General features: G+C 41.8%; 4 protein-coding genes across 11 annotated transcripts in view; 3 read left to right on the top strand and 1 right to left on the bottom strand.

Annotated features, from left to right (window-relative positions):
• ogfrl1 (opioid growth factor receptor-like 1) overlaps positions 1-1964 on the top strand; it is a 10430-nt gene extending 8466 nt beyond the window's left edge. Inside the window, exon 7 of the mRNA XM_084376046.1 lies at positions 1-1964. This exon is cut by the window's left edge and continues 1630 nt beyond it. The gene's annotated coding sequence lies outside the window, so the exon portion shown is untranslated.
• Positions 1965-30312: 28348 nt separating this feature from the next.
• On the bottom strand, positions 30313-37982 carry asrgl1 (asparaginase and isoaspartyl peptidase 1). 4 transcript variants are annotated; one of them, XM_084376615.1, is made up of 9 exons: positions 37882-37982; positions 37653-37805; positions 37437-37520; positions 36327-36522; positions 35347-35489; positions 34914-35068; positions 34058-34179; positions 32620-32730; positions 30313-31766 (listed from the first exon to the last, which is right to left on the bottom strand). In XM_084376615.1, the coding sequence occupies exons 4-9, from the start codon at positions 36511-36513 to the stop codon at positions 31552-31554; spliced, it is 933 nt and encodes a 310-aa protein (XP_084232741.1). In that variant the 5' UTR covers positions 36514-36522; positions 37437-37520; positions 37653-37805; positions 37882-37982; the 3' UTR covers positions 30313-31551. The 4 variants fall into 4 exon arrangements, with proteins under 4 accessions (XP_084232741.1, XP_084232742.1, XP_084232740.1 ...); XM_084376616.1 differs by having other exon boundaries at positions 37653-37766; XM_084376614.1 differs by having other exon boundaries at positions 37653-37982.
• A 3907-nt stretch (positions 37983-41889) lies between these two features.
• On the top strand, positions 41890-132455 carry rims1a (regulating synaptic membrane exocytosis 1a). 5 transcript variants are annotated; one of them, XM_084376349.1, is made up of 35 exons: positions 41890-42412; positions 46261-46335; positions 69123-69330; positions 73029-73040; positions 89884-90155; positions 91675-92360; positions 98499-98539; positions 99680-99793; positions 99982-100081; positions 100979-101102; positions 102615-102632; positions 104066-104112; positions 105589-105704; positions 105800-105930; positions 106081-106252; positions 107724-107871; positions 110418-110580; positions 111338-111442; positions 112041-112100; positions 113872-113949; positions 115618-115734; positions 116089-116178; positions 117259-117342; positions 119029-119085; positions 119376-119441; positions 121663-121772; positions 122885-123003; positions 124645-124808; positions 124941-125167; positions 126495-126527; positions 127676-127838; positions 128058-128167; positions 128421-128522; positions 128705-128844; positions 129951-132455. In XM_084376349.1, exons 1-35 carry the CDS (start codon positions 42252-42254, stop codon positions 130167-130169), a joined length of 4632 nt encoding a protein of 1543 aa, XP_084232475.1. In that variant the 5' UTR covers positions 41890-42251; the 3' UTR covers positions 130170-132455. The 5 variants fall into 5 exon arrangements, with proteins under 5 accessions (XP_084232475.1, XP_084232477.1, XP_084232476.1 ...); XM_084376351.1 differs by lacking the exon at positions 102615-102632 and having other exon boundaries at positions 105592-105704; positions 110415-110580; XM_084376350.1 differs by lacking the exon at positions 102615-102632 and having other exon boundaries at positions 110415-110580.
• LOC311271024 (uncharacterized protein) lies at positions 85199-86902 on the top strand. The gene is made up of 2 exons (XM_084376357.1): positions 85199-85389; positions 85986-86902. The coding sequence occupies exons 1-2, from the start codon at positions 85244-85246 to the stop codon at positions 86491-86493; spliced, it is 654 nt and encodes a 217-aa protein (XP_084232483.1). The 5' UTR covers positions 85199-85243; the 3' UTR covers positions 86494-86902.
• Positions 132456-144179: the final 11724 nt, after the last annotated feature.

The following is a 144179-nucleotide window of genomic DNA, read 5'->3' as shown; positions in this document are numbered from 1 at the left end:
CTCTTTCTTTGCCTGATTGGCAACAATATCAAACTTTAAGCTCGATATCTAGCCAAGAAGCTGATTTATGATGAATAGTATCCCTGCTAGTTTCTTCCATTTTGCATTAAAAAAGCCAACAATAGGCTTGTTTCCTGGCTAATGGGGCTTCATTTTATAAAGACTATTCTTTAGTTACAAAGAAAAATTATTTCACATGAATTTCTCACAGTCAATCACCAAAAAAGAAATAGGCTGAAGCCCACGGCACGCAACAATTAAGAATAGATTTCACAAATTCCTCCCACTTGAGGCGCGACTTGGTCTGTTTTGACTGAATATTGAACTCCAACAATTTAATCTTCCCATATTTGATTTAGCTCAGATTTTAAATAAAACACATTGACATTTTAGACAAAATCATTCAAGTGGAGTGAATTAGTAGTGAAAAACGGTACACAGCCATACTTTTTTCTGCTGTCATAGCCAACATGGTTGCCACAGAGTGTATTGTGTCCCCTAAAAGCCCTCTATTCTTGATGACTGGATGTGGACTGTGACTGAAGTTATGTGCTCAAACAGGTGACGTGTGGTGTGTTGCACTTTTTTGACAATCTGTGTCTTCCTGTCCAAAGCGCTGTAGGTTTCTCCAAATTGTTGACCGAGACAGAACTGCATATATAATCTACAAATGGTCAGGAACTTACCGCGTCGTGAACATGATTGTTCTCACATTTTCTAACCTTGCAATAACTTGCCAATAATAATTAGTTTTTAACCGAGCTAAACAGTGTAAGTGATGATACTCTTGATTTTATCCCTCTGAATGTGACAATTATAAAGTTTGTGGGAGAGCAGCTGCTGATATTTCTGTCAGATATTCAATATTTGAAGAATTTGTTCATTTACGTGCCAAAAAATATTCCACAAAAATAACATTTCCCCTAGAACTGTTCTCTAATGAGGGTGCAGGAGTGAGTTAATGAGCATGTTTAATGCTACAGTAATTTAACACTGCGCTGACAACCAGACTAATTATTTTTTAAGGGTCAGCAGCTGCTTGAGAAAGCTAAGCTGAGATTTTATCCTCACCTCCTAGATGTTGTTAACATCATATCATGACACTCGTCATATCAGAGGTCGACAGCATCACCATACTTGTGTTTAATTTGAATAAATACGATATAAGTGTGTATTGGCCTGTCCATTCAGCCAATAAGGACTTTGCAGAGGCAGGTTAAGGTCATAATGTTTAATTCTAGGTATCATTTCAAACCGACATTTGAGTTCCTGCTTACAATAGACGGAAATGTGTGAAATTTAAAGCCATTTGAGGTGTAAGACAGCGGTGATGCATACGATCGGGATGTAAACACTCCTTCCTGACTCTGTCAGCTGCTCTTCCTGTAGGATGACGCCTTGTTTATCATTAGCTGACGAGGTCTCTACATTGCTCCCCAGCCAAGTGTATCTGATATAATTGTAAAAATAACTTTTCAGGTGAATTGTGTGATAACATGGGCTCAAGTATATGATTTCTTAGTATACTGTATGTGTACATATATACGTGTGAGTGAGTGTGTGTGTGTGTCTAATATTCTTAAGTGCCTTTTTTTGTATTTTTTATGTTTATCTGTATGCTGTAAGGAGTGTCTTACCCAACTGATTTCCTGTACATCCTGTTTTTTGTACAGCATTTTGATATTGACATTATTGTTTGCATTACAGTCATATACAGTATGAGTATTAATGTACAGTAACAGCAGGAATAAATCCCATAAGACCCGGTTTAGAGGAGAGGTTAATACTATATAATACTTGAAATTGTTTGTACCTGGCCTGTTGATTAAAATGTGATTGTTCCATAGAGTATTGACTATGCCAGTGTTTCCTCCAGTGTTAGATGGGCCTCAATAACTGGACATTTGCCCGAAAATGTGAAATTTGCCACACTTGACTCGAATAAAAATGGGGATGTGGATTAAAATTTGTGTCATCTGGAAGTGTTGTATGTATGTGTGGCTTTGCATTTTATTTTAAAGGGGCTGTGTGGAACATCTGTGTTGTGCTGGAAGCAGGTTGTCAGTTTCCATTAGCGTACTCTACTTCTAAAATAACATTAGCTACCGTTGTTCACTGAAATACTGAGACGAGGCACTGGACTGTCGTGGAAATCCACCGTCCAGCAGCATTTAACAACTCAAAGCATCCACAGGCTTGTATAGGCAACCGAGACAGACATCATGTTACTGTACAATCTGCTCTCATTAGACCCATAAAAAAGTGATTAATACATATAAATTACTATAAATTGTCACATGGAGCCCCTTTAAAGTTTGTGAGCACCAATTTTCCAGGTGCAGAGCTGCTCTGGAAGCAGGAATAATCTCATTCGCTTGAGGTAAACCTCAGCGGTGGGAGCAAAAAAAACAGTTTGTCTGCCAAAGGCTGAACAGATATCACTTAAATAAGCTCACAGTAGAGGATTAGACATGCGAAAGGATTCACTTTCAGATACTTAATATAACTGAGATTATCTGGCTGACTTCTGAAACATCGCTGACGTCAGAGCCTCTAATCTGACTGGAACTAATGGAGCATTAATATGCACATCGATGCCGTGCACAATACACCCCAAAACAAAGAAAAAAGGGCTCCATCAGAAAAAAATGAATGACAAGTGAATGTCATTATGTTAGACAGAAGCTCAGCACACTGTACAGGTAAGTGCAGTTTGATCTTCACAGTCAGATGGGAGCACATAATGAATGACTAAGTAGGCAAATACACAATGAACAACAGGTAAGTTGTTTATTTATGTGTGAGGCAACCTTTAAGATCCCTTAACTGTAACTGTAGTGGGCATTCATCAAGCCCTGATGTTGGGCTGTCAGTAAATAACATGACCCTGGGAGGCAACTCCAGTCAAGCACAACATGCAGCTGCTCTGTATTGAAAAATGTAAAAAAAAAAACCAAAAACAGGAATTCACCGAAGAGCAGGTGAACTTCTTCTAGTCCCGAGAGCCCTCTTCTAAGGCTCCTCCTAATCAGTTACAATGCAAAAATGAGTATTTTTGTTGTTGATATTAACAGTGAGTACATAAAGATATAAATAACAATTATTCTACTGTTCAGTCTGTTTAAATGTGCCGCAAGTTAGGAAACGTGTTTATTTGTGATGTGACATTCATTACGTAAAGCACATTTCCCCTCCAGCTCCAGTCGGCACTCAGCATTACAGAACATAAACACCGGACCGCGGAGGTCACCTCGGTGGATTGCTACTGCAGTCAGGTTGATAAACGGGAGTTAAGATAAATCCACTTATTAATCCCAAAAGTTAAAAAGTCATGTCTGAGCCCCCCTCCTCCTTTTGTACTTTCAGTCTTGGAGAGAAAGTGAATTAGCGTGTTTCCCAAAATGTTAAGCTTTTCCTTTAAAGCTACAAAATGTATCCTCATAATTCTATCCGCAATTGTAATCCTAGCCCATAAATCACAACCTCAGTACATCACTTTTGCCATAGTTTCTCTCTTCTTCAGTCTTGCTCTGAAGTGATAAATGTGGTGTGAATGCACGAGCGCAATAAATTAACACCTGTACCTGTACAATTGTCAGGTACACACAAATGTACCGAGAAGAACGGTGAAAGTGTGCACAAAACTCATGGCAAAATGGCTGCAAGCCAACACGGCTACATCCAAATCAACACTAAAACCCTGTATTAGCACTGAACCCATTGACTCAGCTCTTTCAAGAAGAGCTACCCTGTTTGTTTATCATACTGCACCTTTAATTATGTTATTTATCTTGTCTGACAGTCCCAAGAGGGTTTCAGTCAACCTTTGTTCCTTTTCACTGTTCATGCTGACTGTGGAGTGCCTTTATGCACATCGAGTGTACATTACCTGGAGTTAATCTTCAAATACACCTTCATCACAAAACACAAAACAATAATTCACAGTTTTATTTCAGGCATTCAGGTGAATAGTGTCACATCACGCACTGTGCTGTAGCTGTAGAAGTCATCAGCTTCTGTTACACTTGGATGAAACGTGTCATCAGCAGGATCCGTGACTGGAGGGTGATATCATGTCTCACCTGCGATCACAGCAGTTAACAGCTTTGCTTGGAAGCCTGCATTGATTACTTATGAATGCAATTAGCATAAAACACTGTTAATTTACCCTTTCATCGTGTGTTTGCGCAGCTATACAGTTATTTTCAGGACAGGACAGACAGGAGACAGATTTCGCTGTTGGCAGGCATAAAAATATATAATATATTCATGTTAAATTACACTGTGACAGATGACGCCTGACAAAAGGACAGGAGAAATGAACAACAGCAGGGCTTACACGCTGCAGAAAGCAGATATCCTGCCTGTAAATGCATTCACAAAAATGACACATCACAATGGCTGTCCTTGACAACCAGTTTTATTACATTTCTAATGTAGTTTTGAAGCATTGTTAATCATTATGTACACATTCAGTGCTGAAGCTTCTTACAGTCAATCATGTGATGCCTGCGCCTTCCACAGACAAGAAAAGAAAGAAATACGCTGATTCTTCAGTACAAAGGACACATGTGTTGCAACAGATCTGCCAGCTGAATAATAGGATTAAAGTTCTCAGTAAAGAGAGCCGGAGAGGCTGGAGGAGCCTTATATTATGGGAACGGCAAACTGACTGAAGAACTCGCTCGAACAAGTGTTTTCTCCACAAAGATGTTGGAAAATAATAAGAGAGATGCAATTAGAGCGCTGGCTGCCGTCAGGAGAGGACTTAAGCCGAAAGATGTGACGGCCAGAGTCTTCAAAGGAAATCACTTGTGCTGTAGTGCGACTCATCTCGCTCCTACTCAACCTTTCTTCATTTTCCCCGTCAGTGACAGCATCGATCCTTCCGCTCTTCTTCGCTGCCGTTGGCGAGCCTTGATGAGAAAACACAAGACAGGAGAGATGAAGTGTCGAGCGGTTCTGAATGTCACTACAATAAGTACGATCTGCACATGGACACTGAAATTCTGAAATGAAAACGGAAATTCTACGTTTATGTTTCATCTGTATGATAAAAGATGGCTGCTTCAATGGTGAACACATGTAAAATTGAGCTTACACTAATACAGTACACTTACACAGTGTACAGTAAAGCCAGTCTAATAGACCAATATGTCATAGGTCCAGTGTGTAGGGAATAGTAGCTGATTTAGTGAGATAGCAACCAACTGAACACCCCTCATCTCATCCTCCCCTTTGGTGGCCACAGAAAACATGAAAGACTTTGTCAAGATCCAGTGGCTTGTCTGTCCCTTCTGGGCTACTGTAGAAACATGGCGGTGCATCATAGCCGACTGCGTGGAAGAGGACCCAACATCCTCTTCGATCTTTTTGCCTCTGTCATGATGTCCGTAGAGGCTGCTGATCCTGGTTCAGTTTGCCTGCTTGCCTGGCTCCGGTTCTGGTGCCCACTCCAGCACCCGTACCTGATAACCTCCTACTCTCAGGGGTCCAAAGCTGCCGTGATAGCGGTGTGAACAAACACCGACACTTTCCGGCCATGCTCCGAGGACAGCCGGCCAGCAACTGACAACATACTTCCAGGAAACTCTGTAAAACACAGAGTTGAGGCAGAGCAGCATCCTACCCGCTCACCCAAGTTACATAGCACAGGAACAAGCAACGGGCGGTGGAGTGGCTGCGACAGCACTGACTCCATTAAAAGCCATTGTACCATCAAAATGATGCTGAAGGTGATATTTTAAGGAAAAATAGTTACATAATGTTGCTTTAACTCTACCCGATACATCATTAAATATCAGTGATGAGGACTCTCCTTTGATAGAGCACCACATCTTATTGCTGAGGGGGAGGAACTCCTCTCTCCTAGAGTCCATTTAAATTTTCACTAAAATCATGAACATAATCGCTGCCTCATGTTCCCAAACCCAAATTACTACACATGCGTGCGTGTCTTTGTGTATGTATACGTGTCTCCTACGTGCACACTCACCTGATTCACACTGACAGAATGAGGAGGCCTTCCATAATGTGTGCTCAAGCAGAAAAAGCGACTGAGCGTGTGTTGAGGCAGTGCAGGGTTACACGGTGATCGGTGGGGAGATATTCTGGCTTGTCGACTTATTTGCATTCGACTGAAAGGGACCCCCTCCCCCAGCGAGAAAACGGGGGAAATATTTCTCATGATATGGTGCTCGTTATATCGTATGAAAATGTGTTTGAATGTGTGTGAAGGATGCAAAAATTCTTGTAGAGCACACGCAGCACACATTGATGTAAATAGCTGCAGGTTTTCTATAATTTCCAATTTTATAGCATGCAGTTTTAGAAATACATGGCAAGGAAACATTTTTAGGTCATGCTCAGTCCTCCGGGGAAATATTGAACATTTTTTATTTGTGTTCACGTCATAAAAACAGTTTTTCAAGCCACAAAATAGTCAAATACTACAGTGTTTAAGGCAAATCCTCTATTTTAGGCTCTGTGGGTGAGCTGTAATGGCTAAAATGTATTTATTTATTGTGACGACATGCAAAAAACCCAAACATTTTCCATCCTCAGAATTCATTTGAACATTCCTTTCCAACGTTATGTCCTTCCTAAACATCCTGTTCTGTTCCTGACGCTGAATTATGGAAGCAAGATACCAAACAAAACGCTGTGTCTCTGTGTCCTTACTATGAACATTTTCATGCATGTTCTTTAGTTTCCTCTGATTTAATCCCTCTGTCTTGTTACCTGTGTGAGTGTGTGATTGGCTACAGGCGTGTTTGGCTGAGTGCATGATGACATGTGAGTGAAGGTTGTCTGAGGGAGTTGACTGGTTCCAGCCTCCAAGCCAGAAGTTTAAAGGCCGGCTCCTCCCAGCTCCTGTGGGCTCTCCTCTTTCTGCATCCACCCAGACTGCCAGCACTTCTTTTTGTGCTTAGATGAGTTTTCAGATAAAGCCTTTAAAATACTTTTCTGCTGGTGGTGCTTGGGAGATGGGAAGAGGGGAGTCTGTTGTTGTATGTTGCACCAGGGTTTCCCCTAGGCCCTGGTCGTAAGGAAAAAATGAGCTAGATGCTAACATTTAGCATGCTAGAATTCCTATAACGACAAATGGAGATGTTACGCAGGTATCATGTTTTCCCATATTTCCCATCTTAGTTTAACATGTTAGCATACTAATGTTTTACTTTTAGCAAAGTAGAGCTGAGGCTGGTGTCATTAGTTTTGCATGTAAATTGTAAATATAACCTGATGTAATGTGATGGAAAGATGCTGGATCAGCCATTACAGGGCTACCAGATTTCATGGCAATCCATCCCCTTTCAATCTTAACCACAAATGTTGACTACAGAAAACACAGTGTGTGAGCACAGTAAACCATGCTTTGTTCAACAGGGTGTCAGTATTGCTATTGCCCTCAGTAGACCAAGCTAATGTTGTTGCTGGTGCTGTGCTGAATGGATAATTGTGACACCAAATCATCTGATTAGTGAGGAAGAATTTTGGAAAATCATGGATAAAGGTGAGGCTGACTTTGCAAAGAATAACGTTAGCTTGTCAGGATTAGGCCTAATGGGTGAATGAATACAAACAAACTATGTGTTCATTCTAATTAATCAAACATGATGATTTTAAGTGCTAGCATATGATACATAATAGGGCTGTTTAATATGGGCTGTTAATTGTCCCAGTTTTGAAATCTAGATCAGAAAATTGAAATGAAGCATCCTGATCAGACGAATATGTGCTCTCACTGTTGATACTGTCTTTGCTCTCTGTTTGCCGTTTGCTTTCATATGCGTCTATGTGTGTGTGTTTGTCTCCAGCTTGGCATTTCTTTTCTTTATTGTTGCCCAACAACAGATGGTGTCTCCATGTGCTTCCTGTCCTCTCGTCTCCCATTTCCTCCCAGCGTGTTGTTCAACACGCCGCAGTGCCTTTAAAGAGATATTTCACAATATTCTCCTCTCTCATCCTCGAGGGGAGATCATGAGAGTTCAGGCACCGCTGGAGACTGGTAATCACCAACGCTCACTTATTTTCTCAACAGTATGTCCAAAGGCCGTATCTGTAACACAGCAGAGGGCACCACAGTGGTACTTTTTATTTCCAAGCGTTTGACAAGAACTGATCTTTTTCTTTTGGCTTTCTGCTGATATCAACACTGAGGCTGACAGTTGAAGCCTGAGTGTTGCTGGTTATGTCAGATCGCACTGAACGACCGGACACAATTATTATCTTAAAACTGAAGCAAGCATTTTCCGTCTCCATCTTATTCCCTCGACCTTTCAACCAATCCCACTCAGTATAAAAGAGATCATTTATTACACATTTTATTAGCTTTTATCTGCGTTATGAGCAGTTTAATGAGAAGAAACCTTTTAATGAATCCCTTTATCGACCCAAATCCCCAGTTTATTTCCCCTTAGATAGGTTTGAAGCAACACACACTGTTTTACATCCGATATCTGCTTGTCCAACACTTCCATGAATCTCTGACATTACTGCATATTCGAACTGTTGACACTAGTATGGCAGGACTTTTAAATCAAATGTCTTTGTCCTAGATGTCTTACACCTGCTCCAAAGGAAACAAAGACACATTCTCGGGTGATTAAAACACATCAAATGTCAGTGGACCTTCTTATTTCAGATGACTGATGAAAGTTGGTCTCTGTTGAGGCAGTGGGGTACGGCCAAAATCAATCCGTCACTCATTCACTACTCCACATAATGGACACTCTGTGGTTTATTCTATAGGGATGAGTACATTGGGATTTCGGACACATAATTCGTCTATTTGGGCCATCACTGACAGGTTTGGAGTACATCTATGCGATGCACTGCATTGTGGGATTGTTAGCAGAAAGGGGTGGACATGAATTTCAGCCAGATTTCAGCCACTCTAAGCTAAATATGTCGTGATTGGCTAGTCGCTTTGCTGCAACTCGACCCAGGATTACACTATTACATGATTTCTTTTAATAATGCGTTAATGTTGTAACTAAAGGCTTCATCAACACTACATCATTCATTTACTAATGCTGGGGTTAGGGTTACTGAACATTTATAACTGTGTACACTGCCATTCAAAAGTTTTAATCACCAGTTATATTGAAGTTTACCTTCTTTTCTTTAATGATGTCTATTTTAACATAGATACAAAAAAAGACCCATGACAATCAAATGTATTATTTGTATTTCAATATACTTTTAGTCCTTAAAGAAGAAGAATTAAATGATTAAATCTTCTAATCCAGAAAAGCACAAATGACCTCAGATTATTGAACGGCAGCGGTGAAATTGGGTTCTAGATATTCTGGGAATCCTTTCATCTTCTGTCTCTCTGCAACATACCTGAGTAGATTTAAACTGTGATTTGACAGTAAAAGTATGTTCAGCAGATATTCTGCTCTATTTCTATGTTGAAGTTTTAAGAATAGCTTTGTTGAACCAACATGCCAGTTGATTCCTGCCGGGTATAGACATTGTTGTGCACTCGACACTGAAACAAGAACCTGTTTCTATTTAAGTCGGCACAGATTTTGATGCTAAGCTTCTGTTTTTTTTCACAAACCCTTCGCACAGAAGGGAAAGACTGTTTCAAACCACACAGCCATCCTCTCACCACTCTGACTGCACCCAATCAACCTTTTGTGGCAGGTGGTTCAAGATGTTTGAACGGTTCCACCTGATGGCTTATTAGAAATGTGAGAAGCCCATGAGCAATTATTATGGGATTTGAATCCATTTAGAGGAACTTTATTACCAAATGTAAAGGATAAACACCTGTTAATGGATTTTTCACAGTGATTTGTTCTTATAAATGCTTTTAACTGATCTATACAACTTTTAAATTGGTACCTAATTAGAAAGCACCCACTTAAAATTGCGGTCAACGACGGCGGACACTTTGATTTGCAACATTTTCCAGCTGCAAATGTCTATACATGTATGGTTTCTCTATACAGTATATTGTTTATCCATAGTTGCCTTGGTGGTCATTTCAGGCCGTTCATGATGAATGACCCTGGACATCAGCAGTCGTACTCCGGCTGTACTCCACATGGGTCATTGTGTAATCATACGAGACACACTGACACACTGTTGTGTAAAATCGTGACTGCAGGCTTTCAGACAGCGTTGCGGCTCCGTTTCACTCTCGGGTGACCAGGCTGAAACTGGAGTGAGTTTTGGTTTCGGGGGCTTTCCCTGCTTTCTGTGTTGTGGCAGAAACCAGAACAGAGGCAAAACAGTCAACTTCTGCTTTCTGCTGCTGTGCAGAAAACAGGATGTGGATATTATTTTAATATGTTACTGTAACTGACCTAGTTTCTGACATGGAAAAGTTTCTACAGCCAGAGAGAATGTAGCCGGAGGTATTGATCATCTTCACTGCCTTAACACACACACACACACACACACACACACACACACACACACACACGACACAGTGAGATGCAATAGCCAGTCTAGTGAAATATTTATTAGTCACAACTCAGTGTACAGTATATAGCCATTAACTTTATTGAAAAACATTCAAATACACAAGCATAGCACACATGTGCTCCACATTATGGTACACAGAAAAAAGAATATTTTATAAATAGTTAATAAATAGTATCTATGAACGTGAGAGTTTCGATATAGTCTTTAAATCTGCATGAGAAACCTATAACCTGCGGGGGAAATCTTTGTTATTCAGCATGTGTATGTGATATTTACCCTATATAATGAACACATGCACAATCAAATAAATGTAATATTTTCCACATGTACAAAATGACAATTTTACACTCAGTTTTGAGCATTATAGTTCCCAAAAAACATTCTTTTCTTTATTTCGTTGAATGTATCACACATTTGTTTATTGTTACATTAAATCCATAACATCAATACCGTTCATCATCAGAAGGGATTCTGCTCTCATTGTGTCTTTGCGTTTCATTAGAAGGGGAGACCATTAAGAAAAGCTTTTATTACATAATTAAAGTCTCTGCTTGTTATAGGAAAGGATTTGATTGTCATCGTAAAATCAGAACATGTACCAAAGGCTGGTCACTGAAGCTGTGCAGCAGTGATGTATTACAGTAAGCAGTGTTGTAGTGACACTATGGCTCCACCTTGTGGTAAAAATATGCACATTTCATATCATTCTCTCTTAAAAGATGACTATTGTATGTTTATATTTGTGCTTTTTTTAAATTTTTCCATCTGAAAACAGTAGCTATGTCTTACTGCAGATAGTGTTATTGTCCAAATTTAAATAAAAGAATACAGAGTTTAATAAACCTGGTAATTTGCTGCACATTAGATCAGTGATTCTCAAATGTAATAATGGCATTTTGTATTCTAATAATACATATTGTGTTCTTTAACAATAAAAAGAAAATTGCTCAAACAAACACAGAGTGAACAGACCCATTTACAGAAGGAGGGACGCCGATCAAAATCCAGAATAATGCATGACCAGGATGACCCCTAGTGTTCACTAGCAGGAATCACATGCCTGAAACTTCAGGCTCTAAATAAACAGTTTTCCCGACAGTTACAAGTCTGTTTTTGTTCTCGATTGTACAGTTTTATTCATCTACAACCAGCATAGCAACGGTGAAATCTAGTGAGTACACCAGACCCTGAGAATCAATCCCCTTTCAACAGACACACACTCCCTTCCTATGTATGTATACGGGTTTGTATATTTTTAGTTCTACAATAGCAGCCTTGGAAGTCCACACAAAGACAACACCCACTGTTTCTGCTTCCTCTGTAAGTCTCTCCTTCTATCGACACATACCACACTTGATATAAATGACCACTGATATATATGTTTTCAGTAAGAGGAAATTCCTTCAGTGTCATCATTTTGTGCACACAGACACGTTTCAATTCTCGGTCAGTCTCACAGAAGGAATAAAACACTCAACAGTCATTTGACTTATTCTGTCATTTTTATCCACATTTCCTCCTTTCTGTCCTGTCCCTGGACTGTGTCACATACTCTGCAGTGTGTGTGTGTGTGTGTGTGTCCCTGCCCCAGTGGGACAGCCATGACCGAGGTCGCTGGGTCAGGAAAACGGGCCAATCAGAGATGTGCCGCTCCCTATTTCCTGTCCCGCATGGCAAGCATTCCCCAGCAGTTCGACCAAGGATGTCAGAGGAATTGCACAAATCCTCCAGTTGATACTTTAATAGCTCTTTATTTACACAGGCTGCCGGCCACTCACATCAAGTTAAATTTAACAGTGTTTGTGTCTTTTCTAATGGCACTGAGGATGGACACACAATTTCACTAATGGAAAAAATGTGACAGAACACAACTGCAGGTCCGCGGGGATGTGCTGCGAGTCTGTGTGTGGTCGGGCTGCTTTCTCTGAACACTAATTTGGTTAACGCACATCCTTTCTGCTGAACTTCACTGTGAACTTCCTGCACAGACATTACAGCTCTCTAATTAAACAAAAAAAACAGACATATTGTAGAAATGGTTTTACATTTTTCTATTTTCTTTCCATGTTTCTTGGCTTTTGCAGTACATGGTTTTTATTTCCTCACTTAACAATGAACCTGATCTTTTTCAGGACTGTACAGGGACAGGAAGCAATTCAGGAGAAAGAATTGTTGAGTTTCATGTTCAGGTCATCAAATACTGAGGTTTTTGGTTTGAGGCCTGAGAATGAGACTCAACAATCAACTATCGTTCTCCAGAATCCCTTTTTTTGCACCTGTAAGAAGGAGGACTAACTTCCACGCTGAACACATTGTTTACTTTAACTGCTGTGTCTCAAACTGTGCTTGTTTTGGTGTGGCGCCTATGATTTTGACACCTGCATCCGGACACATTAACACAAGAAAGTAAACATACGGTTTAAGCCTCCGACACAAAAGGGAGACACAGTTAGCAAATTGAATTTGTAATGGAGGACTTTCAGTAACTTGTGTTACTGGGCGGATTAAAAATATACCTTCTCCACACAGTATCCTTGTGTTTGGACAGTAACAACCTGTACAGGGTAAATTATATTATGAGAAAAAAACTAGAATATCTGCATTCTGCACTGAAATGTGCAATGTTTCTCCTCAGCTGCTAGTTGAGTTCCTGAGCCAGGCAGTGCAAACAGGCCCACTCCCGGCCACCAGGGGGCGGACGCCGAGAGTGTAGGATGTTTACACTTCCTGGAACTCAGAGGTCAAAGGATAACTTTGCCTATTCAGTCCAATGAGAACTGCTCGTCTGGCGCATTAGCCCAAAAAGTTTTCTAGCTTCTGGGTTTACTTCCTCGTTATGCAGCCCACTAAATATGGGCAACAGTGTTTACCCTCCTGGCTCCGCCCTCAAGTTACTACTCGGTTACAAATATGCAACTTCCATGGATCAAAAACTACAGTAAGTCGTAATTGACCTTGTTCGCAGTTCGAGGTGTCCTGTCAACAGTTTTACAGATGTCTCTTTAATAATGCTGCTCTATGGGGGAAATGGTTCAGGGGAATTTTTCACTGCAATACCGAGAGTGGCCACTGGACAAAATTGGAAGCGCAGCTGAGCGGTGGCACCGTATCCAGGTCTGAATAGTAGATTTGTGTTGCACATGCCTGAGGTTTGACGAGCGTACCCACAAAATGATACTTCCCCTCTCCTTTTATCTGTTCAATGAAATGATTCAGTTACTCACAAGAGAAAAAGCAAATATTAGAGAGACTTCTGAAAAGTGAACAAAATGTTGTCTCCAAATCTACATTTTCCCCCCACTGAGACAGATTTGGCAGGAAATCTGTTGGATTGTTTGAAATAAACACATATGAGATTTAGTGACGTCTCAATACTGTAGCGGCAACAAATAAACTGCTGCATCACGAGCTCTTTTGGTTTCGACATGTAGAGGACCTTTTGTGAGCTGAACTGTATTCGCTGGGTTTTCCAGCACCAAGGAAGGAACGCTGAGACTGTTTAGACAGAAACTGCAAGAAGCACAGCATGTTTTCATTCATGCTATGATGAATGTGGAGCTGGGGTGGGGGGTCTGTAATATTAGAATGCTTCCTTCCTTCCTTCCTTCCCTGTCTGTGGTCCTGTAGTATATGTTACACCCACTTCCCTTCGGCTCCGACTGATGAGGGGGGAGAAAATCACGACCGAACCATTCAGGATTCACCATTTTTGTCTCCCCTCCCATGTCTTCTTCTACCTTCCTTTCCCCCGATCCTCATCCTCACCCCATCTCCCTAACTTTCTCTTTTTTCCCCTTCATGGTCGTCTCTTCTCCTCCTTTTCTCCTTCCATTCCTTTCCCCTCCTCCCCTCGCCTGTCCTCGTCTCTCAGGAGAGGATGAAGCCGCTCCCATCTACTGGGAACTGAATGGCCTGAATGGAGACAACCATCACTGCCAGCCTTCTCTCCCTGGAATCAAACTCCTTTTCCTCCACTTTTTCTGCTTTGTTCTATTTGTACATATTTACTTTTCCTAAGAATTGAGACATCTCCCGTGATAAGACGAAGCGTTTGTCACTCACAGAGATGCAACTCGTGCCTTTTCCAACACGATCTCTCCCGACTCGCCAAATATGCAGCTTGTTCAGTGGTCTTAAGCTTCTCTCTGACGCTATATCTACCCCCCTCGAGTCAGTGTTGCCCATGAAGGGCTATGTGGTCAATTTAGAAAAAAAACTTTCACTCTTGTAACTCACATAACTGACGTAAGACACATAAAGTTACATCATATACGAACGTTAACTTAATTATGTGACATAACCTAAAAGATAATCACTCTTGACTCTTGATCATGTGGGCAGCGAACTCCAGATCTCCTAAGGGAAAGTCGAGTGCATGACCTGACCAACCACCCTAACCACCCCCCTACTCTGACTTTTCTTGCTTTTTATGCTACTGCACTAGAGAGGCACTTCGAGAACTGACTACAGTGCCAGGCTTTGAAGTGTTGGGTCACTGACCAGACAGCATTTGACGCACTGGATGTGAGAACGGACCGGCCTTTTCTCACTTTCAAAAAGGCACAAATGTATTAAACTTGTTCAATTCTGTCGTCATTTTCAGCAGTAACTGTAACGTTTTCAACATGTTGGTCTGATCTATCTGACGTTCCTGCTGTTCTTATTTTATGTACTGTGTTGCTTTGCTAACATCTTTGACCTACCCAACAGTAACATCTCACACTAGCACTTCAGGTCTTTTTCCTTAGTCTGTGACCCAACAGGTAAATTAAGTCTCTAACTTGAGTATCAAACATGCATTTAAAAAAGTGGTTTTCTACTTGGAAGTTGTTGTCAACAAACATTGTGATTCGGTCTGCAGCACTTTGCATGTTACTGGTGTAATGAGCCATCTCCAGCCACCCAGCTGCCATTGGTTTGGCAGCTGGGTGGTCTCATGTTTGTTGTCCTGTAGGATTTGTCGCCGTCTCTCAGCAATGACTTTATGGAGCACAATGTAATCATTACCACTAAAACTAACTGGAAGAGCCATGGAAGTAAAACCCAGGTTGTAATAAACTGTTGGTGAACAAATTATTTTCTGTGTGACCAGTCTTTGACTCAACCGTCACTACAGTTGATCCAAAGATAGTCGCTATACTTACACACGTGTCATATCGGTGCGCTTCACACACGTTTCGTGATGGCACACAGCAGGTGAAGTGTAGCGATGGTACTAGCAGTTGGCTGCTGCAAACATCCGACTGAAAGCCCCAAAGCCTAACACCAGCTTCCAGTCAAGGATGTTTACAGTAGCCCTGACTGCCAACCGGCCCGGAGGGGATACGGCACCTACAGGCACAAACACACATACACGCCATGCACACATGCAAGCCTGCAATGAACAAGTTCACATTTTATTTTAAGGACAGCTACAAAAAACATAGACACAGAGCATCGAGAACACAATCAGAGAGCTCTACTGGAAAAATCCAGCTTCTGTCCCACTGCCAACTTGGACTCAAAGAAATTCACTGGTGACTTTCCTCTACAGCTGACACCTCCTGTCTGTGTCCCTTCCCCTTCCACTGCTTCTGCTGTCTGTCCTTATCCTCAAACCTGCCGACACCCGATTCTGCCCTGAGTGGAATAATAAATCTCTTGAAAGCACAGGACGACTGAAAAATGATACTGGTGCTGTTCCTTTCAGATCTATACTGTGTACAGAGTATTTCACTTTGCCTTTTATTAAAAAGCTCTGCATCTGTCTGTTTCAATACCATGTTTCAATGTTCCCTTTATTTTGTAGAAGCCTTTCTGTACCTCATTTTTTCACTTCACGTAAGCTGTTTGTCTTGAGTGTTTTTAGGAGAGGTCTTTGTATAAGCTTCCTAACTTTCGAGTATTTGTGGGTTTTTATACACGTGACTGTCTTACGTATACCTTTTTGTCATAACTGCATTTTTTTAAAGGCTCAAACAAAAGAAAAAAACGACATTAATAATTTGTCAGAATGTAATTTTCCATCAACCTTTGATCTGAGACTCTTTTGTTCAATTTTTCCTGTGCCAGTCACTCCCATGTACAGTATGCGTGCCATACTCAAATCCAGAAAAAGCTCTTCTGGTAACATGAAACACTGCAAAACCAAAGTCGAAGCTCCTCTCCTTTGATTATATACACGCTTTAGTTGATTTAGATTAAATCTGTGTATTGCAAGACTTTTAATTTGAAATATAACAACAAAAAAAGTTTGTCTGTGGTGGAAAAGTTGGTGTAGTGATAAAAACAAAACGATACAAATTCACTCACTGTGTGAATTGAGGATATTTTTTAAGATATATTTATGTTGAGCTTGAATTACGTCTGTTTTATGAGTTAACGATGTTACTGACTGCCTCGTCTTAGTTCATCAAAAAAGAGAAACTTGAATTCAGAAGGTTTAGGTTTTCTGTTTAGTAAAGAAGCCAGGTGTACAAAGTTTCTTTTCTTGACATCTCTGAGTATATTTTGTTAATTCAATAGAAACTCAACGCTGACATACAACTCCCAGCTGAAACGACACGGCCATGGCTAGCTGGTTAGCACGCTAACTTCAGAAGACACCTCTGCAACACAGTACAGACGTCTTTGACATAACATCAACACTGTAGTCTCTCCAGCAATATCTAAGGTTTCTGCAAGCTTATAACCACTTACAGTATGGCGGCTCCCTGCAACACAAGAGCAGCGGGCATTAACAGCAATGTTAACACACACACACGCGTTCATTCTTTGTGTTTTACAGTAAAGACGGTGCCGAGCAGTGACCAGTGTAGTTAATGGTTTCAACTATGTTTTCTTTCCCTGGCTTTGTTGTCCAGTAAGCATTCTATCAGCATGTGACATTCCTCAACCTTAACTCCCAACCCACACACACATACAGACACACACACACACACACATATTTACCATGTAAACACAACTCAGCCTTTCTGTTTAGCCATCATACACACTCCCACAGCTCAGCGCACACACACACACACACACACACACACACACACACACACACACACACACATCTAATTACTTCTTCTCATGCAGTTGAATGTGGAGGACTCCCATAGTGCCCTTTCTGACCCTGCTCCCTCAACCCAAACGTTCACTTCCTGTTTCTTTCTCACTCGCTGCATTTCTCATCCTTTTTCTTTATATTAAGACACACACACACACACACACACACACACACACACACACACACACACATACACGCACAGAAAGTGGTTCTTGCAGCACCCATATATGTTTGTAACACAAAGTCTCCTTCACACACCTTTTGACTGCCATGCTGTGTGACTGGACTCGTTTAAATGCTTGAAGGATGGCATGGGCCCCACTAGTGAGCCTTGATAACTTATTTTGAGTGTGTGTGTGTGTCTGGGAGAGAGAGAAAGCGTGAGACGGAGAAAGACTGCACAGTGCATGTATAAGAGTTTGCACGTCTTTGTGAGCGTGAGCATGAATGTGCCTTTGTGTGTGTGTGTGTGTGTGTGTTTACGAGAGAAAGAGAGAGTGGTGTATGTGTGTGATAGAGCTGGAGAGTGAAAGAGCAAGAGAGCATGTAATCACATGTGTGTCCTGTGCTGAGATAAAGACAGGAATGCCTTTTCTCCCCCGTTCCCTCCGTCTCTTTCACTAACAAAGAAGTGAAGTGTGAAGCCACTGTAAAGCTGGCGTCGCTTTTTAACTAACATGTACTAAAAGTGAATGGAGTGTGAATCACAAAGCCACTTTGAGACCCTCGCATTTGCTACATCACAGTTCTGGTACGATGTAAAAGCTTTGCTCAGAGGTTTGAGGTAAAACGCCGGTGAACTCTTGTTTTTATTGATCAGTATCAGCTGAAATATGAATATGATGAAAATCTTTCTTTGCTGTGTTTTGTCCAGCCTGATATGTGTTGCAGGTCCAAGTGACACATTTTCTTTTTTAAGCCATCCATTTTGCTTTTTTGAACTGTACCGTGTGTCTGTAATCAGCCAAAGATCATTTCTGAGGAGGAAGCTCCACTCTGTAGCGAGTGGACGAGTGTTTTGTATTCAGTTCCTGCAGTCTCGACAGACGCGAGACGTCTTCTCTCTAGCTGATCGCGTCAGCATCAGCTTCACGTTGCATTCTTACAGTTAAACTCCGGTGTGATTTCAATATGGCGGATACAAATTGGGAAATGGGATCATAATATATATCAGTCCACAACCATGCTAGCGGCTCTGTGACTGTAATTATGCCCAACTGTGCACAGGTAAATGCTAACGCCAGGGTGCTAACTGGTAGACAGGATTGTGATCAATGCTATCAATCCTCTCATTCACACTTTGACATAAATAGGCATAATTCTCAGAATGACAAACTATTGCTTAAGACAAACTGTCAATCCGTGAAACAGCGCTTTTGGAAAACAATGCCTAAGCCCGGCCACTGTTGTTTCACTTTCAACAACCAGGACATGATAGGGCATTTCCAGATTTAGCCAGCTTAGTGCAGATGTCAAAAACTCTTGGCTGTCTTAGTAAAGGTTTCGTTTTAACTGTTTACTATCTCTGGACCTCTTTCATATCTTATAAATATTCACTTCATATACTTTATATTATCATTACTTCAATCTTCAGTACAAAGTTGCAGAAAAACTGAGTCAGAAGACAAACTGAACTCATAAATCTCTGCTATGCCCTTGAAGTAATCCCTGAAGGCATTGGGAGCCCTTGACTCTTGGTCCTGTATTGCCTGAATGCTCTTAACTCCAGGCAGTCTATTGTAAATAAGCATAATGGATGGTTGGACAATGCTTCAGGACGGCTTCTCATCCAACAGTTTTGTTATTTAGCTCTAATTACATGAATGTTTGTTGCATACATGCATTCACAGTATGTCTGATTTACAGTATGTCTCAATTACGGTCCGTTGCCGGTACGCTCCAGTGTCTTTTTCAAGAATAACAAGCTGCTCGTGTGCAAGTATGCATGTGTGTGGACTTATGGGTACTACTCTCTCACTCTCTCTCTCTTTCTCTCTCTCTCTCTCTCTGTCTCTCTCTCGCTCGCTCAGGTCACTTGGGGAACAAAGCAAACTTTATCAGAACATTGCAATCCTGCATTCCCCAGATTCTTAGCACTTGGCAACGGGCTAACACACAGAGCGAAGAGGGAGAGGGAGAGAGAGAGAGAGAGAGAGAGGAGGAGGAGGAGGAAGGCTAAATCCCAGGCTATGTCAAAAACTACAAATTGAATATAAATCAAAAGCAAAACCTTCAAATCTACCGACGTTAGTCACAAGCCTCACACTAGAGAGAATAACAGGAGACGTATGCATGTGTTAAAAAAAACAAAAATAAAAATACACGAACTGTAAAGTCTTTGTACAGTTTGATACTATTTAGAAATATGCCTGAATTGTTTGTAGTTTTAATTGAGAGCAGCACAGATTTGTGCTTTTCTCTGTCACTGCTGAATGCGGTTCAGAAATCTGTAACAGGGCCCGTCTTATCAAAAGTACACACCTGGTAGTGCATGACTAAGGTGCACTTTTCCAGTTTGATTTTCTTGCAATCCAGCCAACAGCCCCCAGTGCGATAAAAGTCTCAACTCTTGACTCTCACTGCCAAAACCAAGGTGGCATTTTAGTTTGGGCAAAAAAAGGTTTGAATAACAGGCGAGTAAGTATGTGAGTATTCTGAGGATTTTGTTCTTTTTCTGAAAAGCTGGAAACTCAGCGGACAGTGACATATTTTTGAATACTTGACATTCAGTGTAAAAGGGTTTAAGCTAATAACTAAACTGACATTTCAAGCTTGCTGAAGTATGCATTTTGTGGGACGTTGCCATATTCTAGTCATTATGGTAGAAGTTTTAAGGCTCTGTGGAAATTGCATATTATGTACATCAAATGGACTACAAGTAAAAGAATGGTTCAACATTATATACGTCAAGAATGGAGCTTAGCTTACCTTAGCTTTAAAACTATAATCGGGGGGGACAGCTGGCTTGGCTCAGTCCAAAGTTTAAAGATACATTAAGATACATTAGATACCCACTAAAAAATAGCAAGTTACCCTAAAACCATGGATCTAACAATTAAAATCTGGCTTTGACGCCATTGTTCGTAGTGGCCATTACACAGTTTGGCCGAGCTAGCAGCTGTTACCTTTCGTTGCTACACTTGCAGCTTTGTTTGCCCAAAAACAGTCGTGACATGTTTCCTTGTAAAGCTTCAAAATGTAGATGTAACATTTCTGTTTGAGTCTGGATTAATGAGACATAATATGTTAATTAATGAGTTTTAGAAGTGCTGGATTTAGTTATCTTTGAACAGAGCCAGGCGAGCATTTTCTCCTTGCCTCCTGCTAGACTAAGCTAACGCACAAACCTGATGCCTATGATAAATCTTCTAATTTCAGCTTTCTGAAAGAAAGTAAATAACTATTTCTTCAAAATCGAAAACTCTTATTATCATATTTAAGGTTAGTAAAGAAGAGACAGAGACAGATGACACATTACAAGTGCCTATGTAATAGGAAGCAGCAGGGTTATGGAAGACGTAGGCTCGACTTTGAGGAACACGAGCACTACCGATGTCACTGATGCGAGGTACAGTAGAGCTCTCATGGTCTGAACTGTGTACAGTAAATATGCCAATGTGACAGCGAATTCAATGGTGATAGATTGATGTTTAAAACTGCTGCGGAGGAAACCTTTTAAGTATGGCAATCACCGTGTCTGTGTGTTCTTTCATCCACTCAAGAGGCACTTCTAATATATCACAAATACTCTAACACAATGAGAGCCACAGTGTGCCAGATTAAACACCATTAACAGGGAGGGTATATCAAGGACCCTGGCACTTCAGATGACCTCTAACTGTGTTATGTGCCAGAATGAACCTTTGAAGTCCAGCAGCCTCTCTCGGCTTTCATCATCCCAGAGCTTAAAGTACAATGTATTCTTCTGGCAAACTTTGTCAATGGTTTTTGGATATTTTATTTCATTTAATGACCAAGCACAGCGGCAAAGCAACTCCTCAACCCTTAGACTTTAGATTCATAAAGACTTCATTTACTATTATTTCAGAATACATTGTGCCTTATATTTCTTTATATTTCTACACACATTTTTGCACAGTTAGATTAAAAAGGAGCCTAACGCTTACTTTTGCCTCGAGGCCCCCTCGCAGCTTAATCTGGCTCACCAGAACTGTAAATTGTCAATAGCAAGTATAGTATAATAAAGGCCAGTATTAGAACACGTCCCGTAAGTTCAGAAAATAACATCACTTTACTGTAACACAACTTTTAAAACAAGGGAAAGACAACACTTATGTCATGTCACAATATAACGATATCTTATATCTGGTCTCATATCACGATAATGTTATAAAGTGAGGAAGCTACAGGGGGTCAACAGACAATGAGCATGGGGATACCAGGTTCTGATAAAAGCAACACACAGTCACACACTATCTCATATTTAAAGATTTCCCTCAGAGCCCAACTTTTACACTCTACTCAACATCTGGCAGATGTAGAAAGTCTTTAACATGTAATAGCTACACACTGTGACCTCCACCAAGAACTTGCTGTCACGCTCCTAACTGTAATTGATGACTCAGTACCTGCATTCCTCAAGCATCAAGTTAACCCTCCACTCCACTAGTTACTTACTCAGCTTAGTAGATTTAACATTTATAGGTTTTCCTGCCTCGGCTCTGATGTCAACTGGCAACATTTGTGCAATTTCTCAGACGATTTAAGCACTTTCCGTATCACCAGTCTTAGATTGATATCAAGTTAAACAAATCTTAATCTGTACCCTTGGCTTCATAATTTGATTACAATATGGCTTCTAATCTTCATTAACAACGCTTGCTAGTAGCTACGACCTTTGCATTAGTGTGTAGGTGTGTGTGTGTGTGCGTGCATGTGAGCTTTCCTGCAAGTTTCCATTCTTCATCTGATAACACAGATCCTGTCCTTTCCTTAACGCCCTCCCTTCCTCCATCGTTCAGCTCTCTCTCTGACGAGTTGACCTTGTACATCAGTCTCTGTCAGCAGTTTAACGGACCAGCGGATATTCCGATCAGGGTCCTGAATACTAACAGAGTTGGTGGCCCGTGTAACCAGAACTCTGATTATTAACACTGTTGACTCCTAAAGGACAAAAACGGCGGGTTAATGTTCCTCGACACCCTCGGGTGCAGAGTGCCAGGGGATTGCAGGACACTATGTTTAGCAATGATGTAGGAAAAGTTGATAATAAACCCCTGGTCTTTCTCAACGAATGCCTGACACCTGCCAACACTCGCCTTTTTGTGTCGATTTTAGCGTCCTTTACACAGCTGCGGTATCTGAAGTATTTGTAATATGTTCAACCGTCAACTGCTTTAGGTTAAAAGAAAGTTCAACATTTGTAAACAGTCTTCTTTTCTGGAAAGTGAGATAAGAAGGTTGATACCACTCTTATGCCTGTGACTGAAGCACAAGGCTAGAGCTGAGAAATGATTAGCCCCGCTAGCTTACTTAAAGACCGGAAGCAGGAGAAACAGCTAGCCTGGCTATTATAATTAAAACCAAAAATGTTCTTTTTAAATATCTATTTAAAAGGTGTACAATGAGCTAATTAGTGAACTTCAGAGGTGTTGGTAGACTGACCTTTAAACTTTAGAGGAAGCCAAGCTAGCTATTTTCCCCAACTTTCAGCATTTAAGCTAAGCTAGGCTAACCTACTCTAGCTCTGTACTCCATACTAGACATGAGAGTGGTATAAATCTTCTTTTCAAAGTCTCATGAAATAAGCCAATGAGCATTTTTCCAAAGATGTAAAACTATATCTATAAATGTCCGTGTCTCAATCAAAACAACAGGAAAAAACACATTGTTTCATGATATTGTGAAGTAGCTGGGGATTATGGGAGTTGTCGTCTTCATTGTTCAACAACTAACATTACAGATGAAAAAAAAATCGGACCTGACTCAGGCTGAAATCATGTTCACAGACAGGGTGATGTTTTAATACTTTATGCTATGTTTAGATATCTTTGCCGACTTCCTTCCTCACTCTCTGATGTATCATCTGGTGTTTATCTGGAAGTTAGCAACAGGCTAACAAATGAAACACACCATTAATTGAATAAGATTAAAGATTTCTCTGGGTTTGAACATTGTTGGAAACATTTGGGATAATGGAAGTACACACCTCAACAATAAACAACAAAGGTCTGGTCACTTTTAGACATTTAAATCAGAAATGTTACATATTATATCTTTAACTTGCCCTGTTTAAAGTAGCCTATTCTTTTCCCCCCTAGTTTTCAGTTACCATCCAGACAAGTCTAGCACTGTTGACAACAAGCATAGAACCAACCTAATTACTTTACATGCTTTTCCATTCATGGTATGATTATTTAGTGTTGTGATGTTTTTAACTTAACTGTATGGATATAGATGTATAGAGGATGAATACTGTAAGTAAGTTCACAAAAGTTTCCGATGGTATGTATTAACAGACTACAACTACTTGCTCTCAAGTTTAACATTAAACCAGAATGGATATTGATATATACAGTATGTACGAAAGAAAACAAGCTAATTAATTACATTAATATGGCTTGAAAGGATAAAATCGTGGAAACTTGTAACGCTATTAAAGTGACTGCATATCCAAGTCTGACAGGATGCCTCATTCAAATGTCTTTAGAGATGCATTGTTATATGTGTTGTTGTGTGTTATTGTACAGTATATATTTATGCACGTTTACATTGGTATGTAATGAACAATCCCATTAAATTAGAATTAGACTTTCCACCCTTTTTTTCCACTCCCCCTTTTGAGTTCGCCTCCAGATCCCTGCACTATAATGTATTGCGGGATGGGCCGAGAATTCAGGAAGTCACTCCTGCTGTCTCCATGGCAACCCTGAGGTCAGCCCTGCGAGGCCGGAGACCCCTCCTCAAACACAAAGAGCCAAGAGGCCTGGATCAACACAAACAACCCGGCTTACACACACACACACACACACACACTTAAACACAAATGCAGGCAGGCTCACAGGGACATAAACTGCATTCAACTAACTAAAGGACTTCCTGTGTAACCATTACAGCAACAGCACATATTCAGTGTACAACATGGACACTACTGTGAATAACTGGGGATGACGCTGCGCTGGAATGCAATCAAAAGACTATGACAAGTTTTTTGGAAAACTGTTATTCAACTTACTGGTTAACAAACTGATGTCACAATCATCCCAGTGCCCGGAGTAGATCATTGGCTCTGCTGCTACACACTAAAACTTTTCACTGACTTTCACAGTGGTGGTTAACTAGCATTTTATGAATAGTGAGAAGAGAAAAGCACGTACAGTAACACATTTGACTAATCATAGATTAAACAGGACAGTGGATCAGACTGAAATATGATATATAAATCATATTTTGAACTATTTTTAAGGATTTTTTAAAAATGATTCTATGTTCAGCATTGCACCGTTGGAATGATACTTACACATTACTCACTGTGAAAGCTTTTCCTCAGTCTTCCACACATTCATTCTGCCTGGGAACTGAACCGACTACCATCCCAAGGGAGGAAAGAGTCGGATGAATGGACAGGGCTGAGAGGGTCACTTTCATATGCAGCCCGTACAGATTAATGATTAACTGCTTTAAATGTACTTTTAGGATTGGACTATTCAGTGATCTAGTGGTAAGTGATGACTGAATGAACTACATATGACCTCCAGCTGGTGATTATCATAAGATGAACAACCACCAATATGAAATAAAATTCATTATAAAGCGTTTCTTGAGCCTTTGAAGATCCTATCCACCGGTTTAAATCTTATTAATATATTACCCTATAGGGGACCCTAACCTTTAATGCACCAAGTTCAAATAGTTAATCCCCCTACACATCCCTACGTGTCTCTCCATGATTAATCCCAATGAAAATCCCCTTCCCCTTTAAAATAATAACTCGGCTGTTTTCTCAAAAATAGCTCAGTGTAATCTGATTACTGTATTTCATACCCATGTAAAAAAAAAATGAGTGCAGCATCCTATTTACAGTGGGATGTTACAGCATATTACCACACAGTAAAATGTACTTTGGACATTGGAAATTTGATTTGATGACATGCATTTGTTCAAAGTATTTTTGGGACATTACATGCAGATCTGAATTAATGTCAGGCAGGATTTTTCTTTTTTCTTTTTTTAACACTCTAAAATGTGCTCTACGCCTACACCATGAGAAATGTATCTGGAGTGACCACTTCAGTTTGTTCTTCAGCAGCTATTCTATACTCTGAAGTACACTTTTGACAGGCATCACAGTTAATTAAAGCACCCCACTCTGAGCTCCACCGCTGTGTGAAATGCAGGAGTTGACGGGGATACGCTCAGCCCTGCTTTGACAAACACATAACAAAAATCTATCAATTTAGATTTATTTCCATTATGCGCATGGCTGTATAATAGATAAAGCCCAAGTAAGGGCATTTCTATATCCTAGTGTGTCTACCAGCAAATTCGGCTTCTTTATATTTCACTCATTGGCCTTACTACTACTCCAAAAAAGTTTTTTTGTCGACACTGGCTGTTCTTTTAATTTTGGGTCCATGCCGAATTTATGAGCGTTGAATTGTAATGTATGTGATATTTCGATTTTTCTTCTGCAATGTACGCAAGTGTGCTAACAGCTATGTCAATTCAAAAAAACATTGGTTTCTGATCGGAGTCTGGCATCACAGTAAGCCCGTGCGAACCAGTCCGGAGGCAAGTCAACTCACCGTGAGCTCGTCCCTGTGGACAGCAGTTGTAGACAGCGGAGCAGCCTCGTTTCTCTTTGCGACGTCGTCTCAGGATGATTTCAAATGCGGTCACTCCTGGTGGACTTTGACAAACAGTGACATAAATGTTAAAGAGGTCTGCTGTGAGTCAAAACTGAACGCAGTCTTCTTGCAGATGCCGGGCCACTTGTCCTCAGTGACTCCGCTGGAGCGCGGAGGGAGGGGGGGTGAACTTGGTGATGACTAACACTGTTTTAAAGTTCAGGAAATCGGAAGATGTCGCTCCTCTTCATTTTCCCTTTAGTCTCTGGAGTCTTCTTCCCTCTGTCCCCAGCTGAGACTGACCGCTGTTAACTCCGGACGGTTTTTGTAGGAAGAAAAGTGGACGGAGTCCGGCCCTATTTTCAATGACCGGTGTCGAGTGAAGGCAGAATCGTTAGCCACAACAAGAATCCGTTTCCGGCCATTCCTTTCGGAATAAAAAAGCAACATATGTAAAATACGGAATACAGAAAGTATTCATAGGCCTACTTCAACGCGATTATTAAAGTCCAATATTCCCATAACCTTTGATAAATATCACCTGGTGTAATTTTTACGGTACAGTATATGCTTTTATTGTGAAATTAACTACATTGTTTCCGGTATAATGTTGTCTATGCCACACTGGCTCCACTTCTCACCTTGCAGACTCAGAGGCAGCACATTAAACAGGGAAAGACAATACTTACATATGTTCCTATAGACTGTCCGCTCCCTAGTTAACCCTTTGTTAAAGCTTATACTTAAATCTTCATACAGTACGGCCTACAATGTTTTTTGTGTGTGTTTGTTTTACTGTATGTACATGTGAGCCCTACATAGAAACCTATGCATTTGCCAACCCACATTATCCCTTTGTTTGGACACAAACTAGTACAATAAAAACCCACTGGTCTCTCCCACCGGGCCTGAACACAACTGAGAGATAAGATGCCCAGCAGTGAGGAGAGGATAGCTGGGCCTTATCTCACCTTGCAGAGGCTGCATCAACCTCCACACTGCTGACTGTTGAGAGGTCAACTGTACGCTGATGTCCTTTTCATTCCGCCCGGATCAGCTGAGAATGCTTCAATAGCACGTCTCCTTTTATGTGCATACATTCTCCGGCTGGCAGCGTCGGTTATGTAAAGGGCCGCGCGTTTTTGCTGCACTTTCAAGGAGCCTCAATTGAACACGTTCAGCCCCTAAGCAAGCGCCCTCATCTTAAATCACACTCTAAGATCATGAGCCAGTTTAACCTGCTATTTAATCCCACATTAAATCCAATAATGTTAATAAGACAAGATTAATCATGTGGCATCAGATGAATTTGTATTGAGGCAGGCATGTGATGTTGATGCAGGCTCTGGCGCCGGAGTCTTTCTTCATTCTGCCAGGCTTTATTTTGACTTTCTGTATACTACACTGCTTATACACATTCACTAAAGAAAAGGTTATTCCTCAAATATGTGCAGTGACAGTGACACAATGAGGTTGCACAAAATAAACTGCTGCGTCTAATGTAAGTAAACACAGGCCAAGTTGTCCCATGTGACACATGCCGTGGCCCACTTTTAGCCTTCAGGGTTGGAGAGCCTTTGTCCCTGCACTGTGTGCTGTCTGGGTAACCCTGGGCAAGCCCAAATCCTAACCCTGAACTGGCCCCTTGAAGAAGGGAGAGTCAGCCCAAATGTCCTCACTTCACAAACATTTCCTCACTGTGAAGGATGAAGAGTCAAACTGCTTCCCCTCACAGATACTGTATATCACAGGCGAGAACACACACACACACACACACACACACACACACACACACACACCTCATGCTTTCAACCTGAAATGGCAGCACACATCGGCGCTGTTTGCTTTTTCCACTACCCTCATTATTGCTTTGTTTAGGATACAAACCTGAGCAGAAGCTACTGGTGTCAGGATCAGAATGCAGATAAAATACCTCCAGGTCGAAGAATAAGTGTTTATACTCAAAGCACCAGATGGATGTGGGGATTAGGTAAGAGAGTTGACACTCAAAGCAGTGGTGGGAGGAGTGACCTATAGAGGATATCCCACTCACATTTTACTGTAAGACACAATACCAGTGTACAGCTTGATCACATCAGAGCAAAACAGGAAATCACCATCATACCATCATATGACAAGCAGCTGCTGTACCGAGTGAAGTACATGCAGCCTAAACATGTTCTTGTTCGCTCCAGAGAGCTGGGACGTTGTGTGAAATGTAAATATAAGTTGCAAGCGAACTGTGTTTCTGAGCCTGTGTAGTAATATCCTTTATATAATCATGTTTTTGATCATATCACCTGTTACCAATGAACCTGTTTACCTGGGGAATGTTCCAAACAGGTGTTTTTGGAGCGATCTACAACTTTTCAAATTCATTATGAGCATATATAATTATGAAAATCAATGAGGGGTTAGTTCATTATCACATTCTGGGTTTTTATGTATTTATTTTTACCTCTAGGCTGTCCATGTCATTTCTGTTTTTAGCAACATGTACTGGAGCTGTGTGGGTCTTGGGATGGCAGTGACGGTCAGACGGCCTCTCTGTTTCTCTGACAGGAGAAGATTCAAATCTTTCAATCGATCTTTCAAACAATTCAATCTCAATAAAGGTCGTGCAAGCATCCGCATGCGAAACAGTTTATATGTACAGTGTACATTACTGAAGAAGACCATGGGAGTTGAGAGCGGTGTGTGTTTGCACATCTCAGCAAACGCGTGTTTCGTATACACGAGAATGCAAACACGGCAGAGAAGAGACAAAGGGAGGGAGGAGAGGAGCTGCAGGTCAGATTTCACTGATCTGGTGAAGTGGCAGAGAGTCGATGACAGAATACAGATTTCTATTGACAAACTGGAGAACTGGGGACGGTCAGCTGAAGTTTTTCTGACGTTTAGTATGGCATCTCTCTAAGGTGGGTATCTTAAAACCTGGGGAAATAAACCAGAACTATCTGCATGTTTTGATACGTAGGGCAAGGACTAAGGAGGGGTTCTTCTTTTTTTTTTGTTGTAAATCATATGAATTGACCCTTTAAAATAAGGGGTAGAGTAAAAGACAGTTTAAAGTTTCAAGCCACAGCAGCATCAGGGAGGTGATTTAGAGACTTGGTTTGCATCAGGTGTGATAGCTCAGAGCCACTTCATGCAGTAATAACATTTATTGTAAAGAAAAGGTTTTACACTGCTGCCCTCTGTTCTCATTGGCCTCATCCTCTTCCTGTTACGTCCATCTCCTGTCTCTCCAGCTATGCATGTACTGCATTATGCATGACTCCGAAGGTGGAAATGAGCCTTACTCTATCTTTTACTGCAATCGGCCACAAAGTGCCAGGTTGCATGCATTCTTATTAAATCTCACTCATATGTGGATCATCCCTGTTGTTTATTTCTGTTGCCGTTGTCGATGTCTCCTGTCGTCTGTTGGTAACAAAAGCATCCTGAAGTCTGTCAATAGTATAGGCGTGCTGTGGGATCTAGCTTAAGGAAAAAAATAAAAATAGCAGCTGATTCTCACCTCCTCAGCACCCAGAGCTTATTTATAACACTGCACTGCAAAGATGAATCTGATCACATACTGCACTGCCTCCTGACATGGAGGTCACAAGTGTCCAATGACAATGCAGATATATTGTGAATGTTCGAGTGTAGCCCAAGTCCAAAATAGTGATGCACAAGTAGGCTGAAGCTGTAAATGACTATGTGCGAACCTGTCTGTTGGAGAGAGATCTACTGTATGTCTGCTCCCATCCAACACACCGTTGGACTTTTACCAGGGAAGTTATTGTAAATCTTTAACAAGTCTGTTTTAATATAAAGCTAAAAAAACAAACGGCTCAGGCTTTGAGAGAAAGATGATTTCCCAGACATTAGTTATGACACTATGTGAGGAGCGTTTCAGTGTTGATTTGTACAACAGCCCCACCTAGTGGATCCAAAGGGCAACATAGAGTCAGAGCTTCTTAACACATCAGTTCACCTCTACACACAGCCTTTCTGGGTAAATGAAGCATGAAACCCACAGTGTTCAGGGATTAAAGGTGTTTATTGTTGATAATCAGTGTTTTCATAACACAGAGCTTCAGCATTGACAACGATCATCCGATCAGCAGCACCTCACAAATACTGGCTCTGGCTCGGTAACACAACATCACTGGAAAAATCACACGGATTCTCTGTGACAATACCGAGCTGCAAATCCTCATTGTCTATGAAATAATACAATTTCATTACACAATTTAGTAACATGATCAGATGATTTTCCATCTATTACTCCAACTTCTCAATCAAACTACACATATATTTCTGTCAAAAGGTCATTTGAAAATCAAACGCACACAAAAATATTCAAGTATAATCAATTTCCTATTCATTGATTTTTCAAGTTAATACAAAATTCTCCATTTTGCTGCCAAAGGTTAAAAATCTGATATATAACTATATCATCTACCAAATGTCCTCAATCATCAAAAATAAACACATTTAAAGCTTGAATTAGTTTAATGACTCGGGAGACTGGTATAGATGGATATCTGAGCTTCCACTTCCACTAAAGATTCTCCTGAGTTGGGCGTACATTTTGTAGCCTACGTGGCTTTTATTTATTTTTAATGAAAAAAAAATAAAAAAATTTCACAGTACATTTACTCAAGTTTTGTGTTTAGGTACAATTTTGAGGTATTTCACAACATTTTGAGGCTCCATTCATTTATTTTATTGGCAATCAGAATGTGACTATTGGGTACTTTTATTACAACACTGTATTTTAATGAATCTAAACTTGGGTAAGAAAGACAGTTCCATGAAATAAATATTTAGCTGGGGGCTAAAAACACATTTGATGTTGATAAAAAATGTCCTGTTTTTGTTCCGGCTACTTTTGTGTCAATATTGTTGTCTGATGATGAGTTCATCACAACCTGCTCTCAGAGTGTGACACATCTCCAGGTCGGAGGTCAGTGAGCTCCTGCTGTAGCTACATTTCCAGATGTGGTCTCTACAGTCATGTCAGGGTCTATTTCAGGGGGAGCAGGGGAAAAAGCTGCCTGCATGCTGGAGGTAATTTCATGATGGGTGGTAATGGGGATAATCAGTAGAGCCTTCCTCTATGTTTCTTCCAATAACAGACCGTGTGCTCACACCTCTCTCTTTGCATTGTATACTATCATTTGTGTTAGTATTAAGTGGTTTTAGTATTGGTGTAGAGTACGTTTTTGTCCCATTAGTGCAAAATTTCACTAGTTTTTCACTAAGTGTGATTTTCTGTCAGTGTGGAACATCGATGCTCTGGGTGAAGTGTTCCCCGGTGTACAGGCCGTAGTGGAGGGTATCCTTGTGGGCTGCAGCCCACGCCATCTGCCGGCTGGAGAAGCGAGCAGCCCAGTGTCCCTGAGGGTCCACCGTGATCACCCCACCCAGCCCATCCACTCTGGACTTCATGCAGGCCAGGCCTAAATCACTGGCTGCCTCTACTGACTGACCTGAGAACAGAGGGAACAAGAAATGTAGTCCAACAAAAACTGAAGTAAAGGCTCCGATCGTGGCTGATGACTGGCAGCTAACCCGCTATCCTGCACCGTCCACTGGGGGAGAATGTTAAGCAAAGTCAGGATCCTATCAACAAGTTTCCTGGGGAGGTTACTGGGCAAACAGTTAAGGACATGTAATTTATACAAGGCATAAATAAGCTGATGGAAAAATAATTATCTGGTTGTAATGACTTTCACCAAAGTACCTGCCTGTCATTACAGCCCCGGACGGTGGCGGCAGCAGCTGCTTTTTAAAACTCTTTGCTTTCAGAGGGAATCTTCCTGTAGGTAGGCGTTTTTCAGGGTGATTACCGCACAGCCCCTCAAGACAGAGGAATAGCGCCCTGTTACCATGTCAAGCACCAGTTCCGGTTAATAGAGAGGATTCACCCATTCGCGCAAGTTATCATTACTTGAGTTCGATGTACACTGATCAAGATTAATTTTTTCAGGTTTGTACTAGGAATTTAATGCTATAATTATAAAACTAACTTTCTCTCGGGGTGGGGTGATATTGGCTGAGTATGCCTTGGCTACACTACATGACTTTCAAAGTCGTGAGATCGCTGTACTGTTCACTCGCTCGCCAGTCAGCCTCTAATCTTTTGTGAGTGATCTCCAAAATCTGTTGGCAAGTGGAAAATCAGGGTTTAATTCCTGCAGTGTGAACTTATTCGGCTGTCTGCCTTTTCCTGCTCTAACTGTCATTATTATAACTGCCTATAAAAATCTAACTTAACTAAACTACTCCACCGTGTATGCGTTACATGTAACAATTGTGTGTGTGTGTGTGTGTGTGTGTTACCTTGCTCCATGTGGTACAGGATGTGTCTGGCTAGAACAACCTTCATGATGGCTTCTCCGTGGCCTGTAGTTGAGACTGCTCCCACCGTGTTGTCAGCAAAACCTCCACACCCTGACACACACACAAACACACACACACACACACACAATTTCAAAGGCAGTGACAACATGAGAAAAAAAAATCTGGCTTTGAAAATATACTTATTTTCGATTAAAAAACAGCAGTTGTTTAGGATGCAATTACACATCAATTTCACTAGAGGGGACAGTAATGCTTCAACTCTTTTCCTCTTGAAATAATCTGTTGCAATTTAAGCCAACTTTGACACTTAATTGATCACTGATCAAAGCTACAATTTAGTCTTGTCACGATATCCTAATTTTCCATTCTGGCTCCATTACTATGGAAGAGGAGCAGCAGTTAAAGCGCTCTGGATTTAAACAGCACACAAAATATGATTAACAGACAGTGACCATTACAGGTTCCCTGTCATTCATTGAAATGATGTCTGAAAAGTTTCACCTTTTTATCTTTACCAGATAGCCTTTGTTGTTAAAGCCAGACGTCTGTTTCAGAGAGCGAGGCTGTGACTTGGCCACTGACTCATGACAGTCGAATCACTCATTTACTGATAGTGACAGATTAGACAGGGCTGAAGCGGCCAAAATCCACTTGCTGTTGTTTACTAAAGCTCAGTATAAAACAACTGTATTGATGATTCAGCCCCTGCCACACCAATCTATACTTATCTTCTCAAATTACATATTACTCATGCAACATTAGGGTTATTGGTATAAGCCAGTCAGCGTTGTGGCTCTGACATAATGAATCTCTGTTGGTATTACACTGGTTGTCTACTGGAAGACCTTTTGACCAGACTCCAAAGGCATTTGACATGATGCAACCTTTTCTGCATTGTAAAACATGTGTCAGGACTATTGCATAGTGTGCTGTTAGCAAAAATAGAGCTCAGATGCTGTGTTTCCATCACTGTGTTTTTATGAGTCATTTTGAAGTATCGCATTTGAAACAGGCTAACTCAAAAAGCTTCCTCAAGTTCCCCCCCAAATTAACACAAATTAAAATGACTCTTACGAGTTCGTTTTTGCCTTTTTCGAAAGAGATTCATGAACTTAAGAGACTTTTTCTTTTGCTAGAATTTCAAATTTTGTTTCAAATTTGCTTGATGATTACTTGGAAACACAACTACAATAATCTATTAACCATGCAGGCTTTAATTACTAACTAACCACACATGTTGAATTTCTGCTGGTCACTGCGAATGCCCTGGAGCCAGACACCATGGAACACCTTCAATGGGTCAGAGCCAAGTCCAATTCATGATGGGGTCCAAGGACCAAAGGTTTCCCAGCACTGTAACAATGTAATGTTATTCGCCTTACCTGTTAGTCTTTTTATTGTGTGTGTGATGACTGACCTATGCAGGGTGTGTCGCCCACTCGTCCCTCCATCTTGTTCAGGATCCCACCAGTGGAAGTCGCACAGGCTACGTTGCCCTGGCTATCGACTGCCACTGCTCCAACCGTGCCCATCTTCCCCCTACACAACAAAACATACAGGGACAGCAGAATCACGTTTGGATGAACTAGTAACCTGGTAAACCAGTTATACCAAGCTGAAGCCAGATTAAGGAACACTCCACCAAAGAAAACTTTATCTTGAGAATCAGCTCCTCACTGCTGGTAGGATAAGAAAGGAATGTGTCTTGCTCTTTAGTGGAGAGTGCAGCATGAACAATGATGACCCAGAGTCACAGCAAAGAAAAACCTGTCCAAACATCCACAGAAGCTTCTCAAATTACCGCAGCTGCATTATTCAGCTCTAACAACTCCAATAAATCTTTACTACATCAGCAGGTTCTGAGATATGAGGAGTTAATACCGCGACAAGGACGTAGTGTGTTTAGTTATGATGTGTAGAAACTGTATGGCCTCTGCATTCAGTTAATTGTGCTTTCCTCCGTCCTCGCTCCTCCCTCTTCAAACCCAGAAATCAAAAATCCCACCATCACTGCAATTTTGAAGCGGCTCAAATGTGAAGACGAAGAGGTTTCAAGAAGAGTTTTGAGGAAAACCCCAGTTGTATTCTATTTCATTTCACCCCTTGGCCAACTGATCCGGTGAGACACTTAAAGGATTGATTGTTGTCCCTCATAAGTAATTGCAGTCTGGAGAGACTGAAGAAGCTGCTTACAGAGCGAAGTACAACAACATCTCATTTCTAATGGACCATAGCTTATTTGGAACAAAGCTTTAAATAATGTTATGTCTCACATTTGGCACTCCACAGGGTTGGCATCAGGCGCCAGGTTCTTCCTCCAGCGCATGCGGGAGTACTCAGTGATGAGGGACTCTTGGGGCACCTCAGGGACACCCATGGACCGGGCGAATTGTTTGGCACCTTCGGCTGTCAGACACAGATGACTTGTCTGAGAAAGTGAACAAAGTTCACATCAATAAACGCACCTATAAACTATTGCAAAGCTTTGTTGTACTTGGAGAACAATGAACTTGTTTTAAGGTCACTTTTCAAATGTGATTGCATAACGATGGTTCTTCTTTGTTTCTTTATGATTGCACTGCAAACTGCAAAGAATCTCTTAGCATTAGCAAAGTTCAGACAAAGATCTGAATTTATCTTAATAAATATAAATAATATTCTTAAATTCACCATTGACTTGACCATCCTATATTTACATGTACATACCTTGTCCATAACCAGTCTTGCTAGCTGGATAGGGTTAGCTATGTTGCGTACAGCAGACACGGCACCACTACCCAGTGTTTTCCCCTCCATCACAAAGGCATCCATCTCCACATCTCCTTTGGCGTTCAGTACCGACCCGCAACCTGAAATATGATTTGAGAAATGATGTACTAGAGTCTTGACTCTGGGGACAAACTCCTACCTTTTTAATTTAGGTGCACCAGGATTAATTTTAATTTAGGTGCACCTAAAAATACATTTTCATTTAATTTCTTCATATATCATGTAAATGATTGTAAACAGCAATAAATCTGAAATACATGTTTTCCTTCATTTAAATCACATCACATACATATCAATGACTAAATTTCAGGCGCACCGGTGTGACCAATGAAAATATTTCACTTGACTGATTTTTAGGCGCATATGCAACCAAACTAGTCGCACATTTAGCAGCAGTGTACTGAGTACAGTGGCACCTCTCCACTGTTTGGGAACAGCTAAGGGTTGGACCAAAGTGTTGGACACAATGACAGAAAACTGAGCAACTAACCAACAGCAAATCCATCCAATAGTTGGGCAGAAGTAAATGAGCTAGAAATAAGTGTATTGCAGATGGAGGGTATTATTAATAATGCAGCAAAAACTCCAAACTTTCAAGGACAAAAAAGGATTACAGCATAACCAGCTTAGTCAAAGACAAATAAAAGAGGGAAAAAAGATAATCCATGAAAACGCGCACAAATATTATGAGAAATGTTTGAGGATAAATCATGGACATATGGAACATATAAGTGATTAGATAGAATAGTAATACATGGACAAGAAATATGTGCCATACATGCAGATTTGGATATGTGGATGACAACACTGGCACCTTATCAACAGTCCAGATGGAAGAAGAATGCAATACATGTAAGACAAGTGATTTTACGTTGCACGTGGCTTATTACATACAGTAGTGTGTGTTTTCACGTAACCTGCATTGAAGGCGGGGTTGTTCTCCAGATGGGTCACAGCCTCGACCACAGCGTCCATGCTGCTGCCTCCTCCCCGGAGGACAACGTACCCTGCTCGGACTGCTGAGCTCACCCCCCCGGTGGACAGTTCTGACCGCTCCTTCGGGATATGACCCGCCCCTCCATGGACCACCACCACTGGCAACATGTCAATCACCTGAGAGGGAAATGTGGAGAGACGAGATGTAGACACTAGTTTTAAAGGTGCTCCAAGTAACATAAAGGATGTGAGTGTCATGTGCTGCATTCATGCCTCTGTCTGCTCCACTGTCATGGTTCCTAATAAACACTTCCAAATACAGTTTCTTTGTGCTGATCAACTGAAACATCAGAAGTAATACATCTTCTCTAGCTGTGTCTTGCTTCTTCTAATATGACTGAGTGCAACTTGATTTCAATATCCAAATAACTAAAGACCATCTTGAGAATCAAACCAGCCGTGTCGCTATTGATGTTCTGACCCATGACTTCTCAAGTAGTCATTACTACATTATTACATGAGTACTCAGTTATACTGGTAATAACATATGTAATAACTTTTGTGTAACTTCACAAGATTGTGTGGTGATTAAAAAAGATTGATGTTGCAATCTTTAGCACGGCCAGAAGTCAGCCAAGAGCGAACCGAATAAACCAGAACTGTTCATTTTAATTTGGAAGGCTGGATCTGACCCAAACTTGGGCCAATTCTGGCTTATTTGGTTTGCTCTTGGCCGACATCTGGCCATGCTCTACACCGAATGTGGGCTGGATGAGGGTGTCTGGTAAGATTATGGACTCTGGGACGCCAGAGTTTAATGGTGGGTTGACTTCTTCGGTACCTGGTTGAAAAACAAGACACAGCAGCTTTCACATTGCTTATGCAAACCAACTAAAAAAAACATCCTCACTTATACATTGCTGTACAGTACATGTATAGCCCTATGTATTCAATATTTGCTTACTGAGCTACATTGTCAGTCATACCCAGCTGTGACTCACACAGCAGCTAAGACTAATAAATCATATATGACAGAAGACAAAGTTATAAAATATTATACATTACTAACTGGTGAAATAGTCGTTTCCTACCTCTGATTTGTTTTTATTCCACAGCTACGACAGAAGTCCTGGTTCTACTCCTCTGGGCTGGTGCGTAGTTGGGCAGCCTTACATCTGAAGGTGCGACCAACCGGACAAAACAAGTCCTCGCAGGTTATTTATTGACGCTGTTTGCATGAAAGTTTAACTTCTACTCATATGATATTACTTAAAAAATATCATAATAAAATAAGCTACTATCTCTACCTGCTGTCAGTAACAAAACTCGCTGCCTCTCTCGGTGAGCTGTGCTGTGTTTTTAGAAAAAACAACCGTGAGAGGCAGAGTGGTTCCGGCTAACGTTCCTGTGGGACAGCGTTGCTAATGCCGCAGACGGTAAAGAAAGGAAACGAGCCAGGGCTACATGTGAAATTATTCAACAATGTACTCAAATGTTGGTTTTTATGAAGATTCCCACTGCACCTGCTGTACATACCCGGAAAGTTGTCCTGTTTGCATGCAGCTTTAATTTGGCTCTCGTCCGGAGATATTGAGAGCGTTCATTTACTGTAAGAGTCGTGAAGTTGAGGAGAAGCAGCAGCACTTCCGGGATGTGACAATAACGGTTTCGAACACTTTCAAAATAAAACCCTGTTTTTCTAAATAACATGCAGCAACTTTTATTATGTCATGCTAAATGCTAAGAAAAAATATAAAGAACATGTATGAAAAATATGTTTGTAATTTTGTTTTTAATAAAGTGGCTTTCACTGAGGGAGCATTAATGTTGTTCTTCCTCTTTTATGCAAATGAGAAAATCAATTTAAAGACATGTATATGAAAAAAAAAAAATTACTAGATTTACACTGAATATTTCATATAATAATAATAATAATAATAATAATAATAATAATAATAAAAGTAATAATAATATAATTACAACTGGGCTATTCTTCCAAGGCTCTTCAGACATAAACATACAGTTTTAGCATACTTATTCCATTTTCATGGCACTGTTGTTTTTTTGTTTTGTTTTGTTTTGAAATATACAGTGTACCTCTAACCAATGCCAATCAAATACAAAGAAACCAAAGCACATTGGACTGAAAGGTAAACGTTACGCTACACACAAAACTAAAAAACTAAATAAAACATAAAAATTTGCAAGAATTTAGTTTTCTTAAATGTGTGTGAGCAGGAGGGGCCTGAAGACACAGCCCAGGCGGGCTCCGGTGTTGAATCAGTCCAGCTGTGTGGTGTCTGCTTGTGAAGAAGTCCAGTATCAAGATGGAGAGTGTGCTAATAGAGCCCAGAGGGTTAAGTTAGCCCATCAGTTTCATAGAGAGATTGTATTGAACGCTGAGCTAAAATCCAACAAACAACATTCTGATGTGGATCTGTCGGTTCTGAATGCATACCTGTGAGGGTCCGGACTGGCTGGGATGTTGCCTTCGATGTGCTGAGGAACAAGTTTCTCAAAAGACTTAATCAGAATGGGGGCAAGAGCCACAGGGCGGTAGACACATGAGGCTTGTTAAGTCTGTCATGAACAGTGTCTTGTGACACTGATTTGTTAAAAAAGTCTGTGATGACATCAACTAGCTGACTGGCACACAGTTGTAGTGCATGGCCATGGATATTATCAGGCCCCACGGGTTTACTCATATTCACTCACAGAGGATGCCTCTCAGATCTGCTGTAAATACTCACAGTGGCAGGTCCTTTTTCAAACACCTTTTTAGTGCACTACAGGTTTTGAAAGCAGACCTGATATAGTTCACTGTGCAACACCTCATTTATCAGTTATGAAACAACTCCTGAATGAAGGTGGTACTAATGAACAGATCACATTCTACTGACATTATACTCTCTTTGGTCTGTCATTCATTTTGACAAGTGTGCATATTTCCATCTTCTTCTCCATCGCTGGTTTTGCAGCATTGTGGGAGGGAACGGTTCTCTGCCTTCTCATGAAAGTGAGACATCTACAAGAAAGTAACTTATTGAAATGAGAAAGTTGTAGTTGGATGTGTAAACTATTCGGCTGTCTCCCTGAAGACTGCTGCCCTAAATAGGAACCTCCTTTAGGCTGAGTCAGAGCTGTTGAGCAAGTATGCGTTGTTGCATATGCGCCCGCAGTAATGCTCAGGATATTGTTTGTCGGTTTGGGCATGTTATGAGATGATGACGATGATGAAGGGTTTGTGCTAAGCCCGGGTTGTCTTTATTCTTCATGCCTATTTTCCCAAAATGCTACTGGCTCCAGACTTGCACTTAGTGCTGCTCTCAGTACACTTCTCCCTCGCACGTGTAACAATGTTCAGTGAGCTGACCATGGTTCTGAAATACAAACAGAGACTTAGGAGCTCATTTGATATTCCTCTATGAACTTACACAGATGCTGTCTGACCTGGACTCAGCTGATTTACAACACGGTGAGTAGGTTCCTGTAGGGTCCCCTTGAGGCTTCCAGAAAAAATGTGGCAGAGTCTAATTTTGGTACAGGATCCCATTAGCTGTATAAAAAGTTGTCAATTTCAATTTCTAAATCACAATGGTTTCTGTGATTTACACTCCCGAGCAGATTTGCGTGCATCTGAATAGTATGTTGTAACATTTAGGAACCCCTCTCAAGACCACACAGTCTATAATTAAAATGTTGTACACTGACATACTGTAAATGTCACCCTATAGCAGCCATACGTGTGCATGGCGATGTGGTAAACCTCAGGCTCCCTTCTGATTGTTTTACAGCATGAGGAAGTAGTGTGTGCGTGTGTGTGTGTGTGTGTGTGTGTGTGTGTGTGTGCTGGAAGGATGGATAAGGAGGAAGGACAGAAGGAAGGAGTGGAGGGAGAAGAGAGAGAGAGCGAGAGGGTGGGAGGAAGGAGAAAAAAGGGGGATGCGCGTCATTCTAACACGCAATCATTGGTGGGAGCGAGGAGGAGGAGGAGGAGAGTGCACACTCTCACTGTGAAGGGTTTCAGACAACACTACAACATGGTTCCTTGGACTTGCATTCATTTTTTTCCTGATACACAGCATCGCATTCATCACTTGATTTTCGACCCACTTCATAAACAGATATGCATATATAGATGTACATTTCATCTTCATTCATTTTCCATTGTCTTTTCACTTTACACTCTTCTACACTGCAATATTTACTTTTTTGTTGGTTGCAAATATGTCCTACCTTTTATTCTACGTGTGCTTTATTATCCTTGGCACACTTAAATAATGGTTGGGGGTATGATAAAGAGACTCCAGACTATTTTTGTCTTTGCTTGTCTTATTAAACGACTCAACTTAAATCAACACAATCTGGACTCTTCAAGTACCACACTACACTATACACTATGCAACTGGATCCCTTACTTAAAAAAAACAATTAAACCATAAATACAAAAAATAATGTAGGGATGTATGAGGAATGTAATTAACTTACAGTAATTGTAATATATAAAGGCATTTTAATTGATTTTCTGCATGGTTTAAGAGGGTTTTAAGATGGAAAATAATACGAAAGTCAATGTAATAACTTTAAAGGGCCTTAATCTTTTATTTAAGGTGAAAATTCAGTAATGGTTTTTGCTTTATTTGGACAACAAAACCTTTTACCCCTTATCAACCCTTAACCCAGGTAATACCCATTAACCCCCCCTTATTACATAATAGTTTATGAATTTAGCTGTTAATACATCTAAAATAAAGCCCCAGTATAAACCTGAAGTTTACCCAAAGAGTAAGTAAGAATAAAATATAGGCTATAAAGTACTAAAATAATAGTACTTGGTTGATAGGCCTGTATTTAGCAATTTGCCACAAAATTTGGGTTCTTGGAATTGTACTGGAATTGAAAAAAAGTATAAATCAAATAAAAATGAAGGGGCACCTGTAGTGTTTTATTTCTTTAAAAGCCATTTGAAATAAACCATGAAAGCATCTTTCAGGCTAAATTATAATCCATTCATTTACACATACATTTAAAGGGATATATATGTATATATAAGCTAAAGCTGTTGTTATCACACACGTCTCTGAGTTATGAAGGTCTTATAAAACCCACAGTGCACCCTTAAGAAACCCTTTATTTCCTACGTGTGCTACAGGCTGGCGTGAGCGCGCATCTTAACGGTGAGTGGAGCCCCCCATTCTCAAATGAGGGCTGCGCGCTCCCGCCGCGAGAGAAGTGAACGCGCTTGAGGGGCTGCGGTCCCATTGACGGTTCCGTCTCCCTGACAGCAGCATCAGCATCAGCATCAGCGGCGGCGCTGGAAAACAAGAAGTCGCCGCCTCGCCCCGCAGCCACACAGCCAGCCCAACGGACCGAGCGGAGACCCGAGCCACATCCAGGGGACCCCCCTCTCTGCCCGGCCTGAAGGAAGGAAGCGAGATCCCCCTCCCGTGTGCCATCGTCCCGACCGACCGCCGGAGATATGGGCTCCCCGTAAAACGGAGGTGGTGGAGGGCAGAGGCGGGCGGGCGGGCGGTGGGAGGGGGGTGGGGGGAGAAGACAGCGGAGCAGCAAGAGGGAGAAGGAGAGGCTGAAAACGGCAAGCGGGAACCGAAGCGCTACCACCACCACCACCACCACCACCGTCACCGCTGCTACTACTACCGGAGCTAGCACCGACTCTGCTGCCGCCGCCGCCGCCGCCGCCCTGGGTGCCCCCCGCCACCGCCATGGGAACTCCGCATCAGTCGCTCGAACCGCCGCTTTGTCCGTGGGCCATGTCGTGATCCGTGGGCTCCGCCAGCGGGTTTTCTATCCGTGATCCCGACCGAGGCGAGGAGGAGGAGGAGGAAGAGGAGAGGAGGGGGGGAGAGGGAGGGAAGGTGGTGGTGGTGGTGGTGGTGGGGAAGATGTTCGCCTCGGTGGGCCCTCGGGGCGGCCCGCGCCCACCCGTCGCCCCGGCCATCCCGGAGCCGGACCTGAGCCATCTGACGGAGGATGAGAGGAAGATCATCATGGCTGTGCTGGCTCGGCAGCGGGAGGAAGAGGCGAAGGAGGAGGCCATGTTAAAGTAAGAGAGAGAGAGTAGAGAGAGTGAGTGTGAGTGTGTGTGAGTGAGTGAGTGTGTGTGTGTGAGAGAGAGAGACTGGGCCTGGGCTATTTCCGTTCTGAAGAAGTCCATCCACCTCCGTCCTCTCTTATGGATGTTTCAGCATCACTCCACTGTATCTGACCATGCATGCGTGTGTGTAATGTGTGTGTGTGTGTGTCTACATCCTGCAGGTCACTCCACACAGAAATCACTCACTCACTCAGTCACTCACTCAGTCACTCACTCACTCAGTCACAGGCCCTCACAGGCTACAGCTGTGTGCCGGAGACAACATGCAGGGGCCAGTGTGGACCATGTTCGCGTCCGGTTCGCAGATTCTCGCGGCTCCCGTGAGAGGCTCAGTGAGTGTGGCGGTGGGTCAGGTGCAAGTTGCTCGGGAGGGAGGAAGCATAGGTTGGTGGGAGGATGAAGGGGTGTGTCACCATGCCCCATCATCGTCAGCAGCGTCACACTCCTCTCCATAAGAACTAATTTCTCATCAGCACTTGCCTCCCTGATACGACCACTATCGTTCACACCAACGCCTGAGTCAAGCGGCGAATATCTGGACTTAACTTGAGAGATTTCGTCTATAGATGCTGCATGAAATTGCAGAAATCTCACTGAAGCCTGGCGTTGAGAGTAGTAAAAGTAAAACCCTCCCTGTTGGCTTTTATCTGTGCAGCATCCATCTCAACAGCTGCTGTTCTCAGCTCTGGGGTGCGGTTGAGCCTTTCCCAGCCGTATGCACTGTATGTAGGCCAGTGCTCTTGCAACAGACATCACACAGGCTGTTATAGAACCAGTAGGCCTATAACAGGGGGGAGAAAAGGTGCCTGTGTCATATCATTTTGAATCAGGAGTGGCTTATGTTCACTGTGTGCATCCACCACCTCCTCCTCTATGCCACCACCATACATGCATGGACAAAAACTCTCCTTCCAGATTTATTTGTCACTGTGATCGGCGCAGAAATGAACTCGCGTCCACCTCCCTGCCAGAAAATGCATCAAGTTGAAACCTTTCTCACGTTTTCTGCATGGAGCTGCATGCATAGATGGGCAGATAGAAAGATAGACCGACCCACCTAAGCGAGGCGCTCCTCAAGCTTTACGTCCCTGTTCTATTTTAAGCCCTCTGTGCGGACTGATAGCCCAGCACTGGAACGGAAGATCGATTCATTGCATCTAAAGAAGGAAATGTCCAATATATAGCTCCGGCTCTAAGTGGCTATGCATCATTTTCATCAATGTATTAGAGAAGCCGTGGATTCAGTCATGCCACACTGTAGCGGCTGCAAATAAGTCAGCCTGTCAGCACATACATGTCTTGAACTATATTGGCTTCAGCGCCGTTTCCCCCTTTCATCACTGAATCACTTTGGATGGAGATCGCCATAGCTAAGCAGTGTGTGTGTGCGCGTGTGTGTCTTTACGATTGGGTCTGCACTGAGAAGCTGCACTGGTTGACTAATACATGCATGGTGAGTGTACTAGCAGTAGGGTAGTGTGGGTTGTAATGCAGAGAAGCAGAGAATACACTACTCTTACAAGCATTTGAAGGTATGCTCACCGTCAGTCTTCTTTCTATTAAAGCATGTAGGTTCACAGTACATGTATGCAAACCTCCCTGTAGGTATATAGCCATAGCAACAGTGATGTAATGGTAAATACATTGTGGGTAAACAATGACGTCCTGTCAATAATTATCATCAGGTAAACTGGAAAATGATGAGAATTTCCTGTACGGACAGATAGATTGATGAACTATACTCCATCTTTTAAAAGCCTAAATCCCTGTTACATAAATACAAAAGTTAAGTAGAGGAACATAGTACAGTAAAGCTCCTGCCTACAGCAACACAACAGAGCTACAGTGATCAATGAGTAGCATTCCCTCGCTGTATTATAAACATAAGGATTCACCTTGAGGACATAGAACAAGAGTCACGACTGCTCAAGGTGTGTGCATCGGTACAGTCGAGCCCCAGTGATCAAACTTATTGACAGTTCAGCAGGTAAGATACAGCGGCTGTCCTCACTGCGCTGAAGTGATGAGAGAAAATCAGCAGAGGTGTTTTCTTGCATCGCAATCACTCCATGTCAGCATTGGCCTCCTCAAATCCAATCGCGTGTTTTTATTTTAAAGAGAGCTAGCATATTTCGCTACGCTTAACTTAAAGGTAGAAATACATGCCGGAGTTGTCTCTGCCCTGAAATCAATGCGAGGAGAACATACTACTGGGTTTGTGGTGTTTGTGCGTATGCTTGCATCTTTAAAGGTACATTGCAATGTGTTGTGATACTTGTCATCGCTTTGCTGATCTCCACATGATGTACAGTATGAAGTTAATAACATCAGTGTTGTAATCTGATATCTAAATAAAGTGAGTATGTGTGTAAACGTCACTGTGTAAAGTTTCCAGACGTCTGTGAACCATCTCAGAAAATCAGTCAGGCTCTTTCTTATATTCAAGAGTGACCTTAATAGACAATACCAATGGTTTTACAGGTTTTAGCCCACTACTAGGGATACAGCAATCAAACTTTTTTCCTCCTGATACAGTTTCTGATACTTCAATCTGGAAATACAAAAGTAAGAATCCAATATCTGTGATGTCTTTTTTCCTCTAAAGTACATTACATGCCCTCGTAGAACTGATTGGCATATGGAAGGTCACATGAGGCCAGATGTACGGTTCAGACTCAAATCAATCTGCACTTCAGCTGTTTTACTGTGCAATGATAATTTAACAAGGAAAATAGAGCAGACTTGATGTGAAGAGTGTTTAAGGAGTTGCTTTTGATTTTCATACAATCAGTGACTTGAAAACAAAGGATGCCTGAAATGTGAGAACACATCTACATTTTTAAAAAGGTGTAACACACAGTTGAAAATGTAGCGTATAGCTGACTTGCAGTTAAAACCTAAAACACCTTTAATTTTGTACTAAGAGACCAAACTCCAGTAAATAGCCCAAACCTAAACTTCATTTCAGGATGGTATCACTTAACCAGTGTAACCTGATGATGTCAAACCTGCAGTGCCTCAATCACTTACTTTAAACAGTCAGTATAGCAGAGGATGGTCACAATCCATGTGGAACAAACACACATTCCTAATATGCAAAAAGTGTCTCATAAAGCGAGGGTTACGCACAGTGCTGACAATAAAAAAGACATGTCTTCTTTTTTAGACAGCGTGGGCGTTGGCGGGGAATTTCTCTATTGAGTTTCCTCTGTGATCAGCCTGATCAGAGCCCGTCACTGTTCATGTTTATGGATGAGCTGGTTTTGAATCACGCTGTGAATGTGTCAGTGGACATGTTGAAAGCATGTCATTGTTGTCTTAAGCCTGAAGGTATCTCCAACACTGCAGTGAGTCTAAATGAGCTTTCCTACGAGTTTGGCTTGTGTTCAGAGCATTTCCTTTGTTTTAAGGTTTGGTTCAGTTGATTGAGTGAGAGCGATGTCCTTCCAACTCAGGTGGCTCAGAGCACCTCTACTGACACAGCTAAAACTGTAAGCTTCTACGCCTTAAAAAACAGAACTCTACAATTTATTAGGAGCAAGAACACAACCAGAGCCAACTACAGAAAACAACCTAAGAAAATAAGGTTTTACAAGCGTAAGAAGGCAAAAATACTGACATTTGAGCGCTAGCTAGCTAGCTAGTGCAGCCTAGCTAGCATCTGGACTCAGATTTAACTATATTAACTCATACGACAGAAGAGATGTTCACAGTGCTGTACCGTTCGCAACTTCCGTTTAAAGAGTTAACATTGGATATAGGTGTTCAAAGCATTTTCCTAACTTCATGTGTTTCAGAGAAGAAAAGCCTATCCAAGCAAGAACGGTGAACCTGGTTGGGCAGAAGAAGCCTCCGCAGCAAAACGATGTCCGGTGAGTGACAACAGTTGGTATTCAACTACGACTCAGTATCAACTAGCTGATGTGGAATTTGTCTGTGGCCTCAAATGACTTTAAAATGTGTGTTAATGTTTGCTTTTGCGTCACTTTAACGTCATCTCACCCCTGTGGCCCAAAACAACCTCTAATTAAAAGCTGGCAGTCTGTCCTTTTGCCTCACATCCATGTTTTGTTGTGAAATCTGTTTTACACCTCGGATGAGTCAACAATATAGAGGATGAACTCATGTTCTGTGTGACTCAAGCCATTATAATGCAATTTGTGTGATACTCTAAATGGAACGGTATTGCACCGGCACCTCATGTAGACTTTTTGATTCACTGTATATTTAGGGAATATGCCTCAGTTGGTGTCACTGAATATACACTCAATGAAGCCACACGTCTTTACCTTCTGAGTGACTTTACGTCCTGTTAAACACGTCCAAAGCCCAGTTGCTGTCTGCCATCGATCAAAGTAGTTTCTGGCGTAAAGATGGACACGGTCAGTGTGATAAGTCCAGTCCAGATCCTGTTGAGTCATTAGAGACGAGCTGATGTTGTCGGACTCCTCCGTAGAATTGCTTCTTAGTACTGGATTCAGATGCTCTGGGTGTCTTGCAAGTTGCTCAGGTCTTACCTCTATCTGGAATTTCACATGAGCTCTGGACAACAGATGAATTATTTATGACTGCTGTGATGTATTATTGTATTGGCCAACATAGTAAATAGTTAAGCACTTGTATTTGCCCATAGCCAAGCCAAGCTTACATAACATACTGTAAGTCATTTTCTGTCTGTGCATCTGGAAAGTTCTTATCGATCATTTGAGTCTGCTGCTGTTTTTTGGCCCCTGGTATGTTAATTAACACAATTCGGTTAACTTTTATCGCCAGCCATTTATCGAAAGGTCCAGATTATGAATATGTGGTGAGGGAAGTCAAGAAAGTAGCACAGTGATGCTGGAAGCTTGTCACGACTCGCAGTGTCAGCTGGCAAACTTCTTTGGCAAGAGAGCTAACAACATGCTAGCCGGCTGGGAACATGCTAGCCGTGGCCAGTTACATTGGCTCTCAAAGCTAGCTGGCTCACAGCTTGATTGGTCACAAATCAGACAATACAGCTTATTCGAGAGACATTGCTATTTGTAGCATTGACTTCTTTCTCATAAAGTTCCCATGAAACGGCTAGTGGAGTGCTGTAGGTACGTGTTTCCTGTAAAAACTGTTAACTACCTTGTGGCAGCTACATTTAGCAGCAGTTAGCAGTTACTTCTGCAACAAAGCTTCCGATATCTGTCCATCAGGAAACTACATAAATTGTCTCTGTACTGTAGCGGGCCTCCGTTGTTTTCAGAGGCTGTGTACAGCCCCGGGCCGTGGGTGTTCATTGGGAGGCTGCTGCTTAGCATTAGTTAGCTGTTGCTTTAGCCACAAGTAAAGTTGTCTGTCCAGAGGTGAAGCAGAGTAGCTGCAGTAAATATTTTCTCCAAAAAATATGATATGGTTTCAACCAAATCAGTAAAGTTATGAAGTTGTGTTTTGTACAGTAACCCGTGAGGCATGGCCCCCAGTAGAAAGACAAACTTTTTGCATTGTCCTTATTTTTATACACCCGTAACAGTGTCATAAAAATTAAGAAAGTGTTTATTGAATGCACAAATTCGGAATACACTCCCAAGTTTACAAACTAAAATAAAGAATATCCACAAAATTACTATCTTGCCATTGCTTGGTCTGATGTGGGTGCAATGGTGAGATACAGAGCAAGAAGTGATAAAAACAATCAAACATGGATTTTGACTTCATGGGATCTTTAAACTTCTACCAACCATGCGTCTTTTTTCCAGCAGTATATACTCAGAAAGAAAGGGTATATAAAAATGATCGGGCTAACATAGCAAAAACATCTTCCAATTGGTCAGTGGTGCAAGTTGCACTTAGGAGCAACGTTCAGCTGTTTTAAATGCCGTAACCAGACCTTTACTCTTCATTTGTGTTTTCCTCACTCCATCACTGCTGATAAGCAAGAGCAGGCTAAGATACTGTACAATAAATGATTCAGTCTAAGAGCACCTCAAGCTAGCTAAATGTGTTCATGGCACACCCACAAAAATATGCTTACTAGTTAAGTTATCCATCCCTGCAATCTTTTCCCACTTTGCATCAAACTACATTAATGGGCTTTTTCAGGTCAACAAGGTCGCAAAGTAGGAAGGATTATATTGGTCACTCAGGGTTGTGAAAGTAAGAACTCATTAATTTTCTGAACAGACAGCGTTAGGGGACAAGCTATTAGAGCATTTTCAGCATTTGGATGGGCACCAGTTGAATCACTAATTAAAACAGGATTGATACAAAGTCAAAGCTACAAGACTGTACACAATCTTTAGTAGAGAAGCCAAGCACAAGTTCACAGCAGCGATGTGGTAAGCCACATCTAATCACAGAGTGTAACGTGTTGGTTTGTCACCAGTTGTGACGGGACGAAGCAATCTGAGTCTGATGGAAGTGCAAATCTTTTCATACTGGTGCCAAATACAAATTAAAGGGAAGACCACCACTTTGAACCACTGGAGCAGCTTCAATGCTGGAGGGATGGATCACCATTTTACCTGAAGATATTCAATATTTTGGTGTTTTGATGATGGCGCTGTCAGTCCAAAATCTCCCACAGGCGTTGAGTTGGGTTGAGATCTGGTGACTGCCACGGCTGTAGCGTATCAGATCATTTTCATACTCATCACACTGTTCAGTGAGCCCTCACACCCTCTGGATGGGACATCACTGAAGAGACCATTCCCAGCAGGATAGAAATGTTTCACCACAGGATAAAGGTGATCACTCAGAACAACTTTATATTGATTTGCAGTGAACCTTCCCTCTAACGGGACGAGTGGACCCAAACCATATCCCCACAACATAATATTTTGTGGAGCGCTTCCATCCTTTTTCCAAGCTTAGAGGTTAGCTTTTCCTGAGACAACGCCTTCCATCTCGTCTCCAATTAGCGTGAATTGGATGCTTGATGGGTTGGTCAGGAGCAATTCTTTATAATGGCTCAGCTCAGTGATCATCTTTCCTTCACCACTCTCTCTCTCTCTCTCTCTCTCTCGTGTGTGTGTGTGTGTGTGGCTGGTTATTTGATCAGCGGTTGTTAATACAGACTTGAATTGCAAACGTTACTTGAAACAGACTCTGTCGTTTTCACTCTTTGATGTTATATGAGCATCTCCGTCCCCGCTGGCTTATTTGCACGTCGAAATGCCAGTTTCCATGCATTTTTGTTCGCTGTGACTTCTGCAGCCAGTAATGTCTCTTTTTTTTTCTGCCACACAATGATCAAAGGATAAAGCTTGTTTATGCTCTATCTGTGGACACTGTATGTGTGTGTTGGAGCGCGCGTGTGTTGCTGGATCAGAGAGTGAAGTGGGATTACGGAGTAAGTCAGCTGGAGCACATCTGCTTCTCTGAGGAATCCCACAATACGGCCCCCATTTATAACATTATACAATCTGTGCCTTTTCTGGTCACTACTCTCGACATAATTCACCAGACATTACAGTCAGTATTCCAACCTTCTGCCGGGGCCACTGAACTGAGATAACATCATGTCTATAAAGTGATTTTTAATGCAAACCACACTGAAACAAGAGGACGGTTGAGCTCCTTGAGGCAATTGTGTAATGTTTGTCTGTGACTGTTAGCCTGTGTGAGGACTGAAAACAGTGTCATGTTTAAAAAGTAAAAACACAAAGGCTTTGGTGGTGTTGTGTTTGTGCTTCTGGTGCAGTACAACCATTTCTCAGGTTCAGTTTTACCCGTTTTTTTGCAGGAGTGGAAATCTAGAGGCATTTGATTGCATGTGGTTCTGATTCAGGGGGCTAGGATGCGATTATGAAATGAGTATCGATGCTTCAAGATTCTTCGACATTTTAGATTTCTATACATGATTTATTGTTTTCTCACTGTGACTACTTAAATAAATAGATTTGTTTACTTCCAAACATTTATTACGTTTGTTACCTTTCATTGTCCAATTGGTTCAGCTGTAATGAGCGTAACTCCGGGTCTTGAAATTGTTACAGGTGATGACGATGTTGTTGTGCTCACATCACACGAGGCACCACAATGTAGTGCTTTATGCAACAGTAATAGGGAGTTTTGGGTTCAATTTGGCTATCAATAATAATGAATGATTATCAGGGATAATTATTAATTGTGATTAATAATAAGATCCAATTTACATTAGTTCACCTCGGGGCACCACCCGTGAAGAAGGGAAAAGATAGCCAATTCACCAAATCAGTCTCAGAAAAGGTACTAAACTGTTTGTAACTCTGATTAATAATTAACTTAACAACTACAACCAATATTACCATAACAGCGAGTAATGGTTGAAGGATTTAGGAGTTCTTAACAGAGTAGAGGTTGGCAACATTCACTCTTGTACAATATTAAATAGGCAGCTTGAAGGTTCAAAGTCTTTTATTTAACACAAAGATGAAAACACACTAACTAACATGTACTATATACAGGTGTGTGTGTGTGTGTGACGTGATGCCAGGTTATAGAAGATGGTTAGTTGCATGCAAAGACCCTGAGTCTGTGTGAAGCATAATTCAACTAACAGCAAATTAACCGTGTAGCAAAGCAAACTACCAATAACCTGACCTGAGATCACAAAAACACTCAAACAGTGAACAAACACATAGATTGAACACATGTGCATTACATCAACCAGAGTTTAAAGTCCTGTGCTTAGCCTTGCTATGCTATCTAGGCCCAGTTCAACGTTACCAGTCTTTGAAGAAAAGGTGCTGGTGGTTCCTTGGCTGATGAGCCATGCAGGAGAAGGTTGGGATGTTGAACAACGCTGTTCTTGCTGTGCAAGATCTGACGAAAGACAGCAGATGGAGGAACCTGGTCGCTCCTTTCCTTTGCAGGGATAGCAGCTTGGTGCTAACTTGCTTGGTGTTCCTCAGATTGTGGAGTTAGCTGGCAAGCTTTGCGTCGCAGCTGCTGGTGCTAACTGATCTGGAATACTGGCAGGACCTCGTGTCGCTGCAGTGAGGAGAAGTGTTAGGCCCAAAAGAATCCAGAAGAAGAGATCTTGAGGGCATGCAGCCCCTTGGGGAGAGAGGTGGAGAAGCACTTGGAGAAGAGAACTCGAGGAGAAGAGAAGAAGAGAGAAGAGAACAAACAAAGGAAGGAGCTGGAGTTTTGACTATCTGGTCCATTTTGAAATCCACAGCGAATGACTTCATCTGTGGGTCCCAACAATGTCGAGAATTTGGCTTTAAATTTCGGATTACTGACCTGTCTGCATCTCAGCATAGAGAATCAAGACGCATCTAAGAATTGATATTTTACCCCCACCACTAGAGCTTGTGTCGGTACCCCAGCTTTGCTAACACAGCAGTCGCGCTGTGCTAATTCAGGCCTCTGTGAACACAGCCTTAGCCGTGCACTTCAGTGTTATCATCTCACCGTACTGGATCTTTATTCCTCTGTAGTAGGCTACACAGTATAATTTGAGAGTAAAAGAAACAAAGTTGAGTTAACCTATTTACTTTATTGTCAGTGATTAGCTTTTGTGCTTATAGTAGGCTAAGTTAGCAATTCTAATTAGCTGGATAGCTAACAGTGAGAGAAATTCAAAGGAGCTGTGTTTCACACTTGAATTGATCACTTCAGACGGGCTCTGTGGAACTTCTGTGTTGTGCTGCAAACTGGTCGTTGGCGGAAAAAGTGATTAATACATGTGAATTGCTACAAATTGTTACACCAAGTTACTCTGTTTGTGAAGTTTTGACCGATCATAGTTGGAATCTGGTGAATCACCTGGACATCTACTGACAAGGTGTGTTGTTACTTGAAAAAGTAATCAATGTGCAATCAACTTTTAAAAAAAAATATCCGTAGAAGGATAGTGTCATCAAGGAGTACAGTGGTCATTCCTGTACTCACTCAGTAATTAAAAAAAAAAGCTGAGGGAAACCCTGGATGGCAGACATCAACTATTCATTGTGTATTTCTGAAGGCATAATGTTTATTCACAGAATCATTGTAACGTCTGTAGTAAATAAAGTGGGCAGGGAAACCTGGCTGTCGATGGTCAGTTCCTGCCAAACGTTTGTCAGGTTGATCGGCTCAGTCGAGACAGAATGGACTTGAGCTGTTGATTGAGCTGCTGGCAATCTGAACGCGCTGTAAGAGAAAAAGGCCCGTTTTAAACTTGACCACTGTGTACTTTTGAGTTCATCTCTTGGGCTTTAAAAACTTTTAATAAGCCCAGGAGTTGTGAAAGTTTCTTAGTCTGTAGGGGAACATGTAATCCTTAAGCTGTAGTTAATCACCATATGCAAGGCTTTCAAGTGATAAAATCACAATGTCACAATTTGTGTTATTAATGACCTTGTGTTACTGAATGCATTTTAAATCAGCATTTTTTTCCCTCCATGCAATACCACATGTTTATTAGTCATTCAACACTTGGTGTGTTCTCCTGAATCTTGTGTTAATAATGCAGTATTTCTGCATATCAGTGTTGCATGGTCCTCGCTCCACCCCGTCCCTCCCTCCAGCCACCCATGCCTGCACGCTGAACCCCCTGCCTCTGTACAGGCAACATGAACGTACTGCGGCGTGAGGGTGTTTACACCTCACATCACTGCATGTGATTGGCCAGGTGTCCCCTGATAGCAGGGTACCATGGCGATGGCCCAGCAGCCCTGTAGTAACCTCTGTGACCCCTGGGATTGGCGAGGAGTCACTTCCTCACTTCCTTCAGGGATTGGCTGTTATCCTGGACTTCCCATGGGTCTCTGCTCCAGCGGGGGCCGGGGGAGGGACACACTCTCAGTTACATTTCTGTATGTTTGAGAGAGTTCGATCTTACTGGATAAGACACAGATTAAGCCTTGCTTTTCATGTCTTTGTGAGTTTTAGCTCCCTGTCCCTGCTAAGCATATTACTTGGTGTACACTGGTATGTCCAGGACTCTTATTGTGAAAGGTAAAAACAGAAGGAGTCTGTTTGTAATGTGCTGCGATTGACTCGTGAGTGTAATAAAAAGTTTGCTGTTCTGGTTCAGACAACAGATCCTTATCCTCAAAGTAAATGGGAAATTCATAACCGTCTTCTACAATGTTTTCCTTTCCCCAAGAAAAAAAGGTGACATCCCTGTCTCAGCTTCACTCCATGTCTGTCTGGACTCTGAGTGGAGAAAGGTGTTAGAAAGTGCAACTGTAAATGACGGCAAAACGCAGCACAGACTCTCGAATTGAGTTTATATTCTGGCTAAACTGGTCTGTTCTGAACTCTTGTGCTTCTCGCCCTGTTAGAGTTCATTGCAGGAATGCTGCCACGTTACACTTTTGTCATAACCACAGCGACAAAATTAAGACTAATAAACCCAAACTGTACTTTATGAGCTTTGTCATGCAATGAGACTGATCAGCTGAAGGATTGATGGTGTCATGGATGTGAAGCACTCTGCAGTTTCTGACTATTCCCCAACAGCAGCTTTTAAAATGAGGAAAATCACATTAAAACGCAAACTTAGCTTTGAGTAGTTAATGTTTTTCCTTAAAAATCACTGGGCAAGCTCTGGCTGCTCTGTTCTGTCATCTTGGTTTGTGTGAAAAGATTGGCTGATAATCGAAGCTCTTACTCTTTCAGCTTTACCGACCAGGTGTAAAAACATCCTGACATGTCTCCATTCTATGTAGCACAAATAATGGGTGTACATCATGATAAGTAGGCAAATGCAGCTGAGAAGTCACCGCTCGCAAAAAGCCGTACAGGGGAAAAACAAATGCTCCTCTTCAACTACGCTCGTAGGAAAGGAAATTACAGTTTGACTTTCCAGTAAATGTCAGCATTTAAACGATGCAAATTGGTACCTTAATACAAAGAACATTAAACATATATTAAATGGGATGGTTTTGTCATTTCTTTAAAAGAGCGCATCCCCCTCAGACTGAGCTCTGTATATGTGTGGGTACATGGTAATGTGTGAATATGCACTCCGTGTGTGAATCTGATTGTTTGTGTCGAGGAGTGTTTGGGTATCTGTGTGTGTGTGTGTGTGTGTGTGTGTATACATGCTGTGTGTGTCTGTGCATATACATGCTGTGTATATGTGTGTTTGTGCTGCCTGGCTGTGTATGGCTTTGCCAGGCCATATGGAGCGCTGTCTGGGGAGCACACTACCCACTTAGCTCTGCTGTTGGCTCTGGTGCTCTCTCCATCTGTCCCTCCTCTCTCTCCCATCCCTCCCTCCATCCCACCCTCTCTCTCTTTCTCTCCTTAATTTTTATCATTTCTTCTATCTATCTTTAATTTCTCATTTCTCTGAGTTTGGTCTCTTTTTTTTTGTTTCTTCCCTTTCTCGAAGGGATCTGTACTTTTTGTGCTTTATCTCGTCTTAAACGTAATCCAAAAATAGTCTTCCTCAGATTTTTTGTCCAATTACAAGTGTGTGTGCTTCCAAGGTGTGAGTGTCTTCTCCAGCACTCTTCTTCTCACACTTTTTTTCTTCTATTTTTTGTGCTAAACACTATTGTCCAGCAGCTTCTGCGCTCTTGAACATCTACTCATCCGAGAATGGTGATGTAGTTTCGAGCTTGACCAGCACAGCAGAGCTAGTGAACAGCCTCCTATGGTCCCCACACTGTTGCTCCTTGGTCCTTTTTATTTAAAGGCCAGGTTGGGAGTGTGGAGCCAGTAATCGATAAAATGACCAGTGAGGGGTCTGTTGTTGTCGGCTCATTGACAACAACTGGTAACAGAGTGCATGTTTCAAGCCGCCTCCCTGCTCCACTCTGCCTTTATACATCCCGAGTGACGTGAGGAGTGTCCACAGTTCCTGGAAAAGTCCTGGAGAGTCTTTAATTGTATTAAGCTGCATCTTCGTTATATTATAGGCATCATTATTTATATTATATTATATTTTACTCAAAGCAGTGCTTATAAGGATTTATAAGACATCATGCATGCAGTAACGCATGGTGTGCTCATTAACATTTACTGAAGTGCATCGGGATCAATTATAAGGGGATTATAAGCACTCAGCTTGTGGTAAACTATGAACTGGTGATGGTGAGCATCATATCATGGAGGGCAAACATAAATAGCGCTCGTGGAGAAAAGCACTATGCTCCGCCTGCAGAAGTTCTGAAATTAACTATGGATACTGAAACTTTGCTGCAGGAAGTGTGACTTTTTTAAAACACCAAACCAAATAATGTGGTCAGACTGAAGGCAAAGCTAATATTTTAATAAGTGTTTTTAGCAGACTGTGTTGTCCTCAAACAGCTAATGTACCAACTGTACAGACATTAACAAGTTTGCTAGCAAAGTATGCAACAACTGTGTAAAACAACTCAGCAGCAGACTCATCACAATTGGACATCGCTAAAAATAGAAGCTAGTGGGCCATACTGAACGATAGTCGTGACACTAATTTGATTTTGCATTTAGAATTAGGCTACATTGGTTGAATTCAAATCAATGTGATCGATGCGTAGGTTCTAATGAATTGAATATGATTTGCTTTAAACATGACGAAAAAGCGACACATTTTCTGGACAAAATTAGATTACAAACCATCTCACTGCGCCGCAAACACATTTTGTTGTCAAGTGCAAAGAATTGGGCTGCAGCCTACATCTGATTTAGTCAAGTAAACATTCAGTTTAGTCGCCAGTTCAGTTCAGTTTAAACAAAGTGTTTCTTTATGTTGCAACTTTGCGTTTGAGTCGCATCTCCCTTGTTACAACGCTGTGCTTGAAGGGGTGAATACAACACAGTCTCTAACACAATCTTGTAGAACAGTAATGCTAAGGACTAAAACAATAGCCTACACAATTACAGCTGCTGTTGACTGTAAAGACAGTATGCTCCATTCGTCTGGGGGCCTCATCTGTTGAGTCATGGTGGTTAAAAATAAATATGAAAATCAGAACATGTTTCATGTCTTTTATTCCTTAACATCAGACACCCTCTCTGCAAAGCTGCATTGTTACTCATACAACCTGTCATTGTTCTGGCTAATTTTCAGCACCAGTTCTACCACACTACAACCAGTTAGTTGAACATTTATTTGAAACCAATTTTTTAAAATGCTTTTTTTTTTTTGCCTTACTGCAAGGAACTTTTATCTGGTTATGAAACATCTCAATTAAATACTGATGTATCTACTTGAATTATGCAAGAGCAAATGAAACCATCACTGACAAGATTGGGTATTTCTTTGTTTGTTATAAGTTATTCTGAATGCCTCTCACCAGGTAAGATTAATTAAAAATACTTTTTTATGACGGAGGGCTGAGGATGAATTGAGGAGTGTCACAGCCTGAGGAAAAGAAGCTGCTCCGTAGTCTGGTGGTCCGGCAGCGGATACTTCTGCATCTTTTGCCAGATGGCAACAGCGTGAACAGACTGTGGCTGGGGCGGGTGTTGACTTTTAGTATCCTTTGAGCTCTGTGCAGACATCTCACTTCAGCGATGTCGCTGATGCTCAGTAGACTGTTACAAATGAGCCTTTCTGTCCTGAGCTGTGCATGAACCATACCAGTTTGTGATGTTTTCAGTCGGGATGCTTTCTATTGCTAGAAGATGTAGAGATGCTACATTTATTAATTGGCTTCACGATAAGGAACGCTCCTCTCTGCAGCATTTTTACTTCACAATGTAGCACACCTTCAGCTAACCAATACTGAATTCTTAACAATGTTTTTTTTTCTTTGTGTGTCCACTCATTGTCAACTCTTGCTACTGACCTCCCAGTTATTTCTGCGGACAAAGCTCCCATTCAGTTTCTGGAACTGCTTCCCAAACTGGTTTTGGACCACTCTCTCCCAGAGACTGAATCCTCAACCAAAGCTTAAAGTTTCAGTTAAACAACTCTCCAAAGTTTCCGACCCCCTGCTTGGCATACAGTCGATGTGTCCAAAAATAAGCCACATAAAATAGCTGAGTCCTTCAGTCCTTGAGCGTCATTACTGCTGCTAAGCCAAACGTTGGCACTGCCTTCTCCACTCCCAGGCTTTCATAAAGCAGGGTGGCATCAGGTTGGGATTGGGAGCCAGCTTTGACTGTAGTGACTCAGGCCTCTATGGCCGAGCATGAGTCACTCCTCCAGTTCCTGGATCGATATTCAAAAAGCAGGCAGACATGAATCAAATAACAATGAGTCAGTGTCAGAGAAAATCACCTCGCAGCCATTTAGAAATTAAGCACTCCAACTCTCTCTGTCTCGGTCTCATTCACTCTCCAACACTTATTTTTAAAGTAACTTTGGTCCCTGGTTACTCTGTTGTGAGATGTTTCAGTGAAGACCTTCAAAAGTCAAAGTTTCACTCTGTCCAACTCTTTCTCAAACCCGTCTCTCTCTCAGCATCCTCCACGCCTCCACACAACTCTCTCTCACCCGTCTTTAATCTAGTCCCCGCACACTCAGACACACACACACACACTCAGACACGCACACACACACACACTCAGATACACACACACACACGCACGCTCTTACTGTAGAGGAGTCATCTGCAAGATTGATTGGAGCTCATTCTGTGTCCTATAATAGACGAGTATTAAAAAGTTTCCTCCCTCTCATGCTATTTGTGAAATTGAATGGAAGGTAAAATGCATGCCAGAATTAGAAATGAGTTTCCGGTTTTGCAGCGACTGGGTGTATGTGCGTGCCTGTGTGTGTGTGTGTGTGTGTGTGTGCATGTGTGTGTCTGTGCGCATACAGAAAATAAATTTGTTTGCATGAAATGAAAGATCCACCTACACTCACTTTAACACCTTATTATTTGCAGGAAAGAAAAGAGTTTATCACCTTTATAGGCTGATAAGAATCTGGGGATTATGAAACTGGTCATATACTGTACAATGTGTTAGGTTGCATCAAACACATACAAAAAAGGCGGTATTTAAAGGCACCATAAGTGAGAACAATGCTTTTATTCAGCCAAAATGAAACAGAATGGAGATTTAAACACATTTTGTATTAAGTTTGAGTTGCTAACAACATGATAATGTATATTATATTCTCAAAATATATGTACAAAACGGGTTACAACAGCTTTTAGTCTTACCAGATGAGGTCAAAAAGGACTTTTTGGCTTTTATAGATAGATAGATAAAAATTATTGAAGGAGCAACACAGCAGAGTTTGGTTGAGAAAAACTATAAAGCTTCTATAAAGAGTTCTGACAGTTCTCTGGTAGACAGAGGTGACAGAGACAGAGACTTACTGCTTCGGGCAGAAAATATTTTCCCGTATCCGTTCCTGTGACAGCGAAGCTGAACCAGTCTTTTAGAGATAGTGCTGCCGAAGTCTGATCCATGGAGGCCGCACCATGGATAGGACTTGGCTCTGACCTGTCGGGGCTTGGACACAGGACCTGTCGGGTGTCCTGTGGTGTCTGGCACCAAGGCGTTGCCCAGATAGCAAAATTGTACCAGACACATTCATCCGGCCCACATACCGGGTGGAACGATGGCACCTTGGTGGTCCACTCCTGTTTGTGGACCGCCCCAAGTGCCATCATTCTACGTGGTATGTGGGCCGGATGAACGTGTCAGGTGTGGGCCAGATCTGGGCCACTACAATTTTGCTGTCTGGATGGCAGCGAATCCTTTGCTTCCTGTGGGTTGCGACGTGGGGCCTCCATTGATCAGACTTGTCAGCATGTCCCACGGATGCTCGATCGGATTGTTTTAACGGTGTGTCAGGACCACTGTCATTGGGTAGTGTCGTTGTAATGAGGAGGTGTTGATCTGCCACAGGGTTTGGGTGGGTGAGGTGTGTCAAGTGGCATCCACATGAATGCCAGCACCCAGCAGAACATTGTATTTTAACAAGATGGTTATCCACTTCACCTGTAGTCTATTTAATGTTGTGGGTGATCAGTGTCTGTTTTTTTTTTCTTGAAATGATACGATTTGTCTCAACAAACATAACATGACGAACCTTACCCTGTGCTTACCTCTCCATTAGTGTATGTATGTGCTGTGCTGTGGCCTGGCTGCTCACCATATGGCAGCAGGGACATGGAGAATCTCTCGCTCTCTGGTTGTCTCTATCCGTGCCAAGCTCTGTTGTTCCTCCTCCGTCCCTTCCCCTCCCTCACTTCCGTCGGAGAACTCACCATGCTGAGCTGTTCGACTGTACTCTCACCTCCCCCACTCCCTTCATCCCTCCTTTTTCTTATATCACACTCTCTCGTATTCCTTTCCAGTTTTTGAGCATTTTCAACTTAGGGAGAAGAACTGTTAATCTTGTCTGCTATTAGTGATCGCTCTAATTCGTCCCCAGCAATATCGTCTTTTTCAAAGCATTTGGATTGAACGTTATAAAATATACTAATGAACAACAGACTCAGTTTCAGGAAACCCCAACAGAGAAGACCAGTGATGACATGCCAAAACTGACAGTATGAGTATATGTGATGCTTCTTACTCTACTGTAGCTCACCAAAGCAACTCTCTCCTGTAGTTTTCTCCTTCCTCCTCTACTGTTCTCACCTCCCCCTCCCTTCTCTTTCTCTGGATACACTTCGCTGACTGCTTTCCCAACCACTCACTCCTTATCGTCACTCTTTCTCTCCGTTTCCCACTCGTTCTCTCTTCCCAACTCTCTCGTGCCTCCCATCTTCCTCTGCAATGGTGCTCGTCTTTCTATCAGGGAAAGAGCCCCAAAATCAAAATTAATATAATCACTGCTCTGCTTCTGTCTGTCCAGCTGTAGCTTCAAAACACTGTTAAACATGGAGCAATCAAGAAAAAGGCCTCCACAATAGAGAACGCCAAAGAAGCATTTTCATATCAGATATTTGCTCGGAGGGTAGGGTGTGGTTGTTTTGGAAGCAGCTAAAAGAAAGATGCAATACAGGGCAATGAGGTTATGTATGTATCTATTTCTAGCTACATAAGATTGATGAAATGTTTTTAAATGAGAAGACTGATGAAATTCTGTATTTTCAACAAATCCTGTGAGAAACGAAAACCAACAATGTCTCGATACTTTGTAAAATCCCATGCCTTGTCTCTGGCACACAGCCCCAAGCTCACTGGTTCCTAATGAAGATTTAAATATTTAAAAATACAGTAGGTCACAAATATTTAGTTTCATCAAAAACGAAAAAGAACTGAGTACTTTTTCAGCATCAGTGAATCAGTGAATTGGTTAAGGACTATTTTCAGATGTGAATTAATACACATTTGGTGTTCTGGTGGACCTCGAGGGCCCCAAAGAGAGCTGCAATGATTAGCCGATGAATCGATAAATCACTTGAAAGAATAGTTGCCAACTATTTTGAAGATTGATTTATTGTTTAAGTCTTTTTCAAGCAAAAATGTTGAACATTTGCTGGTTCCAACTTCTTAAACGTGAGCATTTGCTGCTTTTCTTTGTCCTTTTAAGATAGTAACTGAAGAGTCTTTGGGTTTTTGACTGTTGCTTGGACAAACAAAGCATTTTGGAGATTTTTGCTTTGGGCTCCGGGAAATTGTGATGAGCATTTTTACATTTTTTTTTTGTTGCATTTAATAGACTAAAAGACTAATCAATTAATCGTGAGAATTATCAGGAGGTTAATCAATAATTATAATATTCGTTAGCTGCAGCCCCCACATCCAAAAGCCCCACTTTCACTACAAGTCAAAGATACTGGTGCTTCGATTAATCATTAGTTTCTGTCATAGTAAACTTAACTAAAATACCTGTATCTTTTTAGTGGATGTTGCACTGGTGCATATACGTAAAATTAATTTGTGGTTTAGCAAAATATTAAAAAACTAACTGACTCATGACAAACAAGGTGCATTGAGTAATGTGAGCCATCTGACCTGATGGGCTAATTAAGGGACCAAAGCTCATTTTTACCCTGCGACCCAATGGTAGATTAATCTGGTCCTGGCTAGTATTTATGGCAGCAGGATGTATGATTAACAATGATTATTCGTTGGTCCATGTCAGCTGGTGCAACACTGTTTTTAACAGTTTAATTGTTTAATGAAGCTTTATGGCACAGAAGAATAAGATATGTCAGGATTCGACTTCACGGACATTACTTAGATTGTTGGTTTTGATCTTTTCATTAGATTTATTATCAATTAGAAAAAGGCAGGATAACACCAGCCTTATCTTTCGAGGAGCGGCGTGTGTGTGTGTGCAGTACACCTTACTGAATGTGTTTGTATGTCAGATTGATTAAAGGTCTAAATTTAGCTCCCACAATACAATGTACACACACACACACACACACACACGCACACACACACACACGCACACACTCACACACACACACACACACACACACACACACACACACACACGCGCGCGCTCTCTCTCTCTCTCTCTCTCTCTCTCTCTCTCACACACACACACACAGCATGTTCGGGTGACCAGGTAGAAAGGTCAGTCACCTACATAACCACCTTTTCCAAACCTCCATCAAACTATAATCATAGGTGAAATAAAAAAGATGAATTTATGTCCTGGAGACGAGAGGACTTCTATTTCATTCTGCCGCTTTACAGTCACATGGGTTTAAATTCCTGTTACTCAACATGTAGACCATACTTCTGCACAGCGCATTCGAAATGTAAAAACATAAACATTTTAAAAGTTAGAGAAGGAAAAAAGAAGATGGTTTGGTGTGTGTGTGTGTGTGTGTGTGTATGTGATTCTCTGTTTGTCCTTGCCAGGTAAAGGTCCATGTGCTGTCCAGCTTTGAGTTACGGTGCATTGTAGCATCGGTCACAGTGCTATAAAGTTAGTCCAGAAGCTCCACCCCGCTTCTCCTCCCCCTCCACTCCTCTACACTCCACCCTTTTTTTTTTTTTTTTTTTACCTTTTTACATCTGCTTCTGTTTCCATTGCTCTTCCTGCCCTCAAATCCTCTTAGTATTGCCTGTGACGCCAAAGCCTGACATATCTTATTGCTCTGTGCTGTAGAGCTCCACTGTTGTCCAAAGACCATTAAAACACCATCAGTGAGCCTCACTATTGCACTGCCTGATATGTTCTGTCATTACCATGAACACACACAGTGTAGTTTATTTTGACTCAATCCTGCTACTTAAAATACTCATTAGAACGCTGCACTTGGTAATGGATAAGCTGGCATGGTTCGTGCACGGCCCAGGACAGGAAGGCTCTGCAGCCAGTATTTAAAATACTTCACTGGTACCATATCTATTTATTAAGATGTCTGCAAAGAGCCTTGAGGATACTAAAAGCCTTGAGGATACTAAAAGACACACCCACCCACCCACCCCAGTCTGTTCGTTCTGCAGCCATGTGTCAAGAGATACAGAAGTATCCGCTGTCGTACCACCAGACTACAGAGCAGCTTCTTTCCTCAGCCTGCGACTCCTGAACTCATCCTCAACACACCATCATAAAATGTAGTTTTTTGTGTGTAGCATAAGAGACTACAAGTTGCATTTTATTGTACAACCCTGTGTTGTGGTCCCCACTAGCATCAATTAAATATAAACTCACAACTTGTAAAAAAGTTCTTGAAAAAGTCTCTTTATGCTACATCGCTTCTTCATTTAAAGCCATAATAATGACTACAACCAAATATAAATATGGGTCCTAAGCTGCTTCCGTAGTTGACATTTATTGTGTTTTTTCTGATGAGGAGGGGCTGGATTTATTAACTTTCTTTCAGAAACAACATTTACACAATGACAATGCGAGAGCTTCTCTTGTTTACCTCCACACAGCAACAAACCTCTAATTTGACAAATAATTCAGTCTTGTGAGTCTGAGCGAACATTTGCTATTCTCTGAAAAGTTAACAAAAGACGGGATCATTGTATTATTTATTAAATAATGACCACTTTATTCAATATAACCTAGAATGACTTTGATTTACTTTGGAAGTAATGAAATGATCTCAAGCCATCTTTTTCCACTTTCATTAAGAAAAATAGGATTTTTACCTACCGGGCTAAAATGAGAAATCCTCTTTTTGCAGTGTGTATCTAGTTTATGTAATCCAATTTAATTTACACTCTCATGGACAATGCTTAGGTTTCTCTCTGTGTGTGGAGTCGGAGTGCAGAGCTTGTTAGTGCTGCACAGCTTAATTATGAGACACTTTATGTTAATGCGGCTCCCTGCTGCGAATCATGGGCCATTTGTTTAAAATATGTATATATGCACCCGCATAGACACACATGGACACAAAGGGTTTATTTTTATGTTGTTCAAGAGTAAAGGCATCGACTGTTTTGATGAGAAAGTGGAGGGAGTGTGTTTGTAGTTTGTGTGTTTGCATAGAAAAGTGGAGCTCTTATTCTCACTTTGCTTTAACCTTGTGTCTTACTACATTTGAATATGGATTTTATGGATATGGATGCATTTTCTTAATGAGGTTGCTTTCTGTTTTCCCGTCTCACTGTACTTTTCTCTCTGATCTCCCTCTGCCTCTCTTTCCCCTCCCTTCGCTCTATCCTCCTCCCTGTCTTCTCCTCATAATGATCTGCCACCCCCCTCCGAACATTTCCCAACACTCTTATTTGATGTAATAAAGATTTTTTTTCCCCACCTGCAAGAGAGATTTTGATGGCTTGTTGCGGTCGACTGCCTTGTGGAGACGTACTTGATATATTTCCTCCTCCTGTTCTCAGTGTTGGCTTTTACAGTATGTCCTACTTTGCCACATTAATTGCAAAAACACAAACACACGCAGGGCAACACAACACATTTGTGTTAGATTGTCCGTCGCCTTCCTGTTTTGTGTCGACTGAGGGGAACATAGACACCAAGTATTACGTGTATCCACTGTAGCTTGTTGGCTGAGGTACTCAGTTTAGCATGTCGTGTTGTAACACCTGGCATGTGTTGAGGGAATTCATTTTTTGAGTGAAAGTCGGCTACATGCTACCAGTTTAGCATGTGAGTCGAAGTTTATATTGGAAACTTTGCTGAGTGATAGTGGTGCGGCATGCTAACCGTCCACCATATGCTATCTAGAATGGATAATTCATGTTGAGGAATATGCTACCTGTTTGGCATGTGTCAAAAAACAATGCCAGGGTATATACACTCTGATGATTGAATGAAGGCTATGCTAATGGTTTAGCATGTGAGTTTATATTGTAAACTTGAAGTGATAGCAGGCGCCTGTTTACGATAGGCCTACAGTATTTTGATGGTAAACTCTGTGTTGAGGAATAGGAGGCTACATGCTACCTGTTTAGCATGTGTTATAAAACTTTAAACTTCAGTGACAGTGTATACTGTATACTTTGTTGAGTGATGGTAGGCGCCATGCTAACTATTAAATGTACACGAGTATGCAGAGTTAAAACTGTATGTTGACAGATGGATAGTTAGTTTGAATAGTTAGTTTGGCTTTCACTTTGTTAGCTGTTTCTTGTTTGAAGTGACCAGGTAGTGTATGTTTCACATTAAAAGCTTTCCAGAGGCTCAAAGGCCTCAATCCCTCTCTTTCCGGGGAGGCTTTTAATGTCAGATATCTGCAGGAATTATGATTGACGGAAGCTTAAAAAAGAGACTTTTGCTGGCTAGTCTTTATGTGTTTGTGCAGATCAGCCATTACTTCAACACTGGCTTTTATTTGAGATTTTCTGGGGTCATTCAGTTCAGGCTTGCTTCGGTTTGGCGATTGCAGGGACTCTGAGATGTATACTGTCTCACTTGTGTCCTTGAGGCATCCCCTGACACAGTGTTGATTAATAGTAGGGCCCATACAGAGGCCATTACAGTTCCATAGCAATAATAATAGGTGTTTATTTAATGTAATATGTTTCAGTGACATCTCAATTTGTCTCTTCATGCGTTTTTTTCTCTCGCTTCCACTGAACATTTACGTCTTATCTTAGTAAACATCTGTACTTCTGTACTTTCACTTAGGATTAAGAAATAGACTGAGCATATAGAAATAAAAAAGTACAATATAAAAAAACACAGGAAGAGGCAATGGACATTGAAAAATGGAAGGTAGAAGTAAAGAGTTTGGGAAAAACGAACTAAAAACTCAATGAACCCAATTAAAGAATGACACTAAGGACGGAGGGAAAATAGAGTGAGGATGAGGGAACGCACCGAGCCCCTCCATGCATTTAATATTGAGTGTAGTTACATCCAGCCAATATGGATTTATTAAGTCTAATACCAATAGAAGCTATTTTGGATTAAAGCCACCTATCATCAACAATAGTGCCTCTGAAGTAACAAATAACACACCAATAATTATACTAAAAAACAAAGCTTAACCCCTCATATTCATGTGAAATCTGACTAAAGTCATCAAGGCTTTCCACGAACAGCCGATGCCGTATTGATCAGTTCTATAATTAACATGTAACTAATGACACTGCCCATGCTGTATGTTGGTCTAACTCTATTAGGCTGAACAGATCCAGGGGTTGGGACAGACACAGTGAGAGATGTGGAGCAGGAAGTAAATCCTGCGGTGCTGCAGCAGCAGGTGACCTCACTGTGACCTTTGGCTATTGCTCCCAGGAAGTGTATGTATGTGTGTGTGTGTGTGTGTGTGTGTGTGTGTGTGTGTGTGTGTGCGCGCACTGACATCATCAGCGGTGGGTTTGCATGAGTGTGCGTTAATTTGTGTGCAAATGTGTGTATGTTGTTTTTTGTGGAGAGATTACAAGAGAAGAGATGGGGTGAGATGAGGTGTTATGTGTGTGTGTGTGTGTGTGTGTGTGGGCAGGTGTTAACATTTCCTAGGGCAGGTTGTGTTTCACCCGCTGGGTCCTCGGAGTCTTTGCAGGATTTTCGTCAGGGTGTATTTAGTTTCTTCCTGTTGCACATGAAGGAGCAATGTTCATTTCTCCATCAAGTGACTGTTGGACTTCATTTTCTCTGGCCCCCACTGCTGGGATTTGTAGTTTTTAACTGGCTAAGCTGATGGGGGAGGAGACTGCATCATCGCTGACCCCCAGTCTGTGAGTACTGTACTGCAGCCACAGCAAATGATATGAGGGGCTTTAGGTTAAATGCTCAGAGCGGTGGATTTGAGGAGGTCAGAGGTCATTTTAAACTTTTAGTTCAATTTGCTATTTACGATTTTATACTATGTGCTGATACTGATACTGATACTCATATGGATCATTTCTTTAATTTGGTCATCAATGTTATATTTATATGAGGTGTTTTAGATTTGGGAAAAAGGTCATGCATGTTGAAGGAGCAGTTTAACTCCCTCTCCTCTCTTCTCACCTCCTTTCCTCCTCCTCCTCTGTCATTGTTGACTTTCTCCTCTTCTCTTCTTATTTTCTTTTTCCCCTTCACTCATCGCCCCCTCCTCTACTCACTCCCTTTCTCCAATCTTCTTTTTTATCCAGCCTTCCCTCCACTCTTCCTTCTTTTTTCCCCTCACTCTTTATTAGCATCAATATCAGTGTCAGATCAATGCCAAAGCCAGGTTTAATATTAAATACACTTTTTGCATTTTTACAAAGAAACAAAATAGATCGATAATAGCAAGATAACACATACTTGAAACTACTATCCGTCAGAAGATACATGTATTCACTAAACAACAGAATGTCTGAGGTGGGGCGAGAGCTTTTTATTGCTTTCTAAGTTTACCCTCACTTGTGTGCTGGAGGATTTCTGGACAGCCTGGCTCCTCTCGGTAGCCATGTTTGTCTCTGCGTACCTGCGTCAGTAACCAGGCGGAGTTTGTTCTTTGTCAATGTTTTCCTCAGCTTTTTGTTTTATCAGCTGTCCCTTTCATGCACGGTGTCCACTACAGTAGACAGATATTTTGAAGCATTTTTAACCAGTTAAGCCAGGGTACCATGTTCAAGTGGTGGACCCCCAAAGCCCCGTCTACGACCACATGTGATTATTATCTTCGTATCTGTTTGTCATTTTGAGATATGGCGTCACACATTTGAAATGGCGAAGGGATTAGATGCACCAAGTAGGTCAGGAATAACTGTTGAATCATCTGACTTTCAGAAAAGCATGCATGCAGACAGACAAAAATATATTTTTTAACTACATTAGGTATCGGAAATACTTTTAGTCAGACAGAACAGACATTTTTTCCTGTGACTGAAAATACATCTGTCCACTCCAGTGGACTTTTGCACCTATTTAGATTTTGCTTTATTTTGTGTGTTTTATTTAAAATTACTATATAATTTCCACTTAAATAGTTTCATAAAACAGCATTATGAAATAATCTTCAGATTTTGATCTAAATATAGGACCAATAGGCAGAATTTACAAGGTAATTTATTGGTCATGATACAACACAGGGTTGCATAATGAAAGAAAGTTCACAAACAAACACAGAACAGACATACAGCAAATTATATACATAAACACGTCGAGTGCAACAGCGATACCCTTTTGTGCATATCGTCCACTCGTGCGGATGTGGATGTGTTGTCAGTCACAGAAAAAATATGTTCAAAAGAATAATATTAAATCAGGATAAAAGTATATCTTGCATCTTATTTAGTTGAATTTTTTTTTTACGTTTTTAATTTGACTAAAAGTAAAAATAAACACTAAAAAAAACAAAAAACAAACATATTTCTTTCATGCATTTAATACTTCATGAATGAAAGTGTCCAGGTGTGTTTGACTCTAAATGACAATAAGAAGAGTATGTGTTGTATTTTGGTCATTTAAGGTCAACAGGTCAGTAGTTTCTTTCTTTCTCTCTTTCTTTAAATGTATATAATTCCTTTACTCCTACCTTTTATCTCAAATTTCCTCAATTTCTCTTCTCTTCTTCTCACCTTCCCTGTCCCTTCCCTCCCTTTCCCTTTTTCCTCTTTTGGTCATTTCCATTCATCTCCTCTATTCTTTTCTTTCCTCCTCACCACAGCTATTTTCTCCTCTCCTCTCCTCTCCTCTCCTCTCCTCTCCTCACTCCTCTTCACTCTTTTCTTAACAGTGCCAGTTTGTAAAGCACATACAGTGTACATGTAGAGAGTATGTTCTGCACGGGATGTGATTGTAACCGGCCTGCCTGCTGAGATAAAAGTCCAGATAACGAGCCTGACTACATAAAATAAAAGTGTGTATACAGTGTCTCCTCTCCTCCTGTGATTCTCAGCCCATCAGCTCCTCTCCTCTATGGTCCGTTTCCCCTCTATCTGCTCTCTCCTCAATCTCCACAGTGTGAAATCCAATTAATCAACATACTGTAACGCCTTAGATAAAACCAATACTCTTCCCCTCTCTTTCTTATATCGATTTGAGGAGTTTCTTGAGTCGGCAAAGCAGCCTGAAACAATAGCAAACACAAAAAAAAAGTTGATTGCACCAAAACACACAAACAGCGATATCGACTGGACTTAATGCAACGACTGTCTCCTTCGCTCTCCGGTTTCTGTTCTCCCGCCCTTTATTTATTTATTATTCATCCAATAAACAAATTCCTTTCTTGTTTTTATTGTCTCTTATCCCCCTTTAACTTGGGTGATTTGCAATAAATCACAGTTTATGGAATTACTATGGACTGGTGAAACTAATTGGATCAAAAGAGCAGTATGTTGTCATGCTTTTTTTTATTTCTATCCCATTTCTTCTTTACAAGAACAGGGCCTACAGTATGCAGGAGCAGAAATATGCTTACTTCTTTATTTATCTCTATTTTTAGCCACACTAGCTATCGGAATAGAAAGTCTTGTCGGTTGCTTGATCAGTTGGTCCAGTCTGAAATGCACAAAAAGGATGCACACGATCAACATTCAAAGATGTTAAAGCATTCATGTCCATTTCCTGTTTTCTTTCTTCCAGAGGTATCCAGCAGCAGTTGTCCAGCTACAGGGAGACGGTGATCCGGCAGGCCACGGTGGCAGCGGGCTCGGTCCACCGGGACGACGCGCCAACCTGCGGCATCTGCCACAAGACCAAGTTCGCAGATGGCTGCGGGAACCTGTGTTCGTACTGCCAGACCAAGTTCTGTGCCCGCTGTGGGGGGCGAGTCTCCCTTCGATCCAACACGGTAAGAGAGAGAAAAGGGGTGTAACGCCGACTTTTTCTTCTGCCGTTTATTATATCATCTCCTGATAAGTGATGGCTGCATTAATGATGCTACAAAATCCTACATTTTCAAACCACATTTGGTGGGCTGAACAGCAGTGTGTCAGAAGATACTCCCATTTGCTAGAATAAATTTTGGTACGTTTCATCAAACCACCACAAATGTTGAAAAGCAGTCTTGAACTGCGATCGCTGGCTCGGCAGCACTCTCTCCTGTAGAGTCATGTCATAAACATGCATGTGAATGTGATATGACACATTTTAAAGAAAGTCACTATGGTACAGTACATGGGCTGGGGTTGAGATGGGATGACTGTGAAAGTCATAGAATGTGATTCACAATTTTTTCTTACTCATTAACCCATTTAGTGAGCCCTAGTGCCCTGCGGATGTTGGCATTGTCATCATAGAAGAGACCTTTCCCATCAAAATAGTTTTATTTAAATTTTTCTTGTAGCTGTAGGATCAAGTTGATCACTCAGATATATTTTGTATTGATTTGCAGTGACTCAATATAATATATAGAGGCTTGAAACCGACAGTAAAGGGCTATTAGATGCATCAAAAACATAATTAAATACATGATTTAATATTTCCTATTGGATAATTCAAATGGAGTGTGAGAAGGAATATAAAGTTGTCACCTTTTATATATCCTCCTATTTAGTTGGCAAAAAATGAGAGTTTAGATTTAATAAAATAGTTTTTTTTTAAATGTTTTTTTTGTCAACTGACAAGAGATTTATGGAGATCTACTAAGCTTTTCTTTTTACACTCCATTTTCAGGGTCCAGTGTGTACAATCACCTGACACTTAGTACCATTGTGTTTTCTTCACCTTAGAATGAGCCTTTTATACCTACAGAGAGATACCGGCTGCATCCAAATGTCCGGACTTCATCGCTCTTGCTGACTAACAGACTTTACGGGCATGTTTGCAGGAAGTCTGGAGCGCTGAGGGTTGTCCAAACCCACAATTCCTCCAGTCCACAAGCCGAATTTCAGCAGACTTCCAAAGAAGTTTTTGTGGTGCAGACTCACTGGTTTAACTACCCACAATTCAACACAACATGGATGTGACATAAAATAATAACTTATTGGGAATGTGTTAAACAATTACTCTATTAAACGGTAGAATCATGTCAGCAGGAAATAATATTCTCCCACATCACAATACAGAAATATGTAGATGCATGTAGAGGCCATCAAAATGCATCTTATTATTGTCCTCTTGGTGTGACTATGAGTGGCTTACATTAGCCTTGCAAGTCTCGCACCCACACAGATGACAGTGACGTGATGACAGTGAACACATCTAGAGGCCCAGAACGGACACACCAAACACCGACTCTAGGGACGGCCTTTTGTGTTTTTCGAGGGGCAGGAGCGGTCTTCAGTTCACACCGCTAAATGCCACTAAATCCTGGACGTTTAATTATTTAAAGGTACACTATGTAGTGTTAGGTAAGAAATTTAAATCAGAAAACAAAAATCTTCTACTGAATAAACAATCGTCCTCAAAGGACAACACAATTTCATACTCTTTTACTTTGTTTATATTTGCATTACCCTTCTAAGTAGCCACCTTTCTAGCCTCAGACATCGTTCTGGGGACCTTATTTCCCTCTGAGGACAGCTTGTTTATTCAGTTATGGAAAGATATTCATCAAATAAATATTTCTGAGTTTGTATTATTACCTTATTAATATTGTAAATATGACCTTTATGAGTCTGAATTTATTTCCCAGAACTACAAAGTGCACCTTTAACTAACATTATTATTTCTTGAAATATTCAGTCATACGTTTGACTCATCTGCTAACCTTTTACTTTTGGTGGAGTTCATATCCATCATGGAATCCAAATCTGCACACAGAGGTGTGGTAAGCATGAATACACTCACAGCACATACAGCTGTTCTACTGTACGTCCAATCAGGCTACAGCAGGGCCTCAGGTGTTCGGGCTCAGGTGGAGGTGATGACCCATGGCACATATGTGTGTCTTTATGTGTGCGTAAGTCTGCTCAGGATGTGTATTGATATTTACTATATATGGGATCAGTGTGTGTTACTGTGTATTTATGTGTGCCTCCAACCATGTGTGTGTGAATGTGATCCATGCCCGCCATGTGTGCACGAATGTGTGTGACCCAGGCAGGAGCTGGTAAAGGTTAATTGGGCATTAGACTGAGCTGTGGACAAAGGGGGTGGTCTCCCACTCCGTCTCGGTCTCCCAGGGGTCCGGAGGTGCCCTATACACACGCAGCAGGGTGCAGGTGTGTGCGTGTTGGCATCAGGAGGCGAGTCTTCCTCTGAAATAAGTGACGTCCCCCTCTCCTACATCACCAGTGTGGCATTTAATGACCTCACACACGCACAAACACACACACACACGCTCAAAAGTACATCCTAATTAGTTGTTGCCTGACATGGGGATAGTTCAGCTGTGGGGTCCTGGGTGGTGTGTTGGGGTAGGTAGTAGTTGTAGCCCATCATGGGCGAAGGTCTTTAAAAGGCGGATTTTGCACATGTATATGCACACACGCAGAGAAGGTATTTTAAACAAAACCTTCACATGCAACTGTGCTGCTGTTAGACTTTTTAATTAGCTTCTATTCCTATATGTATTTTTTAAAATGATCTCAGGTAATGGCAGCTATATTAGCTTAGCTTAGCTCAAAGGTTGGATGCCGGAGGAAACCGTAAGCCTGGCACTTTGAAAAGTTTAAAAAATACACCTACCAACATATCTAAAGCTCACTGATGAGCTGCTTCTCATTTGTTTCATTTAAACACAAACAGAAATGCACTTCCTGGAGACGATATTTATCATCCCAGGATGGTGAAGGGATGACTCACCCTACTCTGCCTCTGATTGGCTTACCCTGACATCCTTATTCTCACCCTAACTAATCAACACTCCTCATGTCCAACTTAACCAGCCCAACCGAGAAAGGCAACGAGCACTAGCCAGTCAGAGGCAGAGTAGGGCAGGTCATTCCTTCCCCATCCTAGGAAGAGAAAAATGGTTTCCTTGAGTCAGTAAGCTTGTCAGACAATCAACGCTGGGCTGATGGATGAACTTCAGTGTGGCATATTTGTGAAGATTATAGAAAAAAGGGCTAACTATCTTCCCCTGCTTCTATTTTCTTGCTAAGCTAGGCTTCGGCTCACCACCCATCTCAAGCTCTAACCTTAAAACACAAACGTGAGAGCGGTATCCATCTTCTGAACTTTTTGAAAGACAGAGAATAAACGTCTTTCTCGAAATGCGATACCTTCCTTTAAAAACCTCATCCCTGTTGGTCTGCCAAGCAACTTCTTGCGGTCGCGTTGTTATAGTTACAGTTGTTAGACCAGTCACAAAAGTTAATGTTGCTTTTTTTTCTCCAGCCGTGATACTTAAAGTAATTTTACTTTTACTGTTATACTTAAAGTAATTTTACTATTTTGCTGGAAGATAAGAACTTAAATCTGATACTTAAGAGTGGTCGCGTATTCATTGCTCCTCACTAACTATCTGCCCAGTACATATCTATGTACGACATTGTTTGTTGCTGGTAGGGCTGTAGGATCATTGCCATGCTTTCAGATATCATCTTTGCTCACATTCTCTCTGTCTTTCTTTTCATTACACATGAATGGCTGACTGGGCTGCAGGAGGACAAAGTGGTGAGTGCTGTGTTTTTTCTTTCCTGGGCTACATAATTCTGCCTGTAACCTTTAAGACAATCCATCTTAATGGGTTCAGACAGTGTGTATGTATGTATGTGTGTATGTATCACTATTTCTGTCTGTCCATATGCCTATTATGATTGCAAAGAGAGTTGTATCAGTAGTAGCAGTAGCAGTAGAAGCCTGGAAAAATAGTATGGTATTAATGATTGACAACATGGATTATCATTTAAAAAGATGCTTTAATGGCCATCATATACAAATGATCTCCTGGACTGAACTACGTCATCTTGCAACTAGAATAAAACAATCTATTCATCCACTGTTTTCCATATACACTGATATTCCTGGATATCAGAGGTAGATCACATAGACAAACCAGTACACTGGGACAATTTTAGATTGTTTAAGTGTCAACTCACCACGTGGAAGGAAGTGGCTACAGGCCGATGCACACCGAGGGAGAATGTGAAAAATCCACGTGGAAAGGCGCAGATGATTACATGCTCTATACTGACATTTAAGTTCAATTCAAACAAGAAATGAAAGCAAAGTATTGATAACTGGTGTACCTTTTATTTTTTCATCCATCCATGACCATTGAACTCACAATCTTTGACTGTCACAAGTTAGATTTGTAACAAAGCGAATCACTTTACCTTCATTTCTCAGGGGTTTTGAGTCCTATAATGCTGAGCAGAGTTTAATGGATATATTTGGTGCTCAAAGCTTTGAAAAGTTACATTTGGTAAACACCTTTCAGAAACAGTGTCCGTGCTTTTCAGAACCTTTGGACCTTTTTAATGTAGTGTACATAGTGAGGTTGGGAAAATGGATTTCCATCTTTCAAAGACCAAAAACTCCTGGCTGAAGTGCCCTTTGACGTATAGCTAAAGATTGAAGTACACAAAGTAGCCATCTCACTGCAATAATTATTCTAACTAATGTGACTAATTTGCTAAACATCTTTGTTATCTTTGTTGTCCATATAATATGAAGCTACAGTCAGTAGCCAGTTAGCTTACCTTAGCACAAAGACAGTGCTAGCCTGACTTTTTCCAAATATGACAAAATCCACCTACCGACACCACTTATCGCTCACCAATTAAGAAAACCGAAGAATAAAAAAGACCTTGATGTATTTTTTTGTCAGTCTAAAAGTCTTGTCATCACTGCGAGGTTGCTAGGCAACCAACAGGGACTTCAGGATGTTACAGTGATAACCCTCTAACTCTTTGCAAGAAAGCGAGTGGGCCAAGAAAGTAAAACTGTCATTGTTTCACCCAAGCAAACAAAAGCTGTTTAACCTATTTCACTGCTACAGCGGGACAATAACAGTTGCACACTTGACATGGTGTGCAGTGTTGCAGTACATACAGTTCACAGGCAGATGTGCAGGTAGAGGATGGGGGTTTAAAAACCTGAGTGGCCACCCTATCTTGCGTTTTCCTCAGGGTTTTTGGTCTGTTTCATGGCTTCCTCCTTCGTCTTATGTCCTGGTTAAACAAGAGTTAAGCGTATCATCCGATATGATGCCGCTGGAGAAGCAGTCCCGGCGGACATGCCTTTAACACCTTCCTCTGCGTGTGTAGTTGTGTCAGGTTTAGAACCTTACTTGGCCTTGGCTGCCTTCCCTCAGGGCAGCTGCCAAACGGCACTTTGATGATACTTGGCCGGGCTTGAACGCCACGGCTGTCCGAGAGTGCTTTGGTGTGCTGTACATAGCGGGCTCACTCCGTTGCTAAAGCTCGGTACAACAATCACTGGCTCTAAAGAGGAAGGTTTTGGCAGAACGGAGGCCTTATGTAGCACTGGCTGTATAGCTGGACAGCAGACCGGGTTGAATTACTGTTTGACATGGATTTATTTAATTAGTTGGGGATTGATTAATCTTGCCTGGCACAGCAGTCCAAAAGAGCAAGTTACTCTGCCTGCTTTTTCCACTCCACTCAAACTAAACACTCAAAGTCAAAGTGAAAGTGTTGGCACGGATATCCCTGGGCCTGAATGATATGTATTCTATCAGTGTTGTATAGTCCAGGTCAGTTCTTCTCAAATAAAGTGCTTTTTTGCGTTTCCATGGATCTTTGAAGTCAGTTCCTGGGAAAATGTTGCACTTAAAGTTAAAGGGTAGCTTCACTTTTATTTCACTTGGAAGTTACCAAAAGTTGTTAGACATTTCCAATGGTGATCTATAATTTGAAGCAAAACAATTTGAAAGCCAGTGTTGTGCTCACATCACAGGAGGCACCAAAATGTAGTGCTTCATGCAACAGTAATAGGGAGTTTTGGGTTAAATTTGGCTATCAATAATAATTAATGATTATCAGGGATAATTATTAATTATGATTAATAATAAGATCCAATTTACATTAGATCAACTCTGGGCACCACCCTTGAAGAAGGGAAAACATAGCCACTTCACCAAATCAATCTCAGAAAAGGTACTAAACTGTTTGTAACTCTGATTAATGGTTAACAACTACAACCAATATTACCATAACAGCTAGTAATGGTCGAAGGACTTTGGAGTTCTTGACAGAGTAGAGGTTGGCAACATTCACTCTTGTACAATATTAAATAGGCAGCTTGAAGGTTCAAAGTCTTTTATTCAACACAAAGATGAAAACACACTAACTAACATGTACTATATACAGGGGTGTGTGTGTGTGTGTGTGTGTGTGTGTGTGCATTACATCACCCAGAGTTTTAAGTCCTGTGCTTAGCCTTGCTATGCTATGCTATCTAAGCCCAGTTCAACGTTACCAGTCTTTGAAGAAAAAAAGACTGGTAACGTCCTCACCTCCTTTGCAGGGATAGCAGCTTGGTGATAACTTGCTTGGTGTTCCTCAGATTGTGAAGTTAGCTGGCAAGCTTTGCGTCGCAGCTGCTGGTGCTAACTGATCAGGAATACTGGCAGGACCTCGTGTCGCTGCAGTGAGGAGAAGTTCTTTGGGCCTGCTGCAAATGCAGCTTGCATCTCTCCGCAGCTGTTAGGCCTAGAAGAAGAGATCTTGAGGGCAGGCAGCCCCGTGGGGGGGGGGAGATGGAGAGGAGCCCTTGAGGATAAGAAGTCAAAGGAGTGGAGAGAGTTAGAGTAAGAGAGCGAGAACAAGGAAGGCGCTGGAGTTTTGACTATCTGATCAGAGGGGTGTCTGTCACTCTGGCCAATAGAAGCTCAAAGCTGAATTTTGAACCTACTGTAGGTGTGAACAATGGGGAATTCTGGGACACTGAGTTCAGTTCAGAGTCCATTTTGAAATCCACAATGAATGACTTCATCTGTGGGTCCCAGCATCAGTGAAGCAGATGTTAAAGAAAAATGTATTCATTGTTTTACAGCTGTTTCTTTTCTTGGAATAGTAAATGCCAAAAAGTATTTTTTCGGCCAGGAGACCAACCCTGGCCCGTAATATTCTGCCAGATTTGGTGGGTTTTTGCTACTTTTTATTTAATTGGGCTGGTAGAAATAGCTTTGAGTCAGCTGTGGTAATTTGGGCTACTTTTTGTACCATTTTGGTGGTTTATAGCAACATAACAGCCCTGTTGTCCAGATAGTATGATTAAGACCAATAGATCCTAGGCTGTGGTTGGGCAAACTTTTTTCTGTCCAATGTGTCAGCTTTGACCATTTCATCAAAATTGCCTTACAGCCCAGCACTGTTTCTGGCTTCCTTCAGCCCAGGCGGCTGCAGCTACTCATGCTAACTCACTTTGTCAGCCTATAACATTTAACTTGCCACAATTTTGAATTTAATCCATAAAAGCCTAATGGATAACAGGGCTTTTGCAACAGCACCTTAATATCTTGACTTCATTCTAGCTGTTGTTCCTTTATGTTTTGAATCCACGCCATACCTACAGCGTAGCCTCTGCACAGGTGCATGCCCTATGCTGTGGCCTAGCTGTGGACTGCAACAACTACGATTGGTCCGCTTAGCTGCATAGCATTGTCTTGCTTCTCAGGTGCTTAGCGGCGGTGCTAATGGGGATTGTGACCTGTAGTTTCCCAAATAAACACACTGGCTGCTGCTCCTTTTGTTTTTATACTCCAAGTCGCTCAAGCTTGGTTTGTATGGAGGAGTGGCGTCCCTGCAGACTTAAATGCTCACTACGGTGTAGACCACTTGATTAGGTTATGGCGCCAGCTCTGCTTATCCTTCGTGCAACCATAAATCAGTCTTTAGTTTTTTCTTAAAAAAATGTAATTTGATTCTGGGGTTTACTCTCTATTGTAAGATAAAAAAAGTGCTCACTACACTCTCTAGTAGAAATAGATCTCCTCAGGATTTTAATAAAGCAAAAATAACAATTATTACTCAATACATTTGTGTGTACTGAATGAGCTGTGATGGGTGTGCTCAAGAATGATGCTGACAGTAAATGACAGATAAATAAAGTTTTAATAAGCGTAACGATATACAGCGCGGCGCATGCAGCCTGTGTTGTGCTAATGATATTCAGGGCTCATTATCTGCAGTGATGGCTGAGCTCTAGTGGAGAGACGAGTGTGTGTTGTTGTACTGAAGCCAAGTGTTTCTCACAGAAAGGGCCATTTTTGAAGTCTTGATTCCTCCTCTCATGGGAAACTACAGAGAAGAGTGTTGTGTGTTACTTTCTCTCCCGCTCTCTCTCTCTCTCTCTCTCTCTCTCTCACACACACACACACACGCTCACTAACACCTCTCCTCGCTCTAATTGTAATGTCCACAGCAGTATTTCTGTGGGGGATCTGTGCTTTTATGTGGCTATAACTCAGACTGCTCAGCACTGGTAGATTGCTGTTTTTGGACCAATTCTGATTCAGAATTACTGGCATGTCTGCTTCATCCACCGGTGTTTTCAACCCACTGATGCTGTAAACCATGGATGTAATGTTGGTTGTATAAATATACTCTATACAATTTTAGAACAGAGCCTTTTCCCGGTGAGGATGAGTCAGAGAGGACAATGGTAATTGTGTGATTGAAATGTTGTCAGAACATCTACTTTGAGAGTGGTGGGAGAGGATTTTTTTCTACATCATTTGTATAATGCCGGATCACCGAAGGATACATACAATTATTTTTATTATCAAATAAAATAGAGTGAAAGTACAGTTAAATAAACCTTTTTCAGGACACACATGCGACCCAGCTGCCAGAATAAATCTTGGCAATGTACTTTTCTGCAAATCATGGATATGATGAAACTTTCCATTTCTTTGTGATGCAAATTTAGGTTTCTTTAGGTTCAGTTTTCAATTTTAGTTATTTTTTTCATTTTAGGCACAAAAACCACGTGGTTAGGGTCAGGAAAAGACCATGTTTTGGCTTTTGTGGTTCTGCCTCCTCAAACGCAGCTGGAAATTGTTCAGACGTCTCGTCAAAATTATCCGGTTTTGTCGCCACAAAAATGGCCACAAATTGTCCTGACATCTCATTTACAAAATGTGATTTTAGGCTGGAAATTGTCTCAACGTCTTCTTAGAAATATTCTGTGTGAACCAGGTGTCACACCACCATCGTCATCCCATCCTCCTCCTGAGAAGGAAGGTGGCTCGTGTATGTGTAATCCGAATGCAGTATAAAAAATTTATCGTAGAAATGTTGATATAGTACGTACGAAACATACAGACTTAACGTATCTGTTGACTGCAGAAACATACAATGCCAACATTTTGTTCTTGCAACTGAGCTGCAGATATTGTGAAATACAGATTTAACTAATAATAACAACATAATAGTTGTTTCCCTCTGTTTCCAGTCTTCATGCTAAGCTAAGCTAAGCTAAACACGCCCTGATCTTCCCAAAGTCGCTTGTTCCATACACCCACCAAACATACACAACCACAACCTATTGTCAGTTAGCTGGCAGTCTATATAATCATATTTAGCATGTATCTTGCAGCGCACACCTCTTTAGGCCCGTCTGTTGACTAGAGGCACCACTTCCAGGGTCAGTGCAGTTGACCTCCTCCCTCACAGCCACTTCCTGTATTACTTTAAGGAAACTGTTACAGGAGACTCAGCGTGCTCATTCGTCACATGTTTGTCCAATTGTGTTGCCATCATGATAACGTAATAGTTGTGTATCACAGCTTGTCCTGGGGGAGGTGTTTGTGGGCTCAGAGACGAGTCTGTGTCATGCTTACGTAGATTTGTTCCGAGCATCACAGAGCCACGCTCATTAACCTTTCTGTGGGTTAAAACGGCTCAAACACAGCGTCGTGTTGGCAATGAACAACCTCACGTAAGCTGACACCTACCCCCTCTGCAAGCAGCTGTGACTGAAAAAGTTCAAAGTTAGGAATGACCCATCAAATCAAGGCAAAAATACCTAAAATAATAATCTTACTATGCTTCTGATACTTGTGGAAATGTACATCTATTGATCTGAGCCTACAAGGAATTATGGCTTTGTGCTGCTTTGTGTCGGGGTGCAGCGCAGTAGAAAAGCCTGAGCGATGTGTCATCTGCTGTTAACGCCACAGCGCCTCATGATTACTATTGATCGCCAGTCTCGCTAGCTGCGTCTGTCTTCACGTCCATCTCTCATTGACTGGTCTTAAGGGGGCCATCTCTCTCCCGGTTGTTGCTGTACACTCCCTTATGAAAGCAGGCTCGCACATCCGTACACGCTCAAATACATTCTTGCTGTACAGTGTTTGTCAGGCACACACAAAATGCTCGATCTGTCACGACAAGGAGGACACAATGTCATGTGCATATACTGTACGTACATGTACACACTTTCTTTGTGCAAGACGGAGAACTCCGTGTTGCTTTTAGTGTCTATCAGTGTAATGAGGATGTAGGTGATATCTCAGAGTTTAAAAAGTTGCAGTTTTGGAAAAAGAGGAAAAATCAGGATTACGGTCAATGTCATTAACATCAGCACAGCAGGTTAATGAGCCCAAGTTCACCTCGACGGTTTGCGAGAGCTACTCGAGAACTAAAGAAGAGTCCTGACTGTCATGGACTTTCCTCCACAGTCACCTGATCATTTACGGGGGCACTTGAGGACTGAGACAGCCAATCAATTTGTGACATCACAAGGTGCTTTGTGGAACACTGTCAAATCATGCCGGGATAACGCGAGTCATCAGGTTTTGTACAAACTTGTGGAGTCCATGCCTGTGCATGCTGTCATTAAAGCTAAAGGGGGACAGAAGATCAAATATATATTCTGTAATTCATGTACATTTTTTAGATTTTCAACTTTTTACTCAAACTGTTGAGCTGATACTATCTTTTGTAATAAAAAAAATAGTATTACTTTCTAAACAAAAAATGCACTTTTTCACCCTGTATCTCTGGAAGTGTAAGTTAACATTCAACAGTCATCTCAGTTTAGTCATCTCTTTGCCCCCTTGACTTTTTTTTCTCTTTCACACGCATGCACGCTTAGAGGCCTCACACTCAGTCATTCAGTCTGTCAGTCAGTCACTCTGGCAGACCTTTACATTACCAGGTGCTATGTTTGCTAACTAGAGACGTTCAGTGGTGAAAAAGGGGAAGTGCACGGTCATGACAACCCTCAGCTGCTCACAGCTCTCTCTCTCTCTCACACACACACTCACACCACATCCCGTCACCTATGCGTGTTCATAAAGCTTTTATCTTTCCTTATTTTGGAGAAAACACAGTGTTTGTATAGAGAGAATGAAGCTCGAGCTAAAGTTGTCCTCCCATTGACCCGGTAATGATGCACTCATATGTTTGTGTGTATCAGGGAAACATATGTTATATCTGGCCTGGGGACAGGGGGCCTCACTTGGCTCTCTGCAGACCCTAATATTGATCAACTATAGAACTGTAGCTGTTGCCTGTGTGTATTTATACTAGTATGTGTGCGTAAAAGAGAAAGCGTGTAGCCCATCATGCAAGGTGCTTACTTGTAGGACTAGTGTACCATGTGTTATACTACAAATACAATGCACCCCGGTGCCTGTAAATGCACTTATTTGTGTATGAGCTTTTTGTGCGTGTGCATGTGTGTACTGTATGTGTGTGTGTGTGTGTGTATTTTGCTGCGGGTGCCGGGCTGTGCTGATATAGTACCTCATTAGCTGCTGTGGACACTAATCTCCTTTGTGGCAGTCTTTCATCCTTAGTGCAGGATTTATTGACGCCCTCGGTTACGGCGCTCGCCTCGCATGCTGCTGGTGCAATACGTCAAGCTGTCATTGGCTGATGCTACTTCCTGGTCCCGCCCCTCCTCCCACTCCCCTCCCTCAGGGTAAATGTGGTATTTGTCTCACCTGTTAGGCGGCACACGCCTGGTGTGTTTAAGGACAATTTGTGACAATAGCAGGAAGTCTAATGATGGCTGGAAGTGTTACATGACAGTTTGTCATGTTTAGTGGACGGTGTAAGGTCTGGCTGCTGCCTGGAGGAATAGAAAGAGGCAGTGACAGACTCATAGGGGGAGGAACTGTCGGATTTTTGTGACTAATAGAATTTTATTTAGCGATACAACATGACAGTTACCTTCCTTTGCTGAACTGTTCAGAATTTTTTGGAAGTGCGTTTATTCACTTTCTTCCTGAGAAGCAGATAAGTAGAACGATACCACTCTCATGTCTGTGCATTGTGTGGAGGGAGAGCTAGCTTGGTATAAAGACTGGAAACAGGGGGAAACAGCGAACCTACTTTAAAGTTCACAAACAGGAATACAAAATTGACAATTTGTAGTTTCAGTTGGAGATTTCTTGGAAAACAACAGCTGGAGACCACAACTGTGCGACAGAGCCGGGCTAGCTCTTCCCCACCTGCCGTGGTGCGTTCAGTTTTATCTGGGAAGTTATAATTTCAGAGTTCCCAGTCGGCAATTTTGAATGCAACAACACGATTCCCTGATATGTTCCCGGGTTTGGCTGTGATAAACAAACGATTGGCTTTTGGGAGGAAGGGGTGGGATATGTGTCATTTAACGGCCATCTTGTTTTATGGACTTAAATAGTTTTGTCTCCCCTCTTATAACGTCTTTGCTCTAGCTTCATATTGACACCGCCTTTCGTGTGGCGTCACTCTGTCAGAAAGAAAGTGAACACGCTTATTTCCCAAAATGTGTAACTCTTCTTTGAGGTTAAGGCTGACACTGCTACATGGAGTAACGTACAGTGCAAAACTAGAACGAGACAGAGTAACTGGACTGACTATAATAGTTGTGACTAACAGACACCTCTCCTTCCTCCCCAGAAGGCTGTAGTGGGTGTTAATTAGCCTAACATAGAAGCTGGTAATGAGCTTGATAACAAGGTGCTTGGAGTTGTCATACGGTGGTCAATAGACTTTGACATATGTGTATATCAAGAACACAGCAGTCAGAAAAGATGCTTTTTACAGATGACGATTCAATATAATCATGACGCTATAATTTCACTGACACCTTCTATAGCCGATCCCCTATTGTGTATCAATAGTATAATTGTGTTTCGGGACTTCATTGCACCCTCATGTTCGCCTCTCTCAGATCCGTCTCCGTGAACTCTTCAATAATTTAGTCTATAACTGATTAAAAGATGCCCCCTGGACGGATCAAGTGTTGCACATTTTGATTATGTTCTCATAATTTTTTCAGCTAATTTACTTTTAAGAATAAAACAAGAACAGATTCAGCGGTTTACATCCACGCTGCAGGAGACTTTCCGTTTGGCTGATGTATAAAGAGAGAAAAAGAGAAAAACATCTGAATATGTGAATGTGGGCACCAGTGGAGAGCTCGCACTGGGAATTGAACCTCTCACCGTCTCACGCTGACCTCCATTTCACATACTGTACAGTCTGTCGTTACACAAACGGCCTCAACTCTCTCCAGGAAAACAAACACCTAGCCACACAAAAAGTCCAAGATTTCACCACTGGGTTATTCACTGCTATACTGTATCATGGAGGCCCCCGAACGCACCATATACACATGAGCAATGGTGCACACAAGCGGATACACACTCCAGCGGATACACTCTCCGGCTCCTCGACAGACGCAAATAGACACACACACAGATGGACGCACACACTCGGATGCAGCAGGACGCAAAACAAACACACACAGGGGTTTGGTGTCCTAGTTTCCATCTGTGGAGAAGCTATTCTCTCTCTCTGGCTCTCTCCTTCACTCACAAACTCCTCTCAGGGGGGGTCTTACTGTGGTCATGTGACACATCGCCGCTGCTGTTGTTGCAGTTTGTGTGTGTGGATAAGAGCAGGCGTTTGTATCTGCATGTGTGCATCGCCGCTCATGTGTATATATTTGATTGTATGTCGGTTTTGTGTGAGTAACGCACAATCCGCCTATATATATGTCCATCCTTTATCTGCGTGTGCGTTTGTGTGTGTGTGTGCGTGTGAGCTCACTGTCAGGCTGCTCTTTGCCAGCCTACTGTTCCTCCTCTCCGGCGCTTGTTTTACCATCAGAGTGTGATCTAATACAGGGATTACTATGGGATTAAGTGAGTCTCTTATAAAATAACAGCTCACCGCTCCGTATCTCCACAACACTCGCCATTTGTTCTGCGGTATCAGCACACTCTAACAAAGGTGGAAGCACAATAACTGCTCCAGCAAGGAGTGAAATGTGCTTCGAAAGGAGAGGAAGAAAATTGGCGGGTGAGACAATCCACTCAAAACAGGGCGTATTCCTGTAAGTCAACCAGCTAATTTCACTCTCCGGTTTCATTTTTTAGCAGCTAAACAAATTTTATTCTTTAGTTAGATTTTTTTTCCCCTTAGTCACAACCATAATAAGTCAACTTTGATGTTTGGGGTGTCTTTTTTCTTCATGAATTATAACCCTGAGAGGTGTCCTCAGGGCCTTAGGACAATCAAATACAAAGAGACATTAATTTGTGTTTTTTATATGTAGCTCTACAGTACAGACGTACAGTAGATGTACAGCTGGAGAGATGAAGACATGCCATGCTTGAAACAAACAAATAAAAAGCATGGATGACAATAAGAACAAGGTAAAGATATTATTCATATATGTCAATGTTTTTATTGTAGAGTAAACTAGATCAAGAAAAGTTAGATGCTCATTAGACGTGAAGTTTTAACCATTATAATGTATTTAAAGCTGATTGAATCTGTTTTGGATCAAATGTCTGTGTGTAATATGAGAAGTGTTGCCTCTAGTGGCAAACCCACAGTAAAATATCAGCCAACAGTCCAGTTTATCTCAGCTCTATGGAGGTTTTTAGCATCTTTAAGGTCGATGTTTTATCTTTTGATTCATTGTATGAATTCTTCCTATCAACATTGCTATTACAGCTGCTGCAGACAGCTGTTTCCTGCAAAAAAAAAAAAAGCTCTGATAAACTGTCCGTACACTACCTGCCCAGCACCAAACAACCTGAAGACAGTGTAAAAGAATATCTTGTGAACGTGGTGCAGAATTTAGCAGCTAAAGCGATATTTCTGAGTTTGTCGAGACTAAACCGGAGCTAGAGTGCGTGTTGGACTTACATTCATTAGTTGGACAAAACATGCTTATCGTTGCTCCATATTTTGCTGAATGAGCAAAGAAGCAACTGTTTGAAATATCAACTTCACAAGGTGTTCAGAGGCGTGTTTCTGCTGCCCCCAAGAGACCAAAAAGATCATTTAATGCAGGTTTGAGCACAGATAATGCCCTGTGTTGCATTGTAGAATGAATACTGAAGCATATGTACATTATGCTTACATTGTGATTAATCAGCTGTCTTTAAAAAAAAAAAAAAAAATTGAGATGTGCTGCTGAAGTGAAAGAGATGCACTACTAACCCTGCATCTTGATTAATACCCGGTGTTGTACACTGACATTAGTTACTTTTAGAATAATAATAATAATATCTTTTGCATGCTGCATTCAGACAGTCTGAGGTCTTACCTGTAATGATAAAAAAAAGTAAATAAAATATAACATGAGGCCTACATGTCACAGGAAAAGCTTTATTCTTAGAAATAGCTTTGTTTTTTACAGTGTGGAAAAAACTCTATAGCAGATATGGCAACTTGTTCTCTAAGTGTGGTGACTTTAAAAATAGTTATAAATAAATAAATCACCATGTAGCTACGACTGAAGCAGTAGCAATTAATAATAGGTAATAATAGGGACAGGAAACAGTTAAATACATTAAATAAACTAAAAAAAGTGACGGTTAAAAAAAAAAAAATAATAATCGCACAGCAGGTGACGTCACCTGACTCGCAGCCGTCACGTTCAAGCTCCTGCTAACGAAGATGTCGGACAGACGTGTCGGTCACTCGTGGCTCGTTATGGACGATACGATGCGCACATGGGATGAATGCTACGCCATACGGGCCACCGACTGGATTTTTGCTGACGCAGTCATCCCCGATTCAACGATGGAGTCCGAGTTGGACGGGTAAGTGCGGTTTCAACATTTCACTGCTTGCTAGCTAGTTTTCAACGTTAATGGAGGGCGGGCGGAAGAGGCTATTAAAACTTACCTGCAGTAGCATTAAAGTTACTGCTGTCTAATTGCTGTAATGGCCAGTCATCTGTTCTTGTGCGTTACATTTGACTAACAACACCTTGGCATGTGTAAGTCCTTTTATCCATTCCTCTCTGCGCAAGTTTAACGCCAGCGTGTGTGTACGGGCATTAGGCTAGCTAGCAGGTTGTTAGCTAGGTAACGCTAGCCGTTGTGTAGCTAACATTCGCTAGCTACATTAATGTGTCATTTGTGCCCCGCATATTTCCCCATCTTTTGGCGTATGTGAGCTAATTTACAGACAAAATTGCAGTTTTAGTGACCAGACAACTTTGTTTTTTTAATATATATATCTATTTAGGTAACAGTTGTGAATTTGGTCCAACTGCAGTACTTTTTTTTTAATTCTTAAAACGATTGCAGATTGCAGGCTCTCATGTGGAAGACGACCCATGTTGCACCTTGCCTGCCAGTTAGTTATGTTTTATAATGAATTAAATCCCTCCTTGTCTGTGTGCCATTTTCAGTCCAGAGGAGAAGGATCCTGTAGATCCAACGGATGAAGAACAGTGTTTATCTTCTCCTTTTTTGCCTTTGGATCTGCTTCCACCTCCCAATTCCTCACTTCCATCCCGTTCAACATCTTGGTCACCACCCCACACAGCTCCAAGGATCAGGCCCATCCATGCTGCATCACCACCCTCCAGGTCTAGACGGTTCCTTGGATTTAGAGCACCCGCTCCCACGCGACACAGGTGCGGCGGCTGCTGCTGCTGCAACTGCAGCCAGAGGAGATTCAGACCAAGAAGATTCAGGCCAAGAATATACAGGCCTGGAGTGGCAACATGGGAGCACCTTCCTGTGGTCATCCAGCCTTTCAGGTGGTACCATGTGGTCGGCAGCATGCAGTGCAGTCACTGCAAATCCAGGGGAAGGCACCAGATGACGTCATGGATGTGCCAGAGCTGCAACGTGCCTCTCTGTCTGATGCCGTATCGGAACTGCTACGCCAAGTGGCACGATCAGAGGTGTTGACTACAGAGGATGGAGGTTTTTGTTCTGAAAGGAGAGGCAGTGGGAGTTTGTTCTCCGTGATGGGATGAGTTCTTGTGTTTGTGAAACTTTTGTTAGCCGGAAGACTTATAATGTTTATTCTTTACTGTAGTTAACAGGAATCACGCTGAATACTGTAATACAGGATGATAATTTGGTGTAAAGAAGAGGGACACCACTTGATTTTACTTTCTCTGAATTGTTCCTCAAATATGACTTAATTACAATAAATATTCTCTTCAAAAGTTGCTGTGAAGAAAAAGTGAAAAAGTTTATTTTTGGAGTGGTCCACTGGTTTGCACTCATTATTCATTATAATCATCATTCATTATTCATACAAGTTTTCCTGATTCTGTAAATGTTTGTTTCAGATTAAATTGCAGTGAAGTAACGTGTTTGTTTGTTTGTTTACTATTTAAAATTAGACTGCTTTACACAGTGTACGGGAGGCTCAATGTTGAAGTGAAAACAGTAACTTAATGTTAATATCCAGAAGTTGTACAATCTTATAAATGCAATGGGATATAAGTTTTCACGCTTTTATAACGTTTCTCCTAACTCAACTCAAAAAAAGAAAGTTTCAAGGTAGTCGAGGGACTTTCTCCAAAAGCAACACAGAAGTAAGCAACAACGGCTACTTTTTACTGTGTTTGAGATCAAATGTTGTCGTTTTTATAAAGTTAATTTTTAATGTGTATAAAAATTACATTGGGATTGACCTGGGATGAGAATGTGTGGCTGTTATTGAAAGATATTGACCAGGTTGCCTAGGTCCTGTTCGGTATGCAATATAATGCCATACAATATACACAGCAGGGGGTCCATATCTATCAGCTAAGCAGCTGAGGGGTCCTTGGCCTGAAAAACACTGCCGACCCCTGAACTACACAACTAATCAATAGAGAAATAATTGAGTTGTAGCCCGTCATGTTCTCGTTCTGTTGAGCACAAATATTCATGTTTGTGTGGAGCAATATTTTTTTTAATATCCTTAGCATTTATTACACTTTTTTTCAGAAGTGTCAAACATTTCTCACAGTTTTTTGAATTAAGAAGATGTTTACTGTTTGTATGTTTTTATTATATTTTATCTGCTGCTTTTCTACCTTTTGACATCCGAGGCTATTGGATGAAATGCAGGAACGAAAATTAAGAGACTACATTAAGATGCATTGGAATTCCTGCGTGACTACATACGAACCAGTCATGAGCGCCTGCCTGTGGATGTATGGACGAGTCGGCTAGCACTGCAGTGTCGATCTGGCAGCCGTCCACCTCGTCGGTCTGGCTGCAGAAAATCACAGATTGGTGGATGTTTTCACCAAAGCTATAATGTCCCACATGAGGGAGTGTTTTGCTTTCTTTGCTGTGTGTGTGTATATATGTGTGTGTGTGTGTGTGTGTGTGTTTGAGCACACGTTTTCCCTCTCTCCCTGGTGGTGCTGGGGTGTTTGGCAGGATAAATATAGCTGCGTTGGTGTAAAGCGGTTTTCTCCTCGGCTTTTGTAGCTTTAATCAAAAGCAATCTGGAGGAGGGAGAAATGGAAGGGAGAGGAAGAGCAGGAGGAGGAGGAGGGAGAGGGGAAGGGTAAGAGGAAGAGGGGGTTGGGGGTGGAGGGGGGGAGGTAGGGTTGGCCAATGCCAGAGTGTTTTATTTTAGCTCTCTTTAAAGAGTCATCGGGGAGTGTTCAGGAGTAATGAGAACCCTGGTGGCTGGAGGAGAGGGACTGACTCTAACCTCCCCTCGCTCTCCTCCATCCTCTCACTGTCTCTTTATTTCCCGCCCAACCTCACTTCCCCTGTCATCCACTCTTCCTCATTCTGGCTCTGATGTCAACACAGGACTGCGACTGCGGCTGCATTCACACTGCAGGCCCTCGTGAATCCTCATATCTATTCTAGGATGTAACACACATCCCTCATCGATACGAACTGACAGCGACGTTGACAAGACGCGTGCAGACGTCAGAGACGTTTGTTTTTAATGAATTTCAGTTAGCGTATGTTTGAAGCCATCTGACTCTAATTCACATTCATAAATACCACTCTAGGTGGCTATTTAAGGCTTCCTTTCCCATGTTGTTGTCTTCTGTGATATGTGGTCTGACGGATTGTCAGAATTGTTGCAATTCAGTAAGTGAAAGATATGAATTAGATTTAAAGAAAACAAACCTGTAGATGCACCGGTGTAATCGCTGAACATCGGAATTGGCCGATATTTATCTTGTTGACTGCTATCTGCCTGTCTGTAAATAAGATTTCATTTACCGATGGCAGCGGCTGATGTTTATCTGATCTGTCTCATCAGTTTTGCACCAGCAAATTTACGAGGTACTGATTTGTGACATTTTGTGTAAAAGTAAGGGATCACGGTAGCAGCATTTTTGCACATATGTAGGCTTTGTATCAACACCCTCATAGAAAAATGTTACTGAACAGGAATGTTCCTGTTTTTATCATAAAAAGAAAAAAAATCTGTGTGTGTGAATCAGAGTTTCTGTGGGAACAAGACATAATAAGATGCACGGCCAAAGAAAAAGAGGAACACGAGTGGCTTTCAAGGAGGCGCATACTGTAAAATCTGTTGGTTGCTTGAAGTGTAACGTGTCATCACCGTCAAAATGTGCTGATATGAGATACTGTATGTACGCTCTGAAACGAACACCGCTTTCAGAAAAATCACGAGCAGGAATCCAAAATTGAGATTTGCAGCGTGAATGGATCCGATCGAGACTGCAGACATGCGACACGCTGATTTCACAAATGTGACGAGAAGAAATGTGAATGTGACGCTCTCAGCTGTAGTGTGTAAACACGGCCAATGTATAGTTGGTGTGCATATGTGCGATTGAACAAATAGAAAGAAAGAAGATGGGAGATATGATTTTGGCAGTGAGTTGTGTATCCTTTCATTATCCAGTTGGCTTTGTGTGCTTCATTTGGAGGCCAGAAGCAGCCCACAGTGGAAGCCAAGCTGCTCCCTGGTATAACTGCCATGATGGTGATCTTAAAAAGCTTCCATAAAAGCCTTTTTCTGGACCACTCACTGGCAGCAGTGCAGCTCTTTAGGAAGTGCATTGTTCCATTTCCTGTTCGACAGAAGCCGGGCCTCAGATTAGTGGTTGGCAAAGTAGTTGGTTGAGATTGGTTTTCACAGGCTGCGGCGAGGAATAGCTCCTTCCTGTCGGACACATTTACGTCAGCTGCATTAAATATCTCAGAAAGAAAACACGATGTTATGTGAATGTATGTCATGTACGTGGGATTATCTAATTGTACTCAAGCTTTATGATGAAGACCTGTGGGCAAATCATCCGGTGTCATGTCATATAGCAGCGACTATAATCTCTACCCGTGCTCTTTTCGTCCTAGGTGATCTGGGTGTGTAATAACTGCCGGAAGCAGCAGGAGATCCTGACCAAGCCAGGCGACTGGTTCACTGGTCCGGCTGGGAAACCTGCTGGCCTCGGTTCAGCCATCAGCGAGCCATCTGTGTGCCAAACGCCCGGTGACAAGAAGCTCCGCTCTCGCTCCCAAGCACCCCCGGGCTCCACCACCGCAATCCAAGACCCCAACCGACCCGGCGCACCTGGAACCACACCTGGCACTGATTCTCGGTCACGTAGCGAACCACCACGAGACACGTAAGCTGTAGCGAAGACGAAACAGAGACCTTGCCACTTCCTGTTTTATATTTGACTCCGGTAACATACCAGCTTTTAATCTGACTCAGGACAAGCGTTGTTATCCAAGCAACACCACTGAAAACCTTTTACTATTATTACTATTATTGTTGTTGTTGTTGTTGTTGTTATCTGAAGACACATATAAATGGGGGGACAAATTAAAGGCAAAACCAACATAATGTGTCACTTGAACTCTAATGGACCGATGGCATTCTCCCAAAAGATATTCCCTCATTTGGCGAGAGTGCTGTCTAAAGCTCTTTTTTAGGCATGGAATATTTAACATTGCTGGCTTATCCATCTGTTGAAGTAATGGATTTTCGTCATTCAGACATAGGTGCCTGTTACATAAATATCTGTTACGGCTTTATTCAGACATGGCATGACTTTCACAGAAGGAGCTTGAATGCTTGCAAAATATTTTGCACCTGTGATGTGAGAGGCAGTAGGACGAATTGAAAAGGAGGAAGAATATTTTTTTTTTCCTTTTTACCCACTGCAAGAGTGATGGATGATTTAACTGAAATATAATGTAAATGTTAAGTTGGAACTCTTTAATTCCACGTAAGATGTAAAATCTTCATCAGATTTATGTAATGAGGTGGATATCTTAAAATGACTTAACACAACAAAATATCCAAAAGATGTTCCTCCACTGTAGCTAAAACTACTTGTTGCACACCTCCAGTTTGTAAGAAAACAAATGAACTAGCGGTCTCTGAACACTAAGATGAGATAACCCCAATCACATCGCTGTGACATCCTCAGGGTTATTATACTTTAGATGGCTCCTCCAAAGCCACATAAGACGTAATTATACAACTGTTTCCTGAGGCAGAGTTGGACTAACCATGACTAGTAAAGTGATCTTGATGCATGGAATTGCTTTCTCTCAAACACCAGAAAGAAAGCAGTCCGAGCAGAATATGTTAATATTTGTATTATTGAGCGTTATCTCCTGCATTCATCATTTGCTTCTTTCATATTATACAGTGGTGCCTTATGTCTGTTAAGCCAGCAGTCTGAGTCAATGGAGGAACGATGGATAGTAGAATGCGTTTCAACTCTGACTTTCTATTCGAAGTCGACACTAATGTTAGCAATGAAATGGATACAGATGCAAAATCACATCAATTATTTGTTAAGTAACGAGGGAAGTTGAAGCTAGAAGCAGTCACACAGTGGGGTCTGATGTCAAATTGACCCTATTTACCTTCTGCTTCCACAGCAGCCATGATGCAGATGTTCATGGCTCCCACATTTGACTACCATTAAATCTCTGATAATCTATTTATCTGACTTTTTTCTCTGTCTCGCCTGTGAGCCACTACAGTGAGGTTAATCTAATACAACAAATCTAAAGCATGTAAATACAGAATCTATTCACGTACATGTCTGAAATTAAATGCCTCGTCTGCCAACAATTCTTACCACTTTGTTTGTTTTCTCTCTCCTTCCCATATTGATTGCTACCCAGGAGAAATGGAAGGGGAGGCGGAGGAGCTGGTCGTGGAGAGCGCCGGCCAGGTCAGGCCAGACTGCAGACCCAGGTCTCCATGGACCGGGACCTCCGGGGAGAGTCCAGGGAGCGCAGAGAGAGCCGGCGGCTGACAAAGGGACGCTCTCTGGAGCATGATCCTGTGGGAGGAGGTGGTGGAGTAAGACGGACAGAAGAGGGGGGCTACCACCACATGGACCACAGCGGTGCCCCCTCTCGCCAAGCAGGGCCGGTCCCTCCTGGAGGCCGGGGCCACCCTGTGCAGGGTCGTGGCATGGGTATAGTAGGGGAGGTTGGGGAAGGGGTGCGGCCTGGTCAGAGGACGATGGGTGGGGGGCCACATGAACACGCCCTTGCTCAGCAAGCTCCTCCCCCTGAACTCAGAGAGCCTCCTGGTTCGGGCCCTGGCTCAGCCCCCGGCCAGGGACCGGTAGTGAGACGGACCAAACGGGAGAAGGCTGAGAGCATGCTGCGCAATGATTCGTTAAGCTCTGACCAATCGGAATCTCTGCGCCCACCACCGCCGAGGCCCTACAAGTCGAAAAGAGCGCTGGGGGCCGGAGGAAAGAGGCAGACCAGCGTCAGCAGTTCAGAGGAGGAGGGAGTGACCACGCCTGAGTACAGCAGCGGTGATGACGCTGAGATCGAAAGTGTCAGCGAAAGAGGTGAGAGACAATATCAATCATCACGTCGTGTTCATGAAAAAAGTGTGATTGATTCCAGACAGGGAGGGTACGAAAACTATCGACATCTGTTCATTCGATTGTTCATTCATCCATCACATCAGTTATCTGAGGCGATTTGATTTTGAGAAAATTTGAGGGACTGATCCATCTCACCACTGCTTCATGACCGTTTCTTACACTGCTAATGCCAAGGAGGTACTACAAGTAACTACAGGTCAACACTAAACATCTTAATAACCACTCATATCTGTCAGATCACATGTCAAACTTTGATGCGCATGTCGAGAACATAGATGTTTCACCACCACTACCTGCAATTTATTTTATTTTGGCATACTTAAAGGGGCTCTGTTCTTAGTCTGTGTTAGCGGACTCCACTTCTAAACTAAAGTTAGCTCCTGTTGCTCTCTGTTAGCAGAGCAGAGAGAGGCACCGAGACGAGGCACTCGAGAACGTACATAAATATATGTCTTTTGGACTGTCATGGAAAATCCAACCTTCACAAGTCCTTCACAAAGAAAATCCACAGTCCAGCAGCTTCAAATTACTTAAACAAATCATCCACAGGCTCGTACAGGCAACCTAGGTTCTCATTTTTCACGTCACATTACAATCCGCTCACATACGGCCAATAAAAAAGTGAGTGATACATTCAAATTGCTGCTAACTGTCACATAGAGCCCCTTTAATATTGTTGGTTTCTCAGTGTGAACATGCAGCAGACTCTAGTATGGAAGTAGGTTTTTAAAGTTTATAGAAACTAGGTATAGGTGAGCTTGAAATTAAAGCGTCCCAGAAATAAAGTGATGACCTTACAGCTACAGTTTAGTAGCTGTTTTTGATTGATGGCTCAGCCTCAGAAGAGCCTCAAAAGATTAATGCAATTTGTTCTACAAAATGCATTTTTTGCATTTAGCGCTGCAACCAACGATCATTTTCATTATTGATTAATCTGTTGCTTATTCTCATGATTAATCTGTTAACTGTTGAGATATATAACTGTCAAAAAACTGTGGAAAACTGCTCATCACAGTTTCCCAGAGCTCAAAGTGACGTCTTCAAATTGCTTCTTTTGTCCAACCAACAGTCCAAAACCCAAAGACTTCATTTACTGTCGTACATGACAAAGAAAAGCAGCAAATTCTTACATTTTAGAACCAGGAAACAAGCTAATGTTTGACATTTTTGCTTGAAAAATGACTAAAACAATTCATTGATGATAAAAATAGTTGGCAATTAATTTTCTGCCTTTGCAGCTCCACTTGCATTGTTAAATAAATGTCTTGAAACTGACCTTTTTCACAGTTATGTAGCTTGTCTTTGATTGGCTGGAGATTGGCTTCCTGGGAGACATCATGTGAGCTTTTTTGCCTTGATTTGAGTTTTATTTTATTAAAATCCACAAGCCACCCAGGAGCAGTGTCTCCTACAAGTACACTGTGTAAATCAGCCTGATTAGGTCATTAGGATGAGGGATAGATAACACAAAACAAAACACATCTCAGAATTTACAGAGCCATTTATAAACCTCCTCAACAATGTGCAGTATTCATTTAAAGAATTCATTATATAATGCAATTTATTTCACACACTTACACTTTATATGTGTTAAATTATTGCAATGTATGAGGTGTTTGAACAGTCCCACACTGTCTCATAGGAGGTGTGCTGTCTTTATTCAGACGCCTCTAACTGTCTGGGTTCAGTGATCAGAACAGGTTACACTGACCTGATGTAACCTACTGATATGAGGAAACACTATATGTTTATCTATTTATTTATTCTGTTGTGTAAAGCTTTTCTTCAAATATCAAATATGACACACCAAACCACTTGAAAACATTGGCATCTTGGATGGTCATCTGGTCATCTGGTTGTGTTTGCAGAAACATTTCACCTCCTGCAACATTTTCTAACTTTTGTGTACAGTGCACGCAGCGGGCCGGAGCTGGCAGTCTGATAATCAGTGTGTGTGTGTGTGTGTGTGTGTGTGTGTGTGTGAGCCCGTGTGTGTCTGAATGTTTTCCCGAATGTCATATTGTATTGTTTTCAGCTTGCCCCTGAGGGGGGACAAACCCACACTGAGTGTACATGTGTGTGTGTTAGTGTGTCTGCGATGGGGCAGTTTGACCCCACTTGATCCCAGTGTTGACCTTGTGTGGCCTCACATAGCCAACTATGTCCCCAAGCCTGGGAACACACTACTGTTCACACTTGAACCTTGTCATGTCCAAGCTGGGTTATGTCACTTCACTACTAACCATTGCAAGGCTCTCTGATTAGATCCAACTGAGGTAGGGAATCAAAAAGCTCAGAATAGATCGGCTAAAGGCTGAAAGCTTGCTACCCTAGGGCATACATTATGTTGTCTGCGATTGTGATATATTGAGATAGAGCTTTAATAGTAATACATCATTTCAAGATGGTAATTGAAATTTGTTACAGTTTTCAAACTTATGTGAGAAAAATGAGTAAAAACCTTTCCCACGTGCCCCTGAAAGTCTCCGTCAAAAGATGCCACAAGTCTGCCCCAAATTAATTAAGGTTCCGTGATTTTATCGTTTATCAGCTGCATTAGAAGTTAGCATTCTGGACAGGGGCGAAGTTCAGTTGAAATCAATTAACTTAATTTTTCCAAAAAGAAAAAAAAAAAAATCTTCAGTCAAGGTTCACTCGCTGTCTCTTTCTCACAGTCTTCATCTGCACATTTAGAGTGCATAGCTGTCATGGCGTCATAAGAGAAACCATACAGTCTCCCTGACGTCTGTGCAAACTCCAGCTGTTTCTGCATCTGAGACAAAGTTTTTTTTTTTTGTCAATCTACTTCCAAGGTTAATACTGTCCTGTTATGGTTGTATGCAGACGTGTAAACATTCACTGTCCTCAAAGCTGGCATCTTTGATATCTTGGGTTGATATCAAAGATGCTAGCAAAGTAACACAGAACATAAAATAAGCGCAGCAGAAACATCAGATAGATCGCACCACTGTGTTTAAATATATATCTTTAACCGTGACAGGTAGGGCTGGAAATAACAACAGAAATAAACAATATCTCATGTCTCCGCAATGCAAATCAAACTGCCAGTTGTCTAGCCGGATGTGACTGTTGTTGTTAGCGCAACGCCATGGTGATTTGGTCTATACTGGTAGGATGTAAGGAGGTATGATGATGGTGTTATTATTGTGATCAACATCTGTATCAACCACATCCAGAGTGTTACACACCTTCAAACACCAGCACAAAATGGTGAATGAATCTAACCACCCTCATGTGAGCATTCATTTTTTATCTAAAAATAGACGTGGGTGTATAAGTTGTTTACCTTTTGATGATTACTGACTCTACAATGACAGTATTTACCAAACACACTGCACCTGACTGTAGCCATACTCGCGCAACATTAAAGCTAGACTTAAAAGACTTAAAGACTTTCATTGAAAAGTGTATTTTTGTTCTGATGAGAACAAGGGAGCCTGCAGTGCCAGCCTGGACCCAGACCAGACGCTGTGACATCGATCAAGTGGAGGTTTAGGATGAGAGTGTTCTGTCAGTCCGGGTTTTAAACACACCAGCGTGGCAGCAAGACACTGCTTCCTTTTTTAGCTCGAGACTGAGACCAGGTCAGCTCACAGATGCGGTTGCTGGCAGCCAAGAAGCGTCCAGGCATGTAAATCATCGTAAGATCAGTGCAGGAAAACATACACACACACGCTCAGATATGCAGTCAGTCACAGTACAGTAGATCCTATTATGATCTGTGCAAGCATCCTCCTACACGCACACCAACAACTCATTAGGAAAAAACGAGCACCTTGATTCTCAACAAACAGTTTATCTCCTCATTGTGTGGTTGACAACCTTTCCTTGGAGTGGGTTGAGCAAACTAAAGTTAAAGTGCAGATTTTCCATTTTATATAATAGGATCCATTTGGGTTACACGGGTTTATGTGAACTGACTTTTATATTCCGTTGTCAAGAACATTAAGATAGCTCCGAATGGATTACATTCAGGAGGATACGTTTCACACTTAATACCTTGTTTCAATCGTAAAACGTATCAAACAATAATTGTCAGTGTGTCGGTTTTCTGAATCTCATGCAACCCTATCTGCACGACGAGTGACCTTTCCAGGGGTCCTGAGCTTCTTCGTTCAGGTCCTCCTAAATCTAGAAACACGAGAACACACACTCACCCATGTGGCCCAACCACTGCACAAAATTACATTCACGCTCGAGTTATGAAACTGAGAACTCAGTTGTCTATCGTCAGTGCGTTTGCTTTAAGATTACATAATGTCACTACAAGTTGTCACAACTCATTAACCTCATAGCCTCCTGGCTCCTAGGAACGCTTGGCTCTGTTTTACTCTGTGTCATAACAGTGTCGTCGAGGTCCTGCACGCATTTCAACACCGCCCCCCGGCCCGTGAGGCTGTGGTTTTTTTTTGGACTAAAGCAGAAGATGGGGATGAAGCATTGAAAATATTTTGTGTAATCGTCTAAAATATCCTGCTGGACATGAGGAACATGCATCAGATCTTGTTCAGAGCTCCGTTAAAAACAGCTGATAACGAAAGAAATTAGAGCTGCGCAATTAATCCAAATATAATCAAAATCCAATATGGCTAAGTGCAACATGCAAATAGCAAATAGCTGCAATTTTTTAGTACTGTAATGCTGCAGAGATGTCCTGGCCAACAGGTGTTGTTCTCCAGATGTAAGAAAACACGTTGTTGGATACAGACCCTAAAAAATGTCTCATCGTTGTGGCTTAAAAGTGAAAATTGTGAGGCAGAATTCCCACTAATCATGAATCATATCGCAATCCCTACTTAAAATCCACTGACCAGCTTTTTCCGAAGCTTTCAACTGCATCGCACTGCGTTCATCAGCGAATGGATCTAGCTCAGTCGTGACAGAGATGGATGTGTTGACATTTGGCTCTGATGCCAAGTAGATGCACAAGTAGTTTGCTTTGGTATTTTAGTTCATAACAATAAAAAACATTCTAGAAAATAAAAAATACAATCTGCTGGAGTTGTTCCCTCGATGCTCACGAGCTCTTCTCTTGTAAAAGAGCTTTGTGTCCTCTAGCAAAACACTGAGTTTACAGACAAAACAAGACTAAACGATGCAACAAGGCGAAGCAGCCATCCGCTTCAGTCCGTTTGGACTTTTAGCAGGCTCTATAGGACTGTAAGATATGGTTGAAAGCATCAGAAAAAGTTAGCGAGTGGTTCTTGAGTTGGGATTGTTTTGTCAAACTATTTCAAAGTTAACCCCGATGCAGTGAAATAAACCTTTGAGGTTCTTTTTTCCAAGGTATCGAATGCTCAGATTCTGATTCTGATCTGTCATGTGTTAACAGGAGTCTGGCCAATCAGAGCAGTCATGAAATGTTGTAAAACTTAGATTTTAAACCTTTTTATACTTAAAAAAAATATGTTCGATTGATTAAATTTTTTAAATGTTATTAATGTACAAATGTAAACAAATGTAATTACTCAAGTTATAACTGCTTTGTGTTTGATCATTTCTCAAATTGTGAGTCTTCCTTCGGCACACTTCAGCCTCCACAGTTGTGACAGGTGGAAAGTATAAATTAAAACAAAAAAAAAAAAAACTATTTTAATTTTGTTATGCGATTCTAATAGATTGCTTCATTTTGACCATCAGCACGAGGTTGTGATTTACCAAAGTTTAGATTTAGCCTTTCAACACTGCATAAATCCGCAACATCTAATCTGTAAAATATCTGGAAGGGATTGGAAGCATTTTAAAAGGCTTAGCTGTCCTTTGGTAGCATCACTGCCTCGGCGGACTACTTTGAGGCTGAATCCTGCCACTGCGGTGATAAATTTCTAATTCTAGCCCAGGCCTGAATATTCAATAAACTTAACCCTCTCCACTGTAAACAAATACCTTCTGAAGAGCCCCCAAGTTTGGCCGAGCTGTGTATGAAAGGACTCAGGCTGGTATGTGCTATGTATACAGTTTCTTCTGTATGCGTGGGTGTGTGGGAGTGTGTGTGAGTGAATGTATCATGGGGATATGAAAGAGGTCATCATCTCTGCTTCATGCACAGTGTCTGAGCCAGTCTCCTTTTTCTTGCAGGCGACTGGGAGTGCTACCCACATGACCCCACGGTATGGCATGTAAGTCACTGGTTTTTATTCTTATCTAATGTTTATCATCTTCAGCCTCAACATTTTCAATTCAGCATGAAGCTGTTGGAGATTGTGCCAAGTTTTGTCTTTGCATTTCAATGGAGACGATTGGGTTGATTGATCTGTGTGTATGTTCACCGGTGTGTACGACTACCTTGGCGCTGTAAGGTGCTCGTTGCTGTGGAGAGCATTTCATGTCCTGTGCTTTTAACTTGCATCTCCTGTTGATGAAGTTGTCTGTCTGCATTTTTCGTCGACTGTAGCGATGGGAGCTATCACTGCCCATGTTAACCACCTAGTTGTTTTCTATTTATTCAAAGAATTCACAAAGCAAAACACGACTTCAAATGTGCCAGATCACCTTTTGCGGGAAATACCTATTCAAGCAAACGTAAAGGCTTTTAGAGACATGTTACTTTTGTGTCACATCAATAAGTGACAGTGGGCAGCAAACTTTAGCTAATTTATCCTTCTGAAAATGCTGCACCAATGCAGTGCACCTTTGAGCCGTATACATATTTAACAACTATTTTATACATGCTGAAAGGGAAAGTGTGACAGTCATCCCCGGTCTCCCCTACTTTATGTTACTCAGATATCTTTTTCCATTCTGACGATCAAGATGGATCTCCGCGTGAAAAAGTGTCAATTTAACCGCAGGGAAGTAAAAACGATCACATTTTCTTTGCCTTTTGTGTAACTTATATATACATAAAAAACAAATTTAAATGAAAATACAGACAGTTTTAGGGAAAGTTAGACACCATCAGCATTGTAAGTTTTAATTCAACAAAGTTATAGCACATTTAAATTTGAAAACAGTCAAAATGACCGTCATGGCAGCTCTATTGTTAAAGGGAAACTTTAACATGCTGATCCAACAAGGACACTCACATGATTTAGTCAGGTAAAAACAACTTACTGTCAAAAACAGTCAATATTCTAGACTTCATAGTTTCATGTTCACTGCAGCCAAACTATTAAAGTATAAAACAATCTAGAATATTAATATTTCTCCAGAAGCAGCTGATTTTGTATTCCTTTGCGAGTTGCGCATATATTTGTGTACATGTCTTCTAAGCGTCAGTGCGTGCATCTGTACGTATCTCATGTCGTCTCCCGTTGCAGCATCCTGTAACCTGGCAGCCGTCTAAGGAGGGTGACCATCTGATTGGACGAATCACCCTCAGCAAGAGGAGCGCCGCCATGCCTAAAGAAGCCGGTGCTCTGCTGGGGTTAAAGGTCAGAGAGGACACACACACACACACACACACACACACACACACACACACACACACACACACACACACACACACACACAGAGTTTTACTTTTTATGGTTGTTATTATTTTGCAAACTTTATTCAGTCACTTTTTTCTATGTCTGATATGACGGATATATCACTGCTCTCTCTCTCTCTCTCTCTCTAGGTGGTGGGAGGCAGAATAACAGAGTCAGGGAGATTAGGTGCCTTCATCACTAAAGTCAAGAAGGGAAGCCTGGCTGACGTGGTGGGACATCTCAGAGCAGGTACACTAAACCATCACGTGTGTTACCCTGTTTGCAGGTCTTGACTGGACGAGTCATTATGATCCAAACAAAGGCCTTTAAAAGCGTCACAAATTCTTAAAAACAGTTTTAGAGGTCTTATTTTTCATCTTGCAGTGGTACTAGCTTTATGGTGTCATATCTTTAATACACTTCATCTTCATTTTTAGTTAGTTTTTCTCAACAATCACTTTACATTAAATAAGTATAAGGCTGGCATTATTCTATATATTGTAACTGTTAACAAATCTCATAAAAAAAGACCAAAACCAACAATGAATTGATCCACCTAACGAGTATCGTGTGCGTATCCAAAGCCTGATATATCTAACTTCATTGTGCCATTGAGCTTCATTGTTGTCCATAAACTATTAAAAACACATCAGTGAGTCACACTGTTACACTGGGTGACATGTTCCCTCATTACCAGAGCACACACACACACACTGTAGTTTATTATGACTCAATCCCACACACACAGCGGTGCTGCTGCAAATACTCACTAGCGCACCAAATGTGTATCAATTTGCAGCTGAAAATAGTCCCCAACAAATGCATGACTCCCTCTGTTTGAGTAATGTTCGCTAAAAGCTACAGTGCCCAGCTGTTTTAGGAAATGACTCAAGCTTTTTTTGTAACCTGTTTTTAAAAACATATGTCCTCAATTGGTGCAGATGAGCTGGATAGGGAAGCTGGAAAGGATTGAGTAACAGATCGTTGGTTTTGGCCTTCAATGGGATTTATCAACAAAACTAAAATATTTAAAAAAAGGATGAATTATCTTTAAATGTATCTTTTTAAAACCTGCTGTCACCCTGACTCGTACGCAGCCCTCATGTCCAAAAACAATGACAAATACATGTACATGTCTGATTTCAGGGGATGAAGTTTTACAGTGGAATGGGAAGCTGTTACCAGGGGCAACCATGAAGGAAGTTTACAACATCATCCTGGAGTCTCAAGCTGAGCCTCAGGTGGAGCTGGTGGTATCCAGGCCTATTGGGTAAGTCAGGGATAAAACACACCCTTCAGTGTCCTGTGTTTTGATTTGTGAAAAATGCATCCATTCAGTTCTAAGTCTAAATATTGCATTGAATTGAAGCCTTATTTAACCAGGCAGTGTTGAGTGAGGCTCTGACTCAGAGTTGGCTGACCTCAGATAAGACAGGAGACAGGGACGCGTATTTGTATTCTGACAGCGACTGTGCGACTGCATTCAAAATATTAAAAACAGCCAGCCACTACCTGCTACAGGAGTTGCCAAGTTTCAGAGCACGGCGCTTCCATTTTGTCCCCTTTTAAGCACTTGCGTTTATTTCTAGGATGATGTAAGGTGAATTGTTACTGACCAAATAAAATTGTCTATAAACTCCATAAAAGACAAGCGGTGGCTGCACCAGATATTTTGGTAGATGCCGGTCTTTAACGCAGTACGGTAGGTTGGCCTGCAGTTTGATCAAGTCCTAGTATGTTTTATCTGAGTCAGACATTAGTTGATATGTCACAAAGATCATTTCAACATCTTTTAGGTTATGTTGATGCTATTAGAAGCGCTGTGGATGTAGTCTTAGCTTTGATTTATATTAAGTAAGTAGATTTTTTTTTAAATGAAGTAAGTGGTTGAGTAGGCTGTGTTAAGGACATTTTGAATTATTCCATGTAGACAGGAAATATCTATACGTTCTTTCTCTGCCTAGCATTTGTTTAAATGTCTTGAGGTCAGAGTTGCTGTAGTATATGTATTGCTGTTGATGATATTTTTTTAAACTGCATTTAGTTTTGCGATTAGGTTCAAGCTACTGTAGAATTTATATAAATTGTATTAATGATTGTTTGTATGTATTTGAAGTTTTTGAATAAAAAAAGGGAAAAAAAAGATTTTTAATAATGTAATGATGTGTTTATATACATCACATTATCTCACTTCTCATTGAGATTTTATTATGTATAAATGTAAAATCGGATGACAGATTTCAGATTTTTGCATATTCAGCCGACCTGCTGTATTCTGAGCTAACGACTTTGCAAACAATCACTTGGACTTTTACAGTTTACAAGTTTACATCTTGTACTTTGTCTCTATTTGTACATCAGTAGTGAGATGTTACATAGTCCAGAACACTTCCAGAAATGAATAGAAGATTGTAAGGTTACTGGAATGGCACTCTGGAGAGAGCATACCTCTGCCAAGGCCCAACAGTCCCCTATGATTCAATCAAGCCTAATCCAATATTGAATAAAACATTTGAATTTGCTGGATCCATCCATCTTTTGTTAGGATCTGCATCAAATTGTACTGAGGAATGAATCTACTGTGCAAGTTGTTCTTCAGTATTTTTCATAAACTATTGTTGTGCGTAAAATAAGCCCATTCAAATGGGTTTATGTTAGATATCACAGTAGAAGTCTCGCTGTTTCTGAAAGCTCTTGCAGCTTTTCTTAAGATTTAACCTTATTTGCTGTTTGATGGGAAAAAAAGTTGAATGTATTAATTTCTCTCCAAACACTCGCGAAGGGTGTATAGAAAATATCAGTAAGTAATCTGCCCATTTTATTAGGACCCCTTAGTCCTCTCACGCTTATGGGAACAATTTTGGTTTTGCTGGTACCATTTTGCATCCCTAAATGAACTGAACTGAATCCTTTTTTAGTAGGGATGCCAATTGATCAAAAAAAATACTGACTTTCTGAATACAGCTGAAATTTTTCATCTTCTGACTAACTCAAACTGAAGTTCACTTGAATGGATGCAAAATGGCCAATGGGAAATGTCCATCAATGTAGCATTGCTTTTGCAAGCTTTTTAAACTGTTTGTGCAGCGTCTGGAAATCCTCTTTTTCATTCCTGGTAAAGTCAGAGGATCCCAAAGTGAAATCCAGCACTTACAGTGTCAAATAAGAAACGCTTATTTCTTTTTTTAACTCTTATTCTCTTGGTTTGGTAGTTGGGACATTCATTAAGCAAGCAATATTTGTTTTATTTCATTTACATTTCTTTTAGTTTTTGATTTTGGAATGGGCTCCAAGGCAACCTAGGCTCCATGAAACACTTATCAGTTTAATCGTTGTGTTTACAATCAAATGTTGAAATATAAAAACTTGAAACAATTCAATAGTTTGGAACATATGCTTGTTTGCTTTCTTCCAAGTTAAATGAAAAGACATGTTTTTTTATGTCAAGTACAGCACTGGAGCTGAGAGGCAATTGGCTTCGCTTGCTTCCAGTCTTTATGCTAAGCTAAGCTAACCACATCCCGGCTCCCGCTCTGTACTTATTGCACAGACATGTGAGAGGCATCTGTCGTTTCATCTAACTCTCAGAAAGAATGTGAGCAAATGTTAACGATCAAATGTTGAACTATGAATTCAAAGAAAATATTGTAGAATATCAATTTGTTGACCTGTTGGTGACTAGATAATTTAAAACAGTAACAAAAACCCTCTCAAATATCAGCGATGAGGCTGCAAACTAAACTTTACCACTTTTTAAATTTAAAAGGATAAATTACGCTGATAAGTGTTGCACAGATTACCATGCTTTCTTTATATGACATGAAGCTGGTGCAGTGGATTCTGGTGTTTCCCATGGGACCCTTGCAGTAATTGTAGTGGTGGTGATGGATAAGAAAAGATGATGGTGTGGACAGAATTGAGCTATTGGTTCTCATCCATTATTATTTCAGATGATCTAAAGACTAAAAAATGTCTGAATGAGTCTGGGAAACACTGCAGTCATGAGAAGAACTTGGCTCTACTCACATCCTCCCTTTGCTTCTCCATGTTTTTTAACCACACAATTTTTTTAATCTTCAAATAACCTTTATTTACAGTGCTACTTACTTCCAGTAAACTACTACTACATTTATATGCATGTGTGCCTGTGCATCAAGAGTACTACTAACTTTGTTTAAACCAGTCAGATGCCAGTATGAGTGACTGACATGGTCTTTGCTGTTCCTTTTCCAGTGATATCCCAAGAATCCCCGACACGTCCCACCCTCCATTAGAATCTAGTAAGTATCTGCTGCGGGATGTTGGACCATCTCTGTGTTTGTATGTGTCTGTATCTCTGGCTGGATGATTATCCGTCTCATTCGTAGTCATTTTTCTTTGAGAAGAAGTATTGTGGGAATGTTTCCTTGTATTTATGGACAGTATGTGGATTGTTCAGGTTAATGCATTAACACAATCCGTGGATAATTTACATATTTCATGCATAAAAATACTCATAATTTTTTAAAATTTTATTCATAGTACAATAAAAGTGACGACCATGCGCATGTGAAACAGAACAAGAGTGAGAACTAGACTCGAACAAGCCAAGACAAAAGAGGAGGGGAAAAAAAAATTGTAGGAGCGATAACAACATAAACGAAGAGAGAAAAAGAAAGAAACAAAAAAAAGTAAAATAAGAGAAGGAGGTAACTGCATAAATAAAGGCTCATATTATACAGTATACAATATAATATCATTATATAATTCAAAATCAAAATGTGTTTAAAATACATGTTCACCGTTTATTTTTGAGGAGGAAAAACATAGACTAGCCTAGCTTAGCATCAAGACTAGAAACAAGGGGAAACTTTGTTTAAAGTTAAAAAATATTTCTATCAACCCCTAAAGTTATTTGTGCAGCCTGCCCACAAACAGACATGTAAAAAAAACTTTTTTTTTAGAGGTTTTAGAGGAATTACATGCTGTAACAACAGCCGGCTGCAGTGACTTCTGTGAGTCACACTGAGGTCGTGAGATTTTTTGTACCGTTATGCCCAAACAGAACCTGAACTAAATCCTGTGCTCACTGGCAGCATATTTGGCAGCCCACCCCATTGCCAGAGACACTGCACAAGAGTGTTGTGTAGATGGATGAATTGTTGTTTGTCAAGAAACGGTTGTAGCATGTAACTCCTCGCAAAACAACAAATTGTCTTTATGTTTCTCTTTGTGTGCAGATTAAATATTCGAGATACTTGTTAATTGGTGAACTTCCATGTAAGAGGTGCTGGTAGCTGTAGTTCAGTATTTATGCTAAGCTAGGCTATTTTTATTTATGAAAGCTGGCTCACTAATTATGACCCTGGTTTGGTAAAACAACGGATTAATGACTTTTATTTACTCATGACTTTAACCAGTAAAGTTATTACCTTTTATTTTAGCAGCAAATGTATTATGACTTATATCTACAATGTATAGCAAGCAGTACTTCTACATAAAAGCCTATCAGACTGAAAGTAGGACGAAAGCTTCATAACATGTCATCCTGACAGGTTAGCCGTGGAATGATCGGTATTTTTTTTTATATAACATTTTCCAAGTAAAGGAACTCTTAATGCTGTATGATACACAGCTATGAACACACTTACACTTGACATTTTACAGTTGGACAAGAACATGCTGTCACTTCTTCTCTCACATTTTTCCGCTGACTGTGGAGTCTGCATTCTCTTCTTGGGGTTTCAAAACAATTTCTTCTACTTTTGTCTTCAAAGCAGGTTCCAGTTCTTTTGAGTCCCAGAAGATGGAGCGACCATCCTTAAATGTCCTGTCTCCCTCCAGTCCCGGGATGCTCCAAGATGCTCCACAGTTAATGCCAGGCAAACTCTCAGTGAGTGTGCGCACTTTGTCTGTGTAGGGCTGCTGACGTGTTAGAATGAAGACGCAGCGTCAGATTTGTTTGTGTGTGTGTTTTTTCCCACCCAGGTAAAGCTGTGGTATGACAAAGTGGGCCATCAGCTAATAGTCAACGTGCTGCAGGCTGTAGAGCTTCCTCTTCGGCCCGATGGGCGGCCCAGGAGCCCCTACGTCAAAATGTACTTCCTCCCTGACCGCAGGTATGCCAACCACCCCTTCACAGGGAGTCCTAATGATCAAAAGAATTAAACTGCAGTCTTGGTAAACGCCCAGTTCAGACAAGCAAGCAGCAAACACAGCTGGCTATTATCTACTTAATAACTGGTTAAGATCTGTATTTTTCAACACAGTGATAAGAGCAAACGAAGGACAAAAACCGTGAAGAAGACCTGTGAGCCTAAGTGGAACCAGACGTTCGTCTACACTCATGTCCATCGCAGGGATTTCCGCAACCACATGCTGGAGCTGACTATATGGGACCAACCCAGGTCACCAGAGGAGGACAGCACCTTCATGGGAGAGGTACCACTCTCTCACACACACACATACACACACACACACACACACACACACACACACACACAGACAAACATGAAGGCATTAAATCATTTAGCTATTTCTTTTTATGGGACAATTAAGTCCTATAAGTCGGTCTACTCCTCTTGTTTTACCTGTGAGAGGAACTGTAAGTTGTGTCCTGCTCCTAAATCCAGTTGCAAGAACAATACTTCAACTCTGATCTTAAGATGTTTCATTTGAAAGAGAACTTTTTCTAATTATAATTATAACCTCTCTAATTATTAACTCCCCTGCTCTTTCATTCGTTTCATTCAATTTTCTATGACTCACTCCGTATTGAGTGTATTGTCAGAGCGATTGTTATTTGGGGCTCTTCCTCATGCCTCTCGGTGCATGAAGAGCTGTTTTCTCTCCTACTCTGCTCTCTGCTGGACTGTTACAGTGCATAACTATAATCTCTGCTTCTCATAGCAGTAGGTTATATGTTATTTTTATTTCTTCATGTTGAGGATCAGGTACTGTACAGTCTCTAGGATGTACTAAGATTCGCCATTGCACTGTGACACATAGGCATGGTATGGGCTGATAATTTATTTCTAGTGCAACCCACAAGGGTTAGGATTAAAGTTAGAAGGGTGAAGCCTATGTGTCAGTTAAAATAATACACAAGGTGAGACCAAGGTTTGGCCCACAAAGGAAGTGGGTGTAGACTAAAAATGTTGGCGTTAGCTAGAACGAGGGATGGACCCACTAGCGATAGCCTTAGAGTGCTGTGTGTATACTCATAGAATCTGGAGTTACAGTAACTTATGTTCGTGGCTTTTTATTTTGACAAGAGCAACTGCCAATATGGAAACTTCATCACTCATTCAGTCAGTCAGGGATAGACTTTCATGTTTATAGGACTGGCTCCTGTTCTACTGCGGTCCGGCCAAAAAACATGGATGTTTTTGAGATGTAGAGGTGCAGCTCTAAATCCAGTAGTCACAGGAGCTGTTTTTCATAGGTTGTGGTAAACCCACCGAACACTACCTGCTCAGCACCAGACGACAGACAGCCAGAGTTAGCTGCTGAACATAGTCGAGCATTTAGAAGCTAAAGATATCTCCTCAGAGTTCTTGGAGACCAAACCAGAGTAAAACTAGAGGGAATATCTTTCATGTCACTTACACATAAACAAATGAATGCTGATGCTCCTCCGTGTCTGTTTGATGAGTAAACAGTGTTTGCTAACATGTTTGCTATATCGACTATATTGTGTTGTCAGCTTGTTCTGCTGCCCCCAAGAATCAATGCATGTAGCTTTAACTAAAAAATAAGTACACAAAGTATTTCATTGATGCGAAACATGACTCGCGTCGCTTCTCCTGTGTATTTTTACACCAAATACCAGTGAGTGGATGTTTATAGATGCACGCGTAAAAGCTTGAAACAGCAAAACATTTAATTACCATGTGGATTATGACTTGAGCAGATCCTGATAGAGCTGGAGACGGCCTTACTGGACGACAAGCCTCACTGGTATCCACTCCAAACCCACGATGTCTCATCCATACCGCTGCCCCGACCATCCCCGTACCTGCCCCGACGACACACAGACCCCCCTGGCAAGAAGCTGCAGCGTAAGTCTCATTCTGTGAATGGCCTTGAGTTAATATTTTTCTGTATGAGCCCTTCTGTGCGCTGTCATGTCTGTGTGAGTGAGCATGCGTGCATCACTACCTAAGAGAGAAAGGACTATGTATGGTTTACTATCATTGAGCAAACTGTATTATGTTTCATAATATAAATGTCTGTTTTCACTACCTTTCCTCAATATTGCATTTGTGTCTGTATACATGCATGTGTATATATATGTCTGTGTGTGTGCGTGTGGTCTATATACACATCTGTGTGTGTGTGTCTGTGTGTGTGTCTATGACTGTTCAGGTTCTCAGCGTGTAACAGAGCCTGAATATGATGAGGGTACAACAGTAGTGTCTAAAGGTGGGTGGGGATTGTTTCCATTCAAGTGTCTCCCACAAACTGTGTTTTTATTTGTGGTGTTGTTTTGGGGTCGGCTTGGTGAACACGTGTATGTATGAGTTAACAGCAAAGTTTGGGATCACTTTTCCTTTTTTTTGTGTGGAATACAGTTTGTGCCAAAAATGTATTCCATTGTTTCGTGCCGAAATTTATTCCACAGTGTTTCCCACACATAGACTTAACTTTGGCCACCCAGGTGTATTTGGCAACCCATTTTAATTAATTATTTTTAATCCATCCAAGAGAACAATGCCATCCACGATCCTGTAAATCCACTGATTGTGATGCGGCCTCTCCTATCGAACGTAGGCCTACTTAAGCCGTTGCTTTTTCAAAGCTTGTAAGTGCATCCGGTTGTTGTGATGTCATTCGGTATCATGTTGATACACAGCCATTCTGTGGGAAACACTGTTCTGTAATTTCATGCCGAAATATACTCCATGCACGACAAGTAGCCCTTCACTGGAAGGTTAAGGTTACACCAGCTGACAGAAACTTAAGACAGGCTCAGTTTAGATTTGGAAAAATTGTTTTATTGTGTTGAAATGAATCAAGAATCTATTAATAATGACTCAAAATATAAACTGACTCTATGACATCCAGCCTTTCCTCTTTTAAATGACCTGTTATTGTAAATCTGTCTGACAGTAATATTATTTAGAAAATGTTATCATTCTCATTCTGTGTATGAGGAACGCTGTCATGTCATAGATTACATGTTTGCATGGGGCAGAAAGCATCCAGGCTCCGTGCACCACGCAGCTATTGTTCTGCCTCAGATGAGCTCTGACATGGGGCTCATCAAAAATATAGTTTCAAGACTTTAATGTCCGAAACTAATAAGTACATTTCTACCATGTATGTTGAATCACTTAGCTTTTCATTTTTGTGTGTATTAGTGTAAATGTAAATGTCTGTGTCTGAGTGTTTGTCTCTGTGTGCTAGGGTTGGACTGGTATATTGTTGATCTTGGCTATTTTTAGGAATCAGATTGATCGATTACATATTTTTCTAATGATAATTTCCTTAAATAATCTAAATGAATCTGAATTGAACATTTTCATCACGTGCCATGCAAGTATGGAAGAATAAAAGTTCCCTTCCTACTGTAATATGACTTCCACAATTTTACACTGACATGTAAAATTTGGTGTGAATACTCGAATACATTCTCAACCTGGATTTCACTCATTATATTAATGCCTCCTAGTGTCATATTGGCTGTTTTATTAATTTTGTACCCTGACTGTTAAAATTCTGGTGGAAACACAATCAGCGATATCAGTCGAACCCTACTATGTGCCTGTGCTTCTTGTTAATGAGCACTCAAGTTAAAAAAAAGGGAGGCATAAGGGACGGAAAAATACACCACATCACTTTGAACAACTTTTCGTTTTAATTTCCATGCATGGTAGGAATACATGAAAGACCTTGGTAGCACTTTCCAAAACAAAACTAATGGCCCACTGTGAGCTTTGAGGTGCTGTTCTCTTGGAAATGAAACCAGTGACCTTGGGACCACAACAAAGCCTGACACAGTAGCGCAGATCCCTTCAAGGCTGATCAGTCTCTCTATTTATATTTTTATCTTCAGAGATGGTTCCACAAAGAAAGAGAGAGTTGTTTTATTTATTTATTTTTTTTCTTTTTACTACATTTTTAAAATACAGGACACAGCAATGAAAAATAGCCAGCTGCAGTCCTATTATTAGGCGAATCTTTAAATAGTCTGTATCCTTGAGACAGCCTGTCTTATTGTAGTTGCCAGACAATATGTTCAGTGGTTTCAGGCTCCTTGCTGAGATGTTAGCATGTACACTATGTTAAGAGTACTAAACATTGTGTTAATACTTTGACATACCAGGTGTACATGTATTATATTAAGCCATTAGCATGACCTCCAGGTATTTCAAACCATTTATGCCCTCACCAGTAGGCATAAATGGTCGTTGTAGCTTGAATTTCACTGTAATCGACTGAGGATCAGCACTGTTAACGCCCACACTGGCAATTACTAAACAGTTCCTTGACACGTTTCCCACTTTTTGACATATTTACACTTATTTTTGTGCGCTCATTCACATTGACTTATGAGGGTCTGTTTTCACGTATGTGCACGGGGATGACCATTCCCACCCAGCAGCGGATGGGCGCGGCAGGGAGAGGCAGCGGGAGTCCTCGTCTACTCTGGAGGTGCCCGACCAGCAGAGGACGCCCGCCCATCACATACGTTCCCGTTCGGTGTCCCCGCACCGCGAGGAGCAGGGACGAATCCGAGCACGCCCACCCATCATTACCGCCCAGAGGTGAGGGGTAAAGAAATGAGACAAGATCGATAACAGTTGCACTATTTCACATGAATCAGTTTTACATTAATCAGGACCGGGGATGTTTAAAGTAATACTCACAAATCTTTTGAGTATGAAACCTTAATTCCATTTAAGCTTGAAAAAAAAAAGGCTGTAAAACATTTGTAAATTTACCATTTATGGTCAGCTTCACAGTGGCTGCAATGAATTACAATAGTGACAAGTTTATGCAGGCTTAATCCACTTCCTCGTTGTATATTTAGTATGCTCCAAATGGTCATATTTTAGCCAAAATATATTAATACACTGCTTTAGCTCACTCCTGTGACACAGTTGTGTGTTAAGATTGAGATGGAAGGGCATACACAATTTAAAATTACTCAATTAGTCTTCAGAGGTGGGTGACTTCACCTGGTGTCTGATGATCGATACAAATAAAGGTCAGCCTGGTGAGAAGACATTGGTCACTTGTAAGAGGTAAAAGCAACATGGTAGAGCAAGACAGGAGGAATGAGAGTTTGTTGGAAGGCAGCAAACAGAGTCCATCTACTAATGAAATGTCTGTCTGATGCAGAACACACAGTGCTGCCAGCTCTGCTTTTACTGGCCGAGCCAACTGAGCCCCGCCAAGAGTCTGCTGCAATACTGCCTGACCACTAACCTCACATAAGTCTTCTTTCTTTCTTTCTTTCTTTCTTTCTTTCTTTCTTTCTTTCTTCCTTTCTTTCTTCCTTCCTTCCTTCCTTCCTTCCAGGAGTCTGGATGATGAGCTTACTCTCAATCGTCGTTCTCGTTCTCCGACCCGCTACTACGACGCTGCCAGAGGTCGCCGCCAGGAGGAGGAGTACCTCGATGACAGGTGTGTGTGTTTGTGCGTGAGCACCGCCAGCAATACATGTAGACATCCGAGTTGTTTCCAATGTTTGCCAAAAAAAAAAGCGGTTTACTTTTTTCCGTGTGACGTTGATGGCTTATTTTTGTGCGCAGTTGATGTGAGGCAGCAAATTTAATGTGAGAAACTGTGACTGCCGCAGATTTTACTCGTTCTAAAACTGTAATTTGTGTTCAATTATTTTGGTCACCATTTAATTTTTTTTTTTTTTTAAGTATGTCCTTGTTTAGTTTTTCTGCCCTTCATTTTACTGAATATCCCTTTTTCTTGGCTCTGTTTTCTTTGGGCTGTGAACCAAGTTCAGTGCAGTAGCTCTCCGTTGTCGTCTTGTGTAAGTGACTTTAGAGCAGCGTTGAGATGAAACGGCTTTGGTTGCAAAAATCTGTGGCATTTCTGAGTATTTGTGTGTGTGTGTGTGTGTGTGTGTGTGTGTGTGTGTATGTGTTGTGTGTATAGCAATCAGCAACAACTTCTCTTTCCTATTCACCCTCTTCTCCCTCTGCTCTTGTGGTTTTTGACTGTTGTTGATTTCCTCATATGTCATCCATCCCCATGGTAACCACAGTGAGGTCATCATGATCCACCAGTCAATGCGAGGCAAAAGTGCCGAGTGCCTCCACACCAGGTAAACTGGCCAATATTGTCAACGTAATGTGTACATGTGGATTCTAGATCAGTTGTAGTTTATGTGCGTAGTGTTTTAATCACATAGTCTCTTAATTTTATCTTTTTAAAAGAGTTTAATCATTGAAAATGCTGAAATAGAGGCTCTTTTTCTTTGCTGTAAAGGTAGAATACGTGTTATAAAAGTAAATTATATAATTTTAAATGTATGTAGGAAGTAATAGTTACATAATGTAATGCAGAAAAGTTCAAACATACAGTAAAATAATAGAGATTGTCTGTAGTTTAGCTTTTGTCAACAAATGCCTTGAGAAGAACAGTGTCTTCATCGTCCATCTCTCAATACCGACTTCCGCACCTTGTCTGTGGCTCTTTTTTCTACCGAAAACCTAAATCTTTATAAACTGCTCAGGAATATATGTAGTTTCATTTTTTCTAAAAGAGAAATAGAAAACAGCAGGGAATTGTAGTTTTTAACAAACATTACTGAAATTGGACACTGGACACTGGACCTGAAAGAACATGTCACCTAGTGTAACAGTGTGGCTCATTATGGCGCAGAGAGATAAGATAAATCAGGCTTTAGATACACACAAAACTTTTCGGTTGGATCCATTTATTGTTGGCTTTGGTCTTTTCATGGGATTTGTTGACAGTTCCAAAAATATAGACTATGATCACTCACTTGACAATGACTTGTTATTTTTCCCATAATTTTGGGTGCAAAGGAGTTTACCTTTCTTTTTAAAATACTATAAACAGGTTGATCAGATTGAGGAAAGGAGAGTAAAGAGCTGGTTGTTTAGCTGTACTGCCGACTCAGATCCACAAGAGGACACTGCAGGACCATGTTTGTATTTAGACTGAGCTTTCTCAGCATGCTGCTCTTCTACAACCAAGCCAACAGTGAGGCTTACTGGGGCTAGAGCCCAACACAAAATAGTTGTTCAGCTGGTGTGTTATGAAAGGACCCATAAGAATTCACCCTCGGCCCTCTTGAAAAAAATCAAACCAGTAAATAAATACCAATCCTGACTTTGCCTCTTGATTACAATGATCAGGTCTCTGCACCCTCATATCCTGATTCAGTTTGAGGCATCAAGACGTTTATGTCATTTCACATTTGCTTCACATGTGTACTGTAATCAACATCACTCGGGTCTTAGATTGCTATTTGAGCACAAAGCCGAAAAAAGGTAAGTTACACGCTTGAGAACACTTCTGTATACAACCATACCTCTCTGATTTAAGCATAATAGCATAGTAACATTTTCAATTTGTACCTTACTGCATATACACATGGATGTGTGGTAGAAGGGTGTCTTTAAGCGCGTCAGTAGAGCTGAAAGCTGGCTTTTGATGCTTGTATTCCTGTCATGCGGTGCTGTAGTTCTACTCGCTTACACTGCAAAAGCTTACGAGCTTAGCCAGTGATTTTTGTCAAGAAATGCACTGTTTAGAAACATGTCAGATGACAATATGACTGTTGTGAAGACACGTGGGATATGAAACTTACCTTACTTATTTAGCATAAATTAATGTTTTGATGTGAAGATGGAAATCAGCTCGTTAGCCAAACCACTTTGATGAACATATCTTTAAATAAGCTTAATAACATACAACATAGTGCATAAAATCACTGGATAAGTCGGCAACTATTTTTTACCTATTAAATTTGTCTTGTGCAAACAATCCTACACACTTGTTTTTTTCTCCTCCACCCATTCCTCCCATTATCCTACCTCTGCCTGCTGCATGCATGCTAACATCAGGAGGTCTACTAGGCACAATAACACACTGCCACCTAAGATGCCACTTTTGTTCAACGGTGTCCACAAACACAGAAACAGGTAAGTCCCCAGTTAAGGGTTCAGTATGCTTCAGACGAACAAAGTGTTTGGACATGGACGTTTCTCCCCGTTCTGTATGAATACTTCAACATTTTCTTTAAACAGTCTCCTCAGTGCTTCTCAACATAGAAACTCTGGGCTCTCCTGGATAACGTAACAGTCATGTTATGTTTTGTTTGTCAGTTTCACTTGGCAGACAGCTATAAATAGGCAAGAGCCTCTGCAGCTGTTACTGCCGGGAAGAATCCAGTCAGAGTGACAAATCATCGCCCGCAGCAAATTCAAAAACGCTTCTTCATTGTATTTGTGAACAGACATGGTTAATTCATTTAAACTGCAATTTATCATAATATTTTGCCTCTGTGCTTTGTTGCCAATACATAGTATGTAACACAGTTTTAAGTTTGGTGATCAAGTGTTTCTGTGATGAAAAGCACTTCTACCCATTGACTGTATAAAAGTGCTTTAAACCTTTACACTGTCTCATTGCCAGCAGGGGGCGATTCCCCTGGGTTTCAAGAAGTTAAATTGTATGTAAGCTTATGAGAAAATGACCCTATCCATCACCAAACAGTTTCCTAATGATCTTATAGTCTCAATCGCTAGTTTAAAGTCACCTTTAATTCAGAATGATGTTCATTTAGTAAATTGTGGTCCTATTTTGAGTGAAATAGGTGCCGGGGCAGGGTATGCTTTCGAGCGTGGCTACCTTGTAATTGACAAGTTACTAGCACAGTGTGTCCTCTGGTCCAATTAGGCTATCTACGCCAGCTCCACCCTCTCATCCAAATATGGTCACGTCTGGCTCCAAAAAAACAAGATGGCAACGGACATAATGCCAAAACTCAAACTGAAGGTGTCAAAGCAGTAGTCCACAATGAGTGACATCACTGAAGTTTTACGTACACAGGCTTCTTCATACTGTTTTCTCTAATGCAGTCGTTCGTCTTTTAACAATTCATTCAATTGGGAGAGTTTCATGCCCATCCGAGCCATGAGAGTGCTGAGTGACCCAAAACTGTCAATGGAGAAAATAACGCAACTTTTACTTCTGGAACCAGGGGAGCCCAAAATAGCCCCTCCTAAAAACTCTGCCGTCAGCCTCCTCTTGACTGAATCACACTGCCTCCCCAATCTCTCCAAGAACTCATGTCTTTTACATGCCTAGTCTTGACGAAAAAATCAAGCAATAGGGGATGGCAGTGCATGTTTCTGACTGTTTCCCCTCAAAGGAGGACAAAAGGTATCTCAGATAAAGTGACAAAAGTAGTTCAAACGTTCAAACGCTACCTTACGACTTGAACAAAACTTGTTCGACGCAGCCCGTTTCCCATGTTAGACAATGCGACAAGCCCTTCGTCTGAAGCATACTGAGACCATCCGACAGTCCGTGGTGCCAGTGTGAATTTTCTCAACCAGTGGAGAGGCACATAATCACTTGCAGTAAATCTTCATAATCTTCTATGTAAGAGTTAGGATACCTGCCAAACTGTGCATATTTATAGTAGAGGACACACAAGCTTGCAATATTTTTAATCCTATGGACTTCCTTTCATGTGAGTATTTTCTACAGCAGCAGTAGCTTCACAGATTATTTTTTTTTCCAATCTGAGCTTTCTTTTCCTTTGCAACTGCATGCTGTTTTTGAAACTTTCATCTTGTGACTAGTTCCACGCTGCCTGCATGCCGAAAGATAAGCTCTGTCGTGGGATCGCACATGGTCATGGCAAGGCGCTGCTCCATCACACACAGCGTTGTAAAGTTCACAGATGAGGTGACAGTTAGGTAAGACACACACATGCGTGAATATTATTAATGGTAAACCATGTGAGTCTGAAGTCGTGACAGGTTGGGAGAGTAGTGCAGACGGCGTTTCATCCTGTGCCATGACAGTCGAAGAACATTTTCACCATACCCCATCTTCATGACAAGCATGACAAGACAGATACTCCATCTTTACGCAGCCAACCAGTCATGGTTTTAGTTCTCAGACTAGCATTATGACTTTAGGAATCTAACTGGACTTTCTTTTAAAGCATTTTTTCTGTTTGTCCATTGTTTTTCTCTTTGTGTTTGTTTCTGTCCTCTCCTCCTGTCTCCTCCTCCATTGGATGGCATGTTGTGCTGTGGTGCCTCTAGTGATCTGCAGCCCTCTCTGGACAGGGTTAGGAGCGCTAGCGCCAATTGTCTGACTCCAGACAATCATGCCCCCTCACCAGAGACTGAAAGGTACCAGCCTCTGTCTCCACCACCCCTCCTGTAGTGCTCTAGTAGTATATTGTCTTACCTTCCCTGGTCTTTGCAGTACTTTTCCCTGTGAATGGTCCCACACTAGCTGAAGATTAAGCTTCCCACCTCCTCACTCTACCCAGACTCCATCGCTGCACACCAATCTACTCTTCCAATCTGCTTTTCCACCCAGTAGCTTACATCAAAGTATGAGCTCATGGGCATCCTGACGACCAAATCGGTGCACCTTTTTTTTTTTACACCTTGCCTCAATTACTGTATATAAAGATGAATCGCTTCACCAACCAGCCTACCCGAACACTGCTTAGCCTCACACAGTCTAGTCTTGAGTGTAATTACCACTTCAACCACTCATGCCTCTCATTTGTTAGCTTCAACCCTTACCAATACCAGCAAAACCTCTTCCAGTAAGTTCTGGTGCCAGAGCTGCTTACTCGGTCAACCATCAGCCACAATTTAATCAAAATATCTTGAAGAATAAGTAGTAGCAGTACTCACATGCTATACAAATGTTTAAAGAGTTGTGGGTAAATGTATTCATTCACCTTGTCCGTACTAGGCTGTAAAGTGATACCTCTGTAATGTGACTACGCTGTAAAAGATGAAGAATCTTCATCCTGGAGATCACACGTTGGTTTATTGTTGCCGTTTCTTTGCAGCAACAAATCTACATGCGACTGCAAGGACTGTATTGACTGTTTCTGGCTCAAAAGGAAAACACAAAAAAGGGAATTTTGTACTGAAAGACTGTAATTTTGGATGAATCCCAGACATCTCCCTCAGGAGTTGGTGCACACCGAAACAGAGCTAAAAACAGAGGGAGTATAGGACATTAATTTGATGGTGGTGGACCGCAACTCCAGATTTCTAATGTTGCTCCATGTCTGATGATTTTCTTTGTCGATGTTTAGAGCTTGTTTCGCTGCCCCCAAGTGGCCAGAACATACACATAGGCAGCTTTTCAATTTCTGCATACCTAATAATGGAATCACAAGACTTTCTGATTTTGTCATGGCTTGCTGATCATATGGGTGATATATTTTGTATGTGTACACATAGAAAATCTTTGTCCCATTCCCTGCCCCGGAGACGTCCGGCAAGTCCCAGGATTCTTATCCAACATGCTTCCCCTGAAGATGACAGGTACCCCTTTGTGGACTCCAACCGCTTCCTCTTAGAGCTTGACGTATGCTTCAAAATCTAAGGCCATAATGACCTAAACCCAACGACCCAAAGTTTTTTTATGAAAGGCATTTTTTCAAGGCAAATCAGCACTTAATAAGTCGCCAATTCCCACAATCTTTTTCTTTTTTCTTTTTCAGTAATGTAACACATTCTCTCAAACCTGACTGAAATCCGCTGGGTTCAGCTGGGTCTTATTGGGTGCAGGCAGATGTCAAGCTCTACCTCATATCTTTAGTGAACATTGATCTCTTTGCTGAGTTCTGATATTTCTTTGACTAGCTGGTAGTAAATTTGCAACCTGAACTTTTCCAACTCTTTCTATTCCGATCAAGGTGTAGTGAGTTAATTTATCTTGTATCATATAAAAAAGTATAATTTAATTTATTTGGTGTTTGGTTTTCAAATTTTCCAAAATTCCTTTAAAGAAACAGTTGATTATTTTGGGAAATTACCTTATTCACTTACTATCTGAGCGTTGGATGAGAAGGTCCATACTACTCCCATGTTTGACTGTTAAATATAAAGTTACAACCAGGAGACAGTTAGCTTAGCTTAGCCTAAAGTCTTCGAGTGCAACAGCTAGCCTAGCTCTGTCAAATATGGCTTTGTTAGATTAACAAACCAGACATAACATGTTAATAAGTGAGCTTTAAAGGTGTTGGTAGGTGTATTGTGTTACCTGCAACACAGCCCGGCTAGCTGTTCCCTCAATTACAATTCTTTATGCTCAGCTGTGCTAATGTCTCGTGGCTTTAGCTCCATATTTAACAGATAGAAATGAGAGCGGCAGCAATCTTCTCTCGACGCTGTTGACAAAATAAACGTATAAATGTATTTCCCAAAGTTACAAACTATTACTTTAACTTTAGCTTATGAATGAAAGTGTTCTTTTCTTGAAACCGATAATAGTTGCGGTTGCAGCTGCAGGGTTTCACTTTACCTCAACAAATACAAGATAAAATGACAAGCTACTCCTGTAACTTCTCTGCTGTTTAGCTTCCTATTGTGAACCCTAAACTTCTGGTTTGTGGTCAATGAGCTCGACACAGTGAGAGTGAACACGATAAACAATTTAGAACTTGTCAGAATAAAAAGTCAGAAGGTCCGATGGGCTCAGACAAGTTCTACTTTGTTTCATACGCTGTCACTCACATTGTGTAAAGGGTTGCCAGTATGGTTTTTTAGCTTGTTGGTGGTGTTTTTCTAGTTTGCAATTTGTTGCCAAGAGTTGTAGCGATAGTTTTCGTTCCTGGTTGTGGTTGTTGTTGCCGTAATTTTGTCCTGTTGCTTTTCTATCCTTCCTTCATGGTCTTTTAGTGGCTCCTCTGAACTTCTGGTAGTTTGTAGTGGTTATGGTGTGAAATCTTGCTTTGTTGAGTTTGCTTCCTGCGGTCTTTCTGAGTGTACTTTCTGTTCTGGGATTTGCATCTGCAGCTTCTGTGTGCCTCACCTTCTCCTCTTATGAAGTGTGTCTTCGCTCAGCAATGACTTAGAATTCATGATGTACATAATTCATATCAGATGCGTGACTGTGTGTGTGTGTGTGTGTGTGTGTGTGTGTGTGTGTGTGTGTGTGTGTGTGTGTGTGTGTGTGTGTTTGGCGGTACATGTATCATCTTGTCATCTTCATGTCCATGAATGGAGAATATGGATGCTACTTCCTACTCAAGAGACTTTAATTCACCTCAGTACAAAGAAGAGGTACACACACTTACCTGTACACACACACACACACACATAGGCACAGTTACAGATGAAACATGAGTGTGTGACACCCTTTATTCATATCACCATCATACCATCCATCACTGCATGCCTCCTATTTCCTGTTTTCCAGATCATAAACTTATAAGGCCAGTGACAGCCTCGTGACAGAGTCAGAATCTAAATGATATATCCTCCATCGTGCTCTCTTCCATCCTCTCATCCATCCATCCATCTTTTTTTTTTCTTTTATGTATTGTTCCCTTTGCTCATCCACCATTCTCCAGGCAGCCTCGGACCCTGGAAACACCCGAATGTCACACTTTTGGCAGGAAGCTCTCTGACAGTAGCAGGTAAGGCATGTACTGTACGCTCAGCACATGTCAAACAGTAATGTACGAGGTCATTGACAGGATGATTGGACGGGATTAACGTTATAGGGGGAGGTGAGGAATTACATTGTCACAGTGCTCCTCTGTGAGTTAGACTATTGTCCTAAACACATTTTTACCATGGTGAAATTAGTGTATATGGATGTAATAAATATAGACAATCAGCAGGACAGTGCCAAAAGTGGGAGAGTTTAAGGGGAGGTGCAGAGGAAGAAACCTGAAAGATAGTACGTGAGGAAGCTGTTTCAAACGACTCTGAAACTCAGAGCTCACACATGTTCCCTATGATATGTACATGTATATACTTCATACAGAAGTTGGCGGTGAAGTACTGTGGAAACACTATACCATGGTTCAACCAGACTGACAATTGAAAGGGCAGAAGGACGACTGACAAATCAAAGTTTAAACCTATTCAAGTAGACGGCAGAGGGCTCGGAGATGAATGGGCTCTAAATCTACGACCCAGTTTCACTGTTGTGGTTCAGTAATAATCTAATAATTCAATAATCACTTACGCCCTTCTGGACTTTATTTTAGTTGCATACGAATGTAAATTTTAGGAGACCCGGGTGTATGTGTAGATATCGGTCCTTTAATAACCTTAAAGTAGCTCGAGCCATTTTCACAGCCCTCAGACAGCGTGCAGTTTACTGCATGGTTATGATTGTTAACCATGCATTGGACAAATTACGGTTAATGCCACCTGCTAGCAAGATGTTTAGGCAATGTTTCATCTCACATGATTTGTATGACCTTTTATTTATTTGTGTTCTGTTGCTTTTTTCCCTCCTCCATCTCCCCTCCCATCTCTGTTCCTGCATGCTGCTGCTCACACACTGTATTGCCGGGCTTTGGGTTTGTATGGCACTTGTGTGACTGTGCGCATTTGTGTGTGTGTGTGTGTGTGTGTGTGTGTGTGTGTGCGTATACCAGTATCAAGCCCACCTCAATCTTAAGGGGCTCCAGAGGAAAGAAGGCACCGCTGCGGCCCTTTGGTGAGGGGATTCCCCTTAAATGAGTGTCCCCCTCCCTTCTTACCCACTGACACACAGGCAGCTTCCCTTTGGTTCACTGTAGATACTGTGGTGGGGAGGAACAGGACAGAGCTGCTCTCTCACACCTTCATATTATTACCTGTTTGTGTATGTGTGTGTTCCTGTGACCTGTCTTTGCCACATCACAACCTCAGACGCTGCTGCTATTCTGTGTTTGTGTGTTTATGGTATTTGTGTTGTGTGGGCATGTGTGGACACTTGAGGTCATCGTTTATCAGAACAAGCTGAAGTGGACGTGAAAGTGTTGTATTAAGTCTCATGTTTTTTTATATTTTGATCTGCTTCAGGCAACATCTTTTATGGGGTAATTGTTTAAAACACAAGGAAAAGGGACCATCGATTGTAACAATAATGAGTCGATGGCCTGTAAAAAGGGCAATTTTGAATGGAAGCTTTATACGTACAGTACAACTGGTGAAACGTTTCATACTCAACAGTTTAATCAAAATTCAAAGAACTGAGCTGTTTGATGAATAAGCCCTGTTTTGGGCTCTTTTGTGAGAATGGATTACAATGAATGAATGCGTGCAGATCTGGTGGGATTTGTGCTTGAAGGCTTTCACCTTCTCTCTGTGTTCTTTCACCGTCTGAATCTTTATTTGCTGCTCCTCCTGCGACAGGATCCCCCACTATCGACCCCTGAACAAGCTTCACTCCGCTTCACTTTGTGAATATGTTGTTGCCACTGATTGTTTCACTGAAATAATGTTGCTGTTTCATTTCCACAACTGATGCTTCTCCTATTGCCATATTCAGTCAGTCACTTTTTTATGCTATTTTATACTTGATGTTACACATCTTAAGAAAAGGAATTTTGGAAGGACGGCAGGTGAATAGCTGTTTTTCTTTGTGTTCCTTCAGGTGAATTTCAACCACTTTTAATGTCAAAATAATACTGTGTGAGAAGGATTAACTCAAGAAACTCTGACCAGCGAGTGACCGGTGCAGCTGTGAACATCCTGGATCACTAACATATTGACTTTCATTTCATTTTCCCTCTTTTTTTTTTGTTTTATCCCCATTCTTTTCCTGTTCATTTTTCCTCTCCCTCCTCTCTCCACCTCTCCCTCCCACCGGCTCTTTTCTCGTCTGTCTTCTTCACTCTCATGTTATTTTTGTGTTAGGGGCCACCTCCAAGGTGGTTCGTCTCTTTCCTCCTCAGTGACGTCCTCCTCAGCCCGCAGAGTAAGGCAGCTCCCACAGCTTCCCCCCAAGAGCAGCACCGTAGAACAAGGTATGTATGTTGGTGTGTGAAACTGACTCATTTATACGTCTAGGTGAGAGATAATTCATACAAGTATCCATGCTGAGTTGCTCCATGGGCTGCACTGGAATGATGCGATGCCCATTTGGTTATTATTGTTATCCCAAACCCATGTATATGCACATGATGAATCATATAGAGCCAAAAAAATATCGTTTTGGATCAAGACATCCTTGCTGGGATTCAAAAACACCAGCTGAAAGTCTCAGCTAATAGCCAGAAAGCTAAAGTTATGCCAGAAAGATTCAAAGTCAGTGACATTGTGTACGGTTGAGAAACAGTAAATATGATGTTACGTTTAACAACCAGATCAGTTAGCCAGTCTTGTTACTGACCCCAAATCAATGTCAAGATTTTTCACGAGCAAATGATGTACCACATGTACGGTCGACTGCAGCCTGAAGTAGCGAGGTGAAGAGGGTGGAGATGATGGCTTGTGCTCAGAGGGACAATATAGTCAACTTCCTGCAGCTTGTGTGTTACAGGCGCCACCCTGTGGTGTTCAGAGGATGATGCACTGAAAGACCACCCTACAGTTTAGATACAGACTATAGCGGAGTCATTTAGAACAGTAAAAAAGACATTTTCAGCACTACTTAGCTGGTCCACAGGTGTACGTTTATCTGGAATTAATTGAGTCAAGTTTTCACTCGAAACCAAGACATAACTGTTGCTGATGGGCTGCTTTAGTTTAGACGTTTACTGAAATATTACACACTGGCAGACCTGTATGACCAAGATCAGTGAGTGCAGATGCAGTGCTATTACTGCAGATAGAATTTCAAAGTGACTTGTTTTTATCTACAGGGGTCAACATTATTCATGTAATAATGGTGCTGGATGATTTTTTAAGTGTGAGAATGGTTGGTTACTCAAACACGCTGAACGTTGTTGCTGGGACTATTTTATGTTTTTCTTCTACTTCTGTTTTCCACCTGAATTTGTCTTTTCTGTCCAGCGTGACATAAAGTTTTCTCACCTCCAAAGACCTTTTTTTCCTGCAAATAGACTCAGTTTTATAGTGCAGTGTCTGATTAAGTGGGAGTTTATTGAGTTGTTTTATTTCATGTGTGTGTGTGTAGCCCTGGTAGCAGAGGAGTGTGTTCGTCAGCTCCAGATGAGGGTTCATTCCAACCGGGTGTCAGCCGCCTCCACCTCCAGCCAACAGGACCTGGACCGATCCCTCAAGAACAAACGGGAGGTGGGCCATGGATACTTTTTTTTTTTTTTTGGCTTCATTTAGCCTGACAGTTCACTTTAAAACAAACTCATCAGGAGAATGGAGGGGGACAATAAGGGCTCCAGCCAGAGAGCATGAGCCATAATGTAGCTGAAGTGCATCGCAATGAATTGCATTCACTGTCTAAGAAAGTAATAAATTATGTTACCGTAATGGTGAGGAACACTCAATAAAATGAATTGGTTCCAACTGGGCGGTCACTCAAGAATGCACCTAACTCTTCTAATACAGAAGTGTTTAATCCATACTGTCTGGTTTTCCGATCCTAACTTACAGAAAACTGACAGTTTAATGGCGACAGCCTGACTTTCACACGTGTCTACATGCCAGTAGTTCAACTTTGTGGTATGCATCGTGTCAGTGCTGTCTTGGTGATGCATTACACTGTCCCTCATCTGACTGAATGTGAATGATGTAGATCTGACTGTGTAGATCATCAGCACAAGCTGACATAAGCTGACAAAGGTGGCACTAATAATAAAGTATACGGACAAAAACGTGCAGAATCAGGCATCAAGAAAAGGCCGAATGAATGATGTAAAGTGATCGAGGCTCGATCCCCTCTGAGATTTACAGTAGCTTTCATATTGTTACAAAATCTGAATTGTTAGTGTTTGCATTACAGAAAGGCTTTGTCTAATATAAGACTTAATACATAGTTCAACTTTAAACTAATGCTCAGATTGTTTGCAGGGAAAGCACAGATATATATGATAACATTAATGGTGGCTAATTTCCATAAAATAAGTATTTCACCACTGGAAAGATGGCCCTTGTTTAAAACTGGCCTGCAGTAGAAAGACATAAATATTTTTTAAATCGGTGCTACATGATCAGGGAAAAGGGGCCGTTATTGCCGCACTGGACCAATAAACACTCCCGCTGATGGGTGACTACAAGTCGGGGGGTGCTCGGCTTTCACTCGTCGTTGTTTTGAATCAGGGAACAGTAAAGCAGCCAGCTGGTAACACAAAATATGGTATTACAGCTAACCAGTAACTAGCATATGTTTCTGAAAACATTTTAGGAGAGAAATAGAAAATGAGCCACGCCAGTGAGTCAGCATGCACACCCTCAGGACCCTGGAGCTGTTATCACGTGGAAAAGTTAGACACTTATCGTTCCATTAGGTGGAGTTTGGTGACCTCATGTGAACCTACTGTACATCAAACTGAGCAGTGCACTAAGTAGAAAAAACACCTGTGTGTAATTACAATACATTAAAAACCAACAGGACAAGAGATGTTTCTCTCTCTTGTTGTAATTCTCTGTGGATTCTTCACAATGAGCCACCCCTCTCAACATTACACATAGACAGCAGGCAATTTGAAGGGGATGATGGGGGATCATCGCCTTGGTAACCTGCCATCCCCCCCTCTCCATCTCTCAGTAGCAGAGTGCAGGGGCAAAAATAGTTGTTCAGTTGAATATGTTATGAATATGTCCAGTCTGCCTAAATCAGGGATCGTATCGCTGACTGCACTTTGGTTTTTGATCCTTCGTCACCTGATAGCTTGTTTATGCATTCATTGATTCTCAGGGCATGGTTTTTCAGTATCTGGTAACTAACATCCAAGAGCAACATCTGTATGTTTCCTGCAGCTCTACAAGGACCAGAGGAGGAACAGTGAAAACGTTTCCCACAGGTCCTCAGACAGTGATGTCAGCGACGTGTCAGCCATCTCTCGAACCAGCAGTGCCTCTCGCATCAGTAGCACCAGCTACATGTCCATCCAATCAGAGAGACCCCAGAAGGGACGCTTCAGGTACCCACACATACTCACTCACACACTAACTTTGTGCAGTATTTCTCATGTTTACTTTTCACTAAAAGGTATTATTAAGTCATATGAAACAAGCTCAGCTTTGTGGTTGTCATCGCAAAATGTGATGATCAGCAGGGCAATGCGTGCAACGGGCCGCCACATGATGAAGAGCACCAGCGTGAGCGGTGAGATCTACGGCATGGAGCACGCTGACGGCAGCCAATCAGACACAGCGCTCGGGAGCCTTGGAAGCGGGATCAAGAAGCGGCGCTCGAGCCTCAGCCAACGCGTTGTCGCCATCCTGCCATCCAGACGCAGCCGGAGTACCTCGCAACTCAGCCAGACGGGTCAGAAAAACAGTACGAGAAATCGTCACACAGATGTATGCAGACAGATAGCAGATAGCAGGCCCACTTATTCTATCTAGCCGACACTCCTTGTCCCTCACGAAGGCCTTTAACGTTGCCGTGTGTGTCATTTCTTCAAAGAAGCACCTCCACAATATTTTGAAGGCATTAGTATAATTACTGTAAATAAATAATACCATCGCCAAGAAGATTGGCAGCCTCGAATGGCATCTAATCTGTTTTATATTGTGTGGTAAATCATTCAGAATCTTTGGCAGATGATGGACAAACTTAAAAGGCTGATATTAAATATTTATTAGTAATGCTGAAGCAGCTACTTTCATTTGTTTTTCTTAAAGCCGCTATCTGTGGAATGATTTGTGAATATAGCATCTTTCAAACTATTCTGATGGCAAAATCTCTTAAGTCTTCATGTAGACCACATTTCGCCGAGCAGTGGATTATGACTTCAGAGAAATACCTTCACATTATTCAGTATCGTCTCTCTTTCAACCTACAAATGATCGAAATGATTACACAACTCTGTGTAATGTGACATGTTGATGATGTGACCACATCCTGTTGAAAAGAGGGCAAGAAGACATCTTACTACTAGAGATCAATGCTGAAATTCGGGTTGGTGCTCACTGGGTGGTCACAGTTCTTCAGTGGCCCTACTCAGCAATAAAAAAACAAAAAATCATAAACTAAGACGAAACATTCTGCGATCAATCAGCTGATCCACTCCCTCAACACATATGTAATTTGCAGCCATGCGTTTGTGAGACTCGATTTCCCCTCCTCTCCCCCAAGGAGAGGAAGAGGGAGTTGTTTGTCTGGATGTTTCTTAGGATACACATATTGTGTTTATATTATAATATATTTGTTTGTAATGAGAACTCCAGAGGGTACCTTTTAAGTTTATAGGCATTTCTCTAAAAGCTAAATGTGGACCGAGGCTCAGGCCCTGATTACAGTTGCAGCCACAGTTTCATTTCCAAAGACAACAGAACCAAAGCTTCCCTGAATCTTGCAGAGACGGTACAGTTGCATGCTGTTAAAATGTAAAACCAATGTTTGTCATGGGAGCATTTATTTATGGATTTTATGTGTCTTCATCTGTACAAAAACAAACAGCACACACACACACACACACACACACACACACACACACACACACACACACACACTGGTGTCAAAAGTTCATGCAGATAGACAACCTTTAGGTTACTAACACTGTAAGACATTTATATAATGTTACCAGTGTATCCAGTGTTTCTGTTGTTTCTGATATTGTTGTTGTTTATTGGCTTTGTTGTTGTTATGTGTGTTATTTCAGAGGCGGCGGGTAAGGCGGCGGACAGACAGAAAGGTAAAGCAGTAGTTAGACAGTCAGACAGACAGACAGACAGACAGACGGACAGTTTTAAAAAACAGCCACCTGACAGTGTAAGACAGGGAGGATAGATGTGCACTGCTGGTGCATGATAAACCAGCATGGTATTATATAATATAGCAGGAAATATCTTATCTTTAGAGGCTTGATACAGTATGTAGCAGCTGTAGAGTATAACCTCTCCGATGTTTTTTAATTGCAGTTAAGGATGTTTAAGAATAATAACCAATAAAGCATCACAATAAACACAGAGTTAAGTTTTGTGAGAGACAGATATAACAGGCCAAACTCAGACACAGAGAGAGACTGACAGCAAGGGAGAGCTGTAGAGCAGCTCTGTTAGACAGACTACAGTTCCATCCACCTCCAGCCTTTCCTATGCTCTGTCTCCGGCACGCTTCCTTACTCCACCCTCTCCTGTCACCATCGTGTTAAAAGGCTGGTTCAGTTCCACAAGAAGCCCGGCTGAGTCAAAATTATTGTTCTCATCGTACTGTACATGCCAAATCTGCCATTTAATTTTCTGACATTTTTATGCCACTACCTGAAACACAGGTATTATTTTTGGGTGGATACCAGCAGGCTTTTAAAAGAGAGCTGAACCCCTCCTTTAAGTCTGAATGTATGATTTCTTCAACCCTCCCTTTACCTGCACATCCTTGCCAAACATTCAAGATTGGGGTGGACTGACTAAGCCATGTTATCTTCCTGCAGTGACCTCATCACCTAAAAAGACAATAGATCATTTATATTTTCCAAAGATTATGTGTGAAACATTTTTCTATCATCCTGAAGATTGCCATGTATATATCCTGTACAGAAGCTATGGTTTAGGATGTTGGTGAGGTCACTGTGGAATAGTAATTTGCATGGGATGGCCTACAAATTGATAAACCTCAGCCTATAGTTATCAGGCTTGTCAGAGTTACTACCTTGAATTGAACTGATGCAAAAGGTACGACAGGAAAAATAATCTAGAGCCTGCCTAGTATAACATGCAGGTCCAGTTTGAGTTTTGGGTAGGTATGACATGAGATGCCTGATAACTGATAACAGCCTTGGTTAAAATAGCGCCTGCAAAGTCCAGTTGTTGAAGACCTCTGTTTCTGTCTCTGCGCCCGAAGCTTCTGCAGGTAAGAAGGTGGGGAAGGCCGGGAGCAGCAGCATCCAGAGGAGCGTGGAGACGGGCATGGCCGTGGAGTACCCACGGGGAGGGTCAGCCATGAACCGACAGGCCAGCAGAGAGTCGACCGACGGGAGCATGAACAGCTACAGCTCTGAGGGGAAGTACGTACACGCTAACGCACAGATGTGAACGCGCAGTGCATGTTGTGTGGACTGTATATGCAGAGTAGGTCAAAGTGAAATTACAATTAGGGTGAAAGTAATGTTTGTTTTCCCAAAAGTATAATTGTACCTTTAATGACATCTTACAGTATGTGTTCTGAGCGATGATGTAGGAATTGTTGATTAATTTGTGTGTGTGTGTGTGTGTGTGTGTGTCAGTCTGTTCTTCGGTATGCGGTTGGGTGCCGACAGTCAGTTCAGTGACTTCCTGGATGGTTTAGGCCCCGGTCAGCTGGTTGGCAGGCAAACACTGGCAACACCTGCCATGGGTGAGTGATGGCTCCATCGAATCCACTGCACATCAGATATCCCCAAATACTTTTAATTATACAATACATTTAATAAAACAAACTGTTAGTATGATTCCTATGTTCCTCGTCACATCTAAAAATAGAAGTATACCAGTGTATTTCACCTTTTGGGGAAAAATGAGGAATGTGAAAGTTAGTATCTGATAATTTTGCATCAATGTGTCTAAATGTGGTTTGTATGTGCGTTTGCATTTGTCTCCTTTACATACAGGCGATGTTCAGATCGGTCTGATGGATAAGAAAGGCCAGCTGGAGGTTGAGGTGATCAGGGCACGAGGCCTTACCCCCAAACCAGGCTCCAAATCCCTCCCAGGTAACACACATGCACACTTTAACCTTGAATAGAGCACTCATGCCTGATGCCTGTGTGTCAATCTCAAACACACGCGCAACCCAACAAACCTATTCCCTCCTGCTTCTTCTTCTTCGTCCTCATCCCACCATTCTCTCTGTCTCTCTTTTTGCTCCCTCCTAACCCCATCCCTCCATCACCAGCTCCCTATGTCAAGGTGTACCTGCTGGATAATGGAACTTGTAAAGCCAAAAAGAAAACCAAGATTGCACGAAAGACCCTGGAACCACTCTACCAGCAGCACCTGCTCTTTGATGAGAGTCCCCAGGGCAAGGTGCTTCAGGTAATACCTGTGTACCTTAGTCTCAAACACTGAGCGACCAACCAGTGCTCACTTTATTATGAGAGTGACCATAAACAATTTACATAAAACCTTCTTTTGATTAATATCATGTAGGGCTGAACGACTATATTGACAGATACTGCAATTTGAGTCACGATTTTTGTGGGAATGGTAATGTGTAAATTCCCACATAACAGTGTAATTATCTATATGCCAGACGTTTAGACTTGAAGAAGCTTAATTGCTGTGAGAATTAAATTAGATTTGAGACTTCACTCCCACAAGACTTGAGAGTGAGAGTCATGAGACATGCGAGTTGAAAACAAAAACAATTCTAGTCTCAAGTTTTGACCAAACAATGCTCCTCGTTTCTGAAGCCTACCCCATTGCTGCGGTTGCTCACCCTCAGCTCTGGCAAAACCAGTTATTTTAGGGAGATGTAAAACATACCGGTACAAGTGCCACAGACTCCACGTCTATAGAACTTGTACTGCAAAACACGGAGAGGTTTACCTGGTTTGGCAAGGCCTTGAATGTAGTCGACATTCATTTATATGTAAAAGTCCCGTACTGCAGGTGTCATTATTAGCCCAATAGCTGTGTGAAAAGACTTGTTTGGATTTGCACTGGACAGACTCAATTTTTATGACTTAAATCTTGATTTGACACACTTTTTGAATTATTTGACACTTGACTGGGGTTCGTCCCAAAAGACTTGAGATCTGACTTGCCACTGTCTCGAATTACAGGATGATTGACCAGGACTTGTCTGTCCTTTGACGTTTGATACCTGACTTCTCTCAAATGAATTGAAACACGTCTTGAAGTACTTGATATTCTTCTTGATCTTATTACGAGGGACTTGAGACTTCACTTGCACTTGTCTCAAAACACTTACAAACAGCTCTGTATTATTGTCTTTGAGATGTCAATTTGCCTCCACTAAAAGCATTAACCAAGAATTAAATTTTGCTTTGAAGCCTTGAGTCAGATCGTTATAAAGCCGCGGAGCCATCGTGGCTTCCTTTAGCAATATTATGTACCTTTCTATAATAATGTGTATTCTCTTACCCAGTTTAACTCATCTCTCCTCTTCTCTCCACTAGGTGATAGTATGGGGCGACTATGGACGATTGGACCACAAATGTTTCATGGGTGTAGCACAGATCCTATTGGAGGACCTGGACCTCTCGAGCACGGTGATTGGCTGGTACAAACTGTTTCCGCCATCCTCATTGGTGGACCCTACATTAGCTCCGCTCACGCGGCTTGCGTCTCAGACGTCATTGGAAAGCTCAGGACCGCCACCGGGCGTTCGGTCCTAGTGACCGATTGGCGACAGCAAAGCCCCCAATATCCCTTAAACGACAAAATAATGGACCACAGCTACTGGACCAGAACTGAGCAGGGGTGAGAACACGCCCCGAGGACAACAACGACAAGCCCTCAGTCAACCAGTGAAAAGCCAGACGGAGCGACAGGGAATAAGAGAGAGAAAGAGAGAGAGGGAGAGACAGAACTAGCCAATCAAAGCTTAGCTGGAGTCTGACAATCACGTCTCACACCTTCCTCTTCCTCCTCCGTATGCCTTTTTGTTTTCTAAGCTTTGCTTTCTTTGTTTTCTCCTCTGAGCTGCAGCAGTGGAGGTCTCTGTCCAACATTCTTCACCCTCTCTCTTCTCATCTTCTTTCTTTCTTTTTCTACTTACTTTCTCATGCAGCCCCTATCAGAGCACCCGATCAAAGTGGAGTCCTCCACCTAGTAGCCCTCCAGCCAATCAGAGTAGAGCTTACCGCTAGGCCACAAGGACGGAGTGGTGTAAAGCGATGTGTCGGAGTTAGTGAGTAGCAAACTGAGGCAGCTACGTGCAGCTGTCCCGTCACATAGAGGTTGGCTGTTGTCTCTGCCGGTGTTACCATGGTAATAGTATCGTCATAAATGAGCATGAGGGGCAGCGGTCTGGCACGGTCTGGTAACCTCTTTAGGTGAAGGGAACCTGCACATGCACGTGCACATTCTTAGCCTTGTTGCGATGTATGAAAGCAAGCACAAGAGAGGCTCGACTCCTTCAGTCAGACGGAGGCAAATGAAAGCTTTGCTCTCCGTCCAAACAAGGAGGAAAGAAAAATAGAGGCCAAATTGACTATTTGCTTTTTTTTTTTCTTTTTTTTTTCATTTGGACTCATTTTTTCTGTCTTTGTTTTGCCCAGAGTTCAGAATGGTACCATAAGGTGCAGACTCCCTCTGTGTACGTGTATGTTCGGTTTTCGAGCGTTTGGTGCGCCGACGATAAAGGTCAGGTCACATTCGCCCGAAACACCCGTAGCCCAGCCCTCACCCCCACCCCCCGGTCTCCTCCCCTTCCCCCCACCCCTCAAACTCCCCCTGTAGGAGGGAGCAGCATGACTCGGGGACGCCCCGGCCCCAAGCTGCATGCACGTTTCTTTTGTTCCGTTTGTTTCGTTTTTTGTTTTGTTCTCTACTTTTTTGTAAAATAGAAGACGAGACAAATTAACGAACAATTCTCAAAAAAACAAAAACAGAAAAAAAGACTAGACTATGTGTGTTAGTTCCACATACTTTTAGGCCAGCTTGTATGTTGCATGTTCTTGTACAGTTTGCTCGTACTGAATATGAATACAAACCGAGAAAAGCCAAGCCATCCCCGCCCCCTAACAGGAGCGGACCAATAGGGGGGGATCAACTCCACCCAGGCCACGCCTACCACTCTGGGTCTAAATATACATATTAGGAAGTCTCCGGAAAAAAAAAGTCTCTTCGTTTCAGTTTATTTTGAACCCTTTGAACAACAGTGCTGTTCTGTAGTACTGAGCATACTCAAGCCCCTGACGTATCTGAGGGTGTAGGTGTCTAAACTGTAGTTTAACACAGTCGGGGCTAGAGACAGAGATAGAGAATGTGTGTATAACAGCTAAATGTATATGAAGTATCATTATGAGTTTGACAGAAATTATAAAGATATAGATATATGAATATAAAAAGAGTGTATCTGACTGCACACCCGTCACCAACACACACACATGCACACCTTGTACATACAAACCAGGATGAGCAGCTTGAACTTAAGTTATGAACAAACAAAACATCGCTGACACACAAACATTCCTGGTCTTGTTGAAGGGAATTTGCGTCCTGTGGATGTGCTCGAGCCGCTGAGCGGCACTGAGCCACAAGGGGGCGCTAATAGGCCTTTATTTTTGTCCCAGTTGCAGAAAAACAAGCAGAACCAATTGGAACAAAGTTTACTTTCTTCTCCTTAAATCCCCTCTCCCCTGTTTATTACTATTGGTTTGGACTGGACTTCTAAAGCCAATGAGAAATCTGATTTTGCAGACATATTTTGCGGATGTTTCTGTTGAAACCCTTGGCGGTGTGGCCGACTGCCCTTTCCTTTGTCAGTATTACTCCAGGAATACTGATTGTTTACAGCCCATGGCTCCCCACTCCCAAACCACGATTTTAGACGAAAGACTAAGTATTCACTGCAACAGTTCTTGTTTGTATAACAGATGTGGCTCTACTGATGTGTATGTTTTATATTCAAGAGTTCATTTTTATTATTTACAAATAAAAGACTGTGTGGAAGAAGATCCTGGCTTTTGGAACCGAGTGGTCTCAAATTATTTTGAGGAGCCTCATTTCGCATGGTGAATGTCACAGTGGTGACTAATATTTCACTGCTGCACACACACACACACACACACACACACACACACACACACACACACACACACACACACACACACACACACACAGGTTTGTAAAAAAAAAAATCAAACCTGTTAAAACATTCTGACAGCTCTGTCTATATGTCTTGGGTCCATAGGCTCAGCCTGCTAGGGGGCCCTGGGGGGCAAAGATTTGTTATTGGGCCCCTGCTGGCCCCTGATGTATACAACAGCTTTGTTATTTTCCCAGACACCAACTTGTCCCCAAAGCTGAAATTTTGCGGCACTTTATGACCACAAACCAAATATTTCAGGGTTTTGGATTGATGGTCTGACAAAACGTGACAGTTGAATGTGAACTTTGACTTTGAGGAATTGTAATGGACATTGTTAAACTATTTTCTAACATTATTATGTATATTCTTACAATTTTATGGGTAACATGGTTTTAGATATGACACTAGACACTAGATTGCAGAAGGTACAGTAACCATGTCCGTTTGCCCACTTTTTTGTTTGTTTAACATCATTTAGCCAATTACTGAGGATGGAAATAATGTTTTTTTTATCCCATCATGTTAAGTGATATAAAATGTAATGATTTACCACCACACTAGCTCTTCTCAATGTATGAATCCTTGAACATTTTCAGTTCAACATGACCCTAGTACTCCTCTTCTCAGACTACTACTGCCACCCTGTGGAGAGACTAGGGATAAGATATCATTTAAAATACACTGATAAACTGTTTATTTCACTTTATATATGCTGCTTCTCTGGCAAAGAACCCCAAATTGTGTGTCCAAATCTATGCATTTCAGACATGTTTTTCACCCTTAGTCTTGTTGGTTCACATTTCCTGTTTCTATTTCTGTTGTACAAGCAGGGATAAACAGATGGATTTCATCTTCCTGCAGATAAAGTGGAGTAAATGTGCAGCGACATAGTCACAAGCTCATCAGATATTGCAGCATCAGCTCAGGAAGTCAGGAATCAGACTTTTGACCTAATCATCCAATCAAACATCATTATTTAGTCATGCAATCCAGAAGAAGAAGAAAAACAGCAGCTGAGGCAACATGATGAAAGGAAAATTTACCAAAATTGTATAATGCATGATTTAAATCTCTTGCAGTCCAAATAAGAACATTTTTACAATCTACCCAGTGTTGTCATCTGCTAGTAGAACAGCTTGCCTGACAAAAAACAACTGTTAAATGTAAGGGTCACTTTTATTCCTAAGCCCCGGGGAGTTTCATTGTTCTTTGCCTTGATACAGATGACTCACCAGATTTGGGCATTAACCATGAATCCAGTGATAAAGCTTTTAGTGCTAGTGCTTTTCTACCTTAGCGGAAAAAGCCCTTTATATCGGCCCTCGAACAACCTGAGGTTCAGGGTCTTGACTTGAAGAGCCGGGGATCAAACCACAGACCCAAACAGCATACAGCAGGGAAGAGGTGAGTCCTGTGGTAGCCATCCACAGAATCTCAGTGTTTGTTTTAAAGAGGTCATGTTATGCTTTTGGGGTATTTGCCTTTCCCTTATTGTGTTATGGAGCATTTTTGTGCATGTAAAAGTTCTGCAAAGTGAAAAAGCCCGAAGGGAGTTACTCTCTCCCACAACACTGCTCCTGCACCGCCTGAAACGCCTGGTCTGGAGTCGAGCCTTTACTTACATAACCTATGTGTGTCACTATGTAACAGGCGTTATATAAATATATATATTTGTATATATTTATTATAAAATATACACACTCCAGACAGTCAGCAGACATACAGCTGCTACTGCTGTAGCAAGGTTATTTTAGATCACACTACCTTGCTCGGCATGACTCGCCCTACTCAGCCTCTGATTGGCTACATCATGGCATACATAAGTAATGCATGTGCAACTCTCGCCAAAGATTGAACAGAGGCGAGATGTCTCACTCCGTATAAAACAGCGTTCAAGACGATGTGAAAAGGGGTGCTGCAGCAATGCACCATATGAGAAAAATAATGTCTTTTTTGAAAATTAAAGTATGTAAACCTATTCTACTAGGACCCCCAAATAAAAGTGTGAACACGAAAATTAGCATAATATGACCTCTTTAAGATGTAATGTACCATGACCTTTATCTTTTTACCATAACCCTTGCCATTAAAATGGGACAATTTAAATGAACAATATGTAATTTCTGCGACTAAAGTTCTCTCAATCAAAGGTTAAACAAAATACGTTAAGTAATGTGGGATCTTTGCTGATGAAAATCTATTTATGGTAAAAGGCAGATAGAAATGTTTTAAAGTTTTATGCATGATATGTTTAGTCACATTAGACTTCCTTCCCCTCTCTCTCTCTGACGTGTCTTCTGATGTTATAGCAACAGGTGACCAAATGAAACGCCTTGAATGAAATGATGGATTTCTCAGGTTTGAACATTGTTGGAAACATTTGGGATAATGTCAGTACACAACTCAACTAAATACACAACTAAGGTCTAGTTGTGTAGATATATTACGTATTACATCTCTAACTTTTATAGGCCGTATGTAAAACATACACAGTCCAACTTTAACTTTCAACTTTATTGTCCCTAAAGGGGAAAATCCTCCTGCGGCCGGGTGAACCACACATACATGAACATAAGGTACATAAGGCATATAAGAAGAATATGTATAAAAATAAAACAAACCACACAAACTCATATAAAATGTAGTGTATGTCAGACAGCAGGTCTCCGGTCCTCTGAATGCCCCCCCAGAAGAGAGCCTCTCCATATAGTGGAGAAACATTTTCAACTCTTCAGTGCCATCTTGTGGTGACTAGAATGAACTGAGGTTGTAAAAACCAATGGAAGCGCTGAATATCATCCCGATCCCTCTCCTCCCTCTCAGTGTCACCTTACTTTAAATATGTGACAAGTAGATACATGGTTGTGGTGACAAAAATCATTATTAAAGAAATGAATTAATTGCATTTCAGACAATAAAGTCTAAAAACTGAACATTGAACGATGAAGGTTCAGGTTGTGCAGAAGAGCAGCCCATTTCTACAATATGTGGTATGAAACCAGAATGATCAGTGATGGAGTTTTAAAATAATTTGTATGACTCTTCAAGCCCACTGTTTAAAACAGTGGCCCTCAAACTGGGCCCTTGGGGGGCTAATAGAGCCACTACAGGGGGGTGAAAATAAGGAGTGAAGCTGAATGAATATGATTTGTATAAAGGAAAATAAAGAGGTTTTGCTGATGCTATCCTGCTGACCTTAATGCCACTTTATTCAACGTTTTAGTAAGTGTCGTCCCCATTTATTGTTAATGAGTAATAAAGATTGTGGGGTGGGGGGTGTGAACTTTATTTCAGCTTGACAGGGGGCACTGCCACAAAAAGTTTGAGAACCGCCGGTTTAGAAAGCAAATCAATTATATACTAATGAGCATTTATGAGGTTTCTCCTCAGTAGGCACAGGATGCAAAAGATTAAATTGCACTCGTACCCTTCGACACAGACAATATGAACTGATGTCATGAAATAGCAGGAAACCACAGAAAAACGACGTGAAAAAAAAAGATTATGTTTATTTCTAATCTCCCTCTTACACCAACTCCTCCAGATCCAGGCTCGTATCTGTGGGTGGACTGAAAAGGTTCCCTCCTGCTGGCTCAAGTTCATGACATGATTTTTTTCATACATGTGTCAACAAGCGACTGAGATAATCTCTTCCCAAGTTTCTCCTCAGTTTACAGACCAATCAGACGATGACAAAAGATCAGAATTCCTCATCTAGCCTGTGAGTGATTTGGTGATATTGTGTTGATTTAAACTGATGCCCATATTAGCAGTGTCAGCCCTGTCCGGCTTTGAAAAGATAAAGATTCCTCCAAAACCAGTCTGTAAATCCTGACATGAAAATGAATGAGATTACTCTCAGTTCCAGTAGACAGTTTAATGTCCTATAGTGATGTTTCGGAGTGACTGTTGTTCCTGGTGAATAAAAACCAATCATGGGGGACATGTCAACTTTTCTGGCAGGAAAATGGGCACATCTACCGACAGAAGAGAAAACGTGAGCGTTCTGTGTCCGTGCAGCACGTACCTGCACTCACCCCGCTACAAAACTCTTCAGGCTCTCAGTGACTTCCTTTAAATCTCTGCCCATTTTTGCATGAACTTGCATTTCAACCTCCTTCATCTCAAACGTGCATATTATCTCATTGTTTTGCTTCCTTTGTAATGTTCCTGTGAAGCACTTTTGCAACCGAACAGCGCCAAAGTTTATAATTAGTGGTGACCTTCAAATATTAACATACGTTTTGCTGCGTTAATTTGATATTCTCAAGTACTGTAACCTCCCATGACTTTTTAATAGGGAATTATGGGCTGTAGGCTACAGCAGCAGCAGCAGCAGCAGCAGCAGCATGTTTATCTGGAGCAGGGCTGCCCAAAGTGGGGCCGAGGGGCCAAAGTTGGCCCGCCAAAAGATTCAATTTGGCCCCGCCAGATGTTTCTATCAAAAATAATAAAAATAATTATAATTATACGATTATAATAATGTTTATGTTGTTTTAAGATAGATATGTAGGGACAATAATAAGTAATTATTTTTCATAATTTGAGCATTTGTAAAGGAGGTCAGTCAATTAGGGGAACTTGTGATCCTATAATAACAAAACAATAGAAAACAATACAGCAGGTGTTTGCTTGTGGCCCCTGGTCCTCCATTAACTGTCAGTTTTGGCCCTCAGAGGGAAAAAAGTTTGGCCACCTCTGGTCTGCAGGGCACCAGTGAGATGTGCTTCCTCCTGTTCATCTTGTGTGATTAATTGCCATTAATAAAATCAAACGGTGACAATATCACTTACAGTGAATCACTAAGGGTAATGACATGTTGTCAGCCGTCGCTCCTCTGTGTCCCCACAGATCCAGCGCGTGAAGACAGAAGTTTAGGAGTCAGGCGGCGCAGGCTCGGTCGGTACTTTGTGTCGCCGCTGGTTAACAGGCACGCTGAAACAGAAGGGTGTCATGTCACATTAGATTTGTTATGTTCCCCCCTCGGTGTTAATGGTTTGAAAGGCCCCGTGGTTTGACTGCGTGGCAGCGCTTCAGAGCCCATTAGAAAGTCGCTGCCGTCATAGCAGCAGTCATTACCGCAGTATTCCCCCGTCCGGCCCCGCACCGCCCCGCACCGCCGCTTAATCTAATTAGATAGCCGGCCGGGCTCCTGGCTCCTTTTTTTTTTTTTTTTCGGAGGGGGATTCATTTCATCTATTGATATTCATTAAAAATACACGATTTATCACTGAGCTCTCTGAGGTGCGGCCCGCTCACACTGCGGCCCGAGAAACGGCGAAGATTTACTGGATCCAAGTTCATCTGGAGCCGCTGCGGAGGAATTATTGGAGCGCATTAATAATCTCAATCAGTCACACACTGTTTAATATTACAGCAATTATATCACGGAGAGCCAGAGAGCGTCTGCCCTTATTGGCATTATTAGGGATGTGGTAATAATAATAATAATAATAATAATAATAATAATAATAATAATAATAATGGGCAGTTAGACGTTAAATATTGTGAGGGGTGTTATAAGAATTAGGAAACGAGCTCGGTGTATTTTGACAGATTTGTTCTCGGTGGATCAGACCGGATGGAGACTGGAACAAATATACAAGCTGAATTAATGTGAATAAACGTGTTCCCACCGAGGTTTTTGGAGAAACAAGAGACCTGTATTTTTTTGATTATGTTTTTTTTTTAATAATCTATTTAATTCCTTTAAAATGGACGACAACGATTGAACACACACCTGGAGGATGAGAGGTTCTGGTTGTTAAGGATGTCTGGATTTTGGTTTCATTTCTAAACCTTATAAACCAAACTGTGTCCGCGGCAGAACCACGAATTTCCTACATTTGAATTTGGGAATTATTCTAATCCGAACAATAAAAAATGACAGAAACGCATCACATTAGGACTTTTTGTTTTCCTGTTGTGCCTTTCGCCCTCAGATCTGCAGCAGCTCCGTGTCATCTCCGACCTCTTGAAGTTTAACACATTTTTTTGTAACATCCTGGACCGGCTCATCAATTTTTTAATATAAAATCCAAATCCTTTACGTCGAGCCTGAGGCTCAGCTGGATCCTGCGGGCCCTCGGCGGCGGCTTCAGTCTGTGGGGGCCCCACTTCCACCTCCCTGCGCGCCTACGCTGGCTGCATTTGGACACTAGGGGGAGCTGGAGTCCGTGTTTGGAGATGTTGAGGCATGAAAATCTCTAGATCGTCCAGAACCAGTGGAGCTTTAGATTTTGACGGGGGTCTTTATCTGTTATATTAGAGATTATAAGGCTATTAGATGAGTTAATTCACCCCAGAACACAACAGTCCACCGGCTGGCCCCTGACTCACTACAAGTGGAGGAAGTATAGGAGAATGTCAGAGAAACTTTTGTACAACCCAGGTGGATTCTTTTCTTTAAAATGACATGTCTCTGACCATCAACCGTCCGAATAAATCTGCATCTCTTCACGAGGCCTGATGGATTAAATGTATAACATTCATGTTAATGTTTGATATCAGAAAATACCCTTTCATTAGAAATTAATTTGGGATTATTTGTCAGCGTCAGTCAAAGCTCCAACCATCAGTGACTTCTAACGGTGGTGCGTTTAAGAACATCTCACCATCTCCAGCACTAATGGGCCCCTCCAGACTCCCTCATCTTCCTGCCTTTATAGATCCCTATAGCTATAGGCTCCTCTCAGAGCAGGAAAAACACTCCGCTGTCCCAAGTGGACCATTCCTCTCCCGTCATTCATCTTCATAACAACCCGTTTAGTGTAAAATTAACAACGACTTAACTACGGCGCCCATAAACACGTCCGTGCATTACAGGCAGATGGATGGATGCGGATTGCGTGGCGGCGGAGAGGGCTGGAGAGGGGCCCGGACCCTGTGTGGTCTGCAGCGGGTGTTTGTGGTCCCAACTGGTCCCAGTGCAGCAGAGGGAGAGATTTTACAGTCGTGTCAGTCACTGGACTCTCTTAGAAAGCTGCGGTATAAACATGAACGATCCTCACAGCTCGTTCTTAAATGATCATCCGTCTGATTGCAAAAAGTTTGGATGGAGTGACTTTAAACTCACCGGTCACATCAGTGCCACAGAGGAAGGAGGGATCGGGGTGGTGGAAAGATGTGGTGGTGGTGTGTGTGTGTGTGTGTGTGTGTGTGTGTGTGATAATTTGCTCTATAGCCGTGTAATCCCGCCTGATTTCATCTAATACCACCGGCCCGACGCAACGACGTGCGCGCACATCCCCCGATGTGATAATGGCACGTTGTGAAATCCGCCCCGCTCCTTTATTGCAAAGCTTTAGGGGTGGAAGGGTGGTGCTGGAGGTGGTGGTGGTGGTGGTGTACAGCGTATGTGTGCGTATGTATGGGGATGAGGCGGGCGTGGGGGGGCTGGGGGGGTAACTACCAGAGCCTGAAATTCCTCCGCAGAAAGCCAGGGACTAGATTTAACAGGGATTTGGGGGTAATTCCCATCGGAAATAAACACATGAAAAGCGAAATCCAAGAAAACTGTATTTTTTGTCACAACGCTGGATGCGTTTGGCCAGAATTGCTTGTCAAAAACGCCTTTATTTGTGGCTCATTTAAAATCGTAAAACACAAACTATTAGTTTAATAACTTCAGTTTAATTGCAGAACGAACAGGTGCGGGTGAACTGAGTAGAACGGCAACAATTAATCACAACACTTCTTGGCATGGCGCTGAATCCACTGAGGATTCACTAAATTGCATAAAACTAATATTAAGTTTGGATCTGATCGCTCCAGCACCCCGAAAATAATTTAAAGCGCTGCGTTTTTATGCGTCTTTGATGCGTAATCGAATGTAAATTTAAAGACCCTGTTTTTGGAGCTGATTTTCAGTCAGCTGCTTGCGCTGATCACAGACCGGAGATCAGATCCTCTAATTAGAAAAACCAGGAGGGCCCCATCCACTGGACGTTGAACATATTTGTTGTTGCTTTTTTTTTTTTTTAATTCTCGTTTTGAAAACAACGCCGGCCATGTCAGTTTACACCGCGCGTCTTTACGCACGGTTTGTGCAATTGAGGCAAACGCAACAAAAGCAGCGGCTCGAGAGAAAGAGGAAGAAATGAAGGTATGAAGAGGAGCATGTGAGAGAGGGAGGGGGTGCTGTGTGCAGGGTGGGGGGTGCGCAGGGATTGGAGCTGATTTATCTCAGGAGCCCCCCACCCCCCCACCCCCCTCCGGTCATTTCCATATATTGAAATGCGCCCCCAGTCACTCAATTTCCCCGGAGCTGTCGTGCGTGCAGGGGAGGCGCGCATGTGACCACCGGCGCTCTGATGCCATGCAGCCTTCTCCGCTCTTTTCACGCTCCTTACAAAAGCTGAAATTTCTCCAACTCCTCGTTTTATGGAGCAGCATCAAAGTGCGCCGCCGTCCATTCACTCCGCGCACATAAGAACATATCGGCTGATGAAGGTTGTAACCGCCTTAACAAGCGAATAAAAGTGCTGAATATGAGGAATAAAGTTAAAGATGGCACAGTGTGGCCTACATATGGCGCGGGGAATACACTGCTGTATCACTTTTATCTGAACACACACCTGGATGCGGCCCGCGGCTTCCACATTAACTCCAGGTTATAATCTCCAGTCTGTTTTTTAAATGAAGAAATAAAAGATTAAATGTGAGATATATCCATGCGCGCGCGCACACACACACACACACACACACACAAACATGCAGCAGGGCCCTCCCTGCAGAGTGCCGCCGCACCTCCACGGCATTAAGCATGCAGCCTGACTGATGTATGACGGAACCGGCGACGCGCTGCCATTTACATATAGAGATTCCCCCGCGCGCTGCCTCAGTCCGAGCAGCTCTGCGGGCTTTGATCAATGTCCCGCCTTGACTTGGTGTGTGTGTGTGTGTGTGTGTGTGTGTGTGTGTGTGTGTGTGTGTGTGTGTGTGTAAAGTCAGAGGAGGAGGAGGAGGAGGGAGAGGAGGAGATGGGAGGAAGAGAAAAAGGAAAAACACTCTTTGTTGCCAACAGATGGAGCGGGGTGTAGGGAGAGGTCAAGGTTAGTGCTCTCGGATGTGTGTGTGGGGGGTGTGAAACGAGGGCCCCTTTAAGGGTGGGCACCAATTGGGGATAGCACGGGCTCCATTAAAATCAGGAGGACAAGTTTTGCCTGATAGATGAGCTGCGGGGCCCGGATTCTCACACGTTGTGTGTGGAGAGGCATCAGTTGTTGCTCCACTTTGTGCGTAAAGGTTCCTGCGGGTGTAGAGGAAGTTGTGGTGCCAAAGTACGCAAGGATTGAAATTAAGCCACTTTAACACGCTGCCAATAGCCGATTAGTCATAAAAGCCTGATAACAAACACTAGATATGAAGTCTGCGCTTCCTCCCTGCGTGTTTTTTTAACTCCGCTCCGAACACTCCGCCGTCTCACCCAGCCTGTAAAGGCTTCTCGTGTTACAGGATCAGGTTTAGCGGGTACGATGGCCGCCTGTCGCCATCCAGACAGCAAAAGGCCACCAAGGACACCCGATGCCCGGGAAAGAGAGCTAAAATCCTCCCGTTTATCCCCAATTACGCTCTTTAATTTGAGGCATCATCTTTCAAAGGAACAGCTATGAAACTGTAGCTTTTCCCTTCACACTCTGCGCGTTATGGTTCCGTTATTTGGCATCATTAACGCGTTTCTAATCCTTATCAGGGCACATGGATGCGAGGGGGGCGTTTTTTTTTTAAAGGAGTGTAGCCTCTCCATCACTGACAGAGCATTGAGTTTTTCCGTGAAATGAAGTGTCCAGGTTGAGGGGTTAACATCCACCTGACGAGAGTGTTTTGAAATCAAACTGAATCTAATTCCAATAACTTCCTCTTCAATCTCAAAAGTGGCCAAATGAGGCAAAAGACGGAAAAGAAATATAGCAAAACCTCTTCTGAACTTCCACGCATCGTTCACTGCCTGTGCCTTTTTGATCCAGCTTGATGCTGCACAATACAGATCACATTTTAAATCGACTGTCCAAACTCGAGACCGAGCGCTGGTAGCCAGCAATACCGCAGCAATTCAGTTTTAAAACGTGTGTTCCTCTCTGTAATCTCACACCCTGCACCTTGAATAGATTCTTTAAACAGAAGAATGAAGAGGGATGATAATAAAACTATAATTAAAGGTACAAAAATCTACAGATTAGGAGAAATAATCCACAAATCTGTCAGCTTCATCACCCTAAACTGGCTTTATGATTAAATATAGATCGAATGAATGAAGCATTAAAGTGAACCAGTTCATGTCTCCTCCTTTAGATCTCACACTTTTTTTTTGTTTAACGTGATATTGTTATTATAATTCAATCAGAAAATCTCCTCTTTAAACCTGCCTGAACTCGGACGCACGGCCACAATCGGGATAATCACCCCGTGCGGGATAATCGCCATGCACGCGCGCGCACACACACACTCACACCACACACCGGTCCGTCTAATAAGCCATGCAGCGAGTTGCAACCTGCAAAATATTTCACTCACTGGTCATGCATTTTTCCCCCTTGACGTTGAACCTCCTCCTCCTCCTCCTCCTCCTCTCCTCCGGCTTCTCTCTCTCTCTCTCTCCTTGTCTTTCTCTCTGTCTCTCTCCCATCACCTCCTCCCTCCTCCTCCTCCTCCTCCTCTTTCTGTCTTGCCTCCCTCCACCACCCCCACCCCCTCGGTATTAAGTGCGCGTCCTCTTCGGTCAGTGCGCGTAGCTCCAGGTCTCCGAAGCACCACTAGAGTCGCCGCTGCCGCCGCCGCCGCCGCTGCTGCTCCCGCTCCGGGCTTCTTCTCCGGAGACGCCGCCGCTTCTTCTGCGTCTGCTGCCGCCGCTCTCAGAGCGAATCTCTCCGTCTTCTCCTCCCGTACCATCCATTCCTTCTCTCCCATTGCGTCCAAAACAACATCGGGCTCACTTCTTCTCATTTTTGCGCCGTGTCTCCCCCGCTTGCTATCTATCTTCCAAAGCCCGCATCGCGTCGAGATGCGCGGCGCCTTCGCCGTTTTAAGCCCCGCGTCTTATATTACCAAACCCCCTTTAATACAAGAGTATTTACAATCTCTTCCCCCTCCTCTTCTTCTTCTTCTTCCTCCTCCTTCTCCTCCTCTCCACACTCCCCCCACCAACAGCTCCACTAACACACCCTCCCCTGCACCGTATGCAGCTCGAACCTGAGGCACATCTGAAAGTTATTACACGGGGCGCTTATGTGCCCGCTCGCACTCCCACGGTCTGCGCGGGGCTGCAGTGTGGATTACACGCAGACAGATAGAGACAAACAGGCAGAGGGGGCACTGGACCCTATAGTGCCCCTTCTGAGCTGCCCCCCTCTCACTACAGACCCCATAATGTACATCTTCAACGGTGCAGGCAGTTCGCCTCATCCACAGAAAACATGGATGAATTTTGATTTATGGCACCAACACTCGTGTTTAAGTGACCCGGACATTTCAATCTGATGTGAATTTCTCTAGTTTCCTAGAATGAAATGAAAATTATCAACAAATAAAACTTTTTCTTTAGGTTGAAGTAAAAATCGCTATTTTTTTGAATGGAGTTTGGTGTAAATGT

This window comes from Pagrus pagrus, assembly GCF_965226575.1.
Source record: "Pagrus pagrus genome assembly, chromosome: 15".
Taxonomy (NCBI): domain Eukaryota; kingdom Metazoa; phylum Chordata; class Actinopteri; order Spariformes; family Sparidae; genus Pagrus; species Pagrus pagrus.
This window is presented reverse-complemented; position numbering and strand designations above follow the sequence as displayed.

What these genes read in the sequence shown, in the direction of transcription:
- asrgl1 (XM_084376614.1), bottom strand. Translation starts at nt 36,513, where the DNA reads ATGTTGCCAGTGGTGGTGGTCCATGGAGGGGCGGGTCATATCCCGAAG. An exon ending in CAAGACTGGTTATGGACAAG is followed by an intron (nt 35,069 to 35,346) that starts GTATGTACATGT and finishes TCACTTTCTCAG; the next exon opens with ACAAGTCATCTGTGTCTGAC. An exon ending in GGGCGACACACCCTGCATAG is followed by an intron (nt 32,731 to 34,057) that starts GTCAGTCATCAC and finishes TGTGTGTGTCAG; the next exon opens with GGTGTGGAGGTTTTGCTGAC.
- rims1a (XM_084376349.1), top strand. Translation starts at nt 42,252, where the DNA reads ATGTTCGCCTCGGTGGGCCCTCGGGGCGGCCCGCGCCCACCCGTCGCC. An exon ending in AAGGAGGAGGCCATGTTAAA is followed by an intron (nt 42,413 to 46,260) that starts GTAAGAGAGAGA and finishes CATGTGTTTCAG; the next exon opens with AGAAGAAAAGCCTATCCAAG. An exon ending in CCCCAGAAGGGACGCTTCAG is followed by an intron (nt 124,809 to 124,940) that starts GTACCCACACAT and finishes TGTGATGATCAG; the next exon opens with CAGGGCAATGCGTGCAACGG.
- LOC311271024 (XM_084376357.1), top strand. Translation starts at nt 85,244, where the DNA reads ATGTCGGACAGACGTGTCGGTCACTCGTGGCTCGTTATGGACGATACG. An exon ending in ATGGAGTCCGAGTTGGACGG is followed by an intron (nt 85,390 to 85,985) that starts GTAAGTGCGGTT and finishes TGCCATTTTCAG; the next exon opens with TCCAGAGGAGAAGGATCCTG.